The sequence below is a fragment of the Bos mutus genome, chromosome 15 (assembly GCF_027580195.1).
Source record: "Bos mutus isolate GX-2022 chromosome 15, NWIPB_WYAK_1.1, whole genome shotgun sequence".
NCBI classification, from domain to species: domain Eukaryota; kingdom Metazoa; phylum Chordata; class Mammalia; order Artiodactyla; family Bovidae; genus Bos; species Bos mutus.
In genome coordinates, this window is record NC_091631.1 from 27314741 (window position 1) to 27436636 (window position 121896).

The 121896-nt window shown below is 44.6% G+C and overlaps 1 protein-coding gene across 1 annotated transcript; it reads left to right on the forward strand.

Annotated features, from left to right (window-relative positions):
• The first annotated feature begins 37712 nt into the window (after positions 1-37712).
• Positions 37713-121452, forward strand: MAP6 (microtubule associated protein 6). The gene is made up of 8 exons (XM_070383163.1): positions 37713-38882; positions 39378-39526; positions 99386-99599; positions 102227-102426; positions 119735-120204; positions 120361-120539; positions 120739-121039; positions 121238-121452. Exons 1-8 carry the CDS (start codon positions 38142-38144, stop codon positions 121429-121431), a joined length of 2448 nt encoding a protein of 815 aa, XP_070239264.1. The 5' UTR covers positions 37713-38141; the 3' UTR covers positions 121432-121452.
• The last annotated feature ends 444 nt before the right edge of the window (positions 121453-121896 follow it).

Genomic DNA, 121896 nt, shown 5'->3' on the forward strand with positions numbered 1-121896 from the left:
CTCATGGGTTGGCTGCACAGATCCTGCCAGGCAACCCTCTCCATCCTACCACTCCCCCAGGCTCCAGTGGTAGCTCCTCCCCTTGCCCTTTCAAGCCTATAAGGGGCAAGACCTCCCTCATCTGGCTACAAAGGAGACACTCAAATATTTATTGGATCAATTAATTAAAGTATCTGGAACATAAGGTGTTGAGAGAATGCAGGTTGATAAGCATGGAATTAGGAATTCAATCATAACTCATTGGTAAAAGACCTTGACTTCCTCTGAGCGCCCAGAAAGCAGGCTGAACTGCCAACTAGAAATAACCAAATGGATCTGAATCCAAAGTCAAGTGCAGGAGGTGAGTACTGTGCAGAAGACTGTATCAGCTGCTGGGTGCTGAGCCCCCATGCCTGTGGGCAAGGTCCGTCTGTTCTGCCATCCAGGTGGCCTCCTAACTTTAGCAAAAGAAGAAGAAAACCCTCTTTGACAGTTCACCCTAAGAGCCTGGGATTTCTCTTTGCTGCTGGCTTTATACCGGGCACTAAAGGTAGACAGTGATCCCTACTCTGATTCGCATTCTACAGGTGATCCTGAGGAAGCACCCACCCTTTCTGGACCTGTTTCTACATCTATAGAACAGATGAGGTTAGAGCTATAAGGGAAATAACTCAGATCAAGGGCCTACAGGACTATGAGTTGTTCTTTATATTAATACTTTTAAAAGAGCCAACATTTTTGAGTGTCTACTAAGAAACAGGCGATCTATGTGCATTGTTCCATTCAGTTCTCAAAGCAACCCAATGAGGTAGGTGCTACTGGTATCACTAATTTACACACATAAAAACTGGCATCTCACATTATTCTCACAACTCTCCAATATAAATGCTGGTCCCATCACAGCTCTGAGAGGCGCAGTGATCTATCTAAAGTCTCTCAGGTCACAGAAGACAGGAGCTGGGCTCGGTTTGGGTCCTCCTGACTCCAGAGCCTTCTTTCCCCTTCTTCACACTCTCCATTCCATGTTTATGACTGGTTTCCTTTCTTGAACAGCCCATAAAAATCTTCAAAGCTCAGTAATCCTGTGTCCCCAGTATGAGAGACAGACCGAGAGGATAGAACTGTTTTGATTAAAAAACTGAAATAAGGGCGGAGACCTGCACATCCAGCGGAGCGGCCAAAGAGGGGTGCACTACACCGCTACCCCAGGGCGGGCAGCTGGCTGGCCGGTCCGCTCCGCACCCACCCGCACCCGCGGGCGGCGGTCGCGCAGGCTCAGCGGCGGAACTGCGCCTGCGCGGTGAGCGCGGACGCCCTCGCCTTCCAACGCCGGGTGACATCTGCCGGCGCTTCTCTGGCTTCGGCCAGAGTGGAGGTGAACTTTCTCCTCAACCATGTGGACAGCAGAAAGCGGCGAAGCGCAAGACGGACAGTGGGAAGAAGTGTATCAATACTTCCTCCTCCACGACTAGAAGACGTTGTCCAGGAGGGTGAGCCCGGCGCTAAAGAACCTTAACAGTCTGGATGCTGGAACCCCATGGGGCATCAGGGTCGAGTTCCAACGGCATATCGAGGAGTGAGGGGCCCGCGCACACCCGCCTCCCCCCTGCCCCTGACTATCCCCCAACCCCTGCCCCCGATTGTCCCTTCCACCCTTGACTTTCCCCCCTCCCCAGCCCCACTGCTGTCTCTGACCCCATCTCCTGCCCCCAACCCAATGCCTAACCTTGCCCTCGCCCCCCTAGCCCCAAACCCTGACCGCGAACGCCTGACCCTCGACTCTTCCTTCCACCCTAAACTGTCCCTCCACCTCTCCTCCCTTTCTCTTTACGTGCTTTCTCCTTTTCTGTTTTTTGTTTTAACTTCAGAAGTACCTGAGAGTCCAAATAGAATCTGGACAGCTCCCAAATCTTCTGTATTGTTTCTGCCTTTCATTGTCTAGTTGTAATTACTAACAATCTTGTTCGAAGACTTGTTAGAACCTTCAGAATTTGACAATTTAATTTGGGCCTTAGGAGCATCATTTCTTTAAGGAGAAGATGATTCTGCTCTCTAACCCCTGGCCCTATTCCCACTTCTGTTGCCCCACCTCTTGCCCCCAATCCCTATCCCCGCCCCTCTCCCAGGCCAGCGGCCTGATTGAGGGCCAGGGGCTGAGTGCTGTGCTCCTGTCCAGCCCTTGGTGCTACTGGGTCCACCAGCAGGTTGTAGCCACCACGTGGAATCCTGTGGTCCGTCCACCCTTTTCCAGTATCTGTGGTCCACTTGCCTCTCACATCCCACCTTCACTTCAAGCTGTTTGAGAAAGCAGCCCGTCAGAGCTCCTTCCTCAGCCCGTCTGTCCAACCAGCCTGTATTCCTAAAACTTCTGGATTATAACATATTCTTCAGTGGAATCACCTTCTCCTTGAAGAAATGAGGTTCCTAAGGCCCAAATTAAATGGTCAAATTCTCAAGGTTCTAACAAGTCTTCCAACAGGATTGTTAGTAAATAACAACTAGACAATAAAAGGCAGAAACAATACAGAAGATTTGGGAGCTGTCCAGATTCTATTTGGACTCTTGTGCTTTTTAAGACTCTCGGATACTTCTGAAATTAAAACAAAACAAAACAAAACAAAAAGGAGAAAGCAAGTAAAGAGAAAGCGAGAAGAGTTTGGGATGGAAGGAAGAGAGCCAACCAGTACCAGCCCTGGGGAGGCGCTCCCTCTGGTGGCGATTCTTTGGAGTTGCAAGCAGGGTGGACTTCTTTGTAGTGCAGGGCTGGCGAGGGCTGGAGAGGAGCCTGAGTAATAGGCAGAGCTGTTGAGGGGAACTTGCTCACAGAGATGGCTAAGTGGTCTATTTCTGCTAGGTTTGGCTGCAGAGTAGCTAAATCTGTCCCTTTTCCAGCTTTGTCAGCATGGAGAATTCTAAGCCTTCCTAGGGCTGTGTCCCCTGTGGAGCCCCTCCTGTATGTCTGATGCTTTGAAGTATGGACCTAGGAGGAGGAATTACTTGCTTTACAGAGGAAGAAACAAACTCAGAGGGGTTAAACAGATTTCTCCAGATCATCACAATAATATAACCTTTTTGTTTACTTGTTTTTGTTTGTTTTTATTGAAATATTGTTGATTTACAATATTGTGTTAGTTTCAGGTATACAGTGCAAACTAATTCAGTTATACACATGTATATATACTGTTTTCCAGATTCTTTTCCATTATAGGTTATCACAAAATATTGAATATAGCTCCCTGTGCTGTACAGTAAGACTTTGTTGTTTATCTGTTTTATTTATAGTAGTGTGTATATGTCACTCCCAAGCTCCTAATTTATCCCTGCCCCTGTTTTCCCCTTTGGTAACCATAAATTTGTTTTCTATATCAGTCTATTTCTGTTTTGCAAAGAAGTTCATTTGTATCTTTTTTAAGATTCCACATATAAGTGATATCCTATGATACTTGTCCTTCTCTGTCTAACTTACTTCACTTAGTATGATCATTTCTGTCTCTGTCTAACTTACTTCACTTAGTATGATCATTTCTGTCTCTGTCTAACTTACTTCACTTAGTATGATCATTTCTGTCTCTGTCTAACTTACTTCACTTAGTATGATCATTTCTGTCTCTGTCTAACTTACTTCACTTAGTATGATCATTTCTGTCTCTGTCTAACTTACTTCACTTAGTATGATCATTTCTGTCTCTAACTTACTTCACTTAGTATGATCATTTCTGTCTCTGTCTAACTTACTTCACTTAGTATGATCATTTCTGTCTCTGTCTAACTTACTTCACTTAGTATGATCATTTCTGTCTCTAACTTACTTCACTTAGTATGATCATTTCTGTCTCTGTCTAACTTACTTCACTTAGTATGATCATTTCTGTCTCTGTCTAACTTACTTCACTTAGTATGATCATTTCTGTCTCTAACTTACTTCACTTAGTATGATCATTTCTGTCTCTGTCTAACTTACTTCACTTAGTATGATCATTTCTATCTCTGTCTAACTTACTTAGTATGATCATTTCTGTCTCTAACTTACTTCACTTAGTATGATCATTTCTATCTCTGTCTAACTTACTTCACTTAGTATGATCATTTCTGGGTCCATCCATGTTGCTGCAAATGGCATTATTTCACTCTTTTTATGGCTAATATTCTATTGTGTGTGTGTGTATATATATATATATACCACCACTTCTTTATCCATTCATCTGCTAATGTACGCTTAGATTATTTCCATTCTTGGCTGTTGTGAATAGTACTGCTATGAATACTGGGATCCATGTATCTTTTCAAATTAGAGTTTTCATCTTTTTAGAATACACACCCCCAAAGTGGGATTCCTGGATCATATAATAACTCTATTTTTTGGTTTTTAAGGAATCTCAATACTGTCCTCCATGGTGGCTACACCATTTTACATTCTAACAGTATGGGAAGGTTCTCTTTTCTCCACACCATCTCCAGCATTTATTATTTGCAGACGTTCTGATGATGGCCATTCTGACTGGTGTGAGGTGATACCTCATTGTTTTGATTTACAGTTCTCTAATAATTAGAGATATTCAGAATCTTTTTGGAAAAGGAAATGGCAACCCACTCCAGTGTTCTTTCTGGGAGAATCCCAGGGACGGCAGAGCCTGGTGGGCTGTCGTCTATGGGGTTGTGCAGAGTTGGACACGACTGAAGCGACTTAGCAGTAGCAGCATCTTTTTGTGTGTCTCTTGGTCATCTGGATGTCTTCTTTGGAGAAAAGTCTATTTAGGTCCTCTGCCCATGTTTTGATTGGGTTGTTTGTGTTTTTGATATTGAGCTGTATGAACTATTTGTATATTTTGGAAATTAAGCTCTTATCAATTACCTCATTTGCAAATATTGCCCCCCCTATTCTGTAGGTTGTCTTTTCATTTTGTTATAGTTTCCTTTGCTGTGCAAAGGCTTATAAGCTTGATTAGGTCCCATTAGTTTATTTTTGCTTTTATTTCTGTTGCCTTGGGAGACCTAAGAAAACATTGCTATAGTTTACATTGGAGAATGTTTTTCCTATGTTCTTTTCTAGGAGTTTTATGGTGTCTTGTCTTATATTTAAGTCTTTAAGCCATTTTGAGCTTATTTTTGTGTATGATATGAGGGAGTGTTCTAACTTCATTGATTAACACACAGCTGTCCATCTTTCCCACCACCACTTGCTGAAGAGATTGCCTTTTCACCCTTGTATATTCTTGGCACCTTTATCAAAGAGTAATTGACCATACTTGTGTGGGTTTCTTTCTGGGTTCTCTAATCTGTTCCATTGATCCATGTCTGCTTTTGTGCCAATACCATGCTGTTTCGATTACTGTGGCTTTGTAGTGTTGTCTGAAGTTAAGACCACCATTTGGAATCCACCTATGTCCTGGCCATCTTCTTCTTTCATTCACATTCTCTCCCTGGGTGATGTTGCTCATGACATGGTTTTAATGCCCATCTGTGTGTGATGACTTCCAAGTTTATAAATACACGCTTTACCTGTCCTCCAGACTGTCAACTTAATATCTGTTCTTGGATATTTCAAAAGCATCTCATGACTAACATGTTCAAGGATGGACTCTTGGTTCTCTTTTTCACTCTCACTTCCAATATTCCTTAACCTCTTCAAGTCTTCTCCTTCACAGAAAATGTCACCATCATCCACCCAGTAGTTTGAGGCCAGGAGATAGTCTAAATCCTCCCTTACTACCATTCCCCTTACCCTCAACCAATCAGTAACATCTGTCGTTTCTAGATCCAAAATACATCTTGAATGCCTCCACGTCCACCCATCTCCCTTCTCCTTCACCTGCAGGGACTACCACAACGGCCTCTGTACTCAGGGTCCTACTTCTCTTACTGACTTATTCACCCAACAGATAGTTGTCAAATGAGCACGTTCTATTTGTCAGGCACTGCTCTGGATACTGGGAACATAGCAGGAGCAAGACTTATCCACTGGCTTCTTGTCGTCTGTTCTTCAGTGTTATCACTGTGTTATAACTGTTTTTTTTTTTTTTTTTTTAATTATGCAGCTTGCTTGCTTAACAGTTACACAATGACTTCCAAACTCTTCACCTTGGCCCACAAGCGCAGGCGTGATCTGGCCCCTCTGGCAGTTCCTCCTGCCGACCTTCTCCTCTTCTCCACTCATGTTCACGTGCTTTAGCCACACTGCCCTCCTTTCATCCTTCCAGTTCCTTATCCACGTCACACTCCCTCCCACCTCAGGGCCTTTGTTCAAGCTGTCCTCTCTGCCTGGAGTGTTCTTGCCCCAACGTTATGATTGCTATTTCCTTCTTCTTCAGGTCTTGATGTAAATGACACCTTTGAACACCCTGTTATTCCCTCTTCTTCCATCCTGGACATTTCTTCCAAAGCCTTTATCTCACGGGGTGGTATTAAAATCAATCATTTTTACTTTTATCTACTATATAGACTGTAAACCCCTATAGGGCAAGAATCACAATTATATAATTCACCAGTCTATATCCAGCAGCTAGAAGATACATTTATTAAATTAAAAAACGTAGGACTGAGGCTTTCTCCTTCTCACTTTCACGTGCCTCAGAGCTGAAGGAAGCACCTCCTCCTCTGTGGCATTTTCCCCTTCAGGCTAAACACCCCACACAGTAGCCTGCGCTATGCAGCACTGCCTAAACTATGTTCAGTGAAGCCTTGCTATTGCAGAAAAGTTTATGATGAGTTGCATTTGGAGAGTTACAGTACATAGCATGCTGAGGTCCTGTTATAAAGAGCTTGTTTAGCTCTGTTCAATTCCTCTGTTCCCCACATACCTTGTTTGCCTAAATATTGCAGTACAACTTAATCAGAAACTTGGCAATTTCTGAGCTCAAGGACAATGGCCAGATTCCATACAGAATCGCTGCAGAGTCTGCCTGGAGTAGAAACTGAACGCCTGGACTTTGGACCAGACAGGCTTCCAGAGCCTGAGATTTCTCTCCATACCATGGGGATGATGAATGTACTGGGCACCTGTGGCAGGCTGAATAATGATCCCCAAAGATGACCACATCCTACCCCCAGAGACATGAATGCTACCTTACATAGCAGAAGAGGCATGGCATACATGATTAAAGAAGTTTGCTATTGTCCTGGATTATGTATTATTCGTGGGCCTGATACAATCACAACTGTCCTCAGAAGAAAGATGCAGGTGGGTGAGAATCATGGGAGAATGCGGTGTGATGATGGAAGCAGAGGCTAGAGTGATGAACTTTAAATATGAAGGAAAAGGGTACAAGCCAAAGAACACAGAAGCTGAAAAGAGCAAGATAACAGCTTCTCCCCTCAGTGCCTCCAGGAGGAGTCAGCCTTGCTGATACCCTGACTTTAGCCTAATGAGACTGATTTCAGACTTCTGACTTCTAGAAGTATAAAAGAATAGCTTTGTGTTGTTTTAAATTTGTAGTAATTGTGATGGGAAGCTAATATAGCACCTTGAAGAGGTTCAGCAAGTCTTAATTTGGAACTTTTCCTTTTCTCTTGCAATCCCAAATGGCCATGGCAAAACCCTTAGCCTGTAATCTGTGCACCGTGAGCTAGCCTGCTCTTTCCTCTGCCCATAGGGAATTTCTCTCATAGGTAGCCAGCCCAACCTCCCAGGCCCAATTCAATACATCCTCCTCCACACGGTCTGCTATGACCCCACCACACCCACCGGATAGAGCAGAGTCCACAGCATGGACACTGGGGAACCCTGTCCACCTCGCAGCACAGTTGCCCTCATTCATATCTCATTATCCACCAGGCTGTGAACATCAGAGGAGGTTTCATGGATAGATTGAATGAATGGTGTATAAGGTGAAAGCCCAAGGTTCTAGAAGAGGGCTTTGCTCTATGGTTCCACAGTGAAATAAACATGCTCTGTCTATTGTGGGTGGATGCCTTCATCTGTGTCCTCACCTTGGGCCCACCTTGTGAAGCCAGCACATCACTTTGCATCCTGGACAGTTTCCGTTGGACATCCCACAAGCCCCTCAAGCCTACTGGGTTTGCATGATGCAAACTGACACCAGCATGTAACAAACATTGCTCTCCTGTATCCCCTGATGCCATCAGGTCACCAGCACCACCGTGTACCCCTCCCCTCCACCCCCAGTCCGGGCCTCTTCCTTCTCTCACTTCCCATATCTAATTATTTACAAAGTCCTGCCATTTCTACCATATGCTCATCTCTCAAATCCATCTTCCTCTCTCCATCTCCACTGCCCCTTTCTGCAGGCCAGACAACCATCACCTTTTCACTGGACCCTGCTACAGCTTCCTCCATGGTTTTTCTGCTCCAACCAGCCTCTTCTCCACACAGCAGCAGCCAGAAAGAGCTGCTAAAACCCGCATCTGAGCATTTTGCTCTCCTCGCCCAGACAGAGCAGATGACAGATGGATGTTTCAGTCTCCTATGTGTAGCCAATCAGCCGCCTTGCTCCTTGTCCTTCTCCAGTGTTTCCTAGGAGACCACAACTGCTGATGGCAGATGGCCCCCAGCTATGTCCCTGTATACTGAATTATGATACCCAGTTCTGCAAGGAAATCAGCAGCAGCTTCCTCTATGGCCACCATTATGACTCAAAGGGACCCAGCCCTGCAAGGCCAGCAGAGGCCTCCTGAGGCCTTCATAGGCCGGCAAGCATAATAAACTTGTGCCAAGCATTATAACTGGTTCCTGCATCAAATACCATTTTTCGCAGTAAAAGTTTTGAAAAGGATTTTTATAATTCTGAGTTTTGTGAAGAGTTAACTATTCATTTTGTTTTGTAACTTAACTTTATTCTAAGTTAATTAGTTTGGGATGCCTGTGACTAGTTGGCATCATACTGCATTTGTGGACATTTAAACATTTATTAATTTTGATATTGCTGTCTATCTGCTCATGTGTTAGAGTCAATATAATTTTCTTCTTGGAGCTTAACTACTTGTGTAAGATCTTGGAAAGCTTGTGGGCCCCAAGCCATGAGGCCATGAGACTATTAAAATGCCTCTGGATTTTTGCAGAAGCCTGGCTCCCCCAAGAGCTTAAGGCTGAACTCATACCAGAGCCAGGTGGCTCCTGGCATGCACTGTGCCATGGAGGACCTGGGGATAAGGAAAGAGGGGAGAGGCTTGGGGTAGGGGGAGATCCTGGAAATTCTGAACATGCTTTCCCACCTTCATCTTGCACCTTCCAACTTCCCATGCCCTCTCCTCACATATGGCTGGCTCAGACCTAGCTCTCTAGAAGTTTGGCTCCTCCAGGAACTTAGGCCCTGAGCTAAAAGAAGAGAGATCAGACATCTCTGATCTCTGTTGGCTGTCCCATACCTCAATCTCTTTTCCGATACTCCATTTTTAAGACCCCATGTCCCCAGCATTCCAGCCTCATGGGGCTGTATAATGGAAAGAGTGGAGACTTTGGAATCAGAAAAGCCTGGACTCGCATGCTGGCTTGGCCTTGAATTAGTTTGATAATTTGGGGCAAGTCATTTCCCTTCTCTGAGACCTGATTTCCTCATTTGCAAGATTAATTGGATAATGCTAACTCATGGCTATGGAAAGGATCAAACATGAAGCCGCTGGCACAGTGCTTGGCAGTCTGTAGGCGTGTAGTAAAGAGTAGTATCTTTCATTCCAGCCATTTCTGAACCCACAGTCTCACCAGTCACTGAATTTGGCTCTCATGTCCTGGTTTCCTGCCCTTTTTAGGTGATCCTTGCCACTAGGTTACCTATCAGGATGCCAAGCTTATGTGAGGAAGAAAATGAGAGGTCTGTTTGCCACATAGCTGATAGGTACTGGGCATAGTGGTGGGTGCTTTAAGCAGGTGATACTAGCACCCTTTAAGGACTGTTAGACAGAAATAGTTGGTGTTTTCCAACAGGCTCTGCTCCCTCTTCCCCACCCTCAGTATCCCTGGTGCTCCACCACTCTGCAGAGGTGCACAAGGCAAAATGTGGGTCCTCTTGGTGAAGTTACAAGCCACAGTCCTCCATATTCATCAAGAGAAAATTGATTATAACTAAAACCGGTTCCCCTGACCATTGAGCTCAACCCTACTATTTAAGCCCAGCAGGAAGGCATATCTTTTAAAATAGAAAAAAACATAATCACTTAATTTCAGTGCTCATCATAAAAGATTTCGAGTCAGCAAACCAGCTTAATGGATTGTAGCTAATGCATTTTCCTTACAGAAAGCAGACGGCCTGTGTCCAGCTTCCACCAGAATTACAGTCATCCTGCAAAAGATGGCAGCACAAACTTGACCCACCCTTCTGTTGTCCACCAAAACTTCTTGCAGCTTTCTTCTAATAAGGGGCAATGCCTCCAGAAATCCAAGTCAAAGACTGCTCAACAAGCACGAGGTAAGCTCTCTAAATTGTCTTCCAGTGACCATCACCACCATCTTCATCTGCATCACCGCTACCATTATTACCACCACCCCATCATTACCATCACCATCATCATCGTCACCACCACCACTGCTTCAGCTACATCACCACCACCATGACCATTACCACTGTCGTCACCATCAGCCAGCTACCATCATCAATACCACCACTGTCACTACCAACCAAACACCATCATCCCTACCACCACCATGACCACCACCATCACCATTATCTAACCATCATCATGAGCATCTACCATGTATCAGGCAGGATATACCACACAACATTGCTATGAGGTTAGCACTGTTATCCCTATTTTCCAGAGAGAAAACTGAAGCTCAGAGAAGATAAATCATTTCTCCAAACTTACCCAGCTGATAAGGGCTAGGATTCAAAGTATGGTTACTCTAAAAGCCCAGATTTGTTTGTTTGTTTGTTTTACTGTCATATAGTGTCTCTCCTACTTCTCCTTTTATCACCATGAACTGCCTCTCCCTTTGCTTGGCAGCTCTCGTAAGCTCCTCCTCTCCAGTTCAGTTCATTCACTCATTCGTGTCCGACTCTTTGCAACCCCATGAATCGCAGCACACCAGGCCTCCCTGTCCATCACCAACTCCCAGAGTTCACCCAGACTCAGGTCCATCGAGTCAGTGATGCCATCCAGCCATCTCATCCTCTGTCGTCCCCTTCTCCTCCTGCCCCCAATCCTTCCCAGCATCAGAGTCTTTTCCAATGAGTCAACTCTTTGCATGAGGTGGCCAAAGTACGGGAGTTTCAGCTTTAGCATCGTTCCTTCCAAAGAAATCCCAGGGCTGATCTCCTTCAGAATGGACTGGTTGGATCTCCTTGCAGTCCAACGGACTCTCAAGAGTCTTCTCCAACACCACAGTTCAAAAGCATCAATTCTTCGATGCTCAGCCTTCTTCACAGTCCAACTCTCACATCCATACATGACCACAGGAAAAACCATAGCCTTGACTAGCCGGACCTTTGTTGGCAAAGTAATGTCTGCTTTTGAATATGCTGTCTAGGTTGGTCATAACTTTCCTTCTAAGGAGTAAGCGTCTTTTAATTTCATGGCTGCAGTCACCATCTGCAGTGATTTTGGAGCCCCAAAAAATAAAGTCTGACACTGTTTCCCCATCTATTTCCCATGAAGTGATGGGACTGGATGCCATAATCTTCGTTTTCTGAATGTTGAGCTGTAAGCCAACTTTTTCACTCTCCACTTTCACTTTCATCAAGAGGCTTTTGAGTTCCTCTTCACTTTCTGCCATAAGGGTGGTGTCTTCTGCATATCTGAGGTTATTGATATTTCTCCCGGCATTCTTGATTCCAGCTTGTATTTCTTCCAGTCCAGCGTTTCTCATGATGTACTCTGCATGTAAGTTAAATAAGCAGGGTGACAATATACAGCCTTGACATACTCCTTTTCCTGTTTGGAACCAGTCTGTTGTTCCATGTCCAGTTCCAACTGTTGCTTCCTGACCTGCATACAAATTTCTCAAGAGGCAGGTCAGGTGGTCTGGTATTCCCATCTCTTTCAGAATTTTCCACAGTTAACTGTGATCCACACAGTCAAAGGCTTTGGCATAGTCAATAAAGCAGAAATAGATGTTTTTCCTGGAACTCTTGCTTTTTCTATAATCCAGCGGATGTTGGCAATTTGATGTCTGGTTCCTCTGCCTTTTCTAAAACCAGCTTAAACATCATGAAGTTCACAGATTACATATTGCTGAAGCCTGGCTTGGAGAATTTTGAGCATTACTTTACTAGCATGTGAGATGAGTGCAATTGTGCGGTAGTTTGAGCATTCTTTGGCATTGCCTTTCTTTGGGATTGGTATGAAAACTGACCTTTTCCAGTTCTGTGGCCACTGCTGAGTTTCCAAATTTGCTGGCATATTGAGTGCAGCACTTTCACAGCATCATCTTTCAGGATTTGAAATAGCTCAACTGGAATTCCATCACCTCCACTAGCTTTGTTTGTAGTGATGCTTTCTAAGGCCCACTTGACTTCACATTCCAGGATGTCTGGCTCTAGGTGGGTGATCACACCATCGTGATTATCTGGGTCATGAAGATCTTTTGGTACAGTTCTTCTGTGTATTCTTGCCACCTCTTCTTAATATCTTCTGCTTCTGTTAGGTCCATACCATTTCTGTCCTTTATCGAGCCCATCTTTGCATGAAACGTTCCCTTGGTATCTCTAATTTTCTTGAAGAGATCTCTAGTGTTCCCATTTTGTTGTTTTCCTCTATTTCTTTGCATTGATCGCTGAGGAAGGCTTTCTTATCTCTTCTTGCTATTCTTTGGAACTCTGCATTCAGATGCTTATATCTTTCCTTTTCTCCTTTGCTTTTCGCTTCTCTTCTTTTCACAGCTATTTGTAAGGCCTCCCCAGACAGCCATTTTTCTTTTTTGCATTTCTTTTCCATTGCTCCCTAATTTCTGGCATACCCTCAAGATTAAATTCTGTATTTTATCCATGTGTTTTTGGCTATGCTCTGTATTATGCACTTGTAGCTACCTCATAGCAGTGCTTAATACAATCTGTTATTGTTTATGTCCTCTATTCTCCCGTCTCTTTCAGACTTATACTCTTTGAGGATGGAGACTGTCTATTGGTCAGTGTAACCCAGGTGCCCAGGGCTTGGCTCATGGTTAGCTCACAGTTTATTCAAAAGTTTGTAGACTGAATCCATGAATGAATATATCCATATATGGACAGATGAATGAAGAGACACATGGGTTAATGGATGAGTGGGGAGATGATTAAGTGCATTAACAGATGGTTAAGGGTAACTCCCAAGTCAGCGTTTCAGTTTACTCAGTTCTTACATCTCCAGATGCCTATTCCACTTGGCTCTTTTGCTGTCATCTCAACCTATACAAACCTGAGCACTGCCCTAGGTGATTCCTTATCTCTTTTCAGACAATGGTGTTCCTTTCACTGGTCCTCTGTTTATTTCATTCAGTCAGCAGTGTTTTTTGCTCATTTGTTTGGCTATCTGCTGTGTGCCAAACAGAGTTGTAGAGAATGGATACAGAGTCCCTAAGACAGGCAAGTTTCCAAGGGATTCAAAGGAGTTCCCAGTCCACAGTAGGGTGGAAGGTGATGTAACAAACAGTCAGCAAGTAAAAAGTTGGCAAGATAATAACAGAGCATAATGAGTGATACCTTAAGGAAAAAAGAGAATGATGAGATGGAAAGAAAGGACCTCACAGCAGACAAGATGGTTGGGGGTGGGGGGGCTTGTTTGATATGTGATATTAAGCAAGACCTGAAGGATGAGAATAAGCCACTGAATATAAGAGCAAAAAGAAGAACATTCCAGGCAGAGAAACCAGCAAATGCAAGGGCTGTAGGACTGCAAAGAGCCTGGTGTGTTTCCGGTTTGAAAAGGGGACCAGTGAGGCTGTGAACAGCAGGTGAATGTATAAAAGGAGGATGTTAACAGACATGGGCCAGGGCCTGCAGGGCCTGGAAGGCCATGGTTAGGAGTCAGATTTTATTCTAAGGACATTGGCAAGCCATTGAAGAGCCTCAAATTGGAGAATTACATGATCCATCTCACAGGTGGCAAGGAGCTGCCCCGAAAAGCCCCAGGTGCAGATGATTCACAGGTGAGTTCTCTTGAGTCCTTAGGAAAGGGATAACTCCAGTTCTATTTAAGCTGTTAGAGAGCACAGAAAAGGAAACTATCCAAATGCTTTTAGTAAAGTCATCATAACACTGTTGGCCACTGTGACCAAGAAACCTCAGCAAAAAGAAAACCACCCAAGCTTGTTTATAAGTATTAATACACAAAAATCCTCAAAATTTTAGTAAGTAGAATTCTGAAGCACATGAAAAGAATGACTCACCACCACAAACTGGCATTATACCTAAAAGGCAAGAATGGCTTGATTTTAGTAATTAAATTATAGTTAAATATGTTGAAAGATAAAAGTGGAAGAGACATGATTATCTCTGAAGAGACTGTGAAGACATCTGATCAATTCACCATATATTCTCAATTTTCTTTAATTCTTAGTAAAATTGGAGTAGATAGATGAATCAACCTCATTCCTAATGGTGAGATACTGGAAACACTTCCATTGAAGTTGAGAACAGTAATTCTAGGGATGCATTATGAACAACTGGGTAATAGAAAGAGGTGAGAGGTGTAAATAAAAAGGAAGGAGGCAACACTGTCATTTTTGTGAACAATAAGTTCAAGCTCATCTAGAAACTATTAAAACTAATTCAAGAGCTTAGTATGACTCCTGAATAGAGAGCAATACATGCATAAATTCAATTATCTTGTTTATAAGTACAGTGAAAGATACAGTTTTTAAATATGTCATTTCAAAGAAGCACATGAAAATATGTTCAGCATCACTAGCTGCTGGGGAAATGCAAATTAAAATGATGAGATACTAGTTCACACTCACTGGAATGGCTAAAATGAAAAAGGCTGATAGCACCAAGTACTGATAGAATTGGATCTCTCATCCATTACTAATGGGAACGTAAAATGGTACAGCCACTCTGGAGACACACGGTGCTTTATAAAATGTTAAACATACACTTAACATACAACTTGTAAATGCACTCCTGAGCACTTATCCTAGAGAAATGAAAACATGTTCGCAGAAAAACTTGTACAGGTATGTTTATAGCAGTTCTCTTTGTAATCTCCACAAACTGGAAAAAAAATGCAAATTTCCTTCTGTAAGAGAATGGTTAAACCAAAGGAATAATGTTCAGCAATAAGAAGGAACAAACTGGGGGAGGAGCCAAGATGGCGGAGGAGTAGGACGGGGAGAACACTTTCTCCCCCACAAATTCATCAAAAGAGCATTTAAACGTCGAGTAAATTCCACAGGACAGCTTCTGAGTGCCGGCAGAGGACATCGGGCACCCAGAGAAGCAACCCAACTCTTCGAGGGGAGGTAGGAAAAAATATTAAAAACAAAAAAAGGGAGACAAAAGAGGGAGGGACGGAGTTCCGTCCCGGGAAGGGAATCTTAAAAAGAGAGAAGTTTCCAAACATCAGGAAACCTTCTCACTGCCGAATCTGTGCCGAGCTTTGGAAGCACAGAGGGCAACATAACAGGGAGAAAAAATAAATGAACAATTTAAAACTCGCAGATTGCGAGCCCTACAGTAACTCCCCCAGCAGAGAAGCAGCGCAGACGCCTGCATCCGCCATTAGCAAGACGGGGCTGGGCAGGGAGGCGCGGCGTGGGCTGCATCGCTGAGAGTAAGAATTTGGCCTGAATACCCTGAGCGCTGTCTGAGCGAAATAATTTGGGCTAGCAAACCAGACTGTGGGATACCTACCACGCGAAAAGCCAGCCCTAACCTAAGACCGCCGGGCCCGCGCACGAAACAAAGGACTGAGCAGAGATAGCCGGCTGCAGACCTTGCCCCTCCGGTGACAGGCAGCCAGAGCCAGAAGGGGGCAATCGCAGCCCCAGAGAGACATTATCTATAAAATTGTAAGCAGGCTTCTTTGCTAACTAAAACTTCTTGGGGGTCTGGACGGTCAACATCTGCCTGAGAAGGTGCGCCGGTTTTACATCCAGATAACCGAGTGGCGGGGAGGCGATAAGTCGCAGCATTGGCGCTCGCCTGGGAAGAGCAAATTGGCGCTCGGACCTGGGAAGAGCACAAAACGCAGGCCCAACTGAGTCTGCGCCTCTGAGGACTACCCGAGTGCCTGAACCTGAGCGGCTTGGACCTGGGAGGTGCATGCAGCCCAGGGCCAGCCTCGGATTGTTCCCGGCGGAACAACCTAGAGTCCGAGCAGTGTGGACAGGGAGGCTACACGCGCCGTGAGCGGGGCAGACCCAGGGTGGCTGAGGCACTGCGAGCCCACACCAGTGTTATTTGTTTGCAGCATCCTCCCTCCCTCCCCACAGCGACTGAACAAGTAAGCCTAAAAAAAAAAAAAAAGTGTCCTCCACTGTGCCTTTGAGTCAGGGCGAAACCAGATACTGAAGAGACTAGCAAACAGAAGAAGATACAACAGAGGGAAACGCCTTGGAAGCTACAGGCAATAGATCAAAACCCTGTGGTTACTACGGACTACATAGGAAGGGGCCTATAGATCTTGAGAAATATAAATCTGACCAAGGAACTAGCCAAAAATGAACTGAACCCACAACACCCACAAAAAAAAAAAAAAAAAGTCCTAGATATATTTTTATTATTTTTACGATCATTCTTTCCTTTTTTTTTAAAAAAAAAAAAAAAGTCCTCTATTGTTCCTTTAATTTTCACTTTTATAACCTATTACTTTGCAAAAAAAAAAAAAAAAAAAAGACCTATTTTTTTTTTTCTTCAGCAAACTTCATATATATATATTTTATAATTTTTTGACCTTGGTTTTTTTGTTGTTGTTGTTTTTTGTTTTTTTTTTCTTTTTCTTTAACATTGTATTTTTGAAATTCCAAACTCTAGATTTTTAATTTTCGCTTTTTGGTATATGTTATAAATTTTGTACCTATAGTTTTTTTTTATAATTTCTGTGACTTTTTTTTTTTCTTCTTCTCTGTTTCTTTCTCTTCTTCTTTTATATAACATTGTATATATGAAATTCCAAACTTTACTCTAGATTTTTAATTTATGCTTTTTGGTATTTGATATCAATTTTGTACCTGTATTTTCTTTATAATTTTTGTGACATTGTTCGTATCTGTTTGTTTGTTTTCTCTCTTTATTTTTCTTCTTTTCTTTTTTTTTTTTTTAACATTGTATTTTTGAAATTCCAAACTCTACTCTAGATTTTTAATTTTTGCTTTCTGGTATTAGTTATCAATTTTGTACCTGTACTTTCTTTATAATTTTTGCAACCTTGTTTGTTTTTGTTTGTTCGTTTTTTTTCTCTCTTTTTTCCTTTCTTCTTTTTCTTTAACATTGTATTTTTGAAATTCCAAACTCTACTCTAGATTTTTAATTTTCGCTTTCTGGTATTAGTTATCAATTTTGTACATGTACTTTCTTTATAATTTTCGTGACCTTGTTTGTTTTTGTTTGTTCGTTCTTTCTCTCTTTCTTTTCCTTCTTCTTTTCTTTAACGTCGTATTTTTTGAAATTCCAAACTCTACTCTAGATTTTTAATTTTTGCTTTTATGTATTTGTTACCAATTTTGTACCTTTAAGGACCCAATCTTCAGGACCCATTTTTCACTAGGGAGTGAGATTACTGGCTTGACTGCTCTCTCTCCCTTTGGACCCTCCTTTTTCTCCACCAGGTCGCCTGTGTCTCCTCCCCTAACCCCTCTACTCTACCCAACTCTGTGAATTTCTGTGTGTTTCAGACGGTGGAGAACACTTAGGAACTGATTACTGGCTGGATCTGTCTCCTCCTTTTCATTCCCCCCTTTATCCTTCTGGCCACCTCTGTTACCTTCCTCCTTCTTCTCTTCTCTGTATAACCCCGTGAACATCTCTGAGTGGTCCAGTTGTGGAGTGCACATAAGGAAGTGACAACTGGCTAGCCCACTCTCTCACTATTGATTCACCTCATCTCATCTGGGTCACCTCTAACTCCCTCCTCCCTTTCTCTTCTCCATGTAACCCTGTGAACCTCTCTGAGTGACCCTCACTGTAGAGAAACTTATCATCTTTAATGTAGATGTTTTATCAATGATGTTGTATAGAAGGAGAAGTTTTGAAACTACTGTAAAAATAAGACCGATAATCAGAAGCAGGAGACTTAAGTCCAAACCCTGACTCCAGGGAACTCCTGACTCCAAGGAACATTCATTGACAGGAGCTCATCAAATGCCTCCATACCGACACTGAAACCAAGCACCACACAAGGGCCAATAAGTTCCAGGGCAAGACATACCAAGCAAATTCTCCAGCAACAAAGGAACACAGCCCTGAGCTTCAAGATACAGGCTGCCCAAAGTCACCCCAAAACTATAGACATCTCATAACTCATTACTGGACATTTCATTGCACTCCAGAGAGAAGAAATACAGCTCCACCCACCAGAACACTGACACAAGCTTCCCTAACCAGGAAACCTTGACAAGCCACCTGTACAAACCCACACACAGTGAGGAAACGCCACAATAAAGAGAACTCCACAAACTGCCAGAATACAGAAAGGACACCCCAAACTCAGCAATTTAAACAAGATGAAGAGACAGAGGAATACTCAGCAGATAAAGGAACAGGATAAATGCCCACCAAACCAAACAAAAGAGGAAGAGATAGGAATCTACCTGATAAAGAATTCCGAATAATGATAGTGAAATTGATCCAAAATCTTGAAACTAAAATGGAATCACAGATAAATAGCCTGGAGACAAGGATTGAGAAGATGCAAGAAAGGTTTAACAAGGACCTAGAAGAAATAAAAAAGAGTCAATATATAATGAATAATGCAATAAGTGAAATTAAAAACACTCTGGAGGCAACAAATAGTAGAATAACAGAGGCAGAAGACAGGATTAGTGAATTAGAAGATAGAATGGTAGAAATAAATGAATCAGAGAGGATAAAAGAAAAATGAATTAAAAGAAATGAGGACAATCTCAGAGACCTCCAGGACAATATTAAACGCTACAACATTCGAATCATAGGGGTTCCAGAAGAAGAAGACAAAAAGAAAGACCATGAGAAAATACTTGAGGAGATAATAGTGGAAAACTTCCCTAAAATGGGGAAGGAAATAATCACCCAAGTCCAAGAAACCCAGAGAGTCCCAAACAGGATAAACCCAAGGAGAAACACCCCAAGACACATATTAATCAAATTAACAAAGATCAAACACAAAGAACAAATATTAAAAGCAGCAAGGGAAAAACAACAAATAACACACAAGGGAATTCCCATAAGGATAACAGCTGATCTTTCAATAGAAACTCTTCAAGCCAGGAGGGAATGGCAAGACATACTTAAAATGATGAAAGAAAATAACCTACAGCCCAGATTATTGTACCCAGCAAGGATCTCATTCAAGTATGAAGGAGAAATCAAAAGCTTTTCAGACAAGCAAAAGCTGAGAGAATTCTGCACCACCAAACCAGCTCTCCAACAAATACTAAAGGATATTCTCTAGACAGGAAACACAAAAACGGTGTATAAACTCAACCCAAAACAATAAAGTAAATGGCAACGGAACATACTTATCAGTAATTACCTTAAATGTAAATGGGTTGAATGCCCCAACCAAAAGACAAAGACTGGCTGAATGGATACAAAAACAAGACCCCTACATATGTTGTCTACAAGAGACCCACCTCAAAACAGGGGACACATACAGACTGAAAGTGAAGGGCTGGAAAAAGATTTTCCATGCAAATAGGGACCAAAAGAAAGCAGGAGTAGCAATACTCATATCAGATAAAATAGACTTTAAAACAAAGGCTGTGAAAAGAGACAAAGAAGGTCACTACATAATGATCAAAGGATCAATCCAAGAAGAAGATATAACAATTATAAATATATATGCACCCAACACGGGAGCACCACAGTACGTAAGACAAATGCTAACAAGTATGAAAGGAGAAATTAACAATAACACAATAATAGTGGGAGACTTTAATACCCCACTTACACCTATGGATAGATCAACTAAACAGAAAATTAACAAGGAAACACAAACTTTAAAACGATACAATAGACCAGTTAGACCTAATTGATATCTATAGGTCATTTCATCCCAAAACAATGAATTTCACCTTTTCTCAAGTGCACATGGAACCTTCTCCAGGATAGATCACATGCTGGGCCATAAAGCTAGCCTTGGTAAATTCAAAAAATAGAAATCATTCCAAGCATTTTTTCTGACCACAATGCAGTAAGATTAGATCTCAATTACAGGAGAAAAACTATTAAAAATTCCAACATATGGAGGCTGAACAACACGCTGCTGAATAACCAACAAATCACAGAAGAAATCAAAAAGAAATCAAAATTTGCATAGAAACGAATGAAAATGAAAACACAACAACCCAAAACCTGTGGGACACGGTAAAAGCAGTCCTAAGGGGAAAGTTCATAGCAATACAGGCACACCTCAAGAAACAAGAAAAAGTCAAATAAATAACCTAACTCTACACCTAAAGCAACTAGAAAAGGAAGAAATGAAGAACCCCAGGGTTAGTAGAAGGAAAGAAATCTTAAAAATTAGAGCAGAAATAAATGCAAAAGAAACAAAAGAGACCATAGCAAAAATCAACAAAACCAAAAGCTGGTTCTTTGAAAGGATAAATAAAATTGACAAACCATTAGCCAGACTCATCAAGAAACAAAGGGAGAAAAATCAAATCAACAAAATTAGAAACGAAAATGGAGAGATCACAACAGACAACACAGAAATACAAAGGATCATAAGAGACTACTATCAACAATTATATGCCAATAAAATGGACAACGTGGAAGAAATGGACAAATTCTTAGAAAAGTACAACTTTCCAAAACTGGACCAGGAAGAAATAGAAAATCTTAACAGACCCATCACAAGCATGGAAATTGAAACTGTAATCAAAAATCTTCCAGCAAACAAAAGCCCCGGTCCAGACGGCTTCACAGCTGAATTCTACCAAAAATTTAGAGAAGAGCTGACACCTATCCTGCTCAAACTCTTCCAGAAAATTGCAGAGGAAGGTAAACTTCCAAACTCATTCTATGAGGCCACCATCACCCTAATACCAAAACCTGACAAAGATCCCACAAAAAAAAGAAAACTACAGGCCAATATCACTGATGAACATAGATGCAAAAATCCTTAACAAAATTCTAGCAATCAGAATCCAACAACACATTAAAAAGATCATACACCATGATCAAGTGGGCTTTATCCCAGGGATGCAAGGATTCTTCAATATCTGCAAATCAATCAATGTAATACACCACATTAACAAATTGAAAAATAAAAACCATATGATTATCTCAATAGATGCAGAGAAAGCCTTTGACAAAATTCAACATCCATTTATGATAAAAACTCTCCAGAAAGCAGGAATAGAAGGAACATACCTCAACATAATAAAAGCTATATATGACAAACCCACAGCAAACATTATCCTCAATGGTGAAAATTGAAAGCATTTCCTCTAAAGTCAGGAACAAGACAAGGGTGCCCACTTTCACCACTACTATTCAACATAGTTTTGGAAGTTTTGGCCACAGCAATCAGAGCAGAAAAAGAAATAAAAGGAATCCAAATTGGAAAAGAAGAAGTAAAACTCTCACTATTTGCAGATGACATGATCCTCTACATAGAAAACCCTAAAGAATCCACCAGAAAATTACTAGAAATAATCAATGACTACAGTAAAGTTGCAGGATATAAAATCAACACACAGAAATCCCTTGCATTCCTATACACTAATAATGAGAAAACAGAAAGAGAAATTAAGGAAACAATTCCATTCACCATTGCAACGGAAAGAATAAAATACTTAGGAATATATCTACCTAAAGAAACTAAAGACCTATATATAGAAAAAAAACTATAAAACACTGGTGAAAGAAATCAAAGAGGACACTAATAGATGGAGAAATATACCATGTTCATGGATTGGAAGAATCAATATAGTGAAAATGAGTATACTACCCAAAGCAATTTATAGATTCAACACAATCCCTATCAAGCTACCAACAGTATTCTTCACAGAGCTAGAACAAATAATTTCACAATTTGTATGGAAATACAAAAAACCTCGAATAGCCAAAGCGATCTTGAGAAAGAAGAATGGAACTGGAGGAATCAACCTACCTGACTTCAGGCTCTACTACAAAGCCACAGTTATCAAGACAGTATGGTACTGGCACAAAGACAGAAATATTGATCAATGGAATAAAATAGAAAGCCCAGAGATAAATCCACGCATATATGGACACCTTATCTTTGACAAAGGAGGCAAGAATATACAATGGATTAAAGACAATCTCTTTAACAAGTGGTGCTGGGAAATCTGGTCAACCACTTGTAAAAGAATGAAACTGGACCACTTTCTAACACCATACACAAAAATAAACTCAAAATGGATTAAAGATCTAAACGTAAGACCAGAAACTATAAAACTCCTAGAGGAGAACATAGGCAAAACACTCTCTGACATACATCACAGCAGGATCCTCTATGACCCACCTCCCAGAATATTGGAAATAAAACCAAAAATAAACAAATGGGACCTAATTAACCTTAAAAGCTTCTGCACATCAAAGGAAACTATTAGCAAGGTGAAAAGACAGCCTTCAGAATGGGAGAAAATAATAGCAAATGAAGCAACCGACAAACAACTAATCTCAAAAATATACAAGCAACTCCTACAGCTCAACTCCAGAAAAATAAACGACCCAATCAAAAAATGGGCCAAAGAACTAAATAGACATTTCTCCAAAAAAGACATACAGATGGCTAACAAACACATGAAAAGATGCTCAACATCACTCATTATCAGAGAAATGCAAATCAAAACCACTATGAGGTACCATTTCACACCAGTCAGAATGGCTGCGATCCAAAAGTCTACAAATAATAAATGCTGGAGAGGGTGTGGAGAAAAGGAACCCTCTTACACTGTTGGTGGGAATGCAAACTAGTACAGCCACTATGGAGAACAGTGTGGAGATTCCTTAAAAACTGGAAATAGAACTGCCTTATGATCCAGCAACCCCACTGCTGGGCATACACACTGAGGAAACCAGAAGGGAAAGAGACACGTGTACCCCAGTGTTCATCGCAGCACTGTTTATAATAGCCAAGACATGGAAGCAACCTAGATGTCCATCAGCAGATGAATGGATAAGAAAGCTGTGGTACATATACACAATGGAGTATTACTCAGCCATTAAAAAGAATACATTTGAATCAGTTCTAATGAGGTGGATGAAACTGGAGCCTATTATACAGAGTGAAGTAAGCCAGAAGGAAAAACATAAATACAGTATACTAACGCATATATATGGAATTTAGAAAGATGGTAACAATAACCCGTGTACGAGACAGCAAAAGAGACACTGATGTATAGAACAGTCTTATGGACTCTGTGGAGAGGGAGAGGGTGGGAAGATTTGGGAGAATGGCAATGAAACATGTAAAATATCATGTAGGAAACGAGTTGCCAGTCCAGGTTCGATGCATGATGCTGGATGCTTGGGGCTGGTGCACTGGGACGGCCCAGAGGGATGGTATGGGGAGGGAGGAAGGAGGAGGGTTCGGGATGGGGAACACATGTATACCTGTGGCGGATTCATTTTGATATTTGGCAAAACTAATACAATTATGTAAAGTTTAAAAATAAAATAAAATTAGAGAAAAAAAAAAAGAAAAAAAAAAAAGAATCTCCCTACAAAGAATAAAAAAAAAAAAAAGGAACAAACTAGTGAAATATACAACAACTTTGGTAGATCTTCAGGAAACTCTTCTTAGTGGGGGAAAAAATAAAAGCAATCTCAATACTCTCAAACTTCAAAAATTTAGAGATGGATGACAGACTAGTAGCGGCCACATCTCCTCTGGGCATTTTCCACCAGGAAAATCAGGGACGGATGTGACTATGAAGAGGGAGCAAGTAAGAGAGAGATCCTTTGTGGTGAAAGAACAGTCCTGTATCTGGATTGTGGTTGTGTTTATATAAATCTATACATGTGATAAAATGTCATAGACTATGCAAAAGACATACTTAACAAAATGAGTGCTTGCAAAAACTGGTAAAATCCAAGTGAGGTCTGTAGTCTATTTAATTGTATGGTGTTAATGTCCATTTCTTTCTGGTACTGTACTATAGTTATTTGAGATGTTACCATTGGGAGATGATAGGTGATGGGTACAGGGGCCTCTCTGCAGTATTTTTGCACTTTCTTCAAGAAGCCTTCTGCTAACACCTCATTGGATAGAATCAAGTCATGTGACCACTTCTGGCTATAAGGAAGTCAGAAAGACAAGGAAGTACAGTGTTGATGGAAACTGTACTTAAATGGAGCATGGTAAGTCAGGAAGAATGGGAGGTTGCCACAAGCACATCATACACAAAGGATAGATAAAAATATAAAAACAAAAATCTTAATGACAATAAAGGAGAATATTTAACATCAGAGTAACTAAGAGTTCTTTTTAAAAATATTTATTTGACTGCGGCAGGTCTTAGTTGTAGCATGCAAGATCATTGCTTCATGCAGGGCCTTTCATTCTGCATGCAGGCTCAGTATTGCAGCACGTGGTCTCTCTACTTGTGCCACAAGGGCTTAGTTGCCCCACAGCATGTGAGATATTAGTTCCCTGATCAGGGATTGAACCCAATCCCCTGCATTGCAAGGCAGGTTCTTAACCTCGGGACAATCAGGGAAGTCCTGCTAAGGGTTCTTAAAGATGCAAAAATTACAACCCACAAAGTTTGATAATCTTTGATTACATTGATACATTTGATTGTGTTAAAATTTAACCTCTGTATGCCAAACTATACTATAAACAAGATTAAAGGATAAGCCACACACTGAGAGAAGATATTTGCAATGCATACAAGCCACAGTAACTAATATGCAAGATAGATAAAGACCTCAAAATAATTCTTTAAAGTTAACCTAATAGACAAACAGGTAATGTACAGAAACTCCAACAGGCAGTAAGCACATGAAAAGATGCCCAACATCCCTAGTATTTGAATTTCAGTTTAGTTCAGTTCAGTCACTCAGTCGTGTCTGACTCTTTGCAACCCCATGAATTGCAGCATGCCAGGCCTCCCTGTCAATCACCAACTCCCGGAGTTTACCCAAACTCAGGTCCATCGAGTCGGTGATCCCATCCAGCCATCTCATCCTCTGTCATCCCCTTCTCCTCCTGCCCCCAATCCCTCCCAGCATCAGGGTCTTTTCCAATGAGTCAACTCTTTGCATGAGGTGGCCAAAGTACTGGAGTTTCAGCTTCAGCATCAGTGCTTCCAATGAACACCCAGGACTGATCTCCTTTAGGATGGACTGGTTGGATCTCCTTGCAGTCCAAGGGACTCTCAACAGTCTTCTCAAACACCACAGTTCAAAAGCATCAATTCTTCAGTGCTTAGCTTTCTTCACAGACCAACTCTCACATCCATACATGACCACTGGAAAAACCATAGCCTTGACTAGATGGACCTTTCTTAGCAAAGTAATGTCTTTGCTTTTTAATATGCTGTCTAGGTTGGTCATCAGAGAAGGCAATGGCACCCCACTCCAGTACTCTTGCCTGGAAAATCCCATGGACGGAGGGCCTGGTGGGCTGTAGTCCATGGGGTCGCTAAGAGAGTCGGACACGACTGAGCGACTTCACTTTCACTTTTCACTGTCATGCATTGGAGAAGGAAATGGCAACCCACTCCAGTGTTCTTGCCTGGAGAATCCCAGGGACGGGGGAGCCTCATGGGCTGCCGTCTATGGGGTTGCACAGAGTCAGACATGACTGAAGCTACTTAGCAGCAGCAGCAGCAGGTTGGTTATAACTTTCCTTCCAAGGAGTAAGCATCTTTTAATTTCATGGCTGCAATCACCATCTGCAGTGATTTTGGAGCCCCCCCCCCCAAAAATAAAGTCTGACACTGTTTCCACTGTTTCACCATCTATTTCCCATGAAGTGATGGGACCAGATGCCATGATCTTAGTTTTCTGAATGTTGAGCTTTAAGGTGATAGAAGCAAGATCCGATGCTGTAAAGAGCAATATTGCATAGGAACCTGGAATGTTAGGTCCATGCTACTGCTGCCTGCTGCTGCTAAGTCACTTCAGTCGTGTCCAACTCTGTGCGACCCCATAGATGGCAGCCCACCAGGCTCCCCATCCCTGGGATTCTCCAGGCAAGAACACTGGAGTGTGTTGCCAGTTCCTTCTCCAATGGGTGAAAGTGAAGTCGCTCAGTCATGTCTGACTCTTAGCGACCCCATGGACTGCAGCCTACCAGGCTCCTCCATCCATGGGATTTTCCAGGCAAGAGTACTGGAGTGGGGTGCCATTGTGTTAGGTCCATGAATCAAGGCAAATTGGAAGTAGTCAAACAGGAGATGGCAAGAGTGAATGTCGACATTCTAGGAATCAGCAAACTAAAATGGACTGGAATGGGTAAATTTAACTCAAAGGACCATTATATCTACTACTGTGGGCAGGAATCCCTTAGAAGAAATGGAGTAGCCATCATGGTCAACAAAAGAGTCCGAAATGCAGTACTTGGCTGCAATCTCAAAAACGACAGAATGATCTCTGTTCATTTCCAAGCCAAACCATTCAGTATCACAGTAATCCAAGCCTATGCCCCAACCAGTAAGTAACGCTGAAGAAGCTGAACGGTTCTATGAAGACCTACAAGACCTTTTAGAACTAACACCCAAAAAAGATGTCCTTTTCATGATAGGGGACAGGAATGCAAAAGTAGGAAGTCAAGAAATACCTGGAGTAACAGGCAAATTTGGCCTTGGAATACAGAATGAAGCAAGGCAAAGACTAATAGAGTTTTGCCAAGAAAATGCACTGGTCATAACAAACACCCTCTTCCAACAACACAAGAGAAGACTCTACACATGGACGTCACCAGATGGTCAACACCAAAATCAGATTGATTATATTCTTTGCAGCCAAAGATGGAGAAGCTCTATACAGTCAGCAAAAACAAAACCAGGAGCTTACTGTGGCTCAGATCATGAACTCCTTATTGCCAAATTCAGACTTAAACTGAAGAAAGTAGGGAAAACCACTAGACCATTCAGGTATGATCTAAATCAAATCCCTTATGATTATACAGTGGAAGTGAGAAATATATTTAAGGGACTAGATCTGATAGACAGAGTGCCTGATGAACTATGGATGGAGGTTCATGACACTGTACAGGAGACAGGGATCAAGACCATCCCCATAGAAAAGTATTTGAATTTAAACACCCATAATACAACATTTCATATCCCTCAGACCGGCAAATTTTATAAAAGTCTATTAATACCAAATATTGGTGACAATACTGAGAAACAGGAACTCTCACATCACAGGTGAGAGTGTAAATTGGTAAAATCACTTTAGAGAACAAATTGTTCCTTCTGTATTAAAAGAAGCATATAGTGTATGGCTTAGAAATTTTACTTCTGGATTGTCAACCCTGGAGAACTCTCATATAGGCAATGTGATAGCTTACAGTGTTGGGTGCCGAGTTCATCGTCTCCAAAGGAGAAGATTTAACTCTGGGACCAAAGACACGGTCTCAGCCACTCAGAGCTTCGTGCAGCAAAGATTTTTATTTAAAGTGAAAGGACAGAGAAAACTTCTGACAAAGACATCAGAAGGTGGTGGAAAGAGTACCTGCCTCATTAGTTTAATCAGGGCATTATATACTTTTCAATTGACTGCTGAAAATAGATAAAAAGAGCACTTCAAGGCTGTACAAGGCTGTAAAAGTTTTACCAAATCCCTTCTCCCACAACATACATCCCCAAATAACACTGACCTAAGATTAGTCAAGGAGAATAGGTTCCTGGCAGAATGTCTCTGGGCAAGATATATTATTTCTTAGTAAGCAGGGATATGAGAAAACAGGTTCCCAGGAAAGATTTGTTGCAATTAGAATCATTCACATAGAGACTAAGAAAATCATACCCATGATTAAGATATATTACCTCTGTGTATTCATTAGCTCCAGCTCTAAAGAAAAGCTAGTTCTCTCAGGCAACATACATTGTTGCACAAGGCTTAAGGAAAGTATGAGCAAGATATATTGTTGCCTGAGCAGCCTACCCTGACCAAGGCAAAAGAATGTGAAAGGCCCTCGACTCCCCATCAACCTGCCTAAGCTTTAACTCTCTCAAATGGAGACAGACATAAGGAAAAATATGCCCTACCAATTGTAACAACTGAAAAATGGCAGCATCCTAACTGTTCATCAGTGGAAGTGTAGATTTTTTTAAGTGGTTTATCATGCAACAGACTACTAGAGAGCAGTTGAAATGGCCTAACTAAATCAAGCTATATCAGTATGGATGAAGGAGAAGGCACATTGAAAAGTTTCATTAAGTATGATACCACTCAGGAAAAAAAAAATACCAAATTTATTGTAGAGACATGTGTATGTAATGCATGTACAAAAACATGCATCTATACCATCCTCTTTTGGAGGTAACTTCGGAGAAGAGAAGATAGGGAGTGTGTTCTTCATGGACCTTAATATATATCTGTATCATTTTATTTAAGGGAAGCTGCAGAGTCATATCAAGTGGCTCCCACTGTGAAAATCTGGAACACTTTGAGCATCAAAATAAAAAATGATAGTAACAAAAATTATGCCCATTGGAAAAAAAATTCATGCTGGTATAAACAATGATGTCAACTAATAAATATAGAAGGAATGATGGAGTTAGGAAATCACTGTTTGGCAAACAGCATAATAACTGTTTCAGGCAAGAGCCATCAATAATTGTTAAAATAGTGGATGAAAGTTTGATGGGTAACAGGAGATCTATAGCATGTCAAAGTATCTGGCTTTCATATATTTGCATATGATAAGTGAAAGAATTAGGAATATTTTACCCCGAAGTGAAGTGAAGTGAAAGTTGCATCCAACTCTTTGCAATCCCATGGACTATACAATCCATGGCATTCTCTGGGCCGGAATACTAGAGTGGGTAGTCTTTGCCTTCTCCAGGGGATCTTCCCAACCCAAGGATCAAACCCAGGTCTCCCGCATTGTGGGCAGATTCTTTACCAGCTGAGCCACAGGGGAAGCCAAAGAATACTGGAGTGGGTAGCCTATCTCTTCTCCAGAGAATCTTCCCTGCCCAGGAATCAAACCAGGATCTCCTGCATTGCACACAGATTCTTTACCAACCAAGCTATCAGGGAAGCCACTGTATAGTCCACGGGGTCGCAAAGAGTAGGACATGACTGAGTGACTTTCTCTTCATCCTGAGAAGAGAAGAACAGGGATATAACAGTTGTTTTTGAATACGACTTTAAAATGCTGTCGAGGGTGGTCTCAAGGAAAGATAGAAACTGTAAGAATTCCTATTTTAGCTCAATAAAGGAGTTTTTAAGCCTGCAACAAGTAAATAAAGAGTTTTAAAGAATATTCAGTTATTCTCAAATTGTAGCAATTTTAGCATTCATTTTTCTAGGATTCTAGGATTGTATACTTCTATTAATTATTAAATTCTAGGACTCATAAATATTTTATGACTCTAACATTCTACCCATTTTAAATTCTAAGATACAAAGATTTCACTATTTTGGTATCATTCCTGTGTCTGTGGTCATGACACTGTTACAAGAATGAAAAGATAAGTCACAGACCTGGAGAAAATATCGACAAAAAGTGCATCTGAAAAAGGACTGTTATCCAAAATGCACAGAAACTCTTGACCCTCAGCAATAAGAAAACGAACAACCTGATTAAAAAGGAGGCAAACTGAGCAGACGCCTCCCCAGAGCAGACACCTCCCCAGAGCAGATGTATAGATGGCAAATCAGCATATAGAAAGGTGCTCCACATCATATCTCATTAGGGAAATGCAAATTAAGACAATGAGATACCACTGCCCAACTATTAAGAAGGCCATAATCCAGAACACGGATACCCCAAATGCTGGCAAGGATGTGGAGCTACGGGAGTTCTCATTCATTCCTGGTGGGAATGTAAAACATCTTCCACAGTCGCTGTGGAAGACAAGCACTTTCCACAAAACTAAGTATACTTTTCTACTATGCAGTAACCATGCTGTATTTACTCAAATTAATTGAAAATGTATATTCATTCAAAAACTTGCACATAAATATTGATAGAAGTTTTATTTATATTTGTTAAGATTTGGCAGCAACCATGATATTCTTCAGTAGATGACTAAATGAACTACGGTATGTCCAAACAATGAAATATTATTTAGTGCTAATAAGAAATAAAATATCAAGCTATGAAGACATGAATGAACCTTAAATGCCTATTACTCAGTGGAAAATAATCCAATCTGAAACGGTTACATGTTTAATGATTCCAACTGTATGATATTCTGAAAAAGGCAAGACTATGGAGACAGTAGGGAAGCCCTGGTGGCTCAGACAACAAGAATCTACCTACAATGCAGGAGACAGTTTTGATCCCTGGGTCAGGAAGATCCCCTGGAGAAGGAAATGGCAACTCACTCCAGTATTCTTGCCTGAAGAATTCCACGGACAGAGGAGCCTGGCAGGCTACAGTCCATTGGGTCGCAGAGAGTCAGACACAACTGAGCGACTAACATACTGCTACATGGAGACAGTAAAAAGTTCATTGATTGCCAGGAGCAAGGGGGAAGGGAAGGATGAATCTGCGGAACATGGAGGATTTTTAAGGCAGTGGAATTGTTCTGTAGGATACTATGGTGGTGGTTACATGTCAAACATTTGTCAAAGTCCATGGAGTGTAAAACTCTAAGAGTGAACCGTAATGTAGACTGTGAATTCTGAATGACGATTGTGTCAATGTAGGTTCATTGAGCATAATGAATATACTGCTCTGGTGCAGGATGTTGGTAGTTGGAGAGGCTGTATGAGCTTGGGGACTGACTGGAGTATATGAAAATTCCATGTATTGTATGCTTAATTTTGCTGTGAACCTAAAACAGCTCTAAGAAATAAATACATTTAAAATAAATATACACATAAGTATGTAAAGTTCATTTAAAATTTTTAAAATTACCCTTACACTTAGAACTTTAAATAGCAATCAATATATATTACTTCATATAATTTCTGTGGGTCAGGACTTTAGGAATGACTGGCCACCTCATGTGAAGAGTTGACTCATTGGAAAAGACTCTGATGCTGGGAGGGATTGGGGGCAAGAGGAGAAGGGGACTACAGAGGATGAGATGGCTGGATGGCATCACTGACTCGATGGACGTGAGTCTGGGTGAACTCCGGGAGTTGGTGATGGACAGGGAGGCCTGGCGTGCTGCAATTCATGGGGTCGCAAAGAGTCGGACACGACTGAGCAACTGATCTGATCTGATCTGATCTGAGCCAGGTACTTCTGTGTCAGGGTAGAGCTGCTATCATTTGAAGGGTTGACTGGAGCTGGAGGATCCGCTTCTAATTTGGGTCACTCACATGGCTGAGAGCAGGAGGCCTCAGTTCCTCATCATTTGGAGCTGAGCTTGCCTGAATATCCTCCCAATATGGTGGCTGGCTTCCCTAGGGTGGGTGATTCAAGAGAGATCAAGATGAAGCCACAATGTCTTCTGTGACCTGACTTTGAAACTCACACACCATCTTTTTTACAGTATCCTACTGGTTGCATGGGTCAGCTCTAGTGTGGTAGAGGACTACACAGAGCTATGCCTTCCAGAGGGTCAAGGTTATTGTGGGCCATCTTGGAGGCTTTTACCACACAAGGCTTATAAATTTATTGGCAGACAGTAATTTTTAGTGTTTGCCAAAGAGTCTTTAAATCTCTGCGGTATCTACAATTGTCCCTCCTACTATCCTGAAATTGCTGCTGTGCGATTTTTGTTTCTGGATCAATCTGTCAGAGACTTGTCTATTTTAAAGAAGCAGCTTTTAGATTTTTCTTTTTTTAAAGTCTCTGCTGCTGCTGCTGCTGCTAAGTCGCTTCAGTCGTGTCCGACTCTGTGCGACCCCATAGACAGCAGCCCACCAGGCTCCCCCATCCCTGGGATTCTCCAGGCAAGAACACTGGAGTGGGTTGCCATTTCCTTCTCCAATGCATGAAAGTGAAGAGTGAAAGTGAAGTCACTCAGTTGTGTCCGACTCTTAGCGACCCCATGGACTGCAGCCCACCAGGCTCCTCCATCCATGGGACTCTCCAGGCAAGAGTACTGGAGTGGGGTGCCATTGCCTTCTCTGTTTAAAGTCTCTAGTGTATGGTTATTTTATATGTATTATCTATCTTATTACTTTATTTTTTCCCCTTCTACTTCCTTTAGGTTTGCTCTGGACTATCTCTAATTTTTTAAGTCTAATCACTAGAGTATTTTTTATCTTTCTTTGTTTCTAAAGTATGTATTTAGGTTATAACTTTCCTGTGAATATTGTTTTTAGCTGCATCCCATAAACTTTGATGGATAATGGTTTCATTTTCTTTCAGCACTGAATATTTTCTAGTACCCATTATAATTTCTTTTTAAACCCATGGATTATTTAGAAGTATTTTTATTATTTAATTTCTAAACATGTGGAAGTACATCCACATGTTTAGAAATGTTTTTTATCTTTGTACCATCATCAGAAAAAGTGATTTGCATGAATCTTTGGTACTTGTTTATGTTAGTTTTGCAGCCTACTGTATGCTAAATTTATATATATACATCATGTAAGTTTGAAAAATGTGTTTTCTCTAATTGTTGAATGTAGGAATCATCCGATCAAGCTTATTAACTCTTAAATCTTCTACATTCTGAATGTTTTATGTTTGTTACCAGTTACTTAGTTGTTAATTTTTAACCTCTTTTTTATAATTATGGAGTTGTGCATTTTTTTCTTAAAATTCTACCCAGTTTGGGGACTTCCCTGGTGGTGCAGTAGATGAGAATTCACCTGCCAATGCAGGGAACACTGGTCCAATCTCTGATCCAGGACGATTCCACATGCCTTGGAGCAACTACACACAAGTGACACAGCTACTGAGCCCAAGCTATAGAGTTCCCGATGCAACTAGCGAAGCTGTGAGCCTAGAGCCTGGGCTCTGCAGCAGAGGAAGTCTGTCCACCACCACGAGTAGCCCCAGCTGGCTGAAGCTAGAGGCAAGCCCTTGTGTAGTAACGAAGACCCATTAAATAAATAAATAAATAATAAATGTACTATAAATGTATAGCCTAAATAAACAAATAATAAATTCTACCAAGTTTTGCTGTATATATTTTGAAGGGTGTATTGTTAGATACAGACTTTGTCGTATATTTCTGGTGAATTGTTTCTTCTATTTTTATATGATGACCATTCATTTTTATCTCCAATAATGCTTTTTGTTTCAAGATCACTTTGTCTGTTATTAATATAATGGTATCAACTTTCTCTTGATTAGTAGTTACCTACTACCTCTTTTTCTGTCACCTTCCGTTCACATTTATGTGTCATTGTTCTAAATATGTTTCCTACATGCAATATATAGCTGCCTTTTGCTTTGTTTTGTGTTTTTCTCCAATCTGACATTCTCAGTCTTTTAACTGGAAAGTTTTGTTGGTTTTTTGTTGTTGTTTTAATTTTTGTTTGTTTGTGTTGGCTGAGTGGGTCTTTGTTACTGTGTGCAGGCTTTCTCTAGTTGTAGCAAGCGGGGGCTGAAAGCATGGGTCCTAGGGCACATGGGCTCAGTGGTTGTGGCTTGTGGACTTAGTTGCCCTGAGCCATGCGGAATCTTCTTGGACCGGGATCGAACCCATGTCCTCCGCATTGGCAAATAGATTCTTTTTTTTTAATACCTATTTTCATTTATTTATTTGGCTGCCCCAGGTCTTAGTTGCAACACATGGGATTTTAGTTGCTACATGTGAGATCTAGTTCCCTGACCAGTGATCAAACCCAGGCCCCCTGCATTGAGAGCTCAGAGTCTTAATCACTGGACCGCAAGGGAAGCCCCAGCAAGTCGATTCTTAACCAGCAGACTGCCAGGGAAGTCCTTATGCAAAGTTTAGGTCATGTGCATTTACTTCAGTCACTTATATATATACTTGAAAATATTCCCACCACCTTATATTCTATTTTCTATATATTTTCTTTGCTTAGTTTTGCCCTTTTGCAGGCCTTAATAAAGTTTTCTATATCTGCTTTTCTTTCCTCCGATGTGCATCTTTAAGTTAATAAATATTTTAGGTTAATAAATGAATCAATATCTCTCTTCCTCACAAACAAATAAGGACTTCGGAATACTTTAACTCTGATCATCCTCTCCCATCTCACATGCATCTTAGTTTCACACTGTTTTCATGTACCTCATATTAGTTCAAGCATGACCAGATCCACATGCTCAAATGACTAAAAAGCTAAACAGAGACCCCAGAGCAGTGGTTCAGACAAACTAAAGTGTATTTCTTACTCACATGACAGGGCAGAAGCAGGCAGGTGGCCCAAGGTTGCTGAGAGAGCTCAGTTCTAGGACATCACCCAAGACAAGTTCCCTCTATTTTGCTCTCTATCCTCCCAGACCCAGGGCTAAATCCTGGCACCAGAACTTTCTTATCCTTTAATGCCCAGGTGATGATTTACATCTGCCATGCCCACATTCTATGCTATGGAAAGGAGAAAGATGAAGTTGAACCCAAACACCTACCTTAAGGAAGTGGCCTGGAAGCACACACAATTGCTCTTTGCTGTAGGGAAGTTGGAAAATGTCTCTGGTTGGGTAAACAAGAGCCCAACTAAAACGTGGAGGTTTCTGCTACTAGAAGGAATATAAGGAGAGAATGAGTGCAGGGGGAAAATTGCAGTTTTTCATTGACATCATCAGAATCCTGCATCCTCTTCTGATTGTCTCTGTTTGCTTCAGCCTTAGGCAGGCAGCCTCCCCGAGTGATGGCAAAGATGGTCAGTAGCCTCGTGGTCTCCCATGTAGCAATTCAGTAAAAAAGGCAGTGGCTCTTTATAGGTGATTTCAGCTAATGTCTAGGATTTCCTCCAGTTGGTCTAATACGGATCATGTGTCAGTCACTAGTCACTTTGGCCAGAATGATGCAGGGACTAGTAAACGGGTGTGGGTCACAGAGTCACCTCTGGAAGGTGGACTAAGTAAGGCTAAACCCACCCAAATCATATGGACCCAAATTAGAAAAGAGGCATATCCAAAGTCAACTAATGAGGTGTTGTTATCATCAGAATTGATGCTAAGCAATCCATGTAACAGATAACCATTAGACTTGATTATCCCATTGGGCCATTAGATGGTTCAAGGAGATTATACAATTGAACGTATTTTAAAAATCTAAATGAATGAATGTGGAAGATGATACTCATGATGAAGATGCCTGAAGTTAAAAGTGAAAGTCGCTTAGTTGTGTCTGACTCTTTGCGACCCCATGGACTGTACCCCAACAGGCTCCTCTGTCCATGGAATTTTCCAGGCAAGAATACTGGAGTGGATTGCCATTCCCTTCTCCAGTGTATCTTCCCAACCTAGGGATCGAACCTGGGTCTCCTGCATTGCAGGCAGATTCTGTACTGTGTGAGTCACTAGGGAAGCCCCTTAAAGAAGTTGCCTGGAGCATTCTTATTAATGCTTACACCTTGACTAGGAGAGTTCCTGTTTAGCCATCATTAGTCATTCAGCACCTTGTGAATGAACCTCTGTTATGCTGACCATAGTATTTGCTAATTATTTATGTATCAGTCTCCCAGTCCATTCATAATACACCCCTGTAATCAAGGGCTGCCCTAGAGCTAGAACCCATCTGTGTTCTATAGTACCCAAGGCACAGAGTGGGCATCTAAATTAAGGAAGGATAAATTCTCAATGACTCTTAATGACTTCCAACTCCAATTGCTAGTCCCTCTTTTTATCTTTGGAAATTGTTATTAGAAAGACATAAGCCAAATCCCAGGAAATTCCAGAACTGGGGAGAGGAAGGGCAGGACCAGATTATTTTGTTTATAGAAATGTATCTCCTAATGACTGGAAAACAGTGCCAGGCATCATTTTATTTATGGAACTCAAATCAAGTTACCAACAGGCAAAGACCCACATAGGAGGAAGTTCAGCATTTAATTGACTAGTCAGAGCTGTCTTCTCATTGTGTTTGATTCTAAGGTTTAAAAAGAGTGATATTTTGAAATCAATTCCCAATCTAAACACATAAATTACTTTTTCCCCCATAGATATCAATGTCCCCCCACCCCCACCCAACTTAACTGACGCTGAAAACTCTGGCTGTATTGGAGAGAAACAGAGCTATAGGCCAGTGAATGTGGCTAGGAGTCAGAAGTGGAAGACAGTGCAAGGAGATACCAAAAGGAGATGCTTGGAAGAACAAGAAGTCTTGCTGGAGAAGGTGTCCAAGAGACTGGCCTGCTTGGGAAGCTCCACCTCTGGGTTTCCCTGGGTGGGTTCTGTGAATACTAATAGCTACCATTTATTGAACCCTTGCTATATTCCAGATGTGGCAAGGGTTTTTAGTGATTATCATTTTAATTCTCAGATGAACCTTGTGAGTTGAGAACTGACACCCTCATTCATGGATGAAACTAAAGGTCAGAAACTTGCAGTAATGTGCCCATGCCCTGAGCTAAGGCATGCAAAAGCCAGGATTTGAATCCTCTAGGATCTGATTTGACTCAAAGCTTCTGCTCTGAGCCCTTAACTATCTTCACGAAACCACTATGAGGTAGCTATAATTTCCTCCAGGTAAGGAGACTGCAGTCCGGGATGACTCAACTTGTCCAAGTGACACAGGTAGTAAGTGTCTGAGCAAAAGCAGGAACATCTGACTCCAAAATTTTTCTGCCTCCCAGATAGAAGAAGAGCAAAGGCCAGGGGTCAGGAACATGGCAGAAAGCCACTGCATGTCAGGCCCTACCCTTTCCCAGGATAGTATCTGGCTGTTTCCCACCCACCCCAACCTCCTCACTTAGGCCCCTTTTGAGAATTTTCTTCTGACTTCATCTCTTCCTGTGCGGCCCCTGGGCTGAACAGGGACTCAGTAGTTCTTGGGACATTCTAAGACATCCCTCTCTGCAAAGGGTCCCCCAGAAAGAGAACAGCTAAGGTACCATCAGCCTGCAGTTTCCTCCACATATGAGCAAAGCCTGTGCATAAGACTGACAGGTGCTTAGGTCAGAAGCCAGTCAAAGGGGTTCAAATCCAGGCCATAGATTTTGGCCAGTAACAGAAGTTCCTTTAAAAAAAAAAAAAACATATATTCTGGGACAGACATATCACTAGGGGTTTCCTCCGTATTTTTAAATTGAATCTCCCTCCTTCCCCCATGTTTAACCCTTATTTCACAAAAGAGGAGCCTGAGGCTCCCAGTCCGGAGGCAACCAGAGTAAAGACTGCAAGTCATAAGGAGCCTGGGACTTGAACCCACCTAGGCCCCAGATTCTGTGGTTGCCTAGGAGCTCAAGAGGGAGGAGCTGCCAGATCAGAGGGAGGGGAAAGAGAGAAGGCGAGCTCCCAGCAGCGCTCGCTGACGACAGCAGGTGATTTTTTTTCCTGCAGCGCTCTTTCTCTCAGCATCTTTCCTGGATTTTCCCCCCCTCTGCTGAACGGCAGAAAAGGGTGGGGCCGCTTCCCTGCAGCAGAGACGGCAGAGGCGGCGACGGCGGCGGCTGCAGCATCCTTGGGAGAGGCGGCGGCGGCAGCAATGCTCGGTCTCCTCGAGTGGTGATCGCCTCCGAGCCCTGCTAGGTGGCTAGCTGAGACTGGACGCCGGCGGGGAGAAGAAGAGAGAGCTTTGTCCGCGACCCTGCGACCGCACTGCCCGGCCCTTCCTCTGCGCCATGGCTTAAGCCTGCAGCCACCTCGCTTCGCGTCGCCTCGCTTTGCCGGGGTCTGCGCGCCGCCGCAGCCGCAGGGAGGGGCGCGTCCCAGACGCCCTCGCCCGGCGACCCGGGTCGCCGTGTCTCCCGCTGCGGTGCCCGCAGCAGAACGCGCTCCCGAGACCTGTGCGGCGGCTCCAGGAGGCGTTTATAGCAAGGTATCGAAGGACTTTACCGACTTTTATCTCAGTAATAGCTCTGCCAGCCCGACATTCCCGGGTGCTCTCTGAGAAAGGAGGGAGCAGTAGCTCAGGCCACCAAGGAAAACAAGGTGGGAACCAGACTGGTCGGTCCAGGGGACTGAGGAAGATTAGGGACTTGCTTTAGAATCCAGCAAGAAGGAGGGCGAGCTCTGCAGCGAGCACCATGGCGTGGCCGTGCATCACGCGCGCCTGCTGCATCGCCCGCTTCTGGAACCAGCTGGACAAGGCGGATATCGCCGTGCCGCTGGTTTTCACCAAGTACTCGGAGGCCACCGAGCACCCGGGTGCCCCGCCGTCGCACCAACAGCCGGCGCCCGCGCCCCCCTCGGCGCGCACGGTCGCCATAGAAACACAGCCGGCCCAGGGCGACGGGGATGCGGTTGCCCGGGCAACAGGGCCGGCGCCAGGGCCTAGCGGAGAACGAGAGTCTGGGGCCTCCTCTGGCCGGAGCGGACCCGGCCCAACCTCTGGCTCCGGCTCCACCTCCAGCGTGGGTCCCGCGGACTCGGTGATGCGGCAGGACTACCGCGCCTGGAAGGTGCAGCGGCCCGAGCCAAGCTGCCGGCCGCGCAGCGAATACCAGCCTTCGGACGCGCCCTTTGAGCGCGAGACCCAGTACCAGAAGGACTTCCGTGCCTGGCCGCTGCCGCGCCGCGGGGACCACCCGTGGATCCCCAAGCCCGTGCAGATCGCCACTTCTTCCCTGGCGGCAGCGCCTGCGCTCCGTGCCCCCCAGCGCCGACCGCAGAGCCAGGAGCGCTGGCCTGTGCCAGCGGCCGAGGCCTCGGAGCAGGAGGCAGCCCCTGGCGGAGCAGGTGTCCTTGCGGCTGGAAAAGCGTCCGGCGCAGATGAACGCGACACACGCAAGAAACCCGGGCCCGCCTGGATGGTGCGGCGCGCCGAGGTGTCGCAGAGCCAGGAGCGCTGGCTGGTGCAGGCCGCCGAGGCCCCGGAGCAGGAGGTGGCCCCTACCGGAGCAGGTGTCCTTGCAGCTGGAAAAGCGTCCGGTGCAGATGAACGCGACACTCGCAAGAAACCCGGGCCCTCCTGGATGGTGCGGCGCGCCGAGGTGCCTCAGAGCCAGGAGCACTGGCTGGGGCAGGCCGCTGAAGCCCCGGAGCAGGAGGCTGCCCCTGGCGGAACAGGTGTCCTTGCGGCTGGAAAAGCGTCCGGCGCAGATGAGCGCGACATTCGCAAGAAACCCGGGCCTGCCTGGATGGTGCGGCGCGCCGAGGTGTCGCAGAGCCAGGAGCGCTGGCTGGTGCAGGCTGCCGAGGCCCCGGAGCAGGAGGCGGTTCCTGGCGGAGCAGGTGTCCCTGCGGCTGGAAAAGCGTCCGGTGCCGATGAGCGCGACACTCGCAAGAAGCCCGGGCCGGCCTGGATGGTGCGGCGCGCCGAGGCGCTGGGGCAGGAGCAGACGCCGCTGCCCGCGGCCCAGGACCAGGTCCAGGCCACTGGCCCCGAGGCGGGCAGAGGGCGTGCTGCGGCCGACGCGCTCAACAGGCAAATCCGCGAGGAGGTGGCGAGTGCAGTGAGCAGCTCCTACAGGTGAGACGCGGTCCACAGCTCAGGCCTCGGGGCTGGTCATCCTTACCCTCTCCCATAGATTCCCGCATCGCAGGCATCCCTGGCCTCCCGCTCCCATTCCAGAACACACCCCCTCCTTCCCCCCACTCCTGGCCGACTGCTCTTTGACTCTTTTGTGAAAGCTGTTAGCCATCCCATCTTGCTGAAGTCTTTCACTAACCACTTCAGCCATCTTTTCCCCATCCCCGCCCCACCCCAAGTCGCTGCCTGCCCAACAGAGACCGTTGCAGTCTCTTCGCAGGCTTTGTGTCCATTCTGCCCCACCCAAGCCACCGGCTTCATTAGCCTGGGTGCTGCCCTTTGCTGGCTCAGCTGACACCAAAGAGTCTTGGTGCCTTCCTGCGGGGCAGATCCTCCCCCAAATAGAGTGATCTCTATCCCTTCCCCACCTCCCTAGCCTGGTTCACCCAACCCTTCCTTCTTCCCTCCTCCATCTCAGTCCTTGGCAGACACCCAAGCACCACACCCTTTTCAAGATTCCCTGCCAGACGCTTATAGAGCACCCTCCTCCTTCAGTCCCCTAGGGTTTGAAGGCAGGTTGCTTACGCTTCTATTTGTGACACATTGGGCAAGTTTCTTAACCCTTCTTGGCCTCGGGTTCTTATCTGTAAGATGTGATGGATAACAGATTCTTCTCTTAGATTGTCTTCTCATGTACTGATTTAATATTAAATATTCAACTTATTTTTGAGCACCTATTATATGCTGAACACTGTGCTAGACATTTTGAAGATTAAATGAGATGATTCAGAAGAATTATGCCTGGCACATGGTAGGTAATTAGTACATCTTGGTTCCTTTCTGACCTTCTCATTATTTTGATTTCCATGTCCAAGACACTTCCAGCCTTCTCCCTATGCCTTTCTTATTCACCAGATGTGGTTCTCATCCTGTTACCATCAAGAACCCCCTCTTCAGCACATGTAAATTCCCTTTAAATGAATGCCTTCAAACCGGAGCATATTCATTCACTCTCTTTCTTTCTAGAATTCTCCCTCTGCTGCCGCCTCAGCCCTGCCAGTCTGCTTTCTCACCCTTTCTCCCTTTAATACATATTTCTGAATGCTTAGCTTTCAGTCCTGCCCTTATGCTTCTAACCAAAACAATTAGCTAACAGATTACTATTGACTCTGAATACATGGCATTGGTCTTGGGGTCTCTGGGGAAGTAGAAGTTCCTGATGAGTGATTGAGCTAGAAGTGTGCAAAATGTGACTTATGGGGTCCTTCATGAATGCCACAGCCAGCGGCCTCCTTCCTGCAGAAGGGTGTGGACAGGAGGACTGCAGAGTTAGTGTCTTTTGCCAGGACCTTATATGTAGCCTCATCACACTGATGTCCCTCTCCAGTAAATATGACAGACACTCCCTCTTATGCTGAGGAGAGAACAGCATTGATAGACAAGGTCTTTTGTTAAGACCCCTCCCAGGTTTTGCCTCTGGAAAGCATTTCACAGTTAAAAGGGGAAGCTTATCAATTGGCCCCTATTCCTTCTTCTTGAATTCTACCTCCCACCTGGCATTTCTTTCTTCGTTTACCAGTATCATGATCATACTGGTCACCCAGGAGTACACCACTTCCTTTTAAAGCTCTGGGTCAGGCAAGGACACAGATCTTTTCTCTTGGCTCTAGCTATGAGAGAGTGGAATGTTCACAAAATCTTTATGCTGTTACCAAGGAGGATCTAAAAGAAAAGAAAGGAAATGAATAAGCAAGGGGACTACAAAAGCAAAGTCAAGATACAGTTTTATGACTCTGCCATGGCTTTCTTGTTTATAAGGCTCCACTTTGTTCCCTAAGAATGCTAAGGCTGGCCTAACATCAGTTTTCTGGACTGATCTTTTCATCATCATACTCCCAATCTACCACCCTGAGGCAGGTGGAAACTTACCACCTACCAGACAGAATCAACCTCTCTCACCTCAATACTGGAGTAGGAAACAGAAACCCACTCCAGTACTCTTGCCTGGAAAGTTCCATGGACAGAGGAGCCTGGCAGGCTACAATCCATGGGATCGCAAAGAGTGGGAAGCGACTGAGCAACTGAGCATGAGCACCTCAATATAGTCAATACCAATCAAGAGAGATCCAGACTCTCAAATTTCATTTGATGATCCTACTCAGTTTCCAGGTTGGTAGGACTTGCTTTGTCCATCAGCGATTGGCCAGACAGTCAGGGTATAAACCACCCTTCATAGGGTGGTGGGGGGAGGCTCAAGAGGAAAGGGATATATGTATACTTATAGCTGATTCACGTTGTGTACAGAAGCCAACTCAACATTGTAAAGCAATTATCCTCCAATTAATGATAAATTAAAAAAAAAAAAAACACCCTTCAGACAATTCACTCCAAATATTTTGGGATGTACCTTTGTTCTTATAGCCTCTTCCTCCTAAACAATACCCTAACTGTGCTGTAAGCTGTCATACTGCTAGTTAGAATTACATACATCCTGCAAGTGATTGGACTGAATAGGGGAACTATGCTCTTGCAGCTGTCAAGAATGGTTTTTCATAGCTATCAGAATTTCATCAACCTGTCCAGAAAAATCTCTGGGTACCTCAAAAAAATTTTTTTCTAATTTGAGTCTGCTGTAAAATTTAATTATGCATATGACTTTGGGGTCAGTAGTTCCATTTTGCTGTGTAATCAGAAGGGTTTGAAAGCATTAAGAGAATAAGTGTTGCTAAGAGACATCAATTTCTCTAATGGACAGTTTAAGCACATGACAAATTTGATGTGAAATTTAATATTATTTTTGTTCCAGAAGAAAAATTAATAATAGGGAAATGCACTTTGGGTAAAAGCAGATACGAAGAAATAAGATAATTAATTAAATGTACAATAAAGAAAAAAATGCCTGGAAATTATAGGTTTATCTGTAAACTTGATTTTTTTCCTCCTTATTCTCTCACATCCTTTTCCTTGCTAGGATTTTGAGGATCTCTTGAATTTAAGTATGCTGTGTATCTTACATCACCTTAAAAGCCAAACTGGGCTCCATTTTACCAATAATTTGGTTGACAAATCCATTTCTTCTGTCACTCTACATAAATGATGGTAGTTCATACCATGGTGACTAGTTCATCTTATGGTCTTCACAAATGACATCAGTCATATAACATCACTGTGAGTAGTTTGCTTAACTAGAGAAAGGATACACAATCCATCAGCTTAATATATTGGTATGTAATATAAAATATATATTCATCCAGAGTCATATATCAATACAAGCTATTTAGTTTTCCCCTGCAGTATACAATCAGTAGTTAACATCAAATGTCCTTTGATGCTATGATTTTGAGAAATAGTCCCTGTTCAACAGTTCTAATTCATAGCTTATCCAGACTAGCCAGGTATTTTTGCATTCAAGTGGTATCTGAGGTATCTTTAGAATTATTTGTAATCATGAAATTGATTTTCACTACATTCATATTACATAAGTGATATTATAAAAATTGAGAAACATGTCTTTATTTTCATTTTAATGTTAAGGATGATCTCACTGAGCAGCTATCTGTGACTTTAGACCTAGCATTCTCAATCAGAAAATAGATAAGTCATAGGAGGCGGTTAAAATTCCTCTCTCAGCCAACCCCATTGTCCCAGCCATTAGTTAAGAGTGATAGATGGGGTAGCAGGTGCTCCCCATAGAAATGTTAATAAGCAACTTTTCCTGGAAGAAATCAGCTGGGGCACCAGGAGGTAGAATTAATAAACCAGAGGTAAAATAGTACTTGAAAAATGAGAGGGATAACAAGTAAATCAGAAAGAAAAGGAGTCTTTACTATCCCCACAGTTTTCCATAAAGGTTAGAGAAAGGTCCATCTGACATGGCTATGCTATTCAGAACTGCCCTGGGCTTCCCAGGTGGCTCAGTGGTAAAGAATCCGCCTGCAATTCAGGAGATGCAGGTTCGATCCCTGGATCGGGAAGATCTGCAGAAGAACACAGCAACCCACTCCAGTATTCTTGCCTGGGAAATCCCAGGGACAGAGGAGCCTGGTGGGCTACAGTCCATGGGGTCATAAGAGAGTTGGACACAACCAAGCGACTAAGCAGCAACAACACAGAACTGCCCTATACCTACAGGCAATTGCCTATTTCTCTAGTATCTTCCCGACTAAATCCCAGCAACTCTTCAAGGCCAATCTCAGATACTAGCTTTCAACAATGCCCTCCAGGTCCTGCCACGAGGGACTATTTTTTCTCTCACTTCCTTTTCATATTCTGTGCACTTCTCATTGTCTGCTTGATTGGAGGATACTTTTGTCTCTATCTGCCTCCCCTACCAGATAGGAACACTTAACGAGAAGTTGTTCATCTCTCACAGCTTAATATTGTGCCTAACGACCATATAGGTTTGTTGAATCTAGTGAACTTTTTAGAGTTTGGTGAAGAATTTATTCACTTACATATTGATTCATTTCACTCTGTTTCATTTAGCTGAATTAATTTTGGAAAATGACCACCAAGTCCCTGCTATGTATCAGACGGGAATCTCAGGACACCAAAAGGTGATAACCCTTATGTAAAGAAATTGTGTTTTCCTTAATCAAAATAAAGTGGGATTCCTACTCGGTTAGCACTAGAAGAAATGTTCAAATGGGGAAGGGCAGCAAACCTTAGAGACCTGATTCTAGGTGCGCCTTCACCAGGGCAGTGGTGGCCCTCGATCTGAGCTGTACAATGAAATCACTGGTGAACTTTAAAAATGCTGTTGCAAGGGCTTCCCTGGCAGTCCAGTGGTTAAGACTCCGTGCTTCCACTGTATGGGAGGCGGGGTGAGGGTTCGATCCCTGGTCGGCAACTAAGGTCCCTCATCCCCTGCAGCACAGCCAAAAAGAAATGCTGTTACATAACTGCCTTGCCAGATATTCTGATTTAATGGGTCTGGGGTATGACCTGTGCATGTGAGTCTTTTAAAACTGCCCCCGGATAATTCTCATGTGCAATTCAGGTTATACCCTCTTCCCTTAAGGCAGAGTTTCTCAAAATTTAGTTCACAAGAGAATCATCTGGAGAGCTTCCTAAAATGCAGATTCCTGGCCTTATCCTCAAACACGATGATTCAGCAGGTTTAAAATGGAGCCTAAGAATCTATATTTTAACAAGCACTCTAAGTAATTTTTAAAATATTTACTTATTTGGCTGTGTGGGGTCTTAGCTGCAGCATGCAGGGTCTTCATTGCAGTGCACAGGCATGTAGGATTTTAATTCTCTGCCCAGGGATCGAACCCACATCTCCTGCATTGCAAGGTGGATTCTTAACCATTGGATCACCAGGGAAGTCCTGCACTCTAGGTAATTTTGATGCAAGTAAACTTCAGGCTTTACTTGGGAAAACACTGCTTGGGAAGATTTGCTATCTTTAAGGTACTGTATTTTCCCATACACAAATATGGTATTTTTGCCATTTATTTGTATTTTTGTCCTTCGCTTACATTTTGTAATTTTCTCTGCAAAAGTCACACATGTACACACATACAGCTTCCCTGGTAGCTCAATAGTAAAGAATCCGTCTGCCAAGCAGTAAACTCAGATTTGATCCCTGGATCAGGAAGATCCCCTAGAGAAGGAAATGGCAACCCATTCCAGTATTCTTGCCTGGGAAATCCCATGGACAGAGGAGCCTGGCAAGCCACAGTCCATGGGGTCGCAAAAAAGTCAAACACAACTTAGCTACTAGACAACATACACACATACAAAATAGTTTTTAAGTTTTATTTTTCTATATTTAAGCCTCTAATAACATAATGGACTTAGCTTTATGTATGGAATAAAGTGGGGATCTAATTTTCCTTTTCCCATATGGAAAGTCATTTATTCCAATATACTTTTTTAAAGTTAGTTTCTGCATTAATATCCCCACTGATATCTCTTTATCACATAGGTTGCACATGCTTGAGTATTTCTGAGATCTCTGTTCTATTCCATTCATCTGAGCTAATATCATACTATCATTTTTTTCTGAGCTATTTAAAATTAGCTTTCTTGCTTTCAACATATATCTTATTACATTTTCTAATTTGTTGTTGCTCGTATGTATTAATTTTTATATGTTCATATTATATTCAGCAACTTTTTACCACTTTCTAATTTTGTTTTTAGATTCTCTTGGGCCATCTGTGGAGATAATGTATACTTTTAGTAAATGCCAATTTATCATCTTCATTCTGATATTCGTGTATTTTTGTGTGTATGTATATTGCTACATTGGTGGGGATATCCAGTATAATTTTAATGGTAGATGACGGGCATCTTTGTCTGCGACAAATGGGAATGCTCCTAAAGTTTTTTCGTTAAGTATGAGGTTTGCTCTGTGTCTTTAGGCGACAGCATCATATCAGGCTAAGAAACTTGTCTTTATACTAATTTCTAGGGGTTTCAAAAACTATGGATTTGTATTGAATTTTATTAAATGATTTTTGGGGCCATCAACTGCGAAAGTCATATGGTTTTCATTTTTAGTCTGTTTATAGATTTTTCTGATGTTGAGCCATATTTTCATTCCTAGGATAAATCTTACTTAGATAAAAATGTATTTTGTGATGCTGAATTCTTTAGCTACTTTTTATTTGAAATGTTTGCACATATATTCATAGGTAAAATTATTCTAAAACTTTTTCCTTTTTTATATCACTCTGGTGCAATATTTGGATTGTGGTTATATCTACACAATTAGATAGGCAGATTTTTCTCCTTATCAGTTATTGGAACAATGCTTATAACAAATGTTCCTCCTTAAATAGCTGATAAGAATCTCCTGTAAAGCTCTCTGTAATCATGTCTTTTTTAGTGAATAGACTATTTTTTTTACTATCAAGTTGATGTCTTTAATAGTGACTCATTTATTCAGCTTTTGTATTTCTTCTTGAGCCAATTTTTAGTAATTTATATTTTTCAAGGTAATGTGATCACTTTTTTATAATTTTTAAATTTATTGACATGAGTCCTCATAGCGTTATCTTGTGGATTTTATATTCAACTCCACTTATCTGCAGTTAAATCCTCTCTCACACTTAATTGGTGCCTTCTCTCTTTTTTCATAATTGTTTTATTAAGGTTTGTTCACTTTTTTTCAGAGTCACATTTTGGTTTTGTAAATCATCTCCCTTTTTAGTAAGCTTTCCTCTTATTTTAACTATTCCTTTACTTTTTATGCTGTGAGAGGTCATACTAGGAACAGTTTTATATCCCTGGCTAAGGAGTTTGGATTTTCTGTTTTAAAGAAATGAGTCACTGAAAGAATCTAGGCTCAGGAACTACATGATAGTTGAATATGATTTAAAGTTTATAAATGTCCCACCGGCTCGTGACCTGGGGAAGTGAGAGAAAGGGTGGCAAATAAGAAGCTATTGGAATAATCCAGAGAGAATGATAAAGCCTGGACTGTGGCTTTGGGATTTGAAATTTAAAGCATAGTACATATAGTTACTGAAAAACAGGTCTCAGTGATTAATTGAGATGCAAGGAAGAGGATAAATTCAAAATAAATTTTTCTGGTTTGCATAACTGATAACAGTCCTAGTCATTGGAACAGACTTTTATTTAGACTTCTATGATGAATGTAGAGGAGAAAAAGTCAGGAGTGGAAGTTGAGCTTATTTTTAGTATCTAGAATTTGAATTGTTTATGAGATATCTGACGAGAAGTTTCAAGGGGCAGCTGAATAAATGGATCTGAAGTGTAGTGAGAGTTCAGGGCTGTGATTTGAAACATCCTGTGGAAATGATTAAAGACATGGGAGGAGGTGAAATCAACCCTGGAAACGAAGTAGAGAGAATTAGCCATCAGAGAATGGAGCCCTGAGGGATACATGCATTGAGGGTACTGACAGCAGAAGGAATAACCATGAAAAAGGCAAACCATTGATCAGAAGGGAGGGAAGAGAAGTAGGAAAGAAATTAATTGTGGAAACCACATTGGGCAGCTATATCAGAAAAACCTTATGCCACCCTGGAAACTTTTACTGAGGATTTACTGTGTGCAAAGCATTTTTCTGGATCATTGGTTGACCTTGCACAGTTAGATATAATGTTACTGAGACTAACCCACAAAGAGGAGAGGAGAGGAGATAAGATACACACATTAATAGTTGATTGCTCTCCTAGAAAAAAAAAAAAAGGCATCTAATGGATCTGTGAGCTTTCAAAAAAGCAGTCAAGGCAGTGACAGTTCTAAATCTACAATCACAAAGAACCACTCAGTGTCCCAGATATAAAACTCAAATAATCCAACAGTGTCCACTAAAACTAAAGAGAGCCATCTCTGTGATCAATGCAGCTTTGGTTTTTCAGATTGTCAGTTGTAGACACATAGACAAGTGCGCTGCTAATTCTCTGCCAAATGAAGAAAACTGAAAATGGACCTTGACCAGCAAACTAAAAATTCTCTTGCTGTTCACTAAAAATGCTAGTTTTCACCATTAGAAATAATAATAATAATGGTTAATCAAGTGTCTCCCATGTGCCTGGCAGGCCGCTAGAAACTTTGGATGCATTTTCTGCTGTAATCTATGTAGCAGCTCTGCAGAAATGGTTCTGTTACTTCCCTGTTAGAGCTCAGGACCCACGAGTCCTCTGGTCTATCTTTAAGTGATGAAACTTGAAGGCACAGACTTTGTCCAACACTTTGTCTACACAGAGCATGTCTCCTCCACAGTCATATTAACTTGTATTGTCTCAAATCATCTTCACTCTAGCAAATATTGATTAGTGTCTTCTCTGTATCTGGTTAATTCCTAGGAAGACAAAGTAGTCCTTGCTCTTGGAAGGCTTATGTTTATTAGGCAGATACAGGTGTGCTGAAAAGTTATCAGTGCCCTAAAAAAAGTCTATGGAGGGTTTGGTGGGGCACAGAGGAGACAGGGTTAAATCTACTTGATTTGAGGGTTATCAGGAAAGGGTTCAGTAGAGAAGTGACTGGTAGGCCAAATCTTCAAAGATGACTAGGCATTCAATAGGAAAGGGATCCGTCTGAGTAAAAGTACAGAAGAGAAATTGTCAGCCGGTAGAGCTTACAGTGTTCTTGCCTGGAGAATCCCAGGGACGGGGGAGCCTGGTGGGCTGCTGTCTGTGGGGTCGCACAGAGTCTGACACAACTGAAGTGACTTAGCGGCAGCAGTAGCAGAGCTTAGAGGTCTCATTGGATGAGAATAGAATGGTGAGAAATAGACCAGGTAGGCAAGTTGGACCAGCTCCTGTATCCTACAAGCAAATGAAGAAGCAGGATTGGGTTTTGGATATTAGCAAAGGTGACTTTGGTAGCAGTGGGAAGGATGGATTGGAGGGAATTAGACCAGGAGCATAGAGTCCAGAAAGGAAGCTGGAGTCTAGGTAAGAGATGAAGAAGGCCTCCAGCCAGGAAAGGATGTAAACAAGCGCTGATGGTACCGAATAACACGAGACGATGGCTAAGTGAACGTCGACAGAAAGTGAAAGGGAAGAGTCTGGGATGTTTCCTTTGGATGCCTTGGATGTCTGGGGAAACAGTCGTGTACTCAGCTAGATAGCATAGGTTTGGATAAGTCAAATTTGAGATGTCTTTGGAAGGATTGCATGGAGGTATTCAATAGAAAACGAAAATGGAAACCCACACTGCTGGAAAGGGGTGTAAACTGCTACAGTCACCTTATAAAACTCTTTAGCATTTTCTATTCAAATCAAACATATGTTTGCTCTATGACCCAGCAATTGCACAGTAGGCACCTGACAGAAATAAGTGCAGAAGACTTGTACAAGAATGTGTATAGCAGCTTTTTTTAATAATAGCTAAAAAGTAAAACTAACCCAAATGCAGCTCCTTACTTTCCACATCTCTCTTTCCACTCCTTACTAGTATCATTCCACACCACGTTACTCAGCTCTGAGTTGTGCAGTCAAAAACCTTTCTAGACATTGCCAAAAGCCCTCTGTGTATGCCAGAATTGATTTGGTTGAAAGCCACCTGAAAAGAAAATTACCACAATACTCAATAATATGGATAGATCTCAAAGACACAATGATGAGTGAAAGAAACCAGACAGAAGTGTACTTACTGAATGATTCCATTTATATAAAATTACAAAGCAGGCAAAGGTAACTGATGGTGATCCGTGTCAGAACAGTGACAATCTCTGGGAGTGGGGTGGAGAATTGGCCAAGATGTTGGAAATGCTATATATCTTGCTCTGGGTAGTGGTTGTGTGGGTCCATACACACGAACTAGAGTTTCTCTGGCAGCTCAGTGGTAACGACTGCAGGAGATGAGGGTTTGATCCCTGGGTCGGGAAGATCCACTGAAGAAGGAAATGGCAACCCACTCCAGTGATCTTGACTGGGAAATTTCATGGACAGAGGAGCCTGATAGGCAAGAGTTCATGGAGTCGCAAGAGTCCGATACTGAGCGACCAAACAACAACAACAACATACATCCGAACCATTAAGATTTATGGACTTTCTTTATTTTGCTTGTTATACCTCAATAAAAAATGAGAAACAAATTACAAACTAAATATATGGAAATACAAATTTGATGCTCAGGAGAAAAGACATAACAGAAAAGAAATATCTGGATATCAAGCTGTCAGTGAGGATCAAGCACGTGGGGGTCAGAGTGGGTGGGAAGAAAGGGGGTGAGAAGAAGAACATGCTGCAGCCAGAGCCCAGCAGCCCCGACATCTCAGGGACGAGCAGAAGAGTCAGTCAAGGAAGGCGTGCACGTGTCTGTGTTGTTCTCATCTGAGACCGAGAGCATGGCCACCACAGTCCTGCAAAAGCTACCTGCACACACATAGCATAGTAGTGTTCTTGTCCATCCTTCTGATCCATCACAGTCCATTGTCGGTGTGTATTTCCTTTCAAACTGAATGAAGAGGCTTTGTAGCAATGAGCCTGATATAGTTCTTTCAGTGGGAAAATAGGGCCCAAGCCCCAAACCGCAAAACCCACCCTGAGTTCCTTTCACTGTGTTGTTGCCTGTGGTCACTGTCTATGTCCTGCAATGACATCAAAAAGCTGGCCCATGTTGTGGAATATCTTAGAGTGGCCCTTAAGAATTGTTCCTCATTAAACCATAATAGTGGGAGAAAAACAGTCAGTGGCAGAAAGCAAAAAAAGCAGATTGTTCAAGACATAACTGAGTCTCAACCTCATTTACTGAGCACACAATGCCTTACTGATTTAACATACCTTTTAATTTAGACTTTATCATGACCTTTTAAGGTAAACCTTTGTCTCTTAAAAGATGAAGGATAGAGTTAGAGCCCTCTGGGGGCTGAGGTCACTGACCACCAGTCAGTAGCTGAGCTGGTTCAGGAGCCTGGCTCTCCTCATTCCAGCCTCCAGCTGTGTCTTTCTTGTGCAGACTAAGCAGCCCTCTGCCTTGTTCCCACAGTTCCACATGCCATTCCTGGGAGGGCAGCTGTCTGTCCCCCAGTTTCCACTCTCCTAAGCCTATACTCTCTTCCTTCACCATCTTCTGCAGTGGCAGAAGGACAAGTGGTTTCACGCCTCCTTGTCCTGGGCTCGCTATGGATGCTCTTCCCTTCCAGGGCAAGGTCTCAGCAGCTTAGCCTCTGGTCAAGGATTCCCAGGCTCTGATATATCTGGAGCAGTCAGTACTTTTTCCCACTGCTCTCTTCGCACACCTGATGCTTTTTCCTGCAGATTCTCAGTTCTGGTTGAACATTAAAATCTCAGGGACCCCAGGGAGTGATATAGCCGGATCACCAGCTGAGCTGACCCTTGACAAGCTCCACACATAACCACTGCTGGATTTTGCTCACAATTTTCCGTCCCATCCACCTTCCATCTTCTTTCTAAATCCTTCTATCCTTCAGGGCTTTTAGTTCATGGTGAAAGAGGCTTATACTATAAAAGCAGGGAATTAGGTTGGATTTATTTGATCGTAATATCATCATTATAATAATATAGTGGGCTTAATATCATTTTTATTCCAAGTTCAATGCAGCATCTTAAGAGCATGCAGGGGCTGGGGCTATGGGCTATGAGGATTCAAGGTGCAGAGCACATGGAAATGGATGCCCACCCCCCCCACCCCACGCCCCTCCACCCCACTCCCCTCCACCCCACTCCCCTCCACCACCCCGTACAGGAGCTTGCTGTCTTATGTGGAAGGCAACACAACATGCAAATATCTAAGTACCAGGCAGGGCCTGCTGAGGTTTAATCAGGATCCGAGTTCTCAAGGGCTGCAATTAGGGCTGGTTAATTCTGTTGGAAGATTCATGGAGGGATGATTATATGAGTCCTGGGTGATGTCCTGGAGCCCGGTAAAGCAGCGATCCCCAACCTTTTTGGCACCAGGGACCAGTGTCATGGAAGAGAATTTTTCTACAGACCAGGGAGCAGGAATGGTTTAGGGACGATTCAAGCTCATTACATTCATTGTGCACTTTATTTCTAATTTGTGCACTTTATTTCTAACACTACCGCTGATCTGACAGGAGGTACCGTGTGGCCCAGGGCCTTGGGATCCCTGCTGTAAAGGATTTGGTGACCAGTAAAACTAGGATTTGCATCATCTCTTTCTAACTAAAAATTGATGACCCTGCTGCTGCTGCTGCTAAGTCACTTCAGTCAGGACCCTGAGAAATCCTTTATATTTCTCTTCAATAAAGTGAAGTGAAAGTGTGAGTCACTCAGTCATGTGCGACTATCTGTGACCCCATGGACTATAGCCCTCCAGGCTTTCTGTCCATAGAATTCTCCAGACAAGAATACTGGAGTGGGTATTCCCTTCTCCAGGGAATCTTCCAGACCCAGGGATCGAACCCAGGTCTCCTGCATTGTGCGTAGATTCTTTACCATCTGAGCCACCAGGGAAACCATCAATAAAATGGAGATAATTATGCAGTGGTGACCTCACAGAGTCATGATGAAGGTGAAGGGAGATAATGCTTGTACGAGTGTCTGCCCATCAGTAAGTGCTGCCCACTTTTGTTGTTATCATTGAGAGAATGAAACAGAGCAGGTTACCAATAAGACTTTCATTGATTCATTTATTTAATATCTACCACATCTGGTATCAGGCACTATGCTAGAACCTGGGGATGTAGAAATAAATTACACAGAATCTGTCCTACAAGGGTTCCTGGTCTAAAGTGAAACATAATAAGAAAATTATAGTAATGATAGTAAGTGCAATAATAGAAATAAGCCCAAGGCAAAACCACAAACACAGAACACTAATGAAACCAATTGCATGGACCACAGCCTTGTCTAACTCAATGAAACTATGAGCCATGCCATGTAGAGCCCCCCAAGATGGACAGGTCATAGTGGAGAGTTCTGACAAAACATGGTCCACTAGAAAAGGGAATGGCAAGCCACTTCAGTACTGTTGCCTTAAGAACCCCATGAACAGTATGAAAAGGCAAAAAGATATGACACTGAAAGATGAACTCCTCAGGTCGGCAGATGCCCAGTATGCTACTGGAGAAAAGTGGAGAAGTAAGAACTGACTCATTGGGAAAGACCCTGTTTCTGGGAAACATTGAAAGCAAGAGGAGAAGGGGAAGACGGAGGATGAGATGGTTGAATGGCATCACCGACCCGATGGACATAGGTTTGAGTAAACTCTGGGCATTGGTCATGGACAGGGAGGCCTGGCGTGCGATAGTCCATGGGGTCGCAAAGAGTCGGACACGACTGAACCGATCCAGACTGAGAGGAAAGGGGGATCTGACTCAGTCTGAATTAGGGACCACTTCCTGAGTAAGTGGACCTGTGCAGTGTGTCAAGAGCAGAGTCGTTCCACCAGGAAAGCAAAAAATAGGAACTATGTAGTCCTTCCTAGAGGTTTTTCCCAATGAGATAAGAACCAAGAAGGCCTTTTAAGACTACAGTACTTAATAGGAATTCCAGCTCCTCCCAGATATCTAGCTTTATTTGGAGATTTGCATTCAAATCCTGCTTACCATTTATTAACTGTATGTCTTTGGTCAAGTTACTTAACCTATTGTCTCTGATTTTGTTTCCTGGTTGGTGAAATAGAACCAATAATACCTATCTTGCAAGGTTTTCAAATGACTTAATGTTTCATGAAATCTGTGATTCTCTCACCTGTCATATTTACCATTGCACTCCCAGAACCAAGCTTAGTGCATGGTTTTTAGGAGATGCTAAATAGATTTTAATTGAACAAATGCATGAATGATGTATGTTCGGCATTTAGCACAGTGCTTAGCCCATAGTAAGCACTAAATAAATGGCAACGCTCCTCCTCATCACTCTCAGTAGGTTTGAGAACCAATTGGCTAATATAAAGAGGTAGTTTTGCCCTTCTGTGTGCACACATTCTGAATTCTGGGAACAGATCCATAAAATACTCAGATAAAAGATTTTTTGTGTTTGTAGTCTGATATGAAGAATCAGGGAAGAACTCAGGATGGAGGGTATCACCTAAGATGAACTTTGAAGGCTCGGTCAGATTTCAGTAGAAACACACTATCAGGTGGGCAGGGAGGTGACACACTGCAGGCAGAAGGGACAGCGGGAGAAGGGACAGCAGGAACAGGTGTAGCAAGGAGTGTATTTGGGGAACCACATCTATTCAGATATGACAGATGTCCAAGTGTGAGGGATGACACAGCAGGTGCCAAGTCCAGATAGGTCTTGACCAGTGATCAGCATCTGTTCTGTAGAGGGAAAAATAGTAAATATTTTAGGCTTTGCTGGCCCTTATATAGCCAGAAATAATAAATTTCCAAAAAGTTTCATTGATGAAATTCAAAGTATAATAATAATAGGTCTACTAATGAGAAGATTGTATTCTTTAGGGGGATAACATTTGCTGAAAATGGATCCAAAATTAGTGTTCTTTTTCTTCATATTGATTGCAAACATTTATCTTCAGAAACCATTCCTAGCTCCTGGCTGAACAAAAGCAGCTTGAGGGCTAGATTTGATTCATGGATCATGGTTTGCCAATCTCTGATCTATATTACTGAGGACAGAACACTGTGCTACCAAGATTCAGACTCTGAATTTAAGTAGCAAATTTCGTCCTGAACAGAGTGCCTGAGAATACTTGGTTTGACCATGCCTGATTTAGCACATCGTCTCTTCTTCCCAAGTGACATAGTCCCTCTCTTGTTTCCTTACAACTGAAGAGCAACAGGGCACTGATGTATGTGAGAGTCTCTTTGTCTTCATATATAATGGGTAACCAGCCCATCACTCATAGCAACAAGGATACAAGGTACGGGAGTCGCCATTGTGAAATATATTAGTCTCTGGCTGCTATGATCATCTGTTTGGAGTTCCCCAGGAGTGGAACGTGTGCTTGTTTTTTGTTTTAAACAGACAAGGAAAAAGTGGTGTTAAAAAGTACATTGAGACTTAACCCACTTGCCTAGGACTCAGCACCTAAGTAAAGCATGGAAGAACGCTCTCATAAGAGTTTTATCTGACTCCTCAAAGAAGCCCCTGATCCAGCATCCCTCCAGAGTTAGCCTAAGACAGGCTGAAGAATTGGAGACTTGGTGATTCTAGCTGCTAAGAATCTAATCTAATACCATTCTCTGTGGAGACTTTTTAGCACATCCTAGTAGCCTACTTCAAACAACATTTGTAAGAAGGTGATATTTTATAAGTGCTACCTTAATCTCTATCTAGACAGAGGAATTTTGGTAGAGAGTATTACTTTATGAATGAGTAGATTCAATTCATATTCAATTCATTCATTCAATTTAATTCAATTCCTATTTATCAAGTACTTCCTATGTATAAGACACTGAGCTTGGCTCTGGGGAAATGATTGTGAGGTCCACAGTTCAGAACATCCTAATTTACTCATTGTCTGTTCCTACTTCAATAGCAGGGAGATAGATAAGGAGGAAGAAGATGGTGATGATGATGATGGAAAAGGAGGAAAAAGCAGAAGATCTTGCATTGGCAGAAGCATGAATGCTTTTAACCAGAAAGGTGTTTAGGACTGAGGGCAAAAGAAGAGAGGCGAGCTCTGAGGAAACTAGTGAGGAACATCAGTAAATTAATAGTCACGGATACTGATCTGGTAGCCACAGTGCAGTAGATCAACCAAATGTCTTGGCATCAGATAAAACTCAGTTCAAATTCCAGCCTTCCTGTTTACCATTTATGTAACCTTGGTGAAGTTATTTCAAGTCTAAGAACTTCAATTTCCTCCTCCAGAAAATGGGCAATATTATATATCATAGGTTGTATGGATGTGGATGTGTTCTGTAAACCATTAGGTCTTGCAATTGTAAAATATTAATACTCAGAAAGAGCATGGAATCCAAGTGCACAGAAGCCTAGAGGCCAGGAGTGCAGTCACTCAGGGATTTGGCTCTGCACTTGAGTCGCTGGACTAGTGCTATGAGCAAGACAGGCGCGATTTACCACGGGTAAGCAGTACAATAGATACGGTGTTAAACATGCATTCCCATAACTCATATTAAACACAGCTGTGAGGAATTCTAGGCAGGGGAAGTACAAGGCACTAACAGAGCACTTAATGAGAGCTGACAGGCCTCCAACCAGGAGTTGGAGCTGCCGACTGAGGAAGCAGCATTTGAGCCAAGCCCGGAGGATGAAGGTGAGCCTTGATGACTGCCTCCTGGGTGACCCTGAACAAGCCTCTCCTCCACTGACTACGTTCTCCTCACCTGTCACTAGAGGGCTGGCCCAGCTCCCCTCACCCCCTAAAGTCCTTCCCAATGCTGCAGGACCAAACTCAAAGACCCCCGTGCATGATGCCAAAGCACCCTTGTCCTTGGCTTTCAGTAGACAACCCCAAGTAGAGGAGAGAGTGTGACCGTGATGGGAACACTCAGTGACATTGAAGAGGGAGCTCGTGGCCTGGGATTTGGTTTCATCCATTTGATACTGCTCTCATTCCCTTCTAAATAGCTGATGCCATCTTGTCCAAGAAATCTTCAAAGCACTTTTTATTTTCTTTCTTTTTTGGAACTTTAAAAAATACTCCACAAAGAATAGTATAACACCCATATTGCTGCTACCCAGAATTGTAAAAATTATTCTATTATATTTACTTTCATTCATTTTTGTGTTAAAACATCTTTTAGCCCACCTGGTCCAGACCCATTCTGCCCCTCCCTCTGACCCCCAGGAGGTCACCACCATCAACCTTGGTGTGCACACCTCTTTATTCATAAACTGTGTAAGACATTGCTGTATGTGTGTGTGTGTGTTTTCTTAAATGACCTCCAATGCTATGTATCATTTTGTGACTTTATTTTTTTCACTCAACATTATATATCTTGCTGCTGCTGCTGCTAAGTCACTTCAGTCGTGTCCGACTCTGTGCGACTCCATAGATGGCAGTCCACCAGGTGCCCCCCGTCCCTGGGATTCTCCAGGCAAGAACACTGGAGTGGGTTGCCATTTCCTTCTCCAATGCAGAAAGTGAAAAGTGAAAGGGAAAGAAATAACAAATATGCACATGTAAACATCCACTCATATACAGTTCCTTCTTTTTAACGGCTGTATGATCTGCCAGCAAATGAATATATCACATATTATTATTTATCTTTATTTACATTTTGGTTTTCCTAAACTTTAATTATCACAAATAATGCCGCAATGAATTTTCTTGTATATGTCTCTCTGTGAAAATATTTAAGAGCTAAGTAGGAAATGATTGGATCTTGGGTTATACGAATTTTACTAGATATTGGAAATTTGCTGGACTAATTTTTATTTCAACTAATAGTGTATAAAAGTATCCCTTTTTCTTCTAATGTCAGAATTTAAAGTTTAAATTCTTGCCAGCTTCATAGTGTGGAAATGGTATGTTGTTTAATTCACATTTCCCTAATTTTCAGTGAAATTAAGATGCTTTTCGTGTGTTTTTTGGCAATGTGCATTCCTCTCCTGTGGATTGTATATTCATTGTGGCTATTGTATTATGAGGAGGTTATCTTTTTTCTGTTCAGCTACATTGATTCCGATTATTAATCCTTTTTTTCCCTGTGGCTTGTCTTTTACCTTTATTTATAGTGTCTTTTGTCACACAGAAAATTTTTATTTTAATGTATTTACTGTGTTTAGTCCTTGCCTTTATGTTTTATGTTTTTACTCCTAATTGAAGAAATACTTCACTATCCCAAAGAGAGAGACACATTATTTTATGTTTTCTCCTGACAATTTCAAGGTTTATTTTTACACATTGAGGGCTGTGATATTTACACCTGGAATTAGTTTTCCTGTTTAGTGTGAGATAGGGACACATTTTCGTGTTCCTCTCTGTGGAAGACCAGTGACCCAAATCCACTTGTTTGAAGGGTCATTTTCCCCCCAATTTAAAAAATTCCCTCTATCTCATAGCAAGTTGCCTCATGGACTTATATTTTTGCTTAAGTGTTATCGTTTTCCTGAGTTTGAAGAAGCATTGCTTCTTCAGTTCCATGAATTTCTTGACCTGTGTCTCTGAATAATGTTTCTCCCCATTTTCTCTGTTCTCTCCCCTGGAACTTACATACACTGTTTCTTCTCATATATCCTCTTTGTCTTTGAAAATTCTTCATATTTTCATATATCTTATCTCTTTATGCTTAATTCTGGATAATGTCCTCAATATGTCACTCATTTTCACACATATGATTTTACTTCATTCCCTGAGTTTTTTGTTTCTATAGTATGTCATTTCTAGAAGTTCTATTTGATTTTTTCAAATATGCTGTTCTTTTTTTCATGGTCTTATTATGATTTTTTTTCTTTGTGTCTTTCAACATTTATTAAATAGTCTCTTTCAGGTCTTAATGTTATTTCAAGTTCTTAGGATACTAATCATTATGGCAAACCATTTCTCACATGGTTTTAAAGTTTTTATTGTGGGTTGTAAAAGTGGCCCCCTAGAGCACTTGTGCACAATTAGGGACTCCACCCCCACGCTTAGGATATTGAGGGACTGTGACACCCCTACCTGGACCCTTAGCAGAAAGGGGCTTCCTTGTTACTACTCTAGGTCAGCGACGCCCTTACACAGCAGGGGCGCCTCTGTGGCCCTGTTCCATGCAGGAGTTTCAGTTTCCACTGCCTAGCCTCCAGAGGCCAGGTCTCCTTACCATTAGAGCCAGTGCTGGGGTCCAAGGTCCCCCTTGGCCATAGTGGAGTCACTTCTCAAGCTTACTGCTCTGATGTGGAGGTGCCTTTGTTTGTGGCACCTGAGGTTTCTCATTTATTTCTTTTGGGCTCATCTCTCAATGTAAAAAGAGTTTTATTATATTTTATTATAAGTTATCCTGATTTCTATGTGTTTTAACAGGGAGAGCTTAGCTTATTCAACCGAATTTCCATTCTTGGGTTTTTCTATGTAAATGATCATATTATTTGCTATTAATTACAATATTTCTCTGCCTTTATAACTTCCCTCCCTCTAATTTATTCGATTTTGTCTTAATTCACTGTCTTGGAACACCAGTACAATATTGCAAAGCTTCTCCATAGACTAGTATAGCAGAGAAGGAAGCATAATATAGTGGCTCATTTTGGTATCTAGCAAATCTGGATGGAATTCAAGCTCTGTGACTTAATAGTTCTGGTTTTGTGCAGATTGCTTACTTATTTAAACCCAGCTTTCTCATTTATAAACTGGGATAATAGTATTTACTTTGAAGAATTATTTTTAGAATTAAATTAGTTACTATGGGTAAACAACTTGGGTTAGCCCCTGACCCATAATTCAGTACAAGTATCATAAATATTAATTATCAGCATTAATGTTGGGTTGGCCAAAAAGTTCATTCAGGTTTTTCTATAACACCACACAGAAAAACCCAAATGAACTTTTCGGCCAACCCAATAGTAGCTTAGTATACATTATAACTAGTCTTCCCAAGTCAATTGTAGAGGTTTGTTGTCTGAGGCTCAGAGAGGTTGAACACCTTTCCTACGGTCTCCTAGCTGATAATGGGAAGCATACGTTGTAGCCCTGAACAGGTCCTCTGAGACTGTATCTTCCCCTCCCCAGATCACGCTCCCCCTGACTGGAGCAGTAGTTTGTACGCTGTTGCAGAATCAGGTCCTGGGCAGAGAACTTGGCAGGCCATCAGTGGGAACCCAGAGGACAAAGGTCCTGGTACCTTGCTCAGCACTTCCAGAACAAACTTGGAGAAAAGCTCAGGGCCAGGCAGGATTCTTGAGAGGAACCTCAAAGAAAGAAATACGCTTATAGCCTTTCACCTCTAAAAATAAGAATTCCTGTTTCCCAGCGTGTTGAAAACATCATCTATAACATAGAGAACCAGAAGCCACATAGGAGAGGAGCTGCTTTGCAAATTGTCCATCCATGCATACACCTATTCATCCCTGGATGCCAAAAGCCAGATGACCTGGGTTCTAATCCCAGCTCTGCTCCTTAACCTTGGCCATGCTTTTTGACTTCACTAAATCTCACATTCTTCATCTATAAAATGAGAATAAATCATAACAGCACCTACCTTATTGAGGTGGCGATCAAATGAGTTAATTCATGTAAAACTCTTAGAGAAGCACCAGGCATATAACATATGCAGGAAATGTCAGCTTTTATCATTATTACTTGTTTCTGCATATAATCAAGGGCCTACTCTGAGTTCCATCTCTGGGACCGCCAGGAAGGATGTATGAGATACGTGGAAACTGCTGTTGTTTAGTCACCCAGTCGTGTCCAGCTCTTCGCCACCCCGTGGACTGTAGCCCACCAGGTTCTCTGTCCATAGGATTTCCCAGGCAAGAATATTGGAGTGAGTTGCCATTTCTTTCTCCAGGTGGAAATTGCTGTAGGTGTACAAAATTAGCTGGTTCTACCAACTGTGAATTTCAAGAAAGACATGATAGATGAAGTCAGATCTGCCTTCAGCACCTACCAATATCCTCCTTTGTGCCAAGAACCTTGTTAATTAGCAGGGTTATAAGATAGAAAGTTCTAGTCTCTGCTACCAAGGAGTCTGCATTCTGGATGAAGAAGAAACTGTGTGTTTATAGATGACAGACTCATAGTTATTTTTTTAAAAAGGCAAGATTGGGCTGCTGTAAGAAAACAAAAGAGGAACATCTTCAGTGTTGTGCTGAAAATGGTTAACAACCAGCTCCCGATATAGCTTATTGACAAAAAGGATGTGAACACACACTTGACAAATAATAAAATGCATAATATTATTTACTGTAAATTTCATACACCTATAACTTCAGTGTGACTTTATATTTCTAACACATCCACCATCAGTTTTTACAATTCCACCACCACCAAAGAGATCACAAACCAGACTGACTATGTGCTTCATCACCATTTGACTCTGCAAAGATATTGATGTTAAGGCACACGAGTGTGGTTCTGACTAATGTTAGCCACTACCTTTGTTTTTGTTAAAGAAGAGGTGAAAAGGAAGCAATGAAGATGCAAAGACATGTTAGAACTTCACTCTTTAGTCAGTGCTGTGAGCTTCTTTGCTCAGATAATAGTTTTGAGTGCTGGAAAAATATTTCCTCAATTTTTTGTGCTGTTCACAATGGAACAACCTCAGATATAGCACACTTTTTAGTTTAATCTTGACTTCCTACTTTTGCATTCCAGTCCCCTATAATGAAAAAGACATCTTTTTTGGGTGTTAGTTCTAAAAGATCTTGTAGGTCTTCATAGAACTGTTCAACTTCAGCTGCTTCAGCGTTACTGGTTGGGGCATAGACTTGGATTACTGTGATATTGAATGGTTTGCCTTGGAAACAAACAGAGATCATTCTGTCATTTTTGAGATTGCATCCAAGTACTGTATGTGGAAAATTCTGAAAGAGATGGGAATATCAGACCACCTGACTTGCCTCTTGAGAAACCTATATGCAGAGCAGGAAGCAACAGTTAGAACTGGACGTGGAACAACAGACCGGTTTCCCCATCTATCTCCCATGAAGTGATGGGACCAGATGCCATGATCTTCATTTTCTGAATGTTGAGCTTTAAGCCAACTTTTTCACTCTCTGCTTTCACTTTCATCAAGAGGCTTTTTAGTTCCTCTTCACTTTCTGCCATAAGGGTGGTGTCATCTGTATATCTGAGGTTATTGATATTTCTCCTGGCAATCTTGATTCCAGCTTGTGCTTCTTCCAGCCCAGCGTTTCTCATGATGTACTCTGCATATAAGTTAAATAAGCAGAGTGACAACATACAGCCTTGACGTACTCCTTTTCCTATTTGGAACCAGTCTGTTGTTCCATGTCCAGTTCTGGGCTCCAGAATCACTGCAGATGGTGACTGCAGCATGAAATTTAAAGACGCTTACTCCTTGGAAGGAAAGTTATGACCAACCTAGATAGCATATTAAAGAGCAGAGGCATTACTTTGCCAACAAAGGTCTGTCTAGTCAAGGCTATGGTTTTTCCAGTAGTCATGTATGGATGTGAGAGTTGGACTGTGAATAAGGCTGAGTGCCAAAGAATTGATGCTTTTGAACTGTAGTGTTGGAGAAGACTCTTGAGAGTCCCTTGGACTGCAAGGAGATCCAACCAGTCCATTCTGAAGGAGATCAGCCCTGGGATTTCTTTGGAAGGAATGATGCTAAAGCTGAAACTCCAGTACTTTGGCCAGCTCATGCAAAGAGTTGACTCATTGGAAAAGACTCTGATGCTGGGAGGAACTGGGGGCAGGAGGAGAAGGGGATGACAGAGGATGAGATGGCTGGATGGCATCACGGACTCAATGGACGTGAGTCTGAGTGAACTCCAGGAGTTGGTGATGGACAGGGAGGCCTGGCGTGCTGCGATTCATGGGGTTGCAAAGAGTCAGACATGACTGAGCGAATGAACTAAGTTTAATCTGCTTTATAAACATTTACCCTATTACTTGCTTAAGTCTGAACAATCAGCAAAACAAGAAAGCGTGTGCTCATTTGTATTAATAGCATTTGCTGATTTCCATGGTGTCAACTTCCCGGCACATCCCACTCCAGTGTTCTTGCCTGGAGAATCCCAGGGACAGGGGAGCCTGTGGGCTGCCGTCTATGGGGTCACACAGAGTCGGACACGACTGAAGCGACTTAGCAGCAGCAGCAGCATGGCTTGAGATCTCCCTGGTGGCTCAGTTGGTAGAGAATCTGCCTGCAATGCAAGAGACCAGGGTTCAGTCCCTGAGTCAGGAAGATCCCCTGGAGAAGGAAATGGCAACCTACTCTGGTATTCTTGCCTGGGAAATCCCATAGACAGAGGAACCTGGCAAGCTGTAGTCCATGGGGTCACAGATTGGGCTGTTGGCGGCTAAGTCCTGCATGAACCAGCCTCTGGGAGACTGACCGTTTAGGTTTTTGTTACTCAAAATGTGTTCCAATGACCTGCAGGATCAACCTCATCTGGGAGCTAATCAGAAATGCAGAATCTCAGGGACCGCCTTTGGTATCCTGAGTCAGACTGCATTTTAACAGACTCCATGGGTACTCCAAAGTCTGGGCATCCCTGAGCTAGGACTGGCTTTCTCTCAAGTGGTCCAGACCAACTGTGTTGGAATCCCCTGGCCCCCTGTGCAGAATCCTGGGTCCAATGCCTGATCTCCTGAATCTGCATTTTTAAGTTTGGACCCAGGAACTTGAAATTTCAGTATGCTTTTGAGATTATTCATAGGCACATCAAGAATCACATTAATCACAAAAAAACTTGGTCCAAATAATCGTGTTCGAATCATGCAAAGTGCTTCATAGGTCAATGGCTGGCAGGTGGTTGGTACTCAATAAATGTTAGCATTGTTGTTGTAGCATTTGTGATATTTGAAATGTCATGAGTTCTTTGTCAAGGCCAAAACCAAGCAGGATCTAGGGAAAAACGTTTCTGTGTGTGTGTGTGTGTCTGTGTCTATGTCTGTGTTCAGTGTGTTGGGAGGAGGGGAAAAGGAGGCTGCAGAGTTCTGGGCAACTCCCATGTCCCCCAACCTGTGCCTTACCCAGAACCAGCGACCATCTGCTCTGAGCAGCCGCCTGTCTGAGGATCGAGGGTATCCATGGGAACCAGTGTGGAGGTTGCCAGGAGGGCTTCGGGGCCACCAGCCGGAGGGGAGAGTGGAAATCAAGTGGAACCAGAAGTGACAGACTCATGTGTGTTCAATGGAGTGGGAGGCCATCAGCCATGAGAGCAAGGGTGAGGCATGAGCACAGCCAGCCCAGTGTCTGGCCCCGGGAGGAAAGCTCCAGACAGCAGTGTGACTCACACAGCTGCGCCCAGAAGGATCTCTTGAGGCTGTTTAAATGTTAGCATTTCTCTCCCTCTCTCTTCCTCCCTCCCTCTTTCCTTCTCTCTCTCCCTCCTTACTTTAATAGGTTTGTTGTTTTTTTTTTTTTTTTAAGTACAACTTAGCGGAAAAGTTAAACATGAAGTTTCTAATCACCTCATATCCCACCACTCAATAATTGGCTGCTTTAATTTTGATGTGTGTTTGTCTTTTTCTCTATGCATATTTTTGTAAGGTTAAAATCGTGCATTTTCAGTTCTGTATCCTGCTTTCTAAAAGGTTCTTTTGAGTCAGGCATTTAGCTTTGAGGGGAAAAAAAAACCATTGGAATTGTAATGAGATGCCCCCCTACCCCTCCCCGCTTGCATCAATGAGCTGCCTGGTTGAAAATGAATGGTTAAGGGCAAAATGACAAACTGATCTGAAGTGGATATTCCTAAGTGATGGCTTACTGTGCCATCTGAGCCAGCGGTGTCCATTTCAGTCGTTTCACCAGTTTTCGAATTGAGCATTTCTTGTGCATTTAAGCTACTTTGGTGAAGCCTGTGCATAAAGAAAAGCAACTTCCAAAGGAAGAAGAGAAAGGAGATTGTTTTGCTGAGATATTTTTAGGAAGAGCATTGACATTGAATTGATGTATTGGACATAGAATGTGGCATGGTGAGTAAGAACTCTATATCTAGATCATTTCTCCAAATTTTCCTGATACAACCAAGCCCGATCATTCCTGTCACCCCAAGAGTACTTATGCCACACAGCAGGTACAGCGTCCTCGAGTGACCAGTCATATTTGAGGAAAAGTGGCTCCACACACTGAAATGTGCAAAGTACTGGTGAGACCAAGATGCCATTTCAAACAGAGTATTTCTCAGATTAGTTCATTGTTGACACCAACTCTTTTCTGATGGGTTCACTCAGTTGTGTGTGACCTAGAACAAGACACTCCACAGAGGTGATAACAGAAGGGCTGTAATAAGGGCTACTGGTGATGAGTGAGGGCAGTGTGAGCAAATGGGACTCAATAAGGGCTACTCTAATAGCCTCAAAATTTCCTGAGGCATTAAACTCCTTGTTTTTTTAAGAATTTGTATTTATTTACGTATGGCTGTGCTGGGCCTTCAGCGCAGTGCATGAGCTCGTTGCAGTGGCTTCTCTTGTCACAGAGCATGGGCTCTAGGCACGGGGGATTTCAGCAGCTGCAGCATGTGGGCTCAGCAGTTGCAGTGCACAGAGTTAGTTGCCCCATGGCATTTGAGATCTTCCCAAACCAGGGATTGAACCCATGTCCCCTGCATTAGCAGGCAGATTCTTTACCACTGGCCCACCAGGGAAGCCGCAAGTTCAGTTTTAGACAGGCCAGTCCAGTGAGCACTGGACCAGGCCAGTGACTGAGCACTGGTCCAGAGCACTCTTCTCTCATCAAGCAGCCTTCAGCTCCATCTTTTTGTTTGGCCTGCTCACATATTTCACATCCTTTTCACAGGAATACTCCCAGCTTAGTCCATTTGAGACTCTATATAAATAGCTGAGCTTATTTGATTGGATGTGCTTCTGCCCTTTTAAATGTTCCTGTCCTTTTACAAGTTTATTAATGAGTCAAAACTTTTCCTGGCAAACTGGAAAGCAGGAAATGTGTCTTTTTCAACTTAGTGTCAGTAAATACTGTCCTTGAATGACTGAAGGGAGCCTGTGATCCTGTTACCAAACCAGGTTCATTTTCCCCTATGCTCAGCAAGTCAAAACACTGAGACGTCAAAGTTTGCTGCCAAGAGAGGGTTTATTCACAAGGCAGCCAAGCGAAGAGACAGGAGAACAAGCCTCAGATCTGCCTCCCAAAGGCAAGTGGCTCAGGGCATTTAGGAGGTAAAGAATAAAGAAGCAAGGTGGTCTGAGGCTCAGGGAGCAGGGAAAAAGTGATTGGGAAAAGGTGTGACAACTGTTGTTCTGCGCAGGAGAGACTGCACATTCAAAAGGGCGCTGAATGGAGGGTGGACACTCACACATGCCCAGCTGAATGGTTGGTGGTCCTATCCAGCCTTCATCAGCTCAGCTCGAAAAAGACACAGCCAACTCCACGTTCCTGGACAACAGCTCAGGCCAACATCATATTGTTTAGGCTAAGCGCTGCTTGGAGGATGTGCAAGTCTTAAAAAGACCTTGATTAATGAAGGCAGGTGAAGTAGATTCTACCCACAGTTTCAATAACTCAACCACCATATGACCATATGCTGTTTAGCTGTACACTTCTGCTTAAAAAAAAAAAAAAAAAAACAGTTTTGGGGCAGCTTCAAATTTTACTTAAAATTCAAATCCCCCAAAGTGAACGAAGTCACAGATAGAAGGCTTCTTGATTAAATTTTAGTATCAATTCAACAAATATATTCGAACACCCATAGTGAACAAGACACTGAGTTAATCTGTGAGTTAATCTGAGTTAATCTAAACAGAGATTCAGAGAGAGACAGTTTGCCCTTAGGTTGCTTCTGGTTTACTCTGGGAGGCTGCTAGAAAGTATAGGCTTTATTATTATTCAGGTGTGATAAGTCAACACTTCAGGAGAGGACCGCCATTACACATCAGAAAAAGACAGTTTGTTCTCAGGAGGAAGGGCAGGCCGCACAGGCACTGCAGGGCTCCTTAGGGGCAGTACCAGGGCTGGTCAGCAGGCAGAAGGAAAACCTTGGCAGAGGGCTTTGTTTCACAGAAAGGAATGGGTGAGGCAGAGTAAGCAGGCTGAGCAGGGTTGGGATTGATTAGTTTAAACAAATCCAGTGGGCTCTGGGGCATAGAGGCTGTCTACAGTTGTCTGGGGTGGTTAGAGCAGGAGCGTGGGAGCCCAAGAATGAAAGCCCAATAAAGGAGGTGATGGGGGTGGGCACTGGATTTGGGCGGTTTGCATGTGAAAGGTCTGTTTGCTCTCTAGGAATGGCTAGCCCAGCAGTAGAGGTGGGAACAGTCTCCCCAAGGTCAGTAAGGCCCCAGAGGCCAAAACACCAGATTAAAACACATGCTTGTAGACTTTTGGATCATAGCCATTCTGACTGGTGTGAAATGGTACCTCATTGTGGTTTTGATTTGCATTTCTCTGATAATGAGTGATGTTGAGCATCTTTTCATGTGTTTGTTAGCCATCTGTATGTCTTCTTTGGAGAAATGTCTGTTTAGTTCTTTGGCCCATTTTTTGATTGGGTCGTTTATTTTTCTGGAATTGAGCTGCAGGAGTTGCTTGTATATTTTTGAGATTAGTTGTTTGTCAGTTGCTTCATTTGCTATTATTTTCTCCCATTCTGAAGGCTGTCTTTTCACCTTGCTTATAGTTTCTTTTGTTGTGCAGAAGCTTTTAATTTTAATTAGATCCCATTTGTTTGTTTTTGCTTTTATTTCCAATATTCTGGGAGGTGGGTCATAGAGGATCCTGCTGTGATGTATGTCAGAGAGTGTTTTGCCTATGTTCTCCTCTAAGAGTTTTATAGTTTCTGGTCTTACATTTAGATCTTTAATCCATTTTGAGTTCATTTTTGTGTATGGTGTGAGAAAGTGTTCTAGTTTCATTCTTTTACAAGTGGTTGACCAGTTTTCCCAGCAACACTTGTTAAAGAGATTGTCTTTTCTCCATTGTATATTCTTGCCTCCTTTGTCAAAGATAAGGTGTCCATAGGTGCGTGGGTTTATCTCTGGGCTTTCTATTTTGTTCCATTGGTCTATATTTCTGTCTTTGTGCCACTGGATGACCCAGAGGGATGGTATGGGGAGGGAGGTGGGAGGGGGGTTCAGGAGTGGGAACACGTGTACACCTGTGGCGGATTCATGTTGATGTATGGCAAGACCAATACAATATTGTAAAGTAATTAGCCTCCAATTAAAATTTTAAAAAAAGAAAGCAAAAAATAAATAAAATAAAAAATAAAGCACATGCCTACTGCAGAGACAAGGCAGATTCCTATTCTACCACTCTACAAGGAGAAAAACTGTAAGTAAAAAAGAAAAAAAGGAAGCACGCTTGGAGTATTAAGAGGAAAGGATTGTTTCAAAAATACTTGTCCTGACAGCGGCTAATGGAAGAAATGGCTTTTCACATTCCCTGGCTGTCCAGTGGTTAGGCTCTGTATTTCCACTGAAGGGGGCATAGGTTTGATCCTTGGACCCTGGGAGGGTGGAGGGGAGGAGGTGGGTGGGGGAACTAGGGTCCCTCATACCATGAGGCATAGCCCAAAAAAAAAAAAAAAAATGGCTTTTCAGCAAGACAGGGCAAAGGGAGGGAGCCCTAGCTCCGCAAGTTGCCCACCTTGGGCAAATCACTTAAACCCTCTGACCGAAGTTTATTCTGTTTATATCTTGTGTATATCTGCATCTGTTCAGTTTATATATTCATTTGGAGAAGGAAATGGCAACCCGCTCCAGTGTTCTTGCCTGGAGAATCCCAGGGACGGGGCAGCCTGGTGGGCTGCCGTCTATGGGGTCGCACAGAGTCGGACACGACTGAGCGACCTCACTTTCACTTTCATTCAGTTTATATCAAAGTTATTATGCAGAACAAATGAATACCTCAGTGTTTCTCTCCCTGTGACAGTCCATAGATTTGTGTCAGAACCACACGGAAGGTCTGTTTAAAATGCAGCTTCCTGGGACCCAGAATCAAACTGTGAGGGTGGAGCCCAGGATCTGCATGTTATAAATCCACTCACTTCCACCCTAGCTGAACTTCAGGGACACTGAAGTTGGAGATCAGCCTAAGGAAAGTAAGCTAGGTGTATTTTAGAATCTACAGGGCAAAATACATACGTAAAGAGATTTTAGGTACTTATCCCAACCGTTACCCTCGCTAGCCTTCAGTATCTCTTAAAACAAGAAATGTGTTTGGGTTGTCTGCCTCACATAGCATCTGCTGAGCTCGGTATTAAACACAGGACAGCAAAGATGCCGCCCCAGCCCTGCCTCCTCCACCCCGGCTGTCTGCAGCTAACTGCTGGGGGAGGCTGATGTTACAGATTCTCCGATGGCCCCAGGAAGGACACAGCCAAGGAGCCAAGTCCCCCTCAGATGGCCAGTAGGCTCACACACGGCTTGGCCTCCAGCGTAGCTGTTTGGTCTTTCAAATTCCATGTTTACCCACAGTTTGTATTTTTAGCTCAGATTTTTAAAAATAAGATCTGACAGACTAACATAGTGATTTGGGCACTTTTAAGGGAAAATATGTAAGAATTATGAATAATGCTGGGTCCTTGGGCCTTGCCTAACTGGGGTCTTGGCAGCTGGCGCTATAGGAACTGGTGGTGACTGGGAGAGGAAGACTTAGTGAGCAGTGTTGCCTGGCCTTGGCATTGCTGTGTTAATCCTCCTAGAAGGCCTCCGAGGTGTGTTTCCCCACCACATTGTTGTGTCTCTAATTCCGTGAGGCTCATGTAGGTTTCACGGAAGGAAGAGGTTAAGGGGGATTCCAGACAGCTGTTGGATTACAGGGGCCCCTTGCTTTCCCGGCCAGTCTGCCTCAAGAAGATGCTGGATCCCCAGTTCTCATTGTTGTTCAGTGGCTCAGTCGTGTACCACTCTTTCCGACCCCATGGACTGCTGCACGCCAGCCTTCTCTGTTCTTCACCATCTCCTGGCGTTTGCTCGAACTCATGTCCACTGAGTTGGTGATGCCATCCAACCATCTCATCCTCTGTCACCTCCCTCTCCTCCTGCCATCAGTCTTTCCCAGCATCAGGGTCTTTTGCAGTGAGTCAGCACTTCCCATCAGGTGGCCAAAGTATTGGAGCTTCAGCTTCAACATCGGTCCTTCCAATGAATATTCAGGGTTGATTTCCGTTAAGATTGACCGGTTTGATCTCCTTGCTGTCTAGGGGACTCTCAAGAGTCTATTCCAGCACCACAGTTCAAAAGCATGAGTTCTCTGGCACTCAGCCTTCTTATGGTCCAATTCTCACATCCGTATTTGACTACTGGAAAAACCACAGCTTTGACTATGCAGACCTTTGTCGGCAAAGTGATAGCTCTGCTTTTTAATACTTTGTCTAGATTTGTCATAGCTGATTCCCAGGGCTGCGGCTAAAAGGCATGATTCTAACTAATTACTTTATAAAACCCTGGATGTAGCTCTTGGTTTATGAACTGAAAAACTTTCAGTTACTGCCTTTCATAGAGACCATTCTTACCGAATCTCTGATGAAACAACCCAGGCCCTGGCTGCTGCTTCTGTTCTGCATTTCCCTTGCACTCCCCTAGTAATCATGCAGTAATTATCATGTTGATAATTACCTCATTAGTAATTTGGTGTGAGAAAGCTCTGCAAAAGAATAATAAAAGGGGCGTCTCTTTATAGCAAAGAAATTACAAATGACAAATGCAGTTTTCACAGCCCTTGAAGCCTCACTAGAAGAAAAGGGAGAATTTTTTCCTGCATGATATTTTGAAAAATGTTGGCATAACTCTTAATCAACACACATCTAAGTTTTTCTTGTGGTTGGAAGAGCCCATTCCTAAGTGAGCCCCCTAAAACTTCTAGAAACGAAGAGCAGCAACAACAATGATGAGCAGCCTCACTGCCCCTCTGCCCTTCATCCCAGCCATGGTAAGGGCAGGGGAGGGGTGGAATGTGGGGGAAGGCCTCATAAAACTGGAAAAGACACGTCCAGTAAGGGAGCTAGCATCCGGGTCATTGGTCCCTGGTGCCAGCACCTCAAAGTCATTTTGCTGAAACCAGGTCAGAAGCCCCTGGAGGCTAAGCCTTTGTCCTGCCCAGACCTTCCGGGCCTGACTCTTGGCCTGAAGAATGGAGGAATGAGAAGGGGCTGCTCAGCACAGCTGGTCTGGCTCCCCACCGTCTGGCCATTGACTGCCGTATGCCCCCTTGTTCTCTTCCCTCAGGACACAGACCACACGGGTCTTTGTGAATTTTTTTTTACCATTTAGCCATGAAAACCCTAAGTTCCCCATCTTTGGTGCATTCTTAAGCGTCAAGATGGAGCTCATCACCTCTTTGTCATTTCTGCCCCCTTTCCCATAAAGTGAAGTAAGTTTTCTCCTATATCTGCCTTTAGCACTGTTCACATAGATGCTGTATAAGATGACTCATTCATTCAGCACCCATCTCCACTGAGTCTCATCTGCCTGGTCTGGGATGGGGACACAGCTACTGAGCCCACTCACCTGTGCTCTCTCATGGAGACTATTGACATAGCCTCTCCCCGGCCTCCCTGACTCCTCCTTGCAGTAGTGTCTGTTCTTTGCCTCCTAAAATGACCACTGAATCGTGGTGCTCAGCACCAGATGAGGTCTTTTCAAATCCTGCAGTGGCTCCCAACTCTCTCAGAATAAAACCAGATCCCTCACTCACAGTAAGGCCCACCGATCTGCCTGTTCTTTCCTGCTTCTGTCTCCCACTGCCCCCTCCCTGCCACCTTACTCCAGTCCATGGACGCTGGCCTTGGTTCCTCACACAGCTCTTGCCTCAGCATCTCAGGATCCTGTCTAGAGTAATCTTCCCCGCTCATTCACAAGGGTCACTTCATCAGGTCTCTGCCAAGTGTCCCTTCATCAGAGAGGCTGTCCTGGACACTTGCTAGCACAGCACACACAGACACAGGCACCTGTGACTCTCTGTCACTTTTATTAGTCTTGTTAGAACTCTCCACCATTTATTATACAATTGCTTATTGATCTATTGCCCATCTCCCTTCACCATAATGTATGTCACTCTGTCCAAGGCAGCAGGGACTTGATCTGTTCTGGCCTCTATTGTATCCCAATCTCCTGTCCACAGAATCTAGGTTAATACACATCAAATAAATGAATGAGTTAATTACTGAGCATCACTCAGCCATCCCTCAGTACTTACTGATGGAAAATCCTGTTTGCTCAGTGTATCTGCCAAAAGAGAGAGATTTAATTTCAAGTCATGGGAGGATTAACCTAAAGAACAATAGGCAGGTGGATCTGTTGAAAGGATCATTTGCCTTCACACATCCTGCGGGATGGGGATTTATGAGCAAACGCCAGGGAACTTGGAGGACACAATGGGATGATTTCTGCTGCTGCTGCTGCTAAGTTACTTCAGTCGTGTCCGACTCTGTGCAACCCCATAGATGGCAGCCCACCAGGGCTCCCCCATCCCTGGGATTCTCCAGGCAAGAACACTGGAGTGGGTTGCCATTTCCTTCTCCAATGCATGAAAGTGAAAAGTGAAAGTGAAGTCACTCTGTCGTGTCCAACTCCTAGCGCACCCTATGGACTGCAGCCTACCAGGCTCCTCTGTCCATGAGATTTGCCAGGCAAGAGTACTGGAGTGGGTTGCCATTGCCTTCTCCAGGGGATGATTTCTAATGCCTTCTAAATGGTGACTCAAGTGAAATATTTCTGTAACCTACATCGAGACCTGTTTGTTTAGCTTTTGTGCAAGTATTATTTCTTGTTTTTAACAGCATATGTTAGCAACTTTAAAATAATCAGTCTATTCTGAACTGTCACTACATTGCTAATCAGCTATACTCCAATGTAAAATAAAAAGTTAAGTAATAATAATCAGTCTATTCTGGTACAAGGAAAAAAAAAAAAACCTGGACTAGGAGCTGAGAGGCTTGAATGCTGGTTCCATCTCTGCCACTAGTTTTTATGTGACTCCATGGAGTTACTCTCCCTCTCACCGCTTCATTTTCCCAATCTATGTAACTACTGTATTGGGTTGAATCATCTCCACAATCTATCAACTCTAAAATCCCACCACATTTCCACAATATTAACTCTCCCGGTAGCTTCTAGTTTCTTCTTTCCACCTTTTCCTGGTCCAGAAGATTCCTACTCTTCACCTGAAAATTTGTTATATATACCCGTGAGATCATTCTGTCTTTTTTGAATAGTAGACGGTTAGAAAACAGTAGATTGTAAATTGGTTTAAAAAAAAAAGAAGCAGCAGAAATGGTGGTAACTGAAGTATGTTTATTCTGTGAGAAAAGAAGAAAGAAGAGGGATAAACATGTTGACTTACATCTAAGAACTGGGGTAGAAGATCAAGTTCACGGAGCCGGCTTTACTTGTTACTGTCCGTTTTTGAGAGGCATTTCTTTACACACCTTTGCACAAAAAAATTACAGAAAATTACACATTTAATCTTCCCTCTGGCAAATTATAATCCCAGATGGTTAGATATGGAAAGACCCAGGAAAAAAACGTAAAGGAGATCTTGCCCACCTGACTTGGTATCCTTGGGCAAATGCCCAGAGATGGCATAAGTGAGAACACAGAGAAGCCTGTCCGGATTCTGTCTGCCACTCACTTTCTAGGTGACCTTGGGTAAAGTACCCCCTATACCTCATTTCCCTGCAGAATATAGTTAATAGAATTGAAGTGAGAATTAAATAAAGGGTTCAAGGAGATAAAGTAACATGCCTTCAAGGTCACAGAACTAATCTTTGAACCCCAAAGCTCTAGTAGGAAGTGGGTATAAAAAAAATCAAAAAGAGACTCATAATTTTAGAGTATCTGTTGATTAGCTGATTTAAAGTAAAAATGCCTATACGATTCCTGCAGAAGTAATTTCACCATTCCTAGACATTTACTCACTCACACACTTGGTGTCCATTGCAGCAAAATACACCAGAAATGCCTCAGCAGGTAGTATTTGCTGGATGGAATTGTATGATTCCATCTAAGTAGCATAATTGGATACTCAGTGCCTCTCTCCTGGGATGGCAGAAATGATCACTTCTCATTGATCTCCTTTTAGATCTGACCTTGGTATTCCTTCCTGTCTCCCCCTAAATATATCAAAGCACCCATGATTTAAGTGTTTTCTCCTTCAATTGAGTTTCACTGCTCTCATGCTGAGGTTTGTGTTCAGAAGCAAGCCTGTGATCTTCTAGTCACCAGCCTTTTAATCTGCCTCTTTTTTGCCCCTTTTCATGTTTGAGTTTTCTTAGCTCAGAGAGCCACCCGACTGCTAACCATTGTCAGAATTGTGAAAGTGCATCTGTGCTGTGTCCTGACAGCCCTGTGCTAAATGTTCCCATCTGGGGGAGGGGCAGGAAAGGGGCTTAGCAAAGGGCAAAAGTCAGGTAAGAAAATACTGTTGCTGAATTTCATTAAATCATCACACTATGAGAGCAAGGTAGATGATATTACCACTGTTTTACAGATGAGGAAACTGAGGCTTAGAAAAGGCAGGTGTCTTTCTTGGATACACAGCTAATGAATGGCATGTTTGGGATTCAGATCCAAGCTCTTTCTGATAGGCCAGGCTTTGCTATTGTTGAGAATGAATGGAGATTGTGTAAGAGTGACCCAAATACCTGGATATGGTCTACAAGCCTGTAACAATTAACTTTCTACACAAGTGCAACCCTCTTTGAGGTCATTCAGGTTATACTTAAACTAGTCACACTGGCTCCAGCATGTGCCTTGAACCTGGGCTGTGTCAGGCCCTTCCCAGACCCTGTTTCTTTACTTATTACTTTCCATCCACACAATCATGGTAACCTTCAAGTGATGTTTCTCAGAATGAAAACTGTACTAGACCAACTGTATTAGAATACTTGACCAACTCTGTATTAGATCTCTGACCAACTGTATCAGAATCACCCCCAAGGAGCCTGGTAACATACAGATTCCATGACTTAACCTCAAGGGAAGAAGCAGTAGAATTTTCACTAATAACAGATTCACTGGTGATGTTTACCAGTCACAGTTGGAGGACAGTTGTTCTTAAAAGGTAAAAATTCTCTTAATTAATGCAACACTGAAAATCACCACCTTTTTTGAAGACTTTCTAAGCTAAGCATTTTGTATTTGAAGTGCAGTTATGGATTCTTCTAGTGAACAGGGAATGAGTTTAGGAAAAAGAAAAGGAGGAAGCTGGAACTCAGTGCAGGCTGAGTCGAGTGAATATTTCTGGGCAGCCAGAGGAATTTGAGGGAATTTATTTTTAGGACTGATTGTAGGTCACAACTATAAAAATTCAAGTTCTGGTATAAATAGTTGGGAAAGTGACCTCCATTCTGGACTTTTGTAATATTCTATGATATAGCAAGTAGCCTCTTCCATGTTTAAGTAAAATGTTTATAATAAGTTTTATCAGATAAGACACAAAATTATAGAAACAGATTTGTTCCCTCAATATCCTTTTTTAAGTTAAAAAAAGTTTTCATAGAGGTGTAATAGCTGGTGGCTCAGCGGTAAAGAATCCACCTGCCCCTGCCGACGCAGGAGAGCCACGTTTGATCCCTGGGTCGGGAAGATCCCCTGGAGAAGGAAAAGGCAATCCACTCCAGTATTCTTGCCTGGAAAATCCCATGAACAGAGGAGACTAGCTGGGCTACAGTCCATTGGGTTGCAAAAGAGTCAGACATTACTTAGCAACTAAATAGCAACAATGTTAATATTATATGTACAATGTTATATGTTTCAGGTGTATGATGTAGTGAGACTCAATTTTTAAAGACTACACTCCATTCATAGTTATTGTAAATTACTGGCTGTATCCCTTGTGCTGTACGGTATACCCTTGGAGCTTCCTTCCATTATACATAGTAGCTTGTGCCTTTGGATCCCCTGCCCCTGTTTTGCCCCTCCCTCCTCCCTCTCCCCACTAGTTTTTCCTCTGTATCTCAGTATCCTTTAATGAATATCAGTTCTGTGCTAAGTGCAATGGGTTTCCCCAAAATAAATTGATACATACACTAGTGAATTCTACCAAATATTCAAGAAGAAGTAATACCAATCGTCCACAAACTCATCCAAAAAACAGCAGAGGAAGGAGCACTTCACAACTCATTCTATAAAGCCAGTGTTCCCTGATACCAACATCAGGTAAAGGCATGAGACTCACTGAGCAAAGTGGGAGGTGTGAGCCCGAGTCACCTGCTCATCCTCTGACTCTGGCAAGCGGATTTCAGGGAGCAGGTGAGACAGAGACATCAGTTGCAATGAAGACAGTGGCGGCGACTGTGCTGGTGATTATCATCACAGCAGAGTGTGCACATATGTACAGAGACACAGACCGGAATCCAGCCATATGTTTTTGTCAAGCATCTTTCTAAGCTAGATCCTGGTCTTTCCCTTTCTCTAGAAAGCTCCTTTCTGTGGATAATTATAATGTATTAACAGAAGATATTAAAATAAAATGTTTATCCTATGAGCAAGAGTCAGAATTCTTGCTCCTATGTCAGCCAGACTTACTCTCCCTGACATCTCTTCTCCCTCCTCAGCCATCACTCCCCTCCTACCCGCTCCTGCCCTGTAATTAGAGCTTGCTCTATAGAACACCAGCACAGCCCTGCCAGTAAGACCTAAGCCTTGTTTCCCAACTTGACTTCAGATCCAGATCCAGCCTCTTTCATTGTTTCATTTAGTTATGGCTCCTGACGTTTGTGGTAGTCCTTTGACTGTTAGTCAAGCAACGGCATCTTCAGAATGAACTGTTTGCTTTCCAATCCCTTTGGCTCCCTTTGAGTCACTTGGTATTTAGACCAACACCTTTTTACAATTTTGTAAATTTTTGTGTTGGGATATAGCTGATTGACAAGGTTGTGGTAGTTTCAGGTGAACAGAGAAGGGACTTAGCCATACACATACATTTATCCACTCTCCTCCAAACTCCCCTCCCATCCAGGCTGCCACATAACAATGAGCAGAGTTCCATGTGCTATACAGCATGGACCAAAGCCTTTTATCCTTTGTACTGAAGTCCTTATTGAGTGAGAGCGAAATTAATGGAGAATAAATGTACTGGTGATTGAGAATGTCAAAGAAGCACCCATCCCAATTTTCCTCGGCTCAGTTTGACCTGACAGCATCTAGATACAGGAGAAAGATCCTGGTGTGGAGTCCCTGTGAGTCTGAGTCACTCTGCCAGCTCTGTGACTTTATAGACTTTTCTTTTCTGAGCCTCATGTTCTAATGTGTGAAATAGGAAATAGTAACTTCTATCTTGAAGGATTGGTTTGAGATTAAACTAGATCAAGTACGTGAATCAATTATGAAAGCTTCCAGCACACAGTAGGTTTTCACTAATAGTAACTTGTAAGATAGGACAGAATAGTAAGATGATTTTATTTTTGCCTCCACTATCCCTTTAAATTTATTCTGTGGGATAAGTTTTTTTCCCACCCTGCCACGAGATTTTGGGCAAGTCCCATCACTTGTACAGCAGATTTCAGTGAATGAAAAGCCCTCCAGTCAATAAGAAGTCCAGTCCCACATTGTAGTCAAATGTCATCTATTTCAAGTTAAGACTTTTCCCCTCCTGCAGCTCTGCCTGCTGCAGAACGAAAGTCTGTGTTGGGGCTTGTACCCCTACTCTGCCCTGCCTGTCCTCCTCCCCTCCTTCAGCATTTACCCTGCAGGGGTTGGTATTCAGGGAGTAAGAGCCAAGAGAGGGAACCAGGAGGGTGCTAATCTGGACTGGCACAGTCGTGGTGATCGGTGCTCTCTGGACCGGCAGGTGTGGGGGGTGGACTCTCTTGTGGACACTGTGTGGGGTTCCCTTGAGGCCCCCACTCATCACGACAGATCTCAGCCTTGAAGTCGCTTGATAAATTACCTCCAGCAACTCCTCTTATTGCCATCCAAGGTCACAGTGCTTAACACCCTCAGCTCCTGTTTCCTCATCTGTGAAATGAGAATGATAATAATAGAGCTATCTTCGTAAGTCCTCCATGAGGCTTAAAGGAGAACATGCACACAATGGACTTCCAACAGTCCCTGGCACCGAGAAGTTTCTCTGTGATGTGAGCCACCTTCACTGCGATCACCCTCATCGTGATTAATCTCTAAGCAAATCAGTCTCCAAGTGGGAAGATCACTCATTTTCATTTTCCTTTTGTTGCCAACCCTCCCTCCTCTTACTGCTTGGCCAGAGCAGGCACACACATGCACTGATGCATATGAACACACAGGGGACATACGGGCAGGGCTGCTTGCAGAGAGTAGTGGCTATTTGGGGGTGTCTCAGTCCCTGATGCCCTTTGATGTTGTCTCTCATGCAACAGCACCCTAGGTGCCCTCTCCCCCACCACCCCTAATTCATGTGTCTCTTACACTGTCCCTCACAGCACCCTAATTAAGTGGTGGCCCATGTGGACCCATCTGCTGCTGGATTATCAACCATCTTTCTCCCAGAGTCCCTGGGACTCTGCTAATGGCCCCAGAGTTTCCTGAAGCAGAAAGACATTCTTATCCCATTGTTAGGAAATCACACGCAGGAGCCTCTGTGTTAAATGATTATAAGCGTGAAGATGATTTTAGAATCTCATGCAGTGATGCTCTTCATACTTTTCCTTCTGCTTTTAGTTGTTTCTTTTTAGGTTCTGCATAGTCTGGTTTCACTCCACAAAAAGAAAAGAAAAAAGTAATGCGTCTCTCCAATCACCTGTCACAGTGGGACTGTCCATCACCCTCTAAGAACAGTTAGCGCCCTGCTCTGGTCTCCCCTGTGTTTGTCGATTACAGCACCTCCCACACCACAGGTCTCAGGCCTGCTTATCTTTCTCCTCTGCCCTCAGAGACGGGAGTGCCTTAGCCTCTCTCCCCGCTGCCTGGCCCCTAGGCTCTCTAAGGCCTTAGACAGTCACTTCACTCTTCTGAGCTTCCTGTCCTCACCCTTAAAATGGAAAGGAATCATATCCATCTGGAAAGGCAGTGCTGAGGATTAAATGATTAAATAATGAGTGCAGAGCACCTGCCACAGCACAGGCCCTCAACGGAGGAAAACCATCTTATAACTGCTGCAGGTACTCAGCGCAGAAGTCAATAATTTGTTAGCAGAGCTGACACTAAGTTTGTGATTCTATCATCATTTACTAAAACATACATGAATGTGCAGTCTTCAGTCCATCTCCCCCATCTCTAATTGTCCCCAAGTCACCAACCAAAGTACCTCCCAGCCACATCATCACATCACTCCCCTGCTCCGAAGTCTAACGAGTGTCTTCTGCCGCCTCTCCTTTGTTGCTCCGCTGCCCCTTATATAAGCCTCTGAGAGTCTCGGCGTGGCTGTCCAGGTCTGCTCCTCTGTGATTCTCCTGCAGTCGTGTTCACTTGACAAGCCTTTTCTGAATGTCTGTTCTGTGCCTGGCCCTGGACTTGCTCTGGGAACACAGCCCCTTCCCTCAAGAACCTCCAATGAGAGAAAGATGCCAGCTTGTCAGGAGACAAAGACAGCAGAGAGGATGTGCTGTGGGGCTGAGGTGGGGATTTACGTGAGAGTGGGGCCTCCCAGGTGGCACTAGTGGTGAAGACCCTGCCTGCCAGTGCAGGAGGCGTAAGAGATGCAGGTTCGATCCCCGGGTCGGGAAGATCCCCTGGAGGAGGGCATGGCAACCCACTCCAGTATTCTTGCCTGGAGAATCCCATGGACAGAGGAGCTGATGGGCTACAGTCCACAGGGTTACAAAGAGTCGGATATGACTTAGCATGTACATCAGTTCAGTTCAGTTCAGTCGCTCAGTTTTGTCCGACTCTTTGCGACCCCATGAATCGCAGCACGCCAGGCCTCCCTGTCCATCACCAACTCCCGGAGTTCACTCAGACTCACGTCCATCGAGTCGGTGATGCCATGCAGCCATCTCATCCTCTGTTGTCCCCTTTTCCTCCTGCTGCCAATCCCTCCCAGCATCAGAGTCTTTTCCAATGAGTCAACTCTTCGAATGAGCTGGCCAAAGTATTGGAGTTTCAGCTTTAGCGTCATTCCTTCCAAAGAACACCCAGGGCTGATCTCCTTTAGGATGGACTGGTTGGATCTCCTTGCAGTCCAAGGGACTCTCAAGAGTATTCCCCAACACCACAGTTCAAAAACATTAATTCTTCGGTGCTCAGCTTTCTTCACAGTCCAACTCTCACATCCATACATGACCACTGGAAAAACCATAGCCTTGACTAGATGGACCTTTGTTGGCAAAGTAATGTCTCTGCTTTTCAATATGCTATCTAGGTTGGTCATAACTTTTCTTCCAAGGAGTAAGTATCTTAATTTCATGGCTGCAATCACCATCTGCAGTGATTTTGGAGCCCCAAAAAATAAAGTCTGACACTGTTTCCCCATCTATTTCCCATGAAGTGATGGGACCAGATGCCATGATATTTGTCTTCTGAATGTTGAGCTTTAAGCCAACTTTTTCACTCTCCTCTTTCACTTTCATCAAGAGGCTTTTGAGTTCCTCTTCACTTTCTGCCATAAGGGTGGTGTCACCTGCATATCTGAGGTTATTGATATTTCTCCCAGCAATCTTGATTCCAGCTTGTGCTTCTTCCAGCCCAGCATTTCTCATGATGTACTCAGGATATAAGTTAAATAAGCAGGGTGACAGTGGCTCCCTGTTGGCCCGACACATTCCTTCTCTTCTCTCCCCCTCAGTCACCCCTCTGATGACCTGCCCAGCGTGTTAGATAAAGAAGGCAGGTCACTGATCTGAAAGAAGTTACCTATGAAATATTAATTGCTTCCCCCAAAGGCTAGGTGTTCTGAAGAGCTTTGTTTTCCCAGCTGAAAGCTCATGACCTTCCCAGCTAGAACCTGCCATTCCAGGCTGCTTCTGGGGATGTTTCTGAGATGGCTCCAAGTATGGGCTATGTTCCTTAGTTTATGGATGGGATCTTCTTTCTCTCAACAGCCCTGGAGAACTCAAAGAGGGAAAGAAATTTCCATGCTGCTTCCAGAAATGCCAGTGCCTCCCCTTCTCTATAAACCCCCACTCACCTTCTGAATGCCCTCAGATTCCTTGGGGTGGGAGGCCACCAACTCTGGAGCACTTGCCTTCCTCAGGCCCTGCCATTCGCCCGTGCTTTCCAGTATTGGTGGGGCTCCTGCCCCAAGGGACAGAAAGTTCCTGTAAGTCAAGTTCATACTTCATGTTACTCGTTGATGCTGCACAGGTGCCAATTAAGCAAAAGAGCTAGCAGAGGTTCAGAGGCGTGAAACAGGACTTGAAATATTGTTTGGGTGCCTGCTATGTGTGATGCGCTGGGTTCAATCCTGTTTGCTCAATCGAGATGCGGCCGGGGGTCAGGCAGGATCTAGTCACAGCCAACATTTGCCCATGTCAGAAACACAGACCTTTTCCTAACAGCCCCTGTGTTATACAGGCTCGTGTCTAACCTCTGTAGGGGCCTGTATTTGAATTGCGTCTGGACATAGCAGTTTTTCCAGCCAAGAAAAGGGAAAGAATAATATATCCCAGGTAAGGACAGGCATGTACAACACACAGAGTAATGGGAGTGTTTCAGGTTTCACAGGACAGCCTATGGGGTTGACACGTGGAATTGCACAGACCTGGGCTGAGATCTGGCCCTGACTGGCAGGTGCAGCCCAGGTAAGTTCTTGCCCCAGTCTTGGACCCGGGGGACCTCCAGCCATAAGGGCTACACAGAAGGTTGAAGAGTGAACAAGTGAATTCCTCCCTCCCTGGAACAGAGAGGAAGAAAGACAGATGCAGTGCAGCCCTAGCTTTTCTCTGGCCCCCTAGCAACCGGCCTGTAAAGGCGTCGGCCACATCCAATCATTGTTACGCTGGCCTCTGACCCAGGCAAGCAACAAACAAGACCGCACTCTACACAGTAGCTTCAGGAAGAGATTCTGGACCCCAGTTTTGAAGAAGCCCCTCCAGACTGTGTGGCCTGAACATGGGCTCACATTCTCTCAGCCTCTGATGCCTCTGAGGATGGCCTCTTGCTTCCTCAGGCTTGCAGGTTGCTGAAAGACTTCCTGGAAGTAAACTTACAACATAGAGAGAAAGAATGGTATTGAAGCCATACAAGGTTAGTCTGCCTGGGTAAATGAAGTCCTTTATTCACTCACCAGACCACCCACCCGTTTCCTGCCAGGCTGCCCTCTCCCTGCTGCATCTCAGGGCTCCTCTGACCTCAGACGAGTGGAGCGTGGGCAGTCGAAGGCAGAATTTAAGCAGTATCACTTCAAACAAACTGGCATTAAATGCACGAAAAATGGCATCATGGGGATCATCTGTTTAATACTGTTGTGCTCAATATTATTTAATAATTTCTGGAGCCACGCTCCACTGTCAGACTGAGAATGTATTCCTATTTCCAAACAGAGCAATGATCTGCAGCCTTCACACATGATGATAACCAAGTGTGTTATGATACATGAAAAAAAAAAAAAAACCTTTCTTGTCCAGTTATTTGTTTAAGGCAAGCTCCTAGGAATGGAATTGTGAGATCAAAGGATAGCAATTTTAAAGCTTCATTCACTTCATTCACTAAATTCACAAATTCAGCAAATATGCAGTGATCACGTGTGATGTTCCAGACCCTCTGCTGGGCCCTGGGATTACAGAGAAGCCCTGTTGGGCTGGACCAGGCTACAGTTTCCTCACATCCTTGCCAATAGTGGGTACTGTGATGCTCTGTCTGTTTTGGCAGTCTATGTAAAAATAGTAATATATTCCCAATGGCTTAAGATTTAAAGGAAATAAATACATAAATGCACAAAGGAAAAGGTATAAATATTTATATGATTTTGACATAGAGGACTTTTAAAGCATAGCCTCAAGAGTAAAAGCATAAAGGAAAAAATTTATAGATTAGGCCATGTGCAAATTTAAAGCTTATATATGGATGTAACCACAAGCGAGGAAGCCACACTGACTCTTGTCCTTTCTCAGGCCTTATGTACACAGCTTTCCAGCGATGCTCAGAAGACTGCTGTAGAACACTGGGGTCTCTCATCGTGGACTCATCCAAACACCCTGAGGCCCCAGGCAGCAGGGCTGTAGTCCCAACAGAAGGCCATGGCAGGCCACTGGGATTTGCATAGACATAGATAGAGCCATAGAGATGTAGGCAAAAGACAAACTGGGAAACACAGTGGCAGAGAAATATTATGCCATATTTTTATCTCTAACTCTTACAGAGATTCTTACCAATTAATAGGAAAAATCAAAATGGACAACTACGTGTTACTTTTACAATCAAAAAAGTAAAGACAAGGGACTTCCCTGGCTGTCCAATGGTTAAGACACCATGCTTCCACTGCAGGGTCACCTGTGCAACCCCTGATCAGGGAACTAAGATCCCACATGCTGTGCAACCAAAACAAAAACAAAAAAAGCAAAGACAAGAGTACATGTCTACTTGTTCATCAACACTGTTGAGTGCATGATGAAATGTTCCAGCCTCCAAACTAAGCACCTGGGCCACAGAGAGGGCTTAGAAGTCCCCATTGTCCTCCCAGGCCTCCCAGATGGTCTTGGAAACAACCAAGAGCATGCTGTGAGCAATCAGACACAGAAGCTGGTACAGAGAAGTCCCAGGGCACCAAAGGAGGCAGGAATCAGCTCTGCAAGATGAGGGGGGATGTGAGGAAAGAGGATGATCCAGATGGATGTTTTAACAGCTTTACTGAAGTATGGTTTACATGACAAATAATTTACCCCTTTTAAGAGTCCGGTTTGATGCGATTTAATGAGTTTATGCATTAGGGCAAGCAAACAGTGTCAGAATATCACCAGCCCTCCTGCTAGCCAACCATGGATCATTCTGTTTCTACAGTTTGTCTTTTCTAGGAATTTTATATAAACAAAATCAAACAATGCATTGTATCTCCTGTCTGGCCATTTCATTTAGCATGATATTTTCTGAGATTTCATTCATATTGGTTCATTCCTTATTGTTGCTGAATATTATTCCCTGGTGTGGATTTACCATTTTCTTTATTCATTTATTAGTTGTTAAATATTTATGTGGGTTGTTTCCAGCTTTTTTGGCTACCATGAATAATACTGTTATTAACACTTCTGTATCTGTTGTTTGCAGTGTATTTCTCTTTGGTACTTAGAAATAGAATTGCTAGGTCATATGGTATGTGGCTTCCCTGGTGGCTCAGCGGTTAAGAATCTGCTTGCAAGGCAGGAGCCACAAGAGATACAGGTTTGATCCCTGGGTCAGGAGGATAACATGGAGGAGGCTATGGCAACCCACTCCAGTATTCTTGCCTGGGAAATCCCATGGACAGAGGAGCCTGGCAGGCTACATCCCCTAGGGGTTGCAAAGAGTTGGACACGACTAAAGTGAATGAGCACAATGGTGTGTGGCTAACTTAAAAACAATTTTTTTTTTTTTTTCAAAATAACTGTACCGTTTTACATTCCCATCAGCAACGGAGGAGCCTGGTGGGCTACAGTCCATGGGGTTGCAAAGAGTCGGACATGACTGAGCAACTTCACTTCACTTCAGCAATGTATGAAAGATCCCGTTGCTCCTCATTCTTGCCAAAATTTAATGTTGTCAGTGATCTTTATTTTAGCCATTCTAGTGAGTGTGTAGTGGTATTTCACTGTGGCTTTAATTTGTATTTCCCTACAAATTGTGGTGTTGAACAAATTTTCATGTACTTATTTGCCATTTGTATGTCTTCTTTAGTAAAGTGTCTATCAGTAGGTTTCCCATTTTAAAATTGGGTTGTCTGTCTTTTTACTATAAGAGATCTTTATATATTCTAGATACAGATTGTTTTTTTAACCAGGTACGTGTTTTGCAATATTTTTCTCTCAGACTCTGATTTGTCTCTTCCTTGCCTTAATAGTGTCTTTTGAAGAGTAAAAATGTTTAATTTTGATGAACTGAATTTATCTTTTTATATTTTATCGTTTTTTGGCTTTTGTGTCATATCTAAGAAATCTTGGTCTACTCCAAAGTCATAAGACTTTCTTCCATGTTTTCTTTATGGAGTTGTATCATTTTGAGTTTACTTTTAGTTTAGGTCTATGGCATCCTAGAAACTGACCTAGAATTTCATCTGGCTCCATTCTAATTAATTTTTGTATGTAGTATAAGGCAATGATTGAGGTTAATTTTCTTTCCATATGGACACCCAGTTTTCCTGGAACCATTTATTAAAAAGACTATCCTCTCCTCCATTGATTTATCTTAGCACCGTTGTCGAAAACAAATTTGTGAATAGTGGTATGATGATAAATATTTAACAACTAACTTCCTGGGGAAAAGAAAGGGCTTAATTTGTAGTATTGGCCAATTTCCTAGTATGAATACATTCACACAGCTAATTTCAAGCTACCAAAAATTTAACAATCAGCTCACCACATTTCTGAAAATTTGACAGTCAGCTCTGTGAGTTAGGATAGGTCAACTTCAACACACTAATGTATACAAAGATCAATTTCTGAACTTTCTATTTTGTTTGTGGATCTATGTCTCCATCTTTGTGCCAGAAGCACACTTGATTACTGTAGCTTCATAATAAGTTTTAAAATAAGGAAATAGCAATACTCACTTTGTTTCTCTTTCTCAAAAAAATTGTATAAATTCTAGGTCTCCAGTATTTCTATATCGATTTTAAAATCAGATTGTCATTTTCCACAAAAAGTCTTGCTGGGATCTTAATAAGATTTGCTTTGAATTTATAGATCAATTTCTAGAATGCCATCTTAGCAATATTGAATCTTCCGATTTAAGAACATTGTGTAGGTCTTCATTTGTTTAGGTCTTCAATTTCTCTCAGCAATATTATGTAGTGTTCAGTGTTCAGGCATTGCACTTCTTTTGTTGAATTTGTTCCAGAGTGTTTTATTCTTTCTGATGCTGTTGTGAATGGATTTTTTAATTTTTTATTTTCTTACTGTCTGTGACTAGTCTGTAGGAAGACAGTTAATTTTTGTATATTGAGTGTGTATCCAGTAACCCTGCTAAACTCATTCCTTTGTTCTAGAACTTTTTGTGGTTTCCTGAGGATTTTCTAAATGCCAGTTAATGCTATATGCAAATAGTGATAATTTTACTTCTTTTCTAATCTGTATGCCTTTAATTTCTTTATCCTTTTTATTATACTGGCTATTGACTCCACTGTAATGTTGAATAAAAATAATGACAGTGGACAACCTTATCTTACTCTAGATCTTAGGGGGAAGCATCAAGTCTTTCACCATTGAGTATGATGGTAGTTGTAGTGTTTCTGCAGACGTCCTTTATTAGGCTGAGGAAATTTCCTTCTGTTCCTAGTTTACAGAGTTTTTTAATCATGAAAAGGTGTTAGATTTTGTCTAGTGTTTTCTCTGTATCTATTAAAAATGATCATATGATTTCTGTTCTTTATTCTATGAAAATGACGTATTACAGAATTTATTTTTTGTATATTAAACCGAACTTGCATTCCTGGGATAAAGCTCGCTTGTTAATGCTGCTTTAACTTTTTTATATATATTGCTGGGTTTGATTTGATAATCTTTTGTTAAGTGTTTTAATATCTATATTCAAGAGTAATGTTAGCCTATAGTTTTCTTATAATGTGTTTCACTGGGTTGGTATCAGGGTAATACCTGATTTTACCCATCTTAAAATGAGTTGGGAAGTGTTCTCTCTTCCTCTATTTTTAAAAAAGATTGTTAGGATGGGTATTTATTTTTTCCTTAATGTTTGATAGAATTCAACAATGTGAATTTTAATTCTAATGTTTGATAGAAAAATCACCAGGCATTTGTATTTTCTTTGTGAAAAGATTTAAAATTACCAATTCAGTTTCTTTACTTGAAATACATTTATTTAGATTTTCTATTTCTTTTTGAGTCAGTTTTTGTGATTTGCATCTTTCTCAGAACTTGTCCATTCCATCTATATTGTCAAGTTTATTGACATAAAGTTGTTCTTAGTATTTCCTTATAATGGAGCTACACTTTAAATAAATTAGCATAGATCTCAAAAAGTCATAAAATGATATCTTCAGCATCAGCTTTATTTTTTAAAAAAGATTTACAAATCCCTCCTATACAGAGAACAAGGAATGAGGAAACATATTTATCAAGCACTTCAGTAGGTATATCATACAAGGTGTATCAACCACTTTTTATAGATCATCTCATGGGAGTGTTCCCCCAGAATTCTAGGTTTACCCAGAAGGAGGCAGCACTCTTTCCCCATTTTGGGACAACTCTAAGGGTTCCCATTTCCTATCCTAGGAACCATCTTTCTGCTAGTAATAGACACGGGTCCTTGGGGACACAGCCATCCAGAAGACAGAAGCCTCAACCAGACAACTGTGATCTTGCAGCACAACTACCCCTGCATTCCTGCCACCAATAAATCAAGATAATAATGCCAACATGAGAGTAAGGGATCGAGGAGGGAGTTGACTGTAATTTTCTCACAGTCTCTCATCTAGCTCTTACTCTTTTTTGCGTGAGGCGTATTTGTGTGTGTGCTTACCTTCACCACCAAGCTTTCTCACTCTGCCAACTGTAAGTTTCTTATTTGCACCCTTTTTCTTCCCTACAGTTCCTAGCATAGATACTGCAATCTGAATTTGTATAGAAACAAATGTTTGACTCCTAGTTCGAGCAGTTTTCACTTTTGTCTATCTGTATTCTAAAGTATGGGCTTCCCTGGTAGTTCAGTGGTAAGGAATCCACCTGCCAATAAGATGCGGGTTTGATCCCTGGGGTGGGAAGATCCCCTGGAGAAGGAAATGGCAACCCATTCTAGTATTCTTGCCTGGGAAATTCTGTGGGGAGAGAAGACTGGTGGTCTACAGTCCATGGGATCGCAAAAGAGTCAGACAGGACTTAGAGACTGAACAACACCTCGTGATTATATACAGTCCACGCGCGTGTCTTTATGTGAGGCACTGCTGCCCCGGTGCCCAGGGGCCTGTGAGCCCAGCTCAGCCCGTGACAGGCCGAGATGGCAGTGACCTGCAGAATGAGCCATGTACCTATCGAGGGGACCCACGTCCCAACACTTGTTTTTGCCATCTGATGTCCATGCCAGATATTTCCATGTAAGAGAAAGGAGGATTCTTGTCCTTTCATTCTCTGTTCACATTAGATTAGCTTCCAACTTTACATACTGACAATTTATTTTTGCCCAGTGTGTGCTTTCCTTGTTTTAGAAAGCCATCATACACAGTGTTGCGTGTGCATACCAGACCTTAATGGGTAAGAAGACCAATCTTAAATGATTAGAATGTTGGCGTTCTCCATAAGAGTCCCTTTTCTTCCTTTCACACAAAAGAAACTGAAAGATGCACGAAGCACATACACCTGCATAGATCATGACACCCCTCTCTTGACCCAGACATCTCTGGCTGGAAGAAGCGACCATCCACTCTCCTCTGGAAGAAGAGAACTTCTAAGCCTCCTGCCACCCTCTAGGCTCAGGGATATTCATTTCTTTTTCATCTACAAATCCTGCGTCCTTTAACCAACTCCTGACAATAGCTTGGCAACCAACATCACTCACTGACTGCCTCTGTCAGAGTTCAAGAAGGAGCCCGCTTCCCTTCTAGAACACTTTAATATAACAAGTGTAGACGTGATTTTTGAACGAAGACAGTGTTTCCATGACAACACAAATCACTGATGTGCATCCACAAGAAGATTTTAAACCATTAGGATTGTAAAGTGCGGTTTTCTTTCCTCATAAAGCAGTCGAGGAATGTTGTTGAGAATTCCGTTGTCAAGAGAATGGAGAAAGAATTCTCTTTCCCAAGGACTTAGGACACATAATAAATAAATCTGAGCTTATGGGCAGAGAAGTAGAATTTATATTTGATTGTAGTTGGGAATAATCTATTATTCTGCCTTCACTTCTGCTAAGAAGTGGTTATACCAATTAATGCATGTAGATATTCTTCACAGCTGTAAAACTGTCCTCTATAATTCTCTTCCATTGTTTCTTGTAAACGTCAGGCTTTTCCACATGAGAAACGAAGGGCTAGCCTCTATTCTCTTCTTGTACAATGTCTCTGCAAGGCCAAATCCTCCCTGCATTCCCCAGACGCCTTCCCTCCCCCTTCCTCTTTTGGGACCTGGCTTCATCAATTACCCAGCTCCCGCCTGTCTTCGTCTCTCCCTCTGTAATTGCTCTTTCAGTATCTCCCCTTGAATCACTGCAGGAAAATGTGCTTAAGTGGGACAAGGCCTTAAGAAGTGAACATCTGCTTATAGTGGACCCTCCGTATTGGAGATTCAATTAATCAGGCATTCGTTGAATGCCACTTTGTTTGAGTTTAACATGAAATGCATTCAGAATGAATCATTTAAAACAAAACGAATTCGCCACTGGGAGCTTCTGTCCGCATTTTGTGCATTTCGGGCACCGGAACGTTGGCTGCAGTGGTCAGAAGAAAACAATAGCCTTGACGGATGTTTGATGTCTGTGTAATTGCTTAGACCTCCCGAGTGACTGCAAGGTCAGTGAGGCAGAAGCAGCATCTGGCTTTCACACTGTGTTTCCAGCTCCGTGACTGGAATGGAGAAGACGTGCCATCATTTTTCTTGAACACGTGACTCTGTAATGAAAACTAAATACATTAGTATATAATTATCCACCATAGATTTGGTAATTCTGACGTTAAGGCCTTCTACAACTAATGCATTCTCATTTAAACCCTCATCAATCCTGTGAAACAGGCCCTGTCCAAGAGTTTCCAGATGAGCTCACTGAGCTGCAGAGCAGATGAGGGGCTGATGGAGAGTGCCGAGATGGCATCCCAGTTTATTTCATTCTAGAGCCTGCGCTCTTGCCACGGAACCACCATCTCTGTTCTCTGCTTGTTCGCACCTCCCTGACCTCCCTACCTGTGCTTCCCTAAGCCCTGCATGTGCTGTGTGCACTGAGGCATCATTTTCTCCCATGAGTGCCTGAGTTTCTTTGTTTCTGCTTGTGACCATGCCCCAAGGCACGTTATTTCTTAACCAACTTTGCTGCATCGGAGGCTTTCCTACCTCTAGTGAAGGCTGCAAAATGTTCTCCTTCAGGTTCTTACAACCCAAGCAATGCGAGAACCCTGGGTTCGATCCCTGGGTTGGGAAGATCCTCTGGAGAAGGGACTGGCAACCCACTCCAGTATTCTTGCCTGGAGAATTCCATGGACAGAGAAGTCTACAGTCCATAGGGTCACCAAGAGTTGGACATAAGTGAACGACTGATGCTAACACTAAGGCAAGAGTGTTGAGGAATTTGTGGACAGACTGTGAGAAGTGGTGTAGAGGCCATGAGATGCTTGTGTAGCAGCTTTATCTCCCCTCCCCAGCGGGGGCAACCCAGGGACTTCGTGTTCAGCTGTTCACAGGGGTGTGGTGGAGGCAGCATTCTGAATCCCTTTCCAGGGCACAGTGAGGGTTACACACAGAGGGAGACAGTCCTGACGTTCAGCGCAGGCACAGTCTGGGAGGGAAGGAAGATGTCTCCACAGGGAGCCTAGGACAAGCTGGAGCACAGTCAGTGCTACCAGGAGGTGAAGGTCAGAGGAGGCAGGCTGGATTCGGCAATGAACCTGGGAACTCCCTAGAGGGGAGCACACTGGAGCCCGGCACGGAAGGTCATGCAGTGCTTCAGTGACTGGAGGTGTGGAGAGAATGGCGGCCAGGAAGGGGAAAGCATGGCAGGAGAGCACAGTCTGTGTCTGGGGCTATGGGGCCATGGCGTCCTCCCGGGCAGTGATGGTCCCCTTGGCACAGGGTCCCTACGAGGACTGCATAGGACAGTGCAGTCTAAGGGCATTACAAGGTGCCTGGCATGCAGAAAATGCTCACTCAGTGATGGAACAGATGAAGATAAAGGAAGCTGGAAGGGTCACCTCAGGCCACATCATCAGATCAGATCAGATCAGATCAGTCGCTCAGTCGTGTCCAACTCTTTGCGACCCCATGAATCGCAGCACGCCAGGCCTCCCTGTCCATCACCAACTCCCAGAGTTCACTCAGACTCACGTCCATCGAGTCAGTGATGCCATCCAGCCATCTCATCCTCTGTCGTCCCCTTTTCCTCCTGCCCCCAATCCCTCCCAGCATTAGAGTCTTTTCCAATGAGTCAACTCTTCACATGAGGTGGCCAAAGTACTGGAGTTTCAGCTTTAGCATCATTCCTTCCAAAGAAATCCCACGGCTGATCTCCTTTAGAATGGACTGGTTGGATCTCCTTGCAGTCCAAGGGACTCTCAAGAGTCTTCTCCAACACCACAGTTCAAAAGCATCAGTTCTTCAGCGCTCAGCCTTCTTCACAGTCCAACTCTCACATCCATACATGACCACAGGAAAAACCATAGCCTTGACTAGCCGGACCTTTGTTGGCAAAGTAATGTCTCTGCTTTTCAATATGCTATCTAGGTTGGTCATAACTTTCCTTCCAAGGAGTAAGCGTCTTTTAATTTCATGGCTGCAGTCACCATCTGTAGTGATTTTGGAGCCCAGAAAAATAAAGTCTGACACTGTTTCCACTGTTTCCCCATCTGTTTCCCATGAAGTGATGAGACCGGATGCCATGATCTTCATTTTCTGAATGTTGAGCTTTAAGCCAACTTTTTCACTCTCCACTTTCACTTTCATCAAGAGGCTTTTGAGTTCCTCTTCACTTTCTGCCATAAGGGTGGTGTCATCTGCATATCTGAGGTTATTGATATTTCTCCCGGCATTCTTGATTCCAGCTTGTGTTTCTTCCAGTCCAGCGTTTCTCATGATGTACTCTGCATATAAGTTAAATAAACAGGGTGACAATATACAGCCTTGATGAACTCCTTTTCCTATTTGGAACCAGTCTGTTGTTCCATGTCCAGTTCTAACTGTTGCTTCCTGACCTGCATACAAATTTCTCAAGAGGCAGATCAGGTGGTCTGGTATTCCCATCTCTTTCAGAATTTTCCACAGTTTATTGTGATCCACACAGTCAAAGGCTTTGGCATAGTCAATAAAGCAGAAATAGATGTTTTTCTGGAACTCTCTTGCTTTTTCTATGATCCAGCGGATGTTGGCAATTTGATGTCTGGTTCCTCTGCCTTTTCTAAAACCAGCTTGAACATCAGGAAGTTTACAGTTCACATATTGCTGAAGCCTGGCTTGGAGAATTTGAGCATTACTTTACTAGCGTGTGAGATGAGTGCGATTGTGCGGTAGTTTGAGCATTCTTTGGCATTGCCTTTCTTTGCGATTGGAATGAAAACTGACGTTTTCCAGTCCTGTGGCCACTGCTGAGTTTTCCAAATTTGCTGGCATATTGAGTGCAGCACTTTCACAGCATCATCTTTCAGGTTTTGGAATAGCTCAACTGGAATTCCATCACCTCCACTAGCTTTGTTCGTAGTGATGCTTCCTAAGGCCCACTTGACTTCACATTCCAGGATGTCTGGCTCTAGGTCAGTGATCACACCATTGTGATTATCTGGGTTGTGAAGATCTTTTTTGTACAGTTCTTCTGTTCCCAAGGTCCTCAAGGACCAAGTTCCCAGCTGAGGGCCCTTCTGACTGCCACGTGTCATGACACATGACAGAAGGGCCCTCAGCTGGGAACTTGGTCCTTCAGGACCTTGGGAACAGCTAAGGTGTTTCCAGAGAGGAGCAGTGTGCCCACAGCTGAGCTGGAGTCAGGTTTACCCTGCAGCGTGTCTCATGTGGGTCAGAATGAGGAGACAGGGACCAGGATTCCGATGCTAGGTCCCGGGAGACAGAAGAGGTGCTGAGGGCCCAGGTGAGGTGGGCAGAGGGGCTGGACAGGAGAAGGTGAAGGTAGGGTGTCTGTTGACCCCTTTAAAAACTTCACCTGGTTAGCACGATCTAAAAGCCCTGCTTCAGCAGCCACTCTGGACATGACCAGGCTGGGATTTAAAAGTCCTGAAAGAGCAGGTCAGGAAAATCTTGTTTCCCCCTGAGACAGCACGCCCTGGGCCTGTTCTGCCATCCCTGGCTAGGGCCTGGGGACCAGCCCAGGCTTTCTCCATAGGCTTTCCTAGCACGTGGAGCCATCAGCAGCGTCCTTTAAGGAGTCCTTAAGCCCAGATCTGAGCATGGTAGTGGAGCCACTTCTCTGTGCAGCTGACCCACCATGGAGAGACATCATAGTCTCAAACCCTCTCTGCCCCTTCAGGGATTATTAGGACATCAGTCATGCACTGACCCTCCAGTAATGGGGTCCATCTGGGGGTCTGCTATGGCGGGCACAGGGGACCCTTGGCAAAGTGATTGGATCATCCTGTCCCCGTGACTTCCTTACATCCTGATACAGGAAAAGCTGTGGATGAGGAACAACTCCAGGAGGCCAGGGCAGCAGCCGGCCGATGCGGGGAGAAGGGGCGCCCTCCCAGTTTACCCAGAGCCTTGCTGCAGTGCGCACCAGATGGGCTGAAGAGCAGTGCTTTCTTGTGTTTACTGCCAGGAGCTAGTGGTGGGTTACACAGCCATCCCCAAGTGCAGGGAAGCAGACACAAGAAGGCCTTTGAGTCAGGCAGACTGCGCTCCAGTAACTGCCTCACCGCATACCAGCTTCTACTGACTTGGCGTCCCTTCCCTTTGCTCTGTTCTCAGTTCCTCATACTCTGCATGGGGTAAATAACAGTGACCACTCATGGTGTTCAAAGGCTAAAGCAGGATTAGATTTTTAAAGGGCTCAGCCTTTTAATAAGTAGCTGTTGGGCAAGTGTTTGTTAAGCTTTCTTCTCCTTACCTGCCTTGAGGCTCAGCTGCTCCCGAGGCCCCCAGTCAGCCCCTTTCCCACCAGGGCAGCTTCGCTCAGCCGGGTGCTGGGTGCCTCCCGTCCATCTAGGGAGGATGGAGTCTATGCAAGCTGGGTGACTTCGCATGTTCACCCTAGGAAGGGAAAAGGACTTAAGACCTGCAGTTCATGAGTTTTAAGGGAGGTGGTTTAAGCAATAATCTGCCTGCAATGCAGGACACCCAGGTTAAATCCCTGAGTTGGGAAGATCCCCTGGAGAAGGAAATGACAACCTACTCCAGTATTCTTGCCTGGGAAATCCCACAGACAGAGGATCCTGGCAGGATACGATCCATGGGATCGCAAAGTCAAATACAACTGAGCAACTAACGCTTTAAGTAATAATAGAAGCCCTACATATAAGCAGCCTTCACAAGTCTCTGCAGTAGAACAGAACACTTGATTTTCTTTGATCCTCCAAATATTTCTTGGATGTTTTGCTGTGCTTTGCAGGGCAGCAGGGAAACACAGATAACAGAGCTCAGTGCCTGGTACAAAGGGCCTCCAGCAAAGGCAGGAGCCACGCTGGTGAGGCCGTCATCATTTCAGCATGATGAACACTAGATAGAAGTCTCTGATGTTCTCTTGTCTCCAAGGAGCAAGCACTGCCCCATTTGGGTGGACAGGAGGGGCTCAGAGGAGGGCCAGGAGCTGACCAGAAAGGAACTCCACTAACAGCTGTTTCTAGTAAATGCCTGCTGCTGCTGCTGCTGCTGCTAAGTCGCTTCAGTCGTGTCCGACTCTGTGTGACCCCATAGACGGCAGCCCACCAGGCTCCCCCGTCCCTGGGATTCTCCAGGCAAGAACACTGGAGTGGGTTGCCATTTCCTTCTCCAATGCATGAAAGTGAAAAGTCAAAGTGAAGTCGCTCAGTCGTGTCTGACTCTCAGCAACCCCCTGGACTGCAGCCCACCAGGCTCCATGGTCCATGGGATTTTCCAGGCAAGAGTACTGGAGTGGGGTGCCATTGCCTTCTCCGAGTAAATGCCTACTGAATGCCAAACCCTTCAGTCTTACAAAGAATATAGGAAAGACATGGAGTATGGCTCTGAATGATGGCCCAGGGTGAGGGAAGGGCCCTGGCAGGGGGGTGGGGACTGGGGTCCTCACCCAGCCAGGCCCCTAACCTGCAGTCTGCCATAGGAAAAGTTAAAGAATATGGCTCTATAGCCATGCAAATGAGACTGGACTTGAAGGAGAGTTCTGTTCTGAATTTTCTCTTAAGCATCTTATCTCCCAAGAGAGACAAATAGAATCATGAAAGAATTAAAGCATCGTGAGACTGCTAGGTAACCACAGAGTCAAATAGTACAGTAGAGGCCCCAGGAGCCAAGAACTGGGAGACTTTGGACTGAGAAATCCAGGAGGGGTTCCTGGAAGAGGAGAGCCCTGAACTGGGCCTTGAAGAATAAAACTGGGAGAGTCCACGAGGAGGGGATACTGTCGGTGGAGGAATAGGAACAGTGAGTCACCTCGCTCAGCAGTGTTCAGTGGCTCCCCAGGCCTCGAACAAGCATCCTGACATGGCATTCCAGGCTCTGGGGCCTGCTCCCAGCTCCTGCCCACCCAGTCACCTTGCCATCCCTCCAAGAGCCCCACCCACCCACTCCCTGAGCGCGTCACTTGCCCTCTGAACCTGTCCCACACACCTCACTGCTGCCCGATTCCCCCCACCCACTTCTCCATCTGCATCTTTCAGTGCCCCCTTCCCCACCTCACCCCTTAGAACAGAGCATCTTTTCCCTCTCTCCTCCTGGACTCTGTCCCATTTGCTTCATTCGGGTTTTCCTTGGGATCCCACATGGACAAACCCTGACTCACTAAACTGTAGAGACCTCTACCTTGGCTTCCTCCTCTCTGTGGGCCACGTGCCATGCCATGGCTGGAGTTTGGCAAATGCCAAACAAATGAGTGAGTGAGTGAACAAGTGGAAATCTAGTTGCAGAGAAAGGGGAATTGATGTTTACAGGGAACCATGAAACTCATGACAAGAGATACTAGATGTGACTGACCTGGGCGTGTGGCCCACACTGCTCTGGGTGGAGCATCTGAGGGCCAGAGGAGCACAGGTATTCTCTGTCCAGTCTGTGTCACATAAAGCCTCCAGGGCGTTGCAGACAGCAGGCCGGACCCTGCCCGGGGCGGGTCTCGGGCACACTGCAGCTCCAGCACATCGTCCAAGTGCAGTGGGAAGGAGGTGGGCTGTGGGGCCCGACTGACCTGGGCTGAGAATCAACTCTGCTATTTGCCAGCTGTGTGGCCTTATGCAAGCCACTTAACCTCTCTGAGCCTTGGTGACCCTCTTTCATAAAAGGAAAAATAATACTACCTTCTTTCAAAGTCATTGTAAGGATTATAGAAAATATACAAAAACAATCTTCCAGCTTATAAGAGGTAACAAATGAATGGTACATAATTCTTCTTTTATGACATATGATTAGTTGTTCCATGTGGCTGGGGAAGGCTTTGTGGAGGGTTCAAAGAAAGTTCTAGGTAATAAAATTTTGGTTTAAACCTAACAGCCTGTTGTAACTGTGGTGAACTTATTATGAGACTCATTAACACATCCCACATAGAGATGATGTATCAAAGTTGTTCAAGACCAGGGTTACCGAGCTGTCCCCTCAAGGACACGTCCCATTGATAATGCTCACAGTGAGACCTTTGCCAGCCACTGTAGAGAGAAAGCTGCGAAAGCTGGCCCAGGAGAGATGACCTAGAAACAGTGCTTAGGGCCGGTATATACCTACCTCAGACCTCATTCTGTAGCAAGTAGGCAGAGGTGGGAGCAGAGAACCCAGGTTTCTGCCATCATATTTTGGGAGCCAGGTTCTTATTGCTTTGGCTACCAGGAGACCTGGGCCAAGTATCAGTGCTTTGGAACTGAGAGTGGGAGGAAGGAGGGAGGGCCTGGCACCTCAGGCAGGTAATAGTGATCAGAGACCCAGCTACAACCCAAGCCAGAGCTGGGCCTGTTGTGGAGACAGAATGGCTCAGAAGTCAGGTTGTGGCAATGGGTTGAGTCTACAGAGGTGTAGGGAAGAGGAGTAGAGAAGGAAATGGCAACCCACTCCAGTGTTCTTGCCTGGAGAATCCCAGGGACTTGGGGAGCCTGGTGGGCTGCCGTCTATGGGGTCGCACAGAGTCGGACACGACTGAAGTGACTTAGCAGCAGTAGCAGCACAGGAAAGAGGAGAGGATCAAAAAGCTCTCTAGAAGCTAAGTAGGTGCTGCCATTAAGAGAATCAGGAGGGTGTCAATCCTCCTCCTAAATCCCCTCTCTTCCAAGGTTCCCTGGCTCATAGGTAACATCCCCCCACCCCATTCCACAAACCCCCAAATCTCTCTCTGAGCCTTGCCTCCCCCGGCTCAGTGGAGTTCAAGTCCTGCCCATCCCCTCAGCGCTGTGTTCCAAGCACCACCCCTCTTCGCAGTTCAGGCCTCTGCTTTCCTCCCAGCTCACTGCACAGCCCTCTTGCTTCCAGCCCCACCCCTCTGCTCTGTCCCCATTCACACTGCTTCCAAAGTTCTCTTCCCCAAAAGGAAACTGGCCACATGCACCTTGAACTCGTTTGGCATCTCCCTGTTACAGTCCAGACCATCCCCTTGGCCAGACTGGCAGGAACTTCATGACCTACCCAGCCTCTCATGTCCCCCCCAGGTTTCAGCCCTGTCACCCCAGCTTCCCACACATCCCCCTGGGGGGCTGCGCCTCTCTGTGTGCTCCTCATCCTACCTGGAACCCACCCCTTCTCTCGGTCAGCTCTCTGCCAACCTCTGTGATTCCCTCCAGAACCTGTCCTTCAACTCCCAACCTGGCCCAGGAGCTCCTCCCCTGTGCTCCCAGACCCTTCTCCTACACGGAGCCTCCCTTATTGTCCTCCCTTCCCTCCCACTCCCGCGCCTTGAGCTCAGCATCCTAAGCAGACCTAAGCACTCAGTAAATGTTTAATGAATGAATGAATGGTGGGTGGGTGAGTGAGTGAGAAGGAGCAGCAAGGGAGTCCAAGAAGAGAAGACGACTTGGCAGGGGAGACAGAATGATTTGCTTCGAGGGACGCTGAGTTTGAGTTGGTGGGGGCATCTAGGTGGAGGTCCCAGCTACACTGGAAAGGTGAGCCTGAAGCTTGGGGAAGGTCTCTTAAGAAACTGTAGTCTCTCTGTTCACACGTGAGCCTGTGCCCCTCAGGAGCTCAAATGACCAGTGTGTAGCTCAGTGTTGCCAAACCAGCTGTATCAACTCAGAGAGCCTCAGAGCCTGAAGGACATTATAAGGACATCATCTGGTCAGCCTTTTTTTTCTGACAAATGAGGGAACTAAGACTCAGGGAGGGGAGAAACCTTCTCAGCAGCTACCTAGAGGTAGAGCCAGGGCTAGAATCCATGTGTCTCCATCACAGTCTGAGCTCTCTCTCTACTGTCCCCTGGGGCCTCTTGTTGGTGGCACTCATGTCTGAGCCCCAAGGAGGGAGTTACCATGAGGATGAGAGAGGGCACTGGAGAACCTAACTCGACAGATAGTACACTGGCTCTTCCTCTCCCACAGCTTCTCACAGCCCCAAATGAAGGGAAACCTGAGAAAAACCTCAGAGCTACAGAGCTTAGGCACTCAAAGTCTTGCACTCAACAAACAGGACAAACTTGGTGGCCTCCATCAGCAGCGATATTAATTTCACCCTGTTTTGAACATTGTCACCATCTCCTCTCCAGTCCTGCAACAGATCAGAAACCAGGAGAGAGAGTGCTATGAACAAGCAGCCTGGCACAGTGACTGTAAAAAGCAGCAGATGGGGATCACTGGGGTAAGAGCCATCAGCCACTTACACCAACCCCACCAAGACTCTCCTATACATCATACATCCCAACACAAGTCCTCATGGTGACATCCAGTTGTGTTCAGTACAGTTCACTTATGATCTGCAGGCATTTAGACATTTCATAAGGACTTTCACCTAAAGTGATTGAGATTGTTAAGTTTCAGGCAGCACACAAAAATCAAGCCCTCTGCTATCACAGGGAGGAATAAACTAAGGATTCAGGGTTACAAAATGTCTTCATCACAACAAAGGAAGGGACAGAACTGGCATTTTTTGTTTGACCACAACCTACCAGGCAGACTGTCCATGTAACAGTCACAACTCCCTCACCTCACACACAGCAGCATTAGGTCATATGTGCTGAACTCATAAACGACTGAAGACTGAGTCTTCAGCCTCATTTTCAGTTCAGTTCAGTCGCTCAGTCATGTCGAACTCTTTGCCACCCCGTGGACTGCAGCACGCCAGGCTTCCCTGTCCATTACCAACTCCTGGAGCTTGCTCAAACTCGTCCATCAAGTTTGGACACCATCCAACCCTCTCATCTTCTGTCGTCCCCTTCTCCTCCTGCCTTCAATCTTTCCCAGCCTCAGGGTCTTTTCCAGTGAGTCAGTTCTTCGCATCAACTGGCCAAAGTATTGGAGTGTCAGCTTCAACATCAGTCTTTCCAATGAATATTCAGGACTGATTTCCATTAGGATGGACTGGTTGGATCTCCTTGCAGTCCAAGGGACTCTCAAGAGTCTTCTCCAACACCACATTTCAAAAGCATCAATTCTTCGACACTCAGCTCTCTTTATGGTCCAACTCTCACATCCATACATGACTACTGGAAAAAACCATAGCTTTGACTAGACAGATCTTTGTTGGCAAAGTAACATCTCTGCTTTTTACTATGCTGCCTAGGTTTGTCACAGCTTTTCTTCCAAGGAGCAAGTGTCTTTTAATTTCATGGCTGCAGTCACCATCTGCAGTGATTTTGGAGCCCAAGAAAATAGTCTGTCCTGGTTTCCATTGTTTCCCCATCTATTTGCCATGAAGTGATGGGACTGGATCCCATGATCTTAGTTTTTGATCTTTTTTTTTTCTCTCAGCCTCATTTTAGATATTGTGAAAAGGAGGCCCAAAGATTAGAACAGCTTGTCCACGATCAAGCGGTGGGAGCTGGGAGCCTGCACTCTTTCTCTGAGGTACTACTGCTGTTGCCACAATCTACCTTGACTGGGCCAGAACGGATGCTTACAGGAGGAGAGAGAGGTCACTCTTCAGCCACACATCAGTCAGAATGACGGGCGCTAACAGAGAGCTTGCTGTGCTTGCAGCTCTGAGAGAAGGCCCTGCTGCCAGGTAGAGGATGTATCGAATCACTTAGCTTTTCTTTGATTTGCAGGAATGAATTCAGAGCATGGACGGACATCAAGCCTGTGAAACCCATAAAAGCCAAGCCCCAGTACAAGCCCCCAGATGATAAGATGGCTCATGAGACCAGCTACAGTGCCCAGTTCAAAGGGGAGGCCAATAAGCCAACCCCAGCTGACAATAAGGTCATTGATCGCAGAAGAATACGCAGCCTCTACAGCGAGCCCTTCAAGGAACCTCCAAAGGTGAGACAGATCTTCTGGGGACCCATCAGCAGCCTGACATGGAGGGGTTAATGGTAGCAGAGATGGGGGCGGGGCTACTGCCAACTCTGGTCCTTAACCTTAAAGTCCCTTCTTTCCGTCTTAGCACATAGAGACAGAGTGGCTTCTTACCGGGAAAGTGAAACTGAAAGTTGCTCAGTCCTATCCGACTCTTTGCAACCCCATGAACTATACAGTCCATGGGATTCTCCAGGCCAGAATACTGAAGTGGGTAGCCGTTCCCTTCTCCAGGGGATCTTCCCAACCCAGGGATCAAACCCAGGTCTCCCACATTGCAGGTGGATTCTTTACCAGCTGAGCCACAAGGGAACCCCAACCTTTGCTAAATCAAAACAGAATTTCTAAAGGAACATTACCTAAAACAAGGATTCCCGGGTGGGTCAGTGGTAAATTCAGGAGACTGCCAATTCAGGAGATTCAAGAGACAAGGTTTTGATGCCTGAGCCGGGAAGATCCCCTGGAATAGGAAATGGCAACCCACTCCAGTATCCTTGCCTGGAGGGTCCCATGGACAGAGGAGCCTGCTGGGCCACAGTCCATGGGGTCGTAAAGAGTAGGACACAACTGAGCGACTGAGCACACATTTCCTAAAATGAAAACAGCTTAAAAACTGTTAGATTTCCAGAGAACTAGCTTCTGATTTTGAGAAACTCAGAAAGAAATGGTAGAAAATCTCACCTGAGCCCTAAACCCCCTTGTCTTAAAATAACTGTGCTTTTGCCCCTGAAGGGGCTAGCCCAGACATGGGGGCATCCTCGCCTGACTTCTTTCCCACCCAGCTCCTGCCTCATCCTCTGCTCCAATCACTGGACACTTTCTCACCTCCCGAGTCCCTGAAAATCACCGGCTCTTTCTTATCCTTTCCCTCCATCCAGCAGCAATCCTTAGTCTGTCAGAACACACCTGTCACATCAGCTGCAAGAAGTGTTCCAAGTAATTTGTTACTATGATGAACAGTTTGTGAATGATTTTCATTTCTAAGGAAGATACAGTGGATTCGGGTGTTTTCCTATGAAGACGATTGTTGTTGTTCAGTCACTAAGTCATGTCTGAGTCTTTGTGACCCCATGGTCTGTAGCACACCAAGCTTTCCTGTCCATCACCATCTCCCAGAGTTTTGCTCAATCTCATGTCCATTGAGTCGGTGATGCCATCCAATAATGCTTTGCCTTATTTGTATCCCAATGTGCAATCATGAGAGGGGAAAAGCCTGTTGGAGATTCTGCTGTTGAGGCTGGAATCACACATGCCATAACTTATTCTATGATATCAAGCCACATGGAATCATGAAAGTATCAGCTCTCCTTTCTATAATAGCAGAAAAAGTCTGAGAACCTATGTAGGCTTTGCTCTGCTTTGACCTAAAGTCTTGTAGTCCAGCAGAGTTTCCTCTTTGGTCCAGGACTGGTTTACAGGTAAGGGAATTACCCAACCTGGTTTGCCTGGACTACTCCAGTTATAACATTAATGGTTCCATATTCCATGAAAGCCCTCAGGCCTAGGCAAGCCAGGATGATCCTATTGATAGGTCGACAGTGACTGAGAGCCCCTGAACCTCATTGAGTGGATGACCCAGCTGGTGAGGCCCCGCATCGTCTCTGTCCCCCTTCTACAGATGAAGTGGGGCTGAGATGTAGGGTTGGCTCTGGACAAAAGAAGATTCGAGTGGAGGAAGGAGGGAAGATTGGGGAACGGAAATCCAGAGATGGATGGGAGGAGGGTAACATATTGGGGGATCATATCCAGTGGCCCAGAATTCTTGAGAAAGAAAAGCCACAGCTGTCTTCTAGGAATCGGGGGGAAGAACTAGCAGAGAAAACTTGGGGAGAGCAAAGTGGACTTGAACGGCAGTTCTGGAGAAGACCATCTGGGGAGCCAGCCAGGGAGAAGGAGGGGATGCTGGGCAACGCTGAAGGCCTCACTGGGCGAGACTGCCTGCCCAAGCCTCTCAGTGAGGACGTCTGTCCACCGGAGGTCAGAAACAGGGAAGATCGGCTGCTGCTGTGAATGAAAGACCAGAATCCTGATGTCTTCCATCAACAAAGGTTGATTTCTTATTACCATGTGTCCACCATGGGTGGGCTGCAGCTCTCCATGTCCACACCCCTTCAGGCTGAAACTCAGGGTGAGCAGTGGCCTCTCTGTGGCAGAGGAAAGGAGTAAGTTGGGAAGCGTGGGCCGACCCCTGGCCTTTTGCCTGGAGGGGGACTCCTCATCTCTGCTCACATTTCATTGACTAAAGCCACTCCCGCGCCTGCCTGAGTTGAGCAGGATAGTGAGGTACAATCTTCCCACGGGGAGGGACAGCAGCCCAGAAATACAGTCCAGTGCCTTGGAGGGGAATGGGGGCCAGAGCTGGCATCAGAAGCCAGAGTGGCTAGCAAGAGGGCAGCTAGAATGGGGGACCAGGGGCTCCAGGTGAGAGATGCCAGGTGACCAGGCGTCAGCAAAGCGGCTTTACATGCCATGCTTCTCAGAGTCCTGTGCTTTCATTATCTTTCCACTAATTACATCTTCTCTCTAAATTCTCCCTCCAAATCCCGCCCCCTCTGTGTTTCTGTTTGCGGTCTGTCTGTCTCTCCGTGCAGGTGGAGAAACCTAGTCTCCAGAGTTCCAAAGCAAAAAAGACCTCAGTGAGCCATAAGCCCCCGAGGAAGGCCAAAGACAAGCAGGGGGCGTCGGGCCGGGCATCCAAGAAGAAGAGCGCGGAGGGTGCGCGCACCGCCCCGCCCACCGCCGACAAGGAGCAGAGCGCAGAGATGAACAATAAGCTGGCTGAGGCTAAAGAGTAATGCACTGCACTTCTCTTTCTTCTTCTCTTCTTTTTCCTTTTTTTTTTTCTTTCACTAATCAACAAAAAAGGCCACAAAATTGATTAGAGGCTTCCCATCTGCATGGGTCCTGAGTGTTCTAGGAGTTCTTTGGTTTCTCTGAGCAGGGGATCCTGCTCAGAGACCAGGCGACCTGCCTCCTGTCCAGATCTAGACAGGGCCATGCCACGGGGCCCCTGGACCCGTCAGCGGCTGACTTGCAGCGCAGTGCCTCCCTCCGGGCAGGGGCAGGCACGCCTGGTGAGGCAGGCAGGAGGACACCAGAGGAACTGTCCTGATGCTTCGACATGAATGTGGGGCATCCTCCTCCTGTTCCTCCCCAGCGTCTGCGCCGGTGATCAATTTTGAACTTAGGTAAAGGTGTTCTTCTCCAAAATTCGCAGAGTTATCATGTGCTATAGAAGCTTGACCTGGGCTTCAGCAATTGACAAGATTTGTGGAAATATTTTTTAAAAAAACAACAAAAAAATGTTTTTGGCCTTAATCTCAATAAAATGAGTTGTGTTTGTTAAGTAATTTTTTCATAGACTCTTTTGCTTAAAACAGATGACTACATTTAGTTTCCTATCAGTGGGCTTTAAACTCTATGCTGAGTAAGAGATGTGCCACTGATGACCAACACGAGGCCAGGGCAAAATAGTTAGGTGTCATAGGTACCCTCCAGACATCATAGGAAGGTGACAGAAGTGAGACTGTTTTCCTGTTAACCCCCAACCTATCCAGTGCTGCTGATTTTGCAAAGTGACTCGTTACAGGGGACTGGAGGAAGGAAGTTCAAGGTGTAACGATAGTGTATTTAGAATGTGGCTTTCTTGCTTCTGAGAAACACACAGCAGGAAGCAGACATAGCGGCTACTGTGTCAATGGTTACTGTCCCTGCCTGGACCGTTCTTGCTCTGTTTCTTGGAGAGGATGGAACGTGCTGAACTTCAGGTTCTGGGAGATTTCTGTGACTTAGCCTAAGACGAGGAGCGTTCCCTGCTCGGTGATTAGCAAGCATCTTTTTTTTTACCTCATTCCTGAAGAAAAGCAGCTCTCCCTGTATTGTGTATCTTGTGTCTGTGTGGCCAAAGCAGCCAGGGGTGGCAGTGCCACCCCAGCTGTGTTTGAGTTGTGTTGTGGGCATTAGTCAGGGAGTCGTGGAAAGACCCCATATACCTACCGGAACAATTACATTTGCAAACCTGATGGCGTGTACGTTCCTTGGTATCCTTTGTTTCTCATGTATGCAGGGTGCTTCCTGTCACCAGCATTCTGAAATTGCTGGGGCCTCTTCAGAAGTACTTTTGTTTTGTCCTGAAAGCGGTGAAGAGTGAAGTCCTCACAGTTCCCTACCTCAGAAGTCCCTTTAGGTCCTTCAGGTTGGGGGAAATAGAGCCTCCACAAGCTCTCTCATATTCTGACTGTTCAAGCAGCAAAATCCCCATTTGCACCGTTTTATTTGTCCCCTTCGGGCTTATTAATACGTCTCTTGTAAATTAACTAAGCCTTCACTACGCAGGCCCTATTTCCTAAGAGGACAGGACCTGCATAAACAAAGCTCTGGGCCAGGCAGGCCTTTCCGCCATCTTCCAAAAGGCAGTTCCAGAGAAGGAACTGTGAGGGGAAGTACTGAGGGAGGTAGATGATGTGAGTGAGTGTCAGCGTTTGTGAATCACAGATTTGGATGCCTCGATGGAAGGGACTAGAGTAGATCTGAGTACTGATTCAGGTATTTGCTAAATGGTCTAAACAGTGTCAGAGAGCTCCATCCACATGACCTTAACTTTGTCCAGGAAACTCGCCAACGTCCATTCGTTCTCTTGAGATACCTGGTATTCATCAAACATGTTGATGTTAGCCACAGTTTGAATTTCTCCATGGAATAGTCATCTGGTTTTCTTTGCAGATCAAGTAAACCAAACTTTACATCACACAAGGGACCATTCCCTCAACATTTGATTGTTCAAGGCCTGTGTGCCTGACAGGGAGCTGGCCATGATGGGTAGTGTGTATAAATCTGGCTCCACCACAGCACCACCAGGGTGCATAGGACTTATCCCTGTGTCTGATCCAAGTTTGCGTTGTCCAAACTGTAGTGTTTCCTGCCCCCTTGCAGCCCCAGGCACCGAGCTTCCTCCCTGCCCCACCTGAGGCTTTCCATGACCTGTAGGGTGTCTCTTCACGTCTTCAGTCTGCCCATCTTTATAGCACCTCCCGCTGAGAAAATCCGTTGGTAGTTCACTTTGACTCTTGAATGTGTCACTTCACTGGCAAGAAACCTCCTTTGATTTCTGCTGTTTACAAATAAAACTCAGTCGGTCTTGTTCTGCATCCCAAACATGCTGACTGAAACTGATTTCAGCCTCACAAGCAGTGTTTCGGCCTTGCCTTTCTGAAGGCGGCCAAGCTTCAGATGCCTGTTCGGCCCATTTTTATACACTTCCCTGCAGTTCCCTGAACCCCCCTGACGAAAGAGTGAGGACTGGAGCCTCCCCACCATCTGCTTCACTCGCCCGCAAACCCGATCCTTGCAGCTGTGCTTCGGGTCCTTAACGCTGTCCCTTTTCCGCTGGTGCTCCCATGATGCCTTTGCTCTCAAGGCAGACCGGAAGCATCTAATTATGATTTTGTGGCCTGGGTTTTGTTGCGTACCACAGATTGTCTATGTATGTGTAGCGCACACCTTTCTTGGTGCTATTTCATTCCTGCTGTTAGTAAGAAAATGACAAAAATATTCATGTATAGCCAATTGATTGTGCCGTGCTTGTGGTCTGTGCTTGCTCAGAAACAAACAAACAAACGGTTTTTCCAATTATAAATAAATGCTAAAGACGAACACCACTTTCTTGATCTTATTTTCCTTGGTAAGGCCCAGCTGAGTAGGTGAAGGAACCACCTTTTGCCATTTGAGCTGCTCTCCCCGAGAGGAGCTGTGCCCTGCAGTTTCTCTGGGGGTCCTCTGTAACACAGCTTGACTCTTTTAGATACTTGCCTCTCAGATACTAATTGCAAGCAGTCAGAGCTAAGTGTTGGGAAAGGCGACGATGGACCAGGAGACCCAGTGGCCAACAAGGTAGTGTAACGATTTGATACCCTGTTGCTGGGGGTGGGCGGTCAGCACAGCCTTGCCAAGCTGGGAGGCTGGCTCCTGACCCCCACCCTCTTCCTATCAACCCGCAGGACTGTCTGTTCTGGTTTTTCTCCTCCCAAGGGGTGGCAGAGATGCCTTCCCATACTCATTTAATCTGGTCATTGTGGAGTTTCCACTCCCTGGGGGCTAGCTCACTGTGTGGGTTCTGGGGTGACAGTCTTGGCGTGTACCTAACGCGGGAGTGTGGAAACTGCCATAAAAGAATCCAGACAAGGCAACGACAGACCAGGTAGTGGGGAGCTCAGATGGAGGTCAGGATTCTTCCCACCGGGAATGGAGAATCAGAAAGCTTCATGATGAGTGGGGGGACCTTGGAGAGTGGGTGGGATGTGGGTGTGGGGGGCATGCAGGGACTGGCCTACAGGTGGGAGAGCAGAAGCATGGGCACCCCAGAACCAGGGCCAAGGGTGCCCACCTTGATATCCTTCTGCTGAAACGGGCGATGAAAGATTCTGTACTTCGGGATCCCACTTCCTTTTTCCAGTGCGTGTTGATTGAATATCTATCATGTGCTGGGCATTGTGCCCCGAGCAGAGAACCAGGATGGCTGAGACCCCCCACCTCCAATCACAGTGAGACACGGAGGAAGAATCTGTTCTGGCAGATTCCGTGTGTCCGTGGATGGGCAGGTGGTCACCAAGTGAACAGAGCCAGGGCTGGCCAGAAGCAGAGGTGTGGGGGCCCCACACCAGGTGAGCTCAGTCCTGGGGAGTGGTTCATTCGGGGAGGGTCAGGGCAGTGTGTACATCCTGATGCCACGGCGGGGGGTGGGGTCACTAACCAGGGTCTCCATCCACACCCTCAGCTAGTACCCTACCTGTGCATGCTCCTACCATTATGCTGCTCACCCCCACTCTCACACCGGGCACCAGCCACAAGCCCTCTGTTGCCCTAGGCTCGGAGCTCTAGGTTGGGACTCATTCTGTTGCTGGTTCTCAAAAATCTGGACTTTGGGGAGGAGCTGTGGTCAGAATAATCAAGGGTCACATATATGTATAAAAAAAAGCATTGTATATTTGTTTTCCAAATGAACAGAAAACATTCCACACCCACCTGCCTGCTTTTGTATGAGGCAGAAATGCAAAATACTGTTCAATAATAAAACACACATAAAAGTATACTATTTAACTCTCTTTTGATCAGTTAAGAATTTTTTTTATCAAAACTCGTGCTTGAGAGAGGTGAAAAGGCAGAAGAGGTAGAAACAGAGGCAGAGAGAGAAGACGATGCACTGAGATTAACCCAGGAGAAGGCGAGATCTCTCAGAATCAGAGAACGGGCAAGGGTGGGCAGTGGAGGAGCAGGAAGGTGGGCAGCACCCAGTGCTCAGGCTCGCCCAGAGCCTTGGCCTCATTTCCACCGTGCTCTCTGATGCTTCCCAAGCCCTGGAGGCAAATCCTCACCCATTACTATCACCACCTCTCTGAAACAGCAAAGTTAAAACCAGCCTCTGATTTTGAAATAGGTCCCCAATGCTATTAAGACATTAGATGTAAGTGTAGTTTAATCCTTCCTTAGAGTTTGTGTGTTCTTAGTGAAGTTCTTCCCTCATTTTTTGTCCACTATGGTTTAAAAATGCACAGGCTGCTTCCTGTAGACTCACAGGGACTGTCCAGTCTTCTTTAACAAAGGCTGTGAACCCCCTCTGTGTGTCATGGTGGTTTCAAGGCTCGCTCCCTGGTAAAATGCCTTAGGGCGTTTTACATTTTCAGGGCCTCAGATATAGAAAGTTTCTTTCTGGACATGGGCCATGGACTATCTACAGTTAAGGGGAGACCCTACCGCAGCCCCAGCTGAGAACAACAGGGCAGGAACAGCGGCGGGCTTGATGGTGGTGAAGCCAAGCTGAGACAGGAGAGGCAGCAGTTCCCTCCTCAGCCTCTCCTCACGCAGAACCAGGCACGTGGTCCAAAGCTCTCCATCCCACTGCCATTAATGCATCAATCCTCATGACACTCGGCCATCCTAGAGTAGCTCTAATAACAGAATTGCCATCATCACATATTTTCTTCCTCAGCATGTGAATACAGGTTAACAGTGGCAGTGCCCTTAGGCTTTACCAGATTCATGGATGGAAGTCGGTGCCAGCTAGGCAAGTCTGTGACATACAGTAAACTCCCTGAGCTTTGGTGTCCTCCTCTGAGAATGGAGACACTAATACGCACCTCAGGTGAGAGGAGTGAGGATGAAATGACTTGATGGCTCTAGGGAACCCATAGTGGACACTACGTAGAGCTCATTTCAGGCCCCTCCACCTTCCCTGTACAGTACTGGAGAGGTCTGTGTTCTTCATCTCTTCATCTTTCTGATAATTAATCTCTGACAATGTATGAAGTAGATTGAGGCAAACACTGATTAAGAAGAATGCTTTTATAGAACTCCAGCTACTGAATTACCTTGAGTCCACAAACCTAAACAGTAACATTCTAAGAATTTATATTTACTGATTGCTTACAAAGCATTCCTTTCTATGTGGTCCCACTGACCCTTCCTGATGTAGTGGAGCAGGCGTTTCCACCAGGTGACAGACAGGCCAAGGCAGCTCGGAGGGAAAGGGTGTCTGCCTGCGCTGCAGCCTGGGCTGCTTCTGCCCTTCACCCAAGGTGGGGCCGGCAGCCTGAAGGGAGACAGGGTTCCGATGAGGTGGATTCCTAACTAAGTTATATCCTCACTCCCTCGAGGGGCCCCATCTGCTCCGGCATCTGCAGGCTCACTAGGATCCCCTTTAAATCTTGGGAACTAGATACAAACGAGGGGAAGTAAGAGTTGGGTCAGGTCTTCACACACAACTGGCTCATACATCCTGAATGAATTGACCTATTGTCTCTGCTAAATATATAGATATTCTCCTTAGGGTGCTAAAATAACTGACCAGGTGACTAAAATGCGTGGTTATTGAATACAGAATGTTCCGACAGTTTCCATTCGTAAAAAATACACTTGATACTGGAGATACCAAGATAAAACTGGTGTCCAAACCTGACATTGGAGGGCTTTGCTCAGAGACCATCACCTTGTGCTTTTTATTTCAAATAGTGGAACTGAGCTTAACTCTCTGTCCCTTGTCCTCATATAAGTGGCCCTCGGTCACTGGTTGATTTGGTATTGTCTATATCTATCTCAATCCAAACATCTTATCTGGGGCCAAGGGAGCTTCAGATACTGAGATACACAAATTGCTGTCACTGGTACTGGTTTAAGCTGCCAGAGGGATCCATAGGACATGAAATTCTGATCATGTCACATCCTGCTTTAAACCGTCTGTGGGCTCCTCTCGGCCCGCAGAAGCTTGTGTCTGCCCAGCGCACCATGCTGCTTCTCACCTCCATGCTTTACCCACGCCGCCCCACCTGCCCAGATTGCCCTTCTCCTGCTTCTCCACCCGGCTAACTCATCCTTCAAGACTCCGCCCAGGGGACAGCTCCAGGAAGCCTTTCCCGCACCTCCCAGGCTGGGTAAGATGCTCCCTGTGTGTTCTTCATCATGGAACTTAGCACATGTACTGTGTCTGCTCATATCTGTGTATGTGTCCCCCCACAAGAATGTGCCCCTGCGGGGCAAGGACTCAGTCCTTCTGCTCTTCTTTGTAGTCCTAGCTTCTGGCCCATTGTCTCCTGCAGATAATGTCTTCTAAAGTGCTTGTTGAATGAAGAGTGAGTGAATGAATGAATGATGATATTCACCATCTGCCTCCATACCCACCACCATGCCTCCACAAGGCTTTATTCTGCTAGTAACTTGGCTTGCTCACATGACAGGGGTGGTTTTGAGAAAGGTCATGGCAGCAGGAGAGCACAGAGGTGTCAATGGCTGGTTTTAAAAAGGCCAGACTCCAGGTCAGCCCCCTCTGTACTTTATATGGATGCTTTTCCTAAACAGTCCTGACTTTATAAACATAGATTTGAGGTTAGAGGGTAATCTTAAGAGGCTGGCTGAGCCCATCCCTTGCCCAGTGCAGAGCTCCTAATTCTGAGATGGCAGAGGCATCTCTCAAGGGGTATGTCTTAGACGTAAGGGCTGAGAATTAGAGCGGACAGTGCTCCGTTGCTTCAGTCATGTCTGACTCTTTGCAACCCCATGGACTACAGCCTGTCAGGCTCCTCTGTCCATGGAATACTGGGGTGGGTTGCCATTTCCTTCTCCAAGTTCTAAATCCAAGCTCCATTAGTTACTAGCTGTGTGACCTTGGCTGAGTTTCTTACTTTCTTTGAGCCTCAAAGAGGATAACAAGCATACAGGTATCCATCACCACCCAGATCTATGTGATCCCAAGATTCAGAAAGTAGGAGCAAGGGATACAGTGTGATCCAAATCTGTTTGGTTCCAGTGTGGGGTAGCTGGTGGTAACAGAAAATCCTGTTTGTGATTCAGAGGATTATTATGAGAGGGCCTCATGGGGTGGCATGCGAAGGCCCCTGTGAACTTCCAGAAGGCCTCTGGAACACCCTTGTCATAGTTGATTTTGGGGGTAGCTTGCTGACCACCACTTTCCATTACTTACCACCTTTCACCCCAACAGAGTGGTGGTAGCTGGAGCAACACACGGCAAATCCACTCTTTCTGCCATGCAACCGCTTGAGGTGAAGCCCCTCCAGCACTGGCTCTTGCTGCCCTCTCCCCTCCCCAGCCCTTCCCCAGCCCCTCCTCCCCGAGCACCCTATCAATCTCCTGGTGCAGACTCTATTTCTGCAATTACCTGGTCATTTTCACTGATTCACTCTGGACACACCAAACCAATTTTTGATCAATGGCTCAAGAGCCCATCCTTTGCTTTAGATGGGATGGGGAGAAGGACAAAGATGGATTTGCAAGTTCCCAGCTAGATAAGAACTGAGCCATTACGTCTGGCTGCCTTAGTCCAGCACTTCACATTTTTAAAAGGGTCTTTAGCAGGATTATCAGATTCATGATAGCTCATTAAGACAGTCAACTATGCTCTTGACTTAGCCTTCCTGGTGTTAAGACAACCAAGGAAGCTTTTAAAATATCTACTATACAACCGGGAATTTATTTAGTTCTTAGCAGGTTATATCTAGAAAAGGTATTTAACAGTAAAAAGGAAAAAGCAGGGACTGCCCTGGAGGTCCAGTGATTAAGACTCCAAACTTCCACTGCAGGGGTCACGGGTTTGACCCCTGGTCAGGGAACTAAATCCCAGATGCCACACATAGTGTGGCCAGGTTAAAAAAGAAAGAGAAAAAGAAGGAAAGGAAGGAAGGAAGGGAGGGAGGAAGAAAGAACGGAAATTAAAACAGAAACAGGGATACATCTGTCTACAGGGGACTTGGTTAGTGTTAGTTGGTGTTAGTCACTCAGCCATGTCCAACTCTTTGTGACCCTATGGTCTGTAGCCTGCCAGGCTCCTCTGTCCATGGGATTCTCCAGGCAAGAATACTGGAGTAGATTGCCATTTTCTTCTCCAGGGGATCTTCCTAACCCAGGGATCAAACCCAGGTCTCCTGCATTGCAGGTGGATTCTTTACCATCTGAGCCATCAGGGAAGCCATCAGGAGATCTGGGAGTGGTGGAGAAAAATCCAAACTAGGAAACTGCTCCAGCTGTCTAGTGCCACTTTGTAAAAGGCAGAGGTGGCACAACCTAGGGGAAGGGAAGGAGCATGTGTGTGGCCTTTACACACTTGTTCCCATTTAATCCTCACAATAGGGCTAGAGAGTCTACTGTAGGCACCATCCCGATTCACAGATTAAAAAAAAAAAAAAATGAGACTCAGTGATTAGATAACAAAGTCACACAACTTGTACATGGTGAGCCAGGATTTGGAGCCAGGTTTGGGTGACTGAAACCCATTCCTTGTCCAGCACTTGGGACCATCTCTAGGATTCCTACTGTAAAGAATTCCTGCAAGAGCAATCTCCTCATCCTATCCCTTCCTTGCTCCAAAGACCTCAGTGACCCTAAGTACTCAAATCATCTTTGGAAAGTGAGTCAGATGAGGGTCACAGATGCTGAGTTTGCTCAGACATTACTACCCACTACCCACCCCTCCATCCCCTCAGCTAGCGCCCAGAATTAAGCCTTGTGGTGGCAGCCTTTTTTTCTAGCCATCGTCCTAGTTGCTCTTCCTGTGCTGATAAGCCACAAATAGATGGACTCTGTGTAGCCCCAGGCTGATCGACTGACTGGCAGCCATACAGGTAGGGCTTACAGGTGTGGGTGCAAATGGGCATTCTTAGACCAGGATGTACAAGCTTTCTGAGACTATCTTCTTTGCCAGGGTCTGCTGAACACCAGGAGGTAAATTAAGGAAGTCCTTGTGCAGTAGATGCAGGAAGGACCAAGGCAAAGGGGAGCTGGATGTTGGAGTCCCAGAGGGGCAACTCTCAGGAGATGCAGTTGGGAGCTCAGAGCTGAGGACCTGTAGAATTCAGTGACTGTAGCCTCCTGGACCATGCAGAACCAATCAGAGTTATGTCAAGCCAGACCTAGTTCAGACATCTGCAGACAAATTTGGGATCTCTGTGGTTGAAGTCACATCCCTAAGGGATATTGTTGCAGAAAGGAAAGCGCTTGACTGCAAGTCTGTCGTCCTCAGTTAAGGTCTTGGCATTAACAGGCTCACTATGTGATTTTCTGGAGCCCTGCTTCTGCCTTTGGAAAACAGGGACACAAGTGAACCCCATCTGCCTGGGTGATGGGCTGCTGTGAGAATACAATGTGCCGCCTTGAATATGAAGTCCTCTTAGAAAACCATAAAAGAAGGTTGCAGTTTGGGAGGACAAAAAAGGTGCTAAGGCAGTTAAAAATAGGAAAGCATGTGTGTATCATGTAAATACAGTTGTTCGAATTTTATCTTGTGTGAGTTTGTTTGTTTGTTTGTTTTTAAGCTTCCCATTTGGGGTGGAGTCCTCCTGTGGTGCTAGCCCCATGCTACGGCACTCTAGCTCTCCACTCTGGTCAGCAGTTTGTCACTTAGGAGGCATTTATTAAATGTTGTGGAAGGATTGTTTAGTCGCTCAGTTGTGTCCGACTGTTTGCAACCCCATGGAATTCTCCAGGCAAGAATACTGGAGTGGATGGCCGTTCCCTTTTCCAGGGGATCTTCCCAACCCAGGGATCAAACCTGGGTCTCCTGCATTGCAGGTGGCTTCTTTACCACTGAGCTATCAGGGAAGCCCTATGGAAGGATGGAGGGAGTAAAAAGAAGGGGAAGGCGGGGGATGGGGAAGGAGCTAGGGAGGGAGGGAAAGAGAGGGGAAGGAGAAGGAAGCAGATGTGGTCTCTGCCCTAAAGAGCCCCCTTCTGGAGAGGCAGCTTCAAAACTGTTGACAGCTATCCTGATGGAGGCTGCTGTGTCTAGGCGAGGGTGTGGGCACAGAGCGGGGATGTGGGGACACAGGAGAAGGGGTCTTTGAGCCCTGATGGTAGAGGGTCAGGGTGATTTCACTCAGGAAGTGACCCTGAAACTGAACCATTAGTTGCTGAGAGACGACAGCGGGGGCTGTATCCATGGAGGTACAGGTGCTGGGGCAGAGGAGGGGTGTGCTGTCTGGAGACCTAACGGGGACATCCCTTTCAGTTCTGGGGTCACACTTTCCAAAGGAAGGGAGCCAACAGAGATGTGTAGTGAGGAGAGCGGAACAGTGAGGGCTCCAAGCTGTGGTGGGGCACATGTTGCCCGGAGAAGTCAGGGATTCGGACACAATTGCTGTCCTTTCAACTACCCTCACGTATCAGTCAACAGGGCATTCTCTGGAAGGGTGACCCCAGAGCACAGGATCCAGAGCAGGGCAGGGATGGGAGGGAGTGGCGCTGACAGAAATCCAAGCATCTGCTCAGGGTCCTGGCCACAGAGGGTGGGCTGCCTTGTGCAGGGGTGTGCCCTACCCCGCAGACCTGAGCAGCTCAGGCAGCAGCTGGGGCTGGGTGGGGAGACAGCAGCCCAAGTTCAGGAGACCCATGACCCTCCGATCTGTCCTTCCAGCCTGGGCGCCTTCAGATCAGTTCTGCGGAGTTGTGCTTTCTGGGACCAGAGAGGAAGGACTTGCCCAGCACAGTGATGTCTTTGCACTGAAGGAACTTAGGCCTCTCTGGTTGGAGAGACATAGGGAGATGAGGGCCTGGGGCCAAGGCTGGTGGTCCTGGTGCGCTGGGAGCTTTACAGCGTTCGTGGTGTGGTCCCCACAGTGGGGGGCTCCCACCTCCCTCATGCCCACCTGTGCCCCCCAGCACACGGCCTAACCCAGAGCACGGGCTCAGCAAACTTGGTCCAGTGAATGGATAAAAGAGAAAAAACATCAAATATTGATAGAATAAAGAGAAATAGCTCTACGCCAGCTACCCAGCACTCCCACAAATATCTGCCAGGTACTAGGAGCCAGACACTAGATACTCATGATGCACGAGCTGGTGGGGAGAGGCAGGTAATTACCAAACACCATAATAATTGCTAAAATAGAGGCCATGGAGCCTCATGGGAGACAGGGGTGGGACAAGAGTTCTTGTTTTGAGAAAGCCTTGTCTCCCGCAATTCTTTATAAGAATAACAAGCCTTTCAAAGGCAGTTTCCTTGACACTCTCCCTCGGGTAGCTGCATCTCTTATAATATGTTGGGAGCTCTGTGTCTGGGAAACGTGCGCATCTGTACAGGGCCCTTGGAGGCAGACAGAAGGAGACAAAGCTGTGAAATCGCCTGGCCCACTGTCCCCCCTCCTCCTCCTGCAGGGCCCATGAGGCACAGACAGCCTGGCCCCTCTCAGTCTCTCCTGCCCATCCTTGCTTCAAGTGAGTTTGCTCATCCCTCCCACCGACCCAGTGAATTTTGAGAGGCCTCTGTTAAGACCTGGACCTGCTATTTCTTAGCTGTGTGGCTGTGGGGAGTTGGTTGCCCACTCTGGGCCTGGTTTCCCGTCTGTAGAATAAGACATTGGACCAGATCACCAAGCTCCTTTTGGGACTAAGTTTATGAAATATCTCCTGCATTCCAGGGTCATGCCATGAGTGTTCCCATAAATGAAGGGGGAATTCTCCCATTTTATAGATTAATAAACTGAAGCTGGAAGCCTGGATGTCCATGATGACATCCGCGGCTAGGATGGACTCGAGTCAGCCTTTGAACCCAGCTCTTCTGGCCGCGAGTCCCGTCAGTGTACTTTCTCCTCCAGCAGACTGCTCTTCACTGAAAAAGAAATAATCTAGGTTTAAAATACCCAGTACCTAGACTGACATATGAGTTTCTTTCTTTCTCAGAGCTTTTCAAAGCTGAGGAAGCAGGGGTTTCAAGGATAGGGTCCACAGGCCCCTGATTTCTAAACAAGGCCCTATGCCAGGAACACAGCCTCAACTGGGGCCTGCTGTGATGGTGCATCAGGAGTCAATCTGGGAAGTAAAAAAATCACAGGTGGATTATGAGATTAGAATTGTGTGCAAAGGCAAGTATCAGTGAGGGAAGAAAGCCTTTTCTCCAGTCTCAGGCAGGGCTTGATAATCCTACTTCCAGACTCTAATAAAGCTTGGCTTCAAGGTCAGCGTGTATATACCCAGGAGGCATTGCCTGTCACCATGGAAACAGGAAAACAGGCAGTAAATTAAGTTTCTAAGACTTTGGTTTTCTCATATAACCTAGGAATATTACATTTTGCAAATAGGACAGAGCCCGGTACAGAAAAGCCTCTCATTTATTCATTGATTGGACAAGTCAGAGATTTCCCTGAGTCAGGTACTGTTTTAGGTACAATGATTTACAAAATGGACATGGTCCTGCCCTTTGAACACTTCAGTCTAGAAGGGGAAACATTAATGGAAAAGAATGCGAGTAATTATCTGTGATAAGGGATAGGAAAGAAAATGTCAGGGACCAAGAGAACCTGTACAGTGGCCTGGTCACATCTGCTTCCCTGGAGGATGAGCAGGATTAGCAAGGAAGAGGGAGCAAGAGAATGTCCCAGGAGGAGACAGCAACACATGCGAAGTTGTGAATGAAAGGAGCAGGGCGTGCTGAGAGGCTAGGGCACAGGTGGCTGGAAGGCGATGGGAGCAGGCTGGTCATCGAGGGAGGGCGGTGGAACAGGGTAAAACTTGTTTATTCTCAGTGCAAGGAGAAGCCTTGAAGATGTCTCAGCAGGAGAAAAGACTTCCTTTGGGTTTTTTTTTTTTTTTTTGGCTGCACCAGGTCTTAGCTGCAGCATGTAGGATCTAGTTCCCTGACCAGGGATTGAACCCTGCACCCTGCATTGACAGAGCAGAGTCTTAGCCACTGGGCCACCAGGGAAGTGCCAAGGATTTGCTCCTTTTTTTTATTTCTGTATGAAGACTATGTTGGAGAAGAGGCCAGAGATACCAGTTAGTGGGCTGTGGCAGTGGTCCACAGAGATGACGGCACAGCTTGGGGGGAAGGTAGGGAGGGAAAGAAATGTGAGTCTTTAGGAGATACATGTTAGGAGCCAGAAAAGATGCTTCCTCATGGATTGAGTGAAGGCTTTGAGGGAGCAGAAGGTATTTAGGATGACTCGGAATTTCTGGCTGGGGCCATGGGATAGATGATGAACCAGGTTTCAGCGATAGTAATTTGTGATTCTGTTTGACCTTTTTTTGTTCCAGGTACTGTGCTGGGCACTGGGGCTGCAGGCCAGGTGGATGGTCCCTGCCTTCAGGGAGCACACAGTCAAATGGGGCGGGGGGGAGCTTTACATGCAACCAGGGTATCTATGAATGCAGGGAGAGACTATAAAATGGTGCTGCAGGGAGATATAGGCAAAACTAATTGGAGCATCCAGGAAGACCTTGTGAGGAGGTAAGATCCGAGCTGAGCCATCAGGGACAGACAGGGGAAAGTGGGTGAAAGAGGGCAATCCAGGCAGCAGAAACAAAGAAACAAACATTGAAAGTATGTCAAGCAGCAAGGGTGGCCAGAGGACAGTGCAAGAGCGTGAGGCTGCAAGGCTGCCCACCACCTTCCTGCCTTCCTCCAGGGCTGCCAGAGGCTCCAGTGAGCTAAAATAATGCGCCTGTGAGCGTCCGGTAAACTCTTACACAGTTACTGTGGTTATGGACTTACTTATGTGAGGCACCAAAGTGAAAGTGAAAGTGAAAGTCACTCAGTCGTGTCCGACTATTTGTGACCCCATGGACTGTAGCCTGCCACGCTCCTCTGTCCATGGAATTCTCCAGGCCAGGATACTGGAGTGGGTAGCTGTTCCCTTCTCCAGAGGATCTTCCCAACCCAGGGATCAAATGCAGGTCTCCTGCATTGCAGGTGGATTCTTTACCGTCTGAGCCACCAGGGAAGCCCATAAGGCACCAAAGCTCCCTACAAATGTCACCAATTATGATTTCAGATCCAAACAGGATCATCTGATCCTCTGTCATAATGCTCTCTGGCATTTGTATTGTCATCCAGTTTACAGATGAGGAAACTGAGGTCTGTTGTGGTCGAGTAATTGCCCAAGATCTGGCAGGGAATAAGCAGCACAGAAGCCAAGAAAAAGCCAGCAGGTCATTCTAGTTTCTGAGAGAGTATACAGGCTGGGAGGCGGGAGGAGCCTGTCCTGTATGCTGTCTTGAGAAGATGTACAGCTGGCTCAAGGCACCAGACCCAGACTCCCGAAGGCTGGACCAGGCCCCTAGGCAGCTGGCCTGTGGGCTGAACATGGCCCATCATCACTCACCAACCACACACCGGCTGCCACCCTGGGTGTGCGGCTCTGTCTCATTCACACAGAGGGCACTGTGAGTGGCGGGGCATTTTACAGATGGGGAGACTGGCAGGCCACCATGGAACCAAGCGATGGCCAGTCAATGTCAATGAGAGTTTTATGTTGCACTTGAGAGTGGTTTTGTTCACAGGAAGACCAACCAAGACTGCTTTGGTTTTAAAAAGAAATGTTTAATTTATAAAAGTAACAAACTTAAAAATCTAGTAAAATGGAACAAACCCTTTTAAGGAGCATTTTATAACTTAATTCAATTCCCTAAATTTTTTAAATTATTAGTAATTTTTTAAAAAATTAAGCTTAAAAATATGTTTACTATCAATTTGTAATAAAAGTTCATCATTGTTTATAAAATTTATAAAATTGTCTTATATCTTTCAACTTAAAACAACTCTAAATTAATTATTCCATTACACATTTTATGTTGGAATCACAAAACTAGTCTAAATATAATATGCCAAATATATATATTATAATAATATATTATTATATTAGATATAATATGCAAATTATTTTAAACAGCGTCAATACTTTCAAACTAAACCTACACAGATTTTTTTCCTAAATTTAATACCCCCAAAGGTAATATTATTTATCACTTCTAATCTAATTCTAAATCTTTCCATAATTAAGGACACTTACTAAGGAAACAAGTTTACTAACCAAATCAATATAGAGGTGTATATCAGAGCAATTTTGGGGTTAGCTCATAGCTGGCTGAGAATGTTCATTAAGCAGAAAAATGAGGCAAGGCATGGGAACCAGTGGCACAAACATCCAGGGAAAGGTACTTTGCACTCCATGCTGTGGGTCTGGCTCTCTTTTAAATCTCCATGCCAGCAGAGGACACTGGCCCCATATCCTGCCAGTGGGATAGGTTTTGCAACCCAAGCCCCGACATCCAGTTAAGCCATAGTCACCTCTTTTGTCTCATGTCTCAGCTTCATCACCCCATTTGGGATGACTCCATCCAGGTAGTTCACTTCGATAGGATTATCTAATCAATGTCCTGATGGATTCTCCTCTGAATTCGGTTTTTACTTTTCCTCTCTGGCCAACCACCAAGTATTAGAGGTATTGTAATGCCACTCTTAGACTTTGCATGCTTCTCGTAGCCTTGCTCCCTCCATAAACACTAGGGTCCTACTAAAGGTAGCCAGCTGTGTCCATGTGACCAGGGCAGTTGTGCTCTGTGTTGTTCTGAACTAGGGAGCCACCCCGGCCCCTCTCTTCCACTGTGATGCTCAAAGACATCCAGAGGGACTGGATGGACAAGATGCCTGTGGCACTCTGTACTCTGTTGAGAAATGTCAGTTCCTAGGAGGCTCAAGATGCTAAATATGGTAAGAAGCTTCTGGACTGGGATGACATGTCAGAATAAAAATAGTCCAAATATGTGTAACTTTACTTCTAAGTAGACAGAAAAATAATAGCAATATTACATAGAACACAGTACAAGGTGATCTATGTATATAACTTCTAATCATCATAAATTTCTGAGTAAATATCATTTTACCCAGTGAACTAGATGACACACCTGAGGCCCAGAGAGACAAAAGCAGAATGAGCTAAGAAAGTGTACATCTAGAAGTCTTACAGGACCTGCTTTAAATGACAGGAACAGTTACAATACTGAAGTGGGTTTAAGTGTAAAGACTTGATTGGCCCAGGGAGAGTAAAGGGGGCCAGAGTGGGGACAGAGCGAGGGGAGCAGGGCCTCTTCACTGTCTGAATGGGGAGTCCCAGCCAGTCACCACCAAATATGCTGCAGGTGACAGTGGGGTACATGGTCTATACAAGAATTTAAAGCTATAATAAAACTGATTAAAAGCTGGTCTGTTTTTTACTGTCACCCCAGCCAGCTGTCCTAAACAATGTGATAAAATACTTTTTACCCTTTTAGGGGAGGTGGGGAAGAGAGACCTTCCCACTGCCCTCTTTCTCTCATGTGTGCCTTGGGACCCCTTGCCCCTCCCACCTGAGCACTTAACAAGGGGGTCAGGGAAAGGGAGGAGTCTGGGAAGCTCTGAGAACAGAAGCGTTTTAGCCTGTAGGGTCACCTGAGTGGAGAGCAAAGATGGGCCCCCAGGATGGACCCCACCTATTCTGGAGGAAGGAAGAGAGGCCTGGGGGGAGTGTGGGGTAGACAGGCTGCTAGGATGCCCACTGGAAGACTCTGAGTCCCAGTAGAGTACTGCCACTACCACCTGGGGGCCGCCCTCCATGCCACCTGCTGGTTATAATCAATTGGCAAGCACACTGAATGACCAATTCCCAGCCTGCCTCTCACCCTACCCCACATTCTATACTAAGGATCTGGAGATCAGATTCTCCTCCTGACTCCCCAGCAGGAGCTGCCCTGCCCAGGCTCCACTGAGCAAGACTTAACAGGCAATCTGTGCTCTGCCCTGTCCCTGGTCTAAGCGCTGGCCCTCACAGTGACAACCTCTCTCTCCTCTGCAGGAGCCAGGTCGAACCCACCAGGGATTCACCTAAGAATCAAGGTCCTGTAGCCACAGAGCCAGACAAGGATCAAGGTCCAGTGGTCCCGGGGCCTCTGAAAGATCAAGGTCCTGGGATCCAAGAGCCTTCAAAGGGTCAAGGCCCCACAGTCCCAGAGCCTCTGAAGCATCAAGCTCCTGTGGTCCCGGAGCCTCTGAAAGATCTAGGTCCCATACTCCCTGCATCAATTAAGGATCAAGATCACACTGTCCCTGAGCCTTTAAAGAAAGAAGGTTCTGTGATCCCAGCATCAGTCAAGGACCAAGATTCCTTGGCCCCCATGCCTCTAAAGAATCAAAGTCCTATGGTTCCAGCAAGAATTGAAGATGAAGGTTCCATGGTACCAGAGCTTCTGAAGGATCAAGGCCCCACGGCCTCTGCACCTGTTAAGGACCAAGGTCCCCTGGTCTCAGCACCTGTCAAGGACCAAGGCCCTGTGGTCCCTGAGCCTGTGGATCAAGGCCCCATGGTCCCAGCGCCTATCAAGGACCAAGGCCCCACGGTCCCTGAGCCTGTGGATCAAGGCCCCATGGTCTCCGCACCTGTCAAGGACCAAGGCCCCACGGTCCCGGAGCCTGTGGATCAAGGCCCCATGGTCTCCGCACCTGTCAAGGACCAAGGCCCCACGGTCCCTGAGCCTGTGGATCAAGGCCCCATGGTCCCAGCACCTGTCAAGGACCAAGGCCCCACGTTCCCTGAGCCTGTGGATCAAGGCCCCATGGTCTCAGCACCTGTCAAGGACCAAGGCCCCACGGTCCCTGAGCCTGTGGATCAAGGCCCCATGGTCCAAGCGCCTGTCAAGGACCAAGGCCCCACGGTCCCTGAGCCTGTGGATCAAGGCCCCATGGTCCCAGCACCTGTCAAGGACCAAGGCCCCACGTTCCCTGAGCCTGTGGATCAAGGCCCCAAGGCCCCACGGTCCCTCAGCAGCACCTGTCAAGGACCAAGGCCCCACAGTCCCTGAGCCTGTGGATCAAGGCCCCATGGTCCAAGCACCTGTCAAGGACCAAGGCCCCACGGTCCCTGAGCCTGTGGATCAAGGCCCCATGGTCCCAGCACCTGTCAAGGACCAAGGCCCCACGGTCCCTGAGCCTGTGGATCAAGGCCCCATGGTCCCAGCACCTGTCAAGGACCAAGGCCCCACGGTCCCTGAGCCTGTGGATCAAGGCCCCATGGTCCCAGCACCTGTCAAAGACCAAGGCCCCATGGTCCTAGCACCTGTCAAGGACAAAGGTCCTATGGTCCCAGAGCAACTGAAGGATCCAAGTGCCATGGTCATAGAACCTGTGAAGAAGGAAGGTTCTGTGCTTTCTGAGTCTGTAGAGAAACAAGGGTTAGTGGTCCCACAGCTGGTCAAAGATCAAGGGAGAGGGGTCTCAGAACTTCTGAAGGATCATGAGTCTGTGACTGCAGCGCCTGTCAAGGATCAACGCCCCGTGGTCCTGGAGCCTGTCAAGAGTCAAGTTCCTATAATCCCGGTGCCTCTGAAAGATCAAGATCCTCAGGTGCCACCAGCAGCAAAGGACCAAGGTCCTGTGGTTCCTAAGCCTCTGAAGACTCAAGGTCTCAGGAGCCCTCAGCTGCCCACGGTCCCACCACCACCTCCAGTCATGATCCCAACTGTTCCCCATGCAGAATATGTCGATGGTTCCCCTTGACACTCACCCCTTGACATACCAAAGAAGGAGCTGGAGGTGAAAGTGCTCCCTCTCAGGGGCAGCGAAGACACTTATTTAATCTGCATGAAACACATATTGTATAGTCTTGCTGGAATCTAATAAAACTGGTCTCTCTGGCTCACCAGTGTCTCTCTGGATTCATTTGAGTGTGTGTGTGTGTGTGTGTGTACCGTGCATACTGGAGAGCCGGCATGCAGGGCTCTGCATTTATTCATTTGGGCCATCTGAGAAATCCCCAGCTCCTGTGAGTTGTTAGCATGAGATGGGAGTAGGTGGGAGATGCTAGGATCCTGACAACTGGACCCCATTGTGAGGGTGTAGGCAGGACATACTTGTCTTTCCCCTTCACTGTCACACTCCAACCACATTTCACTTGTGACACCACAGGTAGGGGGTAGGACTTCTGCACATCAGGCAATTATCTACCACTAGCTGGGGATCCTA

What these genes read in the sequence shown, in the direction of transcription:
- MAP6 (XM_070383163.1), top strand. Translation starts at nt 38,142, where the DNA reads ATGGCGTGGCCGTGCATCACGCGCGCCTGCTGCATCGCCCGCTTCTGG. An exon ending in GCAGTGAGCAGCTCCTACAG is followed by an intron (nt 39,527 to 99,385) that starts GTGAGACGCGGT and finishes TTTGATTTGCAG; the next exon opens with GAATGAATTCAGAGCATGGA. An exon ending in AGAGCAACTGAAGGATCCAA is followed by an intron (nt 121,040 to 121,237) that starts GTGCCATGGTCA and finishes TCAAGAGTCAAG; the next exon opens with TTCCTATAATCCCGGTGCCT.